The 101564-nt window shown below is 44.3% G+C and overlaps 1 protein-coding gene across 3 annotated transcripts; it reads right to left on the bottom strand.

Moving 5' to 3' along the window:
- Positions 1 to 6025: 6025 nt before the first annotated feature.
- On the bottom strand, positions 6026 to 84515 carry RIPK2 (receptor interacting serine/threonine kinase 2). Of its 3 annotated transcripts, XM_073631920.1 has the most exons (12): positions 84062 to 84514; positions 53828 to 53981; positions 45641 to 45796; positions 42536 to 42687; positions 39127 to 39176; positions 37227 to 37388; positions 37017 to 37096; positions 23206 to 23271; positions 19964 to 20018; positions 13094 to 13180; positions 11156 to 11224; positions 6026 to 7527 (listed from the first exon to the last, which is right to left on the bottom strand). In XM_073631920.1, the coding sequence occupies exons 1-12, from the start codon at positions 84304 to 84306 to the stop codon at positions 7220 to 7222; spliced, it is 1584 nt and encodes a 527-aa protein (XP_073488021.1). In that variant the 5' UTR covers positions 84307 to 84514; the 3' UTR covers positions 6026 to 7219. The 3 variants fall into 3 exon arrangements, with proteins under 3 accessions (XP_073488021.1, XP_073488023.1, XP_073488022.1); XM_073631922.1 differs by lacking the exon at positions 13094 to 13180 and having other exon boundaries at positions 84062 to 84515; XM_073631921.1 differs by lacking the exon at positions 23206 to 23271 and having other exon boundaries at positions 84062 to 84513.
- Positions 84516 to 101564: the final 17049 nt, after the last annotated feature.

The following is a 101564-nucleotide window of genomic DNA, read 5'->3' as shown; positions in this document are numbered from 1 at the left end:
GCTGTATATTCCCCTTTTGGGGCTAATGATTTTACTGGTTATATATCTGTACTGTTATCATGTTTTATCGTGTAACTGTTGATTGATTTTTTTCTGCATCAATAAAATCAACTGTACAATTCTTACATTATTGCTGATTACCCATTCTTGTATTAATTTTTACTGTACCACAATAGTCCAAATGCCCTTATGTCTTTTTGGCAGCCTGATTGGGGACCAGGCTCCCAACTTTTTTTAAATTCTAGATTCCTGGATGATGGTACAAGCTTTCAATATGTTTACCCTTAACTTACCATAGAGGTCATTCATTTCCTTATAGCTTGTTGAATGTGGTGAAAATTCACTTTGCAAAGAATACACATTCATGGTGGTTTATAGAGCATTAACAGTTTTCATTCACGGTAAAAAGTGAGGATATAGAAGGTTGATAACATATATCCAACATACATAATAAAGTAATAATAAGAACTCTACATAAAAAAGTTAAAGGATATATACAAAAAGTAAGAGAAGTTTTAAGATTTTCTATAGACAATAATGTTGTGATGGGAAAAGTCAGGTAAAATGGGGCAATAGGCATAAGATGATGTGAATCACAGAGGTCTATTAATTAAGCAGTGAATGCGACTTTCACCAAACATTTTCTGGTGGGGAAATGAATCACAATAGTTGAAACATATGCACTCAGATGATTCTCCATCTGAGAATATTAGGTGAAAATCCAATTCACTGCCTTGTAAATAGACCACAAAATGGTGCACTTTCTTCAAATGATGTGTAGTTAAAAACTGATACCCTTCAATCTAAAGTAGAACTATGGGCAAAACTTTTTTTTTTCATTTTAGAGCAAGGGAGGGTCATAACCATGCCAGTTTATTTTGTGCCATCTGTGTTCCATTGGGGAGTTTCCCTTTCACTTCCTGCCCCATAGTCAAAACGGGAAGTGAGATGAAATACCGGCAAATTGAGGAAATCCCTTGGGGACTCCCAGGTCACCAGAACTAGTGTCCCCTTTGGAAGATTTCCTCCCTATTACTTTTCTGTGGACAACCCAAAATTCAGGATTTTCTTTCACTTTCACTTTTAGGCTCCATTCACACTTGTATGACTCCAAAGTTGCACTGACAAACGATCTGTGCATAGAACAGAGCTGTGGGAGGGACCCAGCAGGCCCCACCCACTACAGGTTGCCTGCTGAAAATTACATGAGGGGGTGGAGACAAGACCAGTCACCCTGCACAAGGAGAGATAGAGCAGCTGTGGTTGGTCTTTGTTTCTGGAAGCTCCTGCATAGAGGAAAAGTTACACATGGGATCATTGCACAGATCTGGAAGAAATACACAAAGCAAAGGTTTAAGTAAGAATACACATTGTATTTAGACAATAGCTGTGTACCTGGAGTTCAGTTTTAACTGTTTTGTGCTGATTGATAAATACAGAGTAAAGGAAATTCCTTTTCTAGAAAATATGTTGGATCAATTCCCCTCCAATGCTTCTTATATGACCAGTAGGCTAGGAATTGGTCATGTGATATCTAATGATTGGGATAATCACAATTAAAAAGTTATTAAACCCCCAGTTTTAAGCACCTTCAACAGCTGATTTAGGCTGGGTTCACACTATTGAGAATTGGATGTTGGTTTCCCCGCATCCAATTTGCATGGCAGGAGACTGTGACCGGCTCTCTATGGAGCCGGTTCACATATCTCCAGGACGGCTGCGAGGGAATTGCACAGGAGTCCTGTTCATTTTCTGGTCTGTTTCAGGTCCGAATTCAGCCAAAAATTCAGACCGAAATTGGACCTAAAACGATGAAAAGGGACACACCAGACCCCTGCTGTGAGCCGTGAACCGAGCATTAATCACTTACCGAGTATGCAGCTTATTTATATTTTAACCCTTGCCTAAGTTCCAGTTTTAGCTAGTACCATGACTGCTGCCCCAGGTTTCCTGTTTAAGAGTGGCTCCTCTCTCTTGAAGTATCCTATGGAGCCACCTTTGCATGCAGAGACTAGAGTTGTGTCTCCCTACACTGTGTGCAATATTAGAAACACATAGCCCTGTAGCCTAGGTTGGCAAGGCACTCCCCTGCTCCTTCAACTTCCCTCTTCCCCCTCCAATGAACAGACTGTCTGGAGACTGCAATGTCCATAACTCTTTCCTGTTCATTGAAGCTCAGGGAAGCAGCACTAAGAAAGCAGAAGTCAGCAAAGTTAAAACTTTGAGTGCTGGGGTAAGAATTTTACCTAATAGTTAACTGGGGAATGTTTACTTCATTGTTCTCAAAGTGTTAACCTAAAAAATGCTGAGGGTTTATTATTCCTTTAAATTGGGTAATTAGCAGAGATCAGGTGACCAAATACTTGATAAAAGACTTAAAGTGGTTGTAAACCCTTTTCATGAAAGTTGAATTAAGCACATGTATCTGTAGTGTTTACTTATCTCTCTCCAAATCTCTGAGTGTCATTTCTTTCTGGTGCTTCCTTCCTCTGTAATCAGCATGAGTCACTTCTGACAAGTTCTCTGACACATGAGATAACATGAGCTGAAAATTTGTGTCAGGGAGGGAGGTTAGAGGGAGATAAGCAGAGAGCTTGTCTATTCAGACTACAGCTCTGCATGTTCCTTTGCCTATGTGGAGTGGGGGTGTGTCCCTTTCCTCCAATCAGTTCTCACACAGTGTAAGTCCATTCTCTCCACCCACAAAGTAAGGTCCATAAAGACAAGGATGAGCGAGTTTGGGGTGGAAGAACTTGACTGGCCTGCACAGAGTCCTGACCTCAACCCGATAGGACACCTTTGGGATGAATTAGAGCAGGGCCTGCGAGCCAGGCCTTCTAGTCAAACATCAGTGCCTGATCTCACAAATGTGCTTCCAGAAGAATGTTTAAACATTCCCATAGACACACTCCTAAACATTGTGGACAGCCTTCCCAGAAGAGCTGAAGCTGTTATAGCTGCAAGGGGTTGGTCAACTCAATATTGAACCCTACGGACTAAGATTGGGATGCCATTAAAGTTCATGTGTGTGTGTAAAAAGGCAGGCATCCTAATACTTTTGGTAATATAGTGTAGGTTAAGACTTTGGACATTCAGATATTTACATACTCCTAACAAACAGCAAATAAGCTTTCAAACAAGTGGTCATTGACATATATAGCTGCAAACACTCTGGTGCTCATCCTGCTCCCCCAACTCCCCAGAGAAGAAAGAATAAAGGCTTGCAAGCCACAACAGTGCGAGGAGCACATGGTAAAACAAACTGCTGAAAGAAGAACCCAATTTTATTGTTTTTGCTGTAATCTTTGAAAATGAATTCCTCCACAATGCCTGCAGCTAAAAGGGTCAGTGTAAAGGCTAGTCAAATTATATGTCAAAACCTTTTATTTAACTTTTGGATAAATTGTGGAAGGACTTGAATATCTATCTTGAAAAACAGCAGACTTGCTGGCTGGTTCACTAGATAAAAATAGAAGAAAGAAAGCCTAAAAATAAGGAAACCAATGCAGCCATCACATCTAAGAATTGGCAAGATGCAATATAATAAATGTTTGCTTTTGGGATTAATACTGCTTTACCTTCTTGGCTTAGTTTGTGATTAAATTCTAAGTGTTAGGGGTCGGTTAAGTTCCAAGGGCTAATTTTGGAAGGCAAGTTTAATGAAAAGGTTAGAAAGTGATTATAAATATTAGTAATAGATGATTCTTGATAGGGAGACAAATAACGGAAAATTGTTATCAAATACTTACTGTAATTTTCCTTTCCTGCCCATCCTCACGTCAGCACACAACGGGTTAACACCTCTTCCAGAACCCCACATGACCACCTGTACCTAGCTGAATAAAAGACCCTCCCCCAAATAAGATGTTCGATAACTTGGCCTGCGACAGGCCACTAGGGAGGGAGTCCTGTGCTGACGTGAGGATGGGCCAGGAAAGGAAAATTACAGTATTTGATAAAAAATTTCCGTTTTCCTGGCCCACCTCACGTCAGCACACAACGGGATATACCAAAGCTAATATAGGGCAGGAGAGAACAAATGAAAAGAGACACTGTTAGTAATTTGACCATGTGTAAGAAAACTTAAGTCCCTCTGCTGTGCACTCAGTGACTCTCGTGTGAAAACTCAGAGGGACTACTTCCCAGTTTTTCTGGAAACTGGATACCACTTTAAAACTGAACTTTGGAGATAGACGTGGTATCCCTATCTCTGGTAAAAAAAGAAAAAAAAAAAAAAAAAGACACCAAAGGGCCCATTGCAATGTTGCAATCTGCAACATCCTTCTGTCTGAAGTAGTTGCTGTCAGGAGAACTAGTTTTACCATGAGGTACTTCAATGGAAACGAAACCATTGGAGCAAGTGGTGCTCTCAGATCCAAGCCTAAGTCCCACAGAGCGAACAAGGATTTCCCTCAAGGTCATATATAGATTGTCATCTGGAAGAAGCATCTGGTCACTGGCTTTTGCACCCATCTGCAGGCTGTGAAAAGATAAAGTAGAGATCTGTACCTTAAATGGAGTTGTATGACAGACCAACCGCTAGCGCTGACTGTAAAATGTCAAGGATATTGGCTAGAGCAGGGAACACAGGAGCGAAAGCTTTTGCTGAGCAAACAAAACAACCTTCTTTCATATCCTCTCATATGTAGTGTTCATGGATGATCTTCTGGTCACCAAGGTCTGAACAACCTCAGATGAGAATGCCTGCACCTCTAGTGTAGCCTATTCCATAGCCAGGCTATTAAAAAATTGTCTCATTGGTTTGGGGTGCTGTTATTGACCTTGCCATAAAAGATTTCATTTGACTAGACACAAAGATCAAACAGAACATTTTATGGCACTGAAACATCTCTTGTAATAGAAAAAAAGCATGACAGGTCCTCTTAAATATGAGATCTGGGGTCAAAAAGACCTCAGATCTCATATTTACACTAAAATGCAATAATAAAAAAAAAAAAAGTAATTTAAAAAAATGACATTGAAAAAAATATGCCTTTAAGACTTATGGGCGGAAGTGACGTTTTGACGTCGCTTCCGCCCTGCAGTGTCATGGAGACGAGTGGGCGCCATCTTAGCCTCACTCGTCTCCAGGCACAGCTAGAAGACAGATGCGATCGCCTCCGCCGCTACCGACGGCTCCAGTAAGCGGCGGAGGGCACCGGATCGCGGCGGGAGGGGGGCCCTCTCCCGCCACCGATAAAAGTCATCTCGCAGCGAATCCGCCGCAGAGACCACTTTTATCTTGTAGCCGACCGCCGCATGAAATCGGGGATACCGGGGTTATGGCAGCTAGCTGCTGCCATAACAAAGATATCCGCCACCAAAAAAGGGACAAGTGGTTAAGCAAGGGACAAGTCGGCAAGTGGTTAAGCATCTTTTTGCCCGCAGCCTTGGCACAAAAAGGCCCTCAGTTTTTAGAAGGATTTACCTTCAGCATTCAGAGTCTTCCAACTCCATGAGAGGCCGAACATGGAGGGGTAGGTTCGGCAGGGGGGGATGCAGCAAACAAGTTACTTACCAACTGCAATCAACAGGTGGCCTGGAGCAGACCAAAAAGAAGAACATCTTAGGTGGGGGGATGCTGTCTTTTATTCAGCTAGGTAGAGGTGGTCATGTGGTGTTCCGGGGGAGGTGTTCACCCATTTTGTGCTGACGTGAGGTGGGCCAGGAAACTTATGTTTATACTTTCAGTCACATTTGTTTTTGGCACTCACTGGGTAAAGAAGAGAGTACAAGAACCTACTGTTAGTGCAATGGTTAGACCAAATTACTGACGATTCTAAGGATGGGTAAAAGAAGAGTCAATGGCACTGCTGTTTTAAAATTCTGGTTAGAAGAAGGCTTGAGCAGTATGCAGAACAATACAAGGAAGACAATGTAGAACATAGAAACCAGTTGAAAAATTGTATGCTTTCACTAGAAGAAAAAAAAACACTTTGAATTTATATAACAAATGTGTTCTATGTAGAAAACTAAAACAATAAATATATAAAAACGTACTATGAAAGAAATACACAAATAACAATTGGTTCTATTTTTTTAATATATAACATAAAAAGACATATAAAACAACATTCTATATAATTATAGAAGCCCCTACAAAGAAAAATATATCTTTTACTATAAAAAAAATATTAATATACATCTTTGAAACTGTTTAAGTTAGAAATACAAATGTACAAATACCAGTCCAATCCAAATATTAATACTGTAGATATACAGTACATCATAAGTCAAGTGAGCAAAATGTGGGTCACAGAATATGATATTAATTTTACAGGGTTAAAAACACATTCAAAGGATTTACAATATTTTGGTAAATTAACAGCAAGTGTCCAAGAAAATTTGACATATTTGGGCAAAGTAAGGAAGAAGCACCCGTGTTTTACATTTAGTAAACTCCAGTAACAGCAATCATGAGATACTTCTCAGCAGGACATAGCATTAAAATGTTATGCATTAGTGTGTCGGAAAAGGACAAGCTGAGGGAAAAGGATTAGGCACCACTATGGCCTGTAGCCTCCCTGCAGCTGATTTTCCCCCCAATACTGTGTTGCTTTTCCTTGTTCCACACTGTGTCTATGTTGCAGGGGGCAGCCATATTGGTAGGGCTTTGCTTCACATGTGAGAACTGCTACCCACAATGGCAGGAGAATATTCAAAAATTGGAAAAGCGAGCTGGATGAAAAATAATTGCACAGAATAAATAAAACATAAGCAGGAAGATTTTTACTGCAGGTCCTCGGGTACAGCTTTTTTTTTTTTTTTCCAGCAAAAAGCACATAGGCATAGGAGTACCTAAAGAATAGTCACACACCAGGAAATGCACTATTTTGTTTTAGAAGAATTCAATGCAAAAGGTAAATCATTCAGGGGACTGCTTAGGCACAATTAACATTTCTAGAGGTTCCCTAAAACATAGCAAATCCTTAGTTTTTGTGTTCAGGTCCATGCTGCTACATTATAAATTGGGGCATATAGTAAAAAAAAAAAATCAGATATGGTTATCATCAAAAAAAGAGGATCTGTTTCACTTTATACAAATTGCCTTTGACTCACCAAGTAGCATTCATACAATTTGGTAGCTGTTTTGGTGATAGGATGATCTATTGGGCATTTGAAGAAACCCCAGGCCCTTTAGAGACCACTACCTTATGCTGCATTAGATTTAGTCCACATTTAATGTGCCGTAGCAAAGTAGAACATCCTAAGCATCCTGTCACAACTCTGGAAAAGGCTGAAGGGCATTTTGTCGGTTATCTTTCAACTTCAGCACAATAATCCTGGCAAATACTTCTCCTTGCATGTCACATGTGTCGATGAGTTTTCTAACTTTTGCACTCCTTGTACGCTCTGATTTTACCAGCTCATAGTCTTCCTTAAGGATGATTGTGTTTGAAATGAGAGCGTCCAGGCACTGGTTGAGGCACGCCTCTGTCATCTGACTCACAATTTGATCTCGTCTGGTTAGAACCCACCTCAGGGCTGGACAGACAGACTCTTGCTGAAGACGGGTACTCTTGACAGCTAAGGATAGAGAGGAGCAAAATTGAGTGTTGTTATTACCCTGAACATTTTTCAAACATTGTGAGATTTCAGCAAAATGTCTCCATTTTAGGAAAATGCATAAAACTGGTCATATTAAATTTTTTTCTTTTTAGCCAGCAAAAAAAAAAAAAAAGATTCCTTCATCCACAAGCAAGGTGGATGAAGGAATCCCCCCTCACCAAAACATTGTATTTTGACAGCAGCACACCCACTACTGTCAGAATACACCGATCAGTGGCTGAAGCTGATTGGCTGCAGCCATAAGCTGAAAATTTTCCAAAATACTTCTTTGACAGAAGTCAATCAAACAATCAACTTCTGATCGAAATTCAACAGGTCCCTATTGAACTTGCCAAATTTCGTTTAGTATATTGCCAGCTTTAGAGTTGACAAGAAGGCGAACATAAGGTGATTTGTTGTAGTTTCTAAGAGTGAGATGGGCATTAAATTGATTCTTAGGGTTACAGAAATTCTTATCATGTATCCTGGACCTGTTCTTGTGCTATTTAGAAAAGTTTAGCTCATTTAATTTAGTATTCTTTGTGTTTCTTTTGGATCTTTTTTTTTGTTCTTTCTGTAAAAAAAAAAAAAAAATCAGAAGGAACTAAAAAATGTAAAGTGCACAATAAACTATCAAATACACAAAGTATCCAAAATAAACACAAAGAATAATAAATTAAATAAACTAAACTTTTCTAAATGCACCATAAAAAAATAAGAATCAAAAAACAAATGTAAATAAAAAGATGTTTGATTAAATTTCCCCTTAAAAGTTCAGTGAACGAAATTTGGCAAAATATCACTGATGGGAAAAATTGCAATTTTAGCAATTATGATAGACTGAGTAACCTGTGTAAAGGTAGGCCAATAAGGAGGGAGTTGCAATAGCCAAGGCGAGAGGTAACAAGGTAGTGAATGGAAGCTTTGTGGTGTCATTTGTTAAGTAGGGGCAAAGTTTGAAAATGTTACAGATGTTAAGGCAGCAAGACTTGGACAGTGTATGGATGTGGGGGCCAAAAGTATATGTCAGAGTCTTGAATTACACCTAGCACCCTAGCCTGGGAGAGGGGCCTGATAGGTGTGCTATTAATCTCGATGGAGAAGATGGGAAGGGGGTAGAGGAAATATTATGAGCTCTGTTTTGGAAAGATTGAGTTCAAGGAAGTGGCGCACATCTAAGACTGATAGGTCAATGAGTAAGTTACTGATGAGTTCAGATAGTTCTTACTACCGCCATTTAAGAACCTGTAGCTTAAGACCAGCTCCTAGCTAGTGTACAGCGGTATGCCAGTGCTCAGGGTGCGGCATGTCTGTATTCGGAAGCTGTCATGAATGTGACAGTGTCCCGCACAGAGCTCTATTCCTGGCACCATTCTGCTGTCAGGAAAATGTAGAAAGTAGAAATTCCCTGTACGAAAGCTAAATGAAAACAAAGGGATTGGGGATAGTGGTTAATTTTTTACCCATTTATGGCAATGCCCAAGTTTGGGAAATGATTTGGTTGGGTGAAGTCTGATTAGAAATGGAGAGATTAAATCCCTATCAGGTCTGCCTTTCTTTTGATTTACAGCAGTCAGCAGTTGGTGGATCTAAAAACTGCCACTATAAACTTCCCTCCAGAGTCTTTGGAGCTCTAAACCCTAAACACAAGGTGTCAGACCTGCCTGCCTAATATCTCATTGATTCCAAAGGAATTCCTCACACAGCCCTCTCCTCATCTCCCCCTTCTTAATTCACTATTGCTTTTGCACAGGAAGTTATCAGGTAACAAGATCTCTGGCAGAATCAACAGATAATTTTTCACTTATCAAACAGCTTTAACAAAACCTTTTCATTGGTACAGTTAGCAAAGCAAAACTGAGCAAATAATACTTTTTACGGTTTATAACTCCTGTTTTGTTCAGCTTGAAGCTCCAAAACACTGGAGGAGAAAAAAATCAATTATTCTCTATGGAGATGGTTCACATCCCCACTCCATGTCACCTGAAGCCAAACACCTGAAGCTCAAAAAAGTTCTGGAGCTTTTTTTGTAGCTCGAATCTGGCAGATTTGAGCGTTTTTGGCGTGTTTTTATTCTCATAGAAATGAATGGAAATGCTTCATTTGCGCATTTTTGTGTGCATTCACGCGCTTTATCACGTGTTTTTGTGTGTGATTTTCTGCTCAAAAAAAAAAAAAAAAAAAAATAACAATAATATATGAATAAATAAATGTAAAATAAATACACAAATAACTATAAATAATCATAATAATACATTAATAAATAATAATTACCCTCTAACCTTAAAAAATATACCCAACTAAGCATAGGGATTATGCTTAGAGTTTTTTTTTTCTTCTTTCTTTCCCTTAGCTCCAGACAGAAGAACTGTTACTACTATTATTGTGGTTTATTCTAATCATTGCTAGTTTAACTGTTGATGTCCCGTTTTGCATTTACTTGATTTCCCGTTAGATTTCAGGTTTAATAACTACTACACCCGTTTATATTTATGTACACTTATTGCAACTGTCTGATCTGTAATTCAGAATTCATATTATTATTATTATTATTATTATACAGGATTTATATAGCGCCAACAGTTTGCACAGCGCTTTACAACATGAGGGATATTGCTATGTCATCCCCTGTATGATACTGCTGTAACTCCTGATTATACCTTTCAATAAAAACATATTAAAATGTATATTGAATACATCATTATTTTTATTACTATTATTAATAATAATAAAATAACAAACTCCCAAACTCATACAAAAAATACATTAGAAATAATAATAATAATAATAATGTATTTTGTGTTAGGGTTAGAGTGTTTAGTTATTAATTATTATTTTATTTTTTTAAGGGGTAAGGGTTAAAGTTAAGGGTTAAATATTTATTTTTTGTTACTTAGTATTAATTTATTGAATTTATTTATTTTTTTATTTGTGTATTTATTTTACATTTATTTATTCATTTATTATTATTTGTATAATAATAAATAAAATAAATAAAAAAATAAAATAATAATAAATAACCCTAACCCAAAGTCCTAGTCCTAACCCTAACCTAAACTGAACTTGAACCCCTTACCCTAATGAAAAAACATTATAATAGATGAAAAATAATAATAAAACAAGAAGAAATAAAAGCTAATGGAGAAGATAAAAAAGCTGAAATACCTAGCAGCAAATGATGCAAAAATAATAGTTTTCTCTATTGGATAATAAAAAAACGCCAAAGCCCAAAAACGCTGCATACAAATGCGCAAGTCGTGCATAAAAACGCGCATAAATTGCATTAAAAAACGCTGGAAATTTGCTCAAAGATGCTATGTTCAGGGGTGAATGGTTGCAGTGGTGGATGGTTGCAGGCCATGCATACACAACTTTGAATGTTGGAATCTTTGAAGGTGGGAGGGGGCAGTGCTGTGGTTGCCAGCTGGGGATAACAACAATGATCGACCAAGAAAATCCATCTTAACTGACCAACTTTACTCAACTTAGTAGTCAAGTTATGTCAGTCCACATTATACGGCACCTAACAAATATGTGAAACAACCATACTGAATCTCAAAACATTTATCCTCAATATCCTATAGAAATAACATTAATTTGCACATACGAGATTCTGGTCTGCCAGGTGGGAGGCTAGTTAGTTGACTATATGATGGTGGTGGTAGACTCTCATTGCCTGTAAAAGAAAATATACATTATAGATATTTTTTTCCATTTCCTACTAAGCTTTTTATTTAAATTGGAGTCAAATGTGTCAAGAAAAAATAGTTGTATTCTTAGAGGCTCCAATCAGATAGATGATTAGGCTTGAGTTACTAAACTTTGAATTCAGATGCAGCAGTACTTGGTGCTAGGGCTGCACCCAAACTGGGCGATTAGCCGTGTCCAGTATACAGTGTCTCGGAAAAGTGAGTACACCCCTCACATTTTTGTAAATATTTTATTATATCTTTTCATGTGACAACACTAAAGAAATTACACTTTGCTACAATGTAAAGTAGTGACCGTACAGCTTGTATAACAGTGTAAGTTTGCTGTCCACTCAAAATAACTCAACACACATCCATTAATGTCTAAACCGCTGGCAACAAAAGTGAGTACACCCCTATGTAAAAATGTCCAAACTGGGCCCAATTAGCCATTTTCCCTCCCCGGTGTCATGTGACTCGTTAGTGTTACAAGGTCTCAGGTGTGAATTGGGAGCAGGTGTGTTAAATTTGGTGTTATCGCTCTCACTCTCTCATACTGGTCATTGGAAGTTCAACATGGCACCTCATGTCAAAGAACTCTCTGAGGATCTGAAAAAAAAAGAATTGTTTCTCTACATAAATATGACCTAGGCTATAAGAAGATTGCCAAGACCCTGAAACTGAGCTGCAGCACAGTGGCCAAGACCATAAAGCAATTTAACAGGACAGGTTCCACTCAGAACAGGCCTCACCATGGTTGACCAAAGAAGCTGAGTGCACATGCTCAGCATCATATCCAGAGGTTGTCTTTGGAAAATAGACGTATGAGTGCTGCCAGCATTGCTGCAGAGGTTGAAGGGGTGGGGGTCAGCCTGACATTAATGTGTGTTGAGTTATTTCGAGGGGACAGCAAATTTACACTGTTATACAAGCTGTGCACTCACTACTTTACATTGTAGCAAAGTGTCATTTCTTCAGTGTTTTCACATGAAAAGATATAATAAAATATTTACAACAATGTGAGGGGTGTACTCACTTTTGTGAGATACTGTATATGCGGCCAGAAAACTGGCCCTGGATGTAGGCAGTTTGCATCAAGGACCAATGTATGGAACATCTGGTGTGAGTGGTTACATGCAAATAGTGGTGGCACCAACCACTGATTTGTACAGCTGCTGGCCTTGACTGTTCATACAGAACCTGTGCATGTTGCTAGATTTACAGGCGGACCCGATCGGGACACCCAATGTCCTCTATGGGGAGGCAGATGTCAGCAGACATGTGTTCGCTGACACCCGCCTGGCATCTGATGCAACAAAATCCGCTAAAAACAGACGTATGGCGATAGATTGGATGACAATAGAGGATAGTGGGCTCTGTCCACCCCATAGACAATAGCGGGCTCTCTCCTTGTCCGCTCTCATAGCGGAGCTGAATGGTTAACTGTGTCTATGGGAATGTTTGACCACTCTTCCAGAATGGCAGGCGTCCCAATACTTTTGCCAATATAGTGTAGGATAACATTGAGCTGCTTCTACAGCCAAAACACAAAACTCCTGTAGAAGCAGCGATTTTTAAATCAGTGTGCATGGACCCTAAGACTTGATACCAAGTTTGAGAGCAGCAAAGTTATTATTATTATTACTATTATTATTATACCGATTGAAAAGAATTGTCAGTATGGAGGAATTAGAGAAACCAGGAAGAGAAACGACCCAAGAAAATAGAAGCTGGTCCAGAAGTCTAATAGATTTTTGCAGTTTTCAGCAGAAAATTTGGAGAATTAAAGAAGGAATTGGAAAGTAGAAAGAACAATATTGAGATATGAGAACACAAGCCACCACCACATTTATTACCAGGTATATTGGGTTGGCTGAACTTTGGATTTCCTTTCTCTGTACTTCGTACAATTTCAGTGTTAGGAAGCCATGTTTCATTGAAGCCTAGGAAATTAAAGATGTTACCAATTATAAGCTTATATATATTAGTTTGTAATGTACTGGTGGTGTGGTGGTAACACACATAGGTGGGAGTGTTGCAGATATTAGATATTATTTTGGCATGGTCTGAAATCAATAGCAATCTTTGTTTTTTGAACATCGCAAATAATAATGGTTTTGACTTGGATAAAATAGAGTGGCTTGGACTGTCTACAGAATAGCTGTATGTCAAGTAGTGATCAGTAGTGTGCACTGTATGTTTGCCATTTTTTTGTAACACACATGCAGACTATCAGTCTTTTGTTACATGTGAGCAGTATGGCAATCTTATATAACATAGAAGCAGTCTCTAACAAGCTTGTGTTCGATGCCAGCAGTCCACGACAGACATTTGTTACATGTGATCAGCCTCTGACAGGCTTTTGCTACATGTATTCAGCCTCTGACAGGCTTTTGTTACATGTGATCAGCCTCTGACAGGCTTTTGTTACATGTGATCAGCCTCTGACAGGCTTTTGTTACATGTGAGTAGCCTCTGAAATTGTTTGTTGGAAGCGTGAGGCCACTAACAGGCTTTTGATGCATGTGAGCAGCCTCTAAAAGGTCCACGCTATGCTTTTTTATTTCTGCCAAAGTATGCGGGTACTCAGCACCTCCCGACACTTGCCCTCTGTCTAAACAGCACAAGGAATTACAGCACAGCAAGAAGTGGGAACAAGCCATGGGAGGGCAATCAGCTGGGCCAGCCAATGGCAGGGGTGAAGCCTGGCCAGCCAGTGGGAGGTGAGCAAAAGAACTAGCCAACAGCAGGGGAAAAGCCAGATCAGTTAATGGGATGCCCGCACGGGGCCAACCAATTGCATGGGTGAAGCTGTGCCAGCCAATGGGATGTGAGCATCAGGGCCAGCTAAGGGCAGGGGAGCAGGAGCTGTTTAAAGGATGGTGGGAAATTGCTCTGCTGGTGTCACAAAGACCTATTGGTGCAACTGTGCCAAAGACAAAAATTAAACCCAATAATAAATAAAAGAATATATGAACCCAACATTTCATATTCCTGATATGTGCCTGCTGTACCATGTACTTGTATGAGAAAGTATCCTTTTCTCTTTGTATTGCTTCCTTTGTGTGAAATACCTGGTGTTAATGCTAGTCCCTCTGCTTTCCTATTAAAACTGACCACTAGGCAGGAGAGCACAGCATGGTTAGTTCTCTAGCTGTGCTGGAACTCAGTCTGCTCTCCTCCAGTGATCAGACCTGTGCTGACACACACCTCCCCCTCCTGCAGATCCATTCACTCAGAAGACCAGTGTGCTGCTGCTTTTTTCTCCTCCCTCAGCTCTCTGAGCTCCTTATGCAGAGTATGTGGTCACTCATAAAAAAAGGAGAAAAATATAATGCTGGTGCGCCATTGGGGGCGGCAAACAAAACATCCGCCACCCCCCCCCCGGTCCATCTGTCAGCCCGTCTGTCAGTCAAACTCCCCACCCCCTACTCTCGGTAAACCAAACACCACCACCACCCTGTTACTCGCCCTTTCACCCACCATCCCCGCACTTACCCCATCTAGGTCACAGGCAGCTTCGGGTTCCGCCTATGTCTCCTCCTCCTCGGCGGCCAATACGGTCTCTTCTCCTAGGCCAAACGGGTCTTAAGGCCCGCTTCCTGATTGGCCGGGAGGAGAAGCAGGAAGACAATAGCGAATTAATATTGTTTTTTGAACAAGGAAAAGGAAAGGGAATTTACTCAATATACACAAATATTTTATAAAAAACATCTTTATTAGAATCCAAAATTCTAAAGAAGCGAAGGAACAACAAATGTTGCCCACATTTCAAAAAATGGTTATATATACAAACAATACACACAAAATAGTTACTATTGTTGCTGGACATTTCAGCTTTTCAGGAGCTATAAAGCATATGTAGCTACAGAAAAACAGATATACTCAATAGCAATGTAGAAACAGCAAAAATTCAAAATCTCATGAACATTTGTTAATGAGTACATGTAGCTTTAAATAAACATGATTATGTATTTGTTGGTAACATACAGTATCTCACACTCAAGTGAGTACACCCCTCACATTTTTGTAAATATTTTATTATATCTTTTCATGTGACAACACTGAAGAAATGACACTTTGCTACAATATAAAGTAGTGAGTGTACAGCTTGTATAACAGTGTAAATTTTCTGTCCTCTCAGAATAACTCAACACACAGCCATTAATGTCTAAACCGCTGGCAACAAAAGTGAGTACACCCCTAAGTGAAAATGCCTAAATTGCGCCCAAAGTGTCAATATTTTGTGTGGCCACCATTATTTTCCAGCTTTGCCTTAACCCTCTTGGGCATGGAGTTCACCAGAAATTCACAGGTTGCCACTGGTGGACGTTAGAGTCCTTGCACTCCTCCACCTTCCCTTTGAGGATGCCCCACAGATGCTCAATAGAATTTAGATCTGGGGACGTGCTTGGCCAGTCCATCACCTTTACCCTCAGCTTCTTTAGCAATGCAGTGTTCGTCTTGGAGGTGTGTTTGGGGTTGTTATCATGTTGGAATATTGCCCTGCGACCCAGTCTCTGAAGGGAGGGGATCATGCCCTGCTTCAGTATGTCACAATACATGTTGGAATTCATGGTTCCCTCAATGAACTGTAGCTCCCCAGTGCCGGCAGCACTCATGCAGCCCCAGACCATGACACTGCCACCACCATGCTTGACTGTATGCAAGACACACTTGTCTTTGTACTCTTCACCTGGTTGCTGCCACCCACGCTTGACACCATCTGAACCAAATAAGTATATCTTGGTCTCATCAGACCACAGGACATGGTTCCAGTAATCCATGTCCTTAGTCTGCTTGTCTTCAGCAAACTGTTTGAAGGCTTTCTTGTGCATCATCTTTCCTTCTGGGACGACAGCCATGCAGACCAATTTGATGCAGTGTGCGGCGTATGGTCTGAGCACTAACAGGCTGACCCCCCAACCCCTTCGACCTCTGCAGCAATGCAGGCAGCACTCATACATCTATTTCCCAAAGACAACCTCTGGATATGAAGCTGAGAATGTGCACTCAACTTCTTTAGTCAACCATGGCGAGGCCTGTTCTGAGTGGAACCTGTCCAGTTAAACCGCAGTATAGTCTTGGCCACTGTGCTGCAGCTGAGTTTCAGGGTCTTGGCAATCTTTTTATAGCCTAGGTCAACTTTATGTTAGGCAACAATTCTTTTTTTCAGATTCTCAGAGAGTTCTTTGCCATGAGGTGCCATGTTGAACTTCCAGTGACCAGTATGAGAGAGTGAGAGCGATAACACCAAATTTAACACACCTGCTCCCCATTCACACCTGAGACCTTGTAACACTAACGAGTCACATCGGGGAGGGAAAATGACTAATTGGCTGTTATACAAGATGTACACTCACTACTTTACATTGTAGCAAAGTGTCATTTCTTCAGTGTTGTCACATGAAAAGATATAATAAAATATTTACAAAAATGTGAGGGGTGTACTCACTTTGTGAGATACTGTATGTTACCAACAAATACATCACCATGTTTATTTAAAGCTATGTGTACTCATTAACAAATGCTCATGAGCTTTTGAATTTTTGCTGTTTATACATTGATATTGATTATATCTGTTTTTCTGTAACTACATATGCTTTATAGCTCCTGAAGAAGCTGAAAAGTGAAACATGTTGAGCAACAAGCATTACAAGTGATATAGTAGCTATTGTGTGTGTATTGTTTGTATTTACAACCATTTTATGAAATGTGGGCAACATTTGTTGTCCCTTCGCTTCTTTTAAAATTTTGGATTCTAATAAAGATGTTTTTCTAAAAATATTTGTGTATGTGTGGCACCATAAAAATCCCTTTCCTTTGCCTTGTTCAAATTTTTTTTATTTTTTTTGGATGAAGGTGCCTTTGATCTATGACTGTATGTGACATATTCAGAGTACATTAATTCGCTATTGTCACACAACTGGGTGGGCTCAGGGCACAGTGCCCTCCCTTTCTTGAAGCCAGTTAGGCCCCTTTCACACTGGGGCGGTGGGGGCGTCGGCGGTACAACAGCACTATTTTTAGCGCTGCTGTACCGTCGTTCTTGTAGCGGTATTCGGCCGCTAGCGGTGCAGTTTTAACCCCCGCTGGCGGCCGAAAAAGGGTTAAAATCCCTCGTACAGTGCGGCTATAGCTGCGGTATTGCCGCGGTATAGCCGCGCTGTCCCATTGATTTCAATGGGCAGGAGCAGTGAAGGAGCGGTGAATACACCGCTCCTTCACCGCTCCAAAAAAGCGGTTTGCAGGACTTTTTTCACCGTCCTGCCTGCGCACCGCTTCAGTGTGAAAGCCCTCGGGCTTTCACACTGAACAAACAACGGAGGCTGTTTAGGGGCGGTTTGCAGGCAGTATTTTTAGCGCAATACCGCCTGCAAACCGCCCCAGTGTGAAAGGGGTCTTAGAGTCTCAGTGTCAGGACCTGTATCATTGCTTGGGTCACCTGCTGGTGGCACTGTTGTTTTTATCATCAAAGGGTGTAGCTCTGATGGCCACCAGTGGGTGTCTCCCATGAGATGTACAGGCTGCACCTGATATAGTCTGCTGGGAGTATATAAGCCCGCACTTCACCGAGGCTCAGGGCTTCAGTATTTTCTCTGCTAGCTGTGTCCCTGCCTCAGCCTGACCTGTTCCTGTATCTTGTTCTGAACCCTGAATCCTGATCCAGAGACCTGTCCCCTGGAACCAGCTTCCTGCTCCTTTATTGACTGCTTACAGTTCCCCCTTATCTCTTGTCCCTGTCTTGTTCTGCCTATGTGTGTTCCCTTTATTTGTATATAGTTAGTTAGTGAGGTGTATTATAGGGTTTGCTGTGTTCCTTTACTTTCACTTGCTTGTTTATGATTTACTGGTGTTAGTATTTGAAGTGTGTCATTATTTTAAATATATATTTTCACTTATTCTTCAGGTCCTGATTCCTTTAAGGTGCAGCCAACTGATATGATCACCCGTGCTGGGTGCCTGCATATGGCATCCCTGACACTCAGGCTCTAATCATGTGCTTAAAAAAACCCCAAAAAACACCACCCCATTGAAATCCATGTGTCCGGCGCCCTGCATGTAGATGAGGGGCCAGGCGCATGGATTAGGAACTATATACAAATGTGTTGCCTTTCATTTCTATTTTAAACTGAACTGGTTGTTGAGGTTGGGTTTACATATACTTTTTTATAGCACTGATTGCTATATAAATGCCAATGGTCCCAAAATAGTGTCAAAAGTGTCCGATCTGTCCGCCGCAATGTCGCATTCATGATAAAAAAATCGCAGATCGCTGCCATTACTAATAAAAAAAATTAATAATAAAAATGCCATAAATCTATTTTGTAGATGTGATAACTTTTGCGCAAACCAATCTATATACGCTTATTGTGATTATATTTATTTATTTTTTTACCAAAAATATGTAGAAGAATTCATATTGGCCTAAACTGAGGAAGAAATTATTTTTTTTATATTTATATATATTTTTTTGGGATATTTATTATAGCAAAAAGTAAAAAATATATTTTTTTTTTCAAAATTTACACTCTTTTTTGTTTATAATGCAAAAAAATAAAAACCGCAGAGATGATCAAATACCACCAAAATAAATCTCTATTTGTGGGGGGAAAAAAGGATGTCAATTTTGTTTGGGTACAACGTTGCACGACCGCGCAATTGTCAGTTAAAGCGACGCAGTGCCGTTCTGCTAAAAAAGGGCTTGGTCAGGAAGGGGGTAAATCCTCCTGGGACTGAAGTGGTTAAAAGCGTTTATTACCCCAACATTGCATATTCCTGATATGTGCCTGCTGTACCATGTACTTGTATGAGAAAAGTATCCTGTTCTTATTGAATTGCTTCCTTTGTGTGAAATTCCTGGTGTTCCTGCCAGTCCCATTGCTTTCCTATTAAAAATTGACCACAATAAGCAGGAGAGCACACCATGGTCTGTTCCCTAGCTATGCTGGGAACTCAGTGTACTCTTCTCCAATGATCAGACTTGTCCTGACAAGCCCCTGCTGCACAGCCATTTACTGTCAAGCTCAGTGTACTGCTGTTTCTCCCCCCTCCTCCTATGCAGCTGAGTACAGAGGGAATGTGATCACTTATAAAAAAGAAAAAAAAAAAGGAAAAAAAGGTGTGTATATATATATATATATATATGTATATATATATATATATATATATATATATATATATATATATATATATATATATATATATATATATATATATATATATATATATTTTTTTTTAATATCTATACACAAATGTTTTGCCTTTCATTTGTATTTTAAACTGAATGGGTTGTTTTACAAGGTGATCATTTACAATCACTTTAAGGGACCTACTGGTAATTATAAGTAAGGGCTTATTTAACTGTTGTTCTTGCTCTTCTGAAAAGCAATCCCCAGTGGATTACTTTTCAGAGACATCTGACAGGCTGCTCGGAGGCAATATGTCGCTCCATAACTGTGTGCATCATACACAGATGCAGAGCAGTAGTGTTACGGTCCAGCTCACTTGAATGGGTCATGTTTGGTGATGGTACTGCCTGCTAAATATGAACTGGGTCTGCGGTAGTGTGAACTAGCATTGCCTCTGGCCTTGGTATTGTGCTGATTGGTAGTTGGGTCGTTATAGAACCACAGCTCAACCACAAGGTTGGGTAAACAAGGCCTAAGACTTTTAGTAACATTTTTTTAGTCATTGTAATACTAATTCTAAAATAAGATACATACCTTCACTAGGACTTGGTGGTTTAGGAATAAAACCAATAGAAGCAGACATGTTGCCCTAGGTATACATAACAGAAACAATGAGGTCAGTGACAAAGTATTAATACTTCTTTACAACGTTTAACTAGCCTTTCCAAGTTATAGTTACAGTGGTATTGCAGTTGCAGCTATTTTCAAAAATCACAGCAAAGAAAACTTAAACTACCTGAGCGCTTGTCTATGACAACCAGTTATCAGGTTTCATCTTTAAAATGGAGAAGAGAATCTGGTTTCCACTCTAGTTTGTTACAGTATTCTTTGCTTTCTTTTTTTGTTAATCGGTCCCACTATGGAAGGACTGCTAACAGAAGTCCACTAAATCGCAGCATGCACACCAAACAAAGTGCCTTATGCTGTAGTCACCAAGTCACCTGCATCCCTGGGATTAACCAGCAACATATTGCAGCAAAAGGTATCCCACACCAGGGACTTCAAAAAATCTTTGTGTAAAAAAAAATAAAAAAAGCCCACACTATCTCAATTTTTCAAGCTAAACTCAAAATGTTGACACAGATTTTATGATGTGCTGCTACTTTTTTGATAAGAAAATAAAAAGGTTCTTTTTGCACAAAGTATTTTTTGAAGTCCTTGGTGCAGGACACCTTCTTACTGCAATATGTACTGCCAACAGTAGTACATGACCCTGGTCTAAAGCAGTTCAGATCATTTGTTTAAATTATTATTATTTTTTTCTGAGCACATTAGGGACTAGAGTTGCATCACATATATGATTAAAGAGAACCCACAGGGATAAAAAAAAAATATGGGCATTGCCATTGCTGACTGTTGGTGTAGGATCTGGGACTTACATGCTCATCCTTGTTTAACTACCTATTGAATTACTGACCTGGAAAGAGTACACAAGGTAGGATATGAGAATTTTAGATGTGTAAATAGTTGTTATAGGCCAGGGGTCTCCAAAATTTCAAAACAAAGGGCAAGTTTACTGTCGTTCAGACTTCAGGGGGGGCCGGATTGTGCCCAGTGGAAGGAATAGTGCCCCATCGTTGCTGTCAGTGAGAGGAATAGTGCCCCATTGTTGGTGACAGTGGTAGGGATAGTACCCTATTGTTGGTGTCGGTGGTAGGGATATTATTCTATTATTTGGTATCAGTGTCAGGAATTATGCCTCATTGATGGAGTCAGTGGCAGGAATAATGCATCAAAGGCAGGATAAAGGCAAGCAAAGGGCCGTATCTGGCCCCCGGGCCACAGTTTGGAGACCACTGTTCTAGGCCATTGATTTACTAGGTAATGAATCCAGGGTCATGATTGGTGCCCTATAGCTTACACCTTCCAAGACAATTCTACATTTCTTACAGGTATACAGCCAATATTTTCTTTATTTAATTTTGGATAAAGAGGGAGATGGTAAAAATCCCTGTAAGTTTATTTTTTGCTGTCTGTGTCCTGTTGGGGTGATTTGTCTTCATTTTCTGTCCCAGAAATGCAAATAGGAAGTAAGTGGGAATCTCCCAAAGTTAGGGGCATTCCCCACTTAGACAGTTGTCACTAGAACAGGTGTCCTCATTGGAAGGTTCACTCTCACTTCTTGTTTTGAAATTTTGGACTTTTCATCACTTTCTGTCAGTTGTTCGAATAGTCCCCAGGACAAACAGAAAGGACGAATCTCCATTGCGAGGACATACACAGCAATAAAAACCTCATACACCAAAAAGGCAAGCACCCCATAATAGTGTTTATTGAGGGTTAAAAAAAAAAAAAGGAAACAGGTGACAAAGAAAAATTGCCAAAAATGTTCCTCCACCAACGTTTCAGGGCTTCAGATGACTCCTTTCAACAAGGTGACAGAAACCTGTGTGATTGGGTACAGGGCTCTGTGAGGCCCCAACACCTGTCTGTTCTGTGAGGCCCTGAAACATGTTATTGTCAAAAAATAATCAAGATTTGATTTCAAATATATATTTGTATTACAGTTTAAAGCAGTTTATTGATATGAATTATTTATTTCTACTCTGTATTCCAAGGGCTGTTTTTTGTTTTTTGGGTTTTTTTTGCCTTTGGCACCTGTTCTGTTGATCCCTAAAAAAATTGAAGCTCATTACGGGGTCCTGGCTTTTTATATTTTTTGAGCAATAATACAATATTACCAGTAGCCGTGCACTCCCTGTCAGTGGCATTTGGGGTCAGGGGGTGGATGTATTTGTCTATAGCAATAGGAACCTGACTGGGGGACTACCAAAGGCTCCAAACTAAATTATATTATCAATCCATTGTAAAGTCAATAACCTATAAAATATAATAATATCATCATGGCATGCATATCCAAAATTCACCCTTTGTTATTAATAAATAAAACATATACCCACAGGGAATCTAAGCTTAAAAAATGTGAAAAATAAGCTGCACTCTAAACTTGTCTCCACTTGCTATATTTATAATTGTCAGCAAAGTGACTGCATACAACTGTGTCGCCACCTGAGACTTCCCCTATCCTAGCGAGCAAGTCAGGAGTGGCAAAATACATCAAGGTTGTTCTTTGGGTGGAGACACTGTTGTATGCAGTCACTTTGATGACAATTATTATATACAGCAATTGGAGCAAAGTTTGGAGTGCGGCCGATTTTTCATATCTTTGATGCAGAGTGAGATGAGACTGACTATAGTAGCCAGCAACTAAATTTCCCATGTATGATAAGGGGAGCGAATCTTGAACAGAGCTATGGACTTGGGTATGCTCTTATTAAAAGGTGCACATATCTGAGCAACCTTGATTGAAAATCTCCCTAGAGTGCTACAACCACAGATTTTTTAGTTACAAAATGGTCCATGTATCATGAAGATTGAACCAACCACCTGCTTTCTGAAGAATATAAATCCACATATTTAGGATTTTGAGATAATTTTTTCAGTAGATAGTATCATAAAGATGGTCAAATATGTTTGGATTTTTTCACATGTCTAATCCATTAGCTCTGCACACAAATTGTCTACTTACAGATGTAGATGTTCATCAAATACAAAAATGAATTTCAACCCCATTGTTTGATAATAGTGCAACTATATAATTTTCATGTCAGGAAGGAGAGCAGAAGAATTGTGTAGTTTGGACAATCAGTATGGAAATTTTCTGTAAGTGTGGGGGCTGTCTCATGATAAAGATATTCATAACCCAGGCAAATACAACATTGAATCGAAGTTCAACTGATGAGGGTAAATTATCTAGAGACATAAGATGAACTTACAGATGGTATAGGCAATACAGAAAAATTTGAAGAAGTTCTCCAGTCAGATGGAATATTGCATTTTGCCTAAAAAAAAATAATATTACATTTTTGTTGTTGTTTTGGGTTTTAAATTTTAAGGTTAACATAATATAAGCCAATTTCATATTTTATGATAAAACCAGATAAACAAAACATTTTGTTTGCAGAGTACTAGATCTTGGACTGTGAAAAAGTGTGTTTTTTTTTTTTTTTTTTGCTTCCAGTTTTAAATGTATGTACCTTTTAGCTGTTGTCCAAGACCACAGTATGGAATAGGTAGTATTTAACTTTGTCAATACTTTCACATAACATACACTTTGGGGTACAGTTATAAAAAATTTGCAGAGCTATTCATCCTGAGAAACTGCATGTACATTCATTGTGTGTGAATGCCAGCAAAATCAAACGTTACTAGGCAATTTCGGGACAAGGTCATCCAGTGCCCAAAACGAATGTGCCAAACTGTGCCCCCCTTCTTTATCTGGTGCATGATCATCTTCCCCATGCCCAAAAACCGCGCCTGATCATCATAACTATGTACAAAATGCGGAGGTCAGGATTGGATAAATTACAAAGTGCAGGAGTAAGGAGTATGTAATATACAATGTGCTGGGGTCAAGAGTGGGTAAAGTACACAATGCAGGGATCAGGAGTATATACACCCTGACTTGCTCAACTAAGTTCTGGCCTGGCTGTCTGGCCTCAATTCTGGCCTGGCTTTAGGATGCAGGAGCAATATTCAGAGGTCAGTAGTATGTAGGGCAGAGTACAGAGGTCAGTAGTATGTATTGCAGAGTAGAGAGATCAGTAGTACATAGGACAGTGTATAGGGGTAAGCAGTAGATAGGGCAGAGTACAGAAGTCAGTATGTAGGGCAGAGTACAAAGGTCAGTAGTATGTAGGGCAGTGTACAGAGGTCTGTATTTTGAATCGCAAAGTACAGGAGTCATCAGCTAGGGCAGATTATAGGGGTCAGCAGAGCAGAGGGTAGTGGATGGGGTTAGTAGGCCAGTGTTAGGTGTCAGTAGGCCAGTGTTAGGTGTCAATAGGCCAGTGAACCGTGTCAGCAGAGCAGTGAACCGTATCAGCAGGGCAGTGGACCTTGACAGCAGGGTAGTGAACGATGTCAGTAGGGCAGTTAACAGTGTCTGTAGAGCCGTGGGTGTGTCAGGCTAGTGGATGGTGTCAGTAGGGCAGTGGATGTGTCAGGACAGTGGATGGTGTCAGTAGGGCAGTGGACGGTGTTGATAACGCAGTGGAAGGTGTCAATAGGGCAGTGAACATATCAGGGCTATAGAAGGTATTAATAGGGCAGTGGATGATGTCAGCAGGGCAGTTGAAGGGTTTAGTAGGGCAGTGGATGGTGTCAATAGGGCAATGGATGGTGTTAGTAGGCAGTGAATGGTGTCAGTAGGGCAGTGGATGGTGTCAGTAGGGCAGTGACTGGTGCCAGTAGGGCAGTGACTGGTGACAGTAGGGCAGTGACTGGTGACAGTAGGGCAGTGACTGGTGTCAGTAGGGCAGTGAATGGTGTCAGTAGGGCAGTGGGTGCTGTCAATAGGACAATGGAAGGTGTCAGTAGGGCAGAGATTTGTGTTTATAGGGGGTCACAGCGGGGCATAAACTTACCTCGTACACATGCACATGCCGGCTACACACTACTGCTCTTTCTTGTGCTGCGCCGATCTCCGCCAGTCCTCTTCCATCCCATGTGATGTCACATACAAGCATATAGGATGGACGTAAGAGGGAGACCAGCAAGATCAGCATAGCACACTAGGTATATCCCTTCCCTGCGCCGCTCTGCATATGTGGATGGTAGGGATGAGCTTCGAGTTCGAGTCGAATCCATGTTCGACTCGAACATTGCATGTTTGACCATTCGTGGAATTGCGAACGATGTGGGCCGTTCTGGGTGGCTTTGGCCAATTATGGCTCAGGGGGTTTAGTACATGCCCCACACTATATAAGGCCGCCTGCACGTCGGCCCTGTGTAGTGTGTTCCGGCATTGAGAGAGAGAGAGAGAGAGAGAGAGAGAGAGAGAGAGAGACAGTGTCATTTGATTTAAGTTAGATAGAGTAGGCAGGCAAGTCAGTTAGCTGCACTTACAGTGTATTGTGTGTATATATATATATATATGCATCCTAGGTGTTGTACATTTTTAATATATACACTGTATTCAGTTTAGCTAGATCCGTTCCTGTTATTCTCTTCCTACTGACAGGCAGGCAGGTGTTTTTACAGTATTTACAGCTACCTGAAGAAAATTGCTGGTGTTCTTCTGATCCTATTAGTACCACAGTCAGGCAGCTACAGTATTTACAGTTAATGCAGTGCGACCTCTGCACGGTGTTCAGCTAAAGCTACAAGTTAGTGTAGTGCAACCTCTACACAGTGTTCAGCTAAAGCTACAAGTTAGTGTAGTTATTAGCTACAGTATTTCCAGTTAGTGTAGTGCGTCCTTTGCACAGTGTGCACCTAAAGCTACCTGGAGAAAATTGGTGGTGTTCTTCTGATCCTATTAGTACCGCAGGCAGCTGCAGTATTTACAAGTTAGTGTAGTGCGTCCTCTGCACAGTGTGCACCTTAAGCTACCTGAAGAAAATTGGTGGTGTTCTTCTGATCCTATTAGTACCGCAGGCAGCTGTAGTATTTAAAAGTTAGTGTAGTGCGTCCTCTGCACAGTGTGCACCTAAAGCTACCTGAAGAAAATTGGTGGTGTTCTTCTGATCCTATTAGTACCACAGGCAGGCAGCTGCAGTATTTACAGTTAGTGTACTGCGTCCTCTGCACAGTGTGCACCTAAAGCTACCTGAAGACAATTGCTGTTGTTCTGCTCCTATTAATACCACATGCAGGCAGCTACAGTATTTACAGTTAGTGTACTGTGTCCTCTGCACAGTGTGCACCTAAAGCTACCTGAAGAAAATTGGTGGTGTTCTTCTGATCCTATTAGTACAGCAGGCAGCTGCAGTATTTACAAGTTAGTGTAGTGCGTCCTCTGCACAGTGTGCACCTAAAGCTACCCGAAGACAACTGCTGTTGTTCTGATCCTATTAATACCACAGGCAGGCAGCTACAGTATTTACAATTAGTGTACTGCGTCCTCTGCACAGTGTGCACCTAAAGCTACCTGAAGACAATTGCTGTTGTTCTGATCCTATTAATACCGCAGGCAGGCAGCTACAGTATTTACAATTAGTGTACTGCGTCCTCTGCACAGTGTGCACCTAAAGCTACCTGAAGATGATTGCTGTTGTTCTGCTCCTATTAATACCACAGGCAGGCAGCTACAGTATTTACAGTTAGTGTACTGTGTCCTCTGCACAGTGTGCACCTAAAGCTACCTGAAGAAAATTGGTGGTGTTCTTCTCTTGTCAAATTTGTTTATTGAAGTTTTATAAGTCAGGGAACAGGTGCAAAAGCAATACAGGAATATACAATAGTAAGGTACAGTATAACATTATAATATGACAAAAGATAAAGTTGTCTCTTACTTTAAACAAAAAATTGTCAACTCAGAGAGACATTTCCTATAGTGTTAAGAAAGCAAAAATGTCTAAACATAGACTATGATAGAATAATGGAATCTCAATAAAATTATAATTTGAGAATATCTAAAGTTTTAAATAAAAGAAGCGTTAAGGAATTGTCGCTCTCATATTTCAAGTAAGAGGAAGTTCCAATGGTTAATAACGTCATAGAAACATGAAATATAATTAAAAGTGACGCTATATGAACCTGATGAAGAGCAAGGAGTATAAGAAAGGAAAAAGAAAGGTAGGATAGCGAAAGGGTTAGAAAAGAAAGGAAAGAGGAGAGAGGAAAGGAAATGAAAGGGAAGGGATCTCCGAGGTAAGGCGTATTTTCATCTATATATTAAATATGAGAAAATGAAAATGCATGAGAAATTTACCCAGGCATCAATAAGGTTGCATCGAAATTAGAAGGCAGGAAATGTGTCGTCCAAGGAAGCCATATATTCTTGAATTTAGGAATTTTGTCATGCGTTATAGCTTCTGTTTTGGCATGAACCATGGCTTGATTAATTCTATGATTAGTTTCAGTTAATATCAGAGTACGAGTTTTCCAGGCTTTAGCAATTGTTTGTTTCGCGGCTGTAGTAATCTGCAGCACTAGCTTGAACTGATTATTAGAGAGAATTGTCGGTTTTAAATTCAAGAGCGCAATCAAGGGATCAGGAAGGATGGACACTGCAAATAATGTCGAGATCATGCGGAATATGTTTTCCCCAAATCTTTTGAAAATTAGACAGGTCCACCAAATATGAAAATGTGATCCAGGTCCAGTACAGCCTCGAAAGCAAGAGGAGGAGTAATTGGGGGCAAATTTCGCAATTCAAGTAGGAACTAAGTATCAACGTGTAAGTACTTTGTAGTTGGTTTCTAAAGCAGCTATATTTTGAGAGGAGGATTTTGTAGTAGTCCAAATCTTATCCCATTTTGTTGTTTCCAATGAGAATCCAAGATCAGATTCCCACTTAGCTACATATGTGGGCGGACTAGAATCCGAATTAGAAATGAGTTGGGCATAAATGTTCGAAATAAGTCCTTTTGTATGGGGGTCATGTTTACATATGTTTTCAAAGTATGATCATTTATCGATGGTGGTGTTCTTCTAAACCTATTAGTACCACAGGCAGGCAGCTGCAGTATTTACAGTTAGTGTATTGCGTCCTCTGCACAGTGTGCACCTAAAGCTACCCGAAGACAATTGCTGTTGTTCTACTCCTATTAATACCACAGGCAGGTAGCTACAGTATTTACAGTTAGTGTACTGTGTCCTCTGCACAGTGTGCACCTAAATCTACCTGAAGAAAATTGGTGGTGTTCTTCTGATCCTATTAGTACCACAGGCAGGCAGTTGATTCTGCTAGCTGCAGTATCAGTATATATATGTACATCCCAGCTTTGTGCAGCTACATCTCTCTGCAGGCCATTAGTGTGTCTGGAAGGCCAACAAGGAGAGGCAGACAGTCACAAGCCAATAAAAGAGGGCAAGCAGGCTCTGTGTCTAGAGGCAACAGTGCTGGTCGTGGAGACGGTGCATCCTCATCAGCACGTGGCCGTGGGACACGCTTGTCCTTTTTTTTGGCAGCTGGCCATGTTGAGCCGCAACATGCAGAAGACTTGGTAGAGTGGATGACCGAGCCATCCTCATCCTCTCTTACCCAGGCTCAGGGTACTTTGTCTGTCAAAGCAGCTGCCAACGCGGCCTCTTCCCTCGGCTCAATGGCATCAGTCACTCCTTCCCTAGCCCCACCATGTCCTCCTGAGGAGTCCCCCGAACTGTTTGACCACAGTGTTGGGTACATGCTCCAGGAGGATGCCCAGCGTTTTCAAGGCTCCGATGATGGTACCCAGCTAGAGGAAAGCAGTAACATGAGCCCAGAGAGAGGGGGTGCCCAAGAAGAACAGCAATCTGGCAGTCATGTTCCCCCAGCTGCAGCATACTGCCAGCTTTGCTCCAGGGATGAGGAGGGAGGGGATGATGAGGTCACTGACTCCACGTGGGTGCCTGATAGGAGAGAGGAGGAGGAGGAGGCACATCTCCAATGAGGCAGGATGCCCTCCAGGGGCCAGCTTAAGGGCAGCCCACCGACTGCATCACATCGCAGAGCTCCGCATGTGCAGGGCGCTGCTGTCTCTGCACGTTATTCCAAAAGTTCTTTGGTGTGGGCCTTTTTTGAGACGAGTGCATCAGATCCCACCGCTATTTGCAACATATGTCTCAAGCGTGGCCAAAACATCACCCACTTGGGCACCACATGCTTGACCAGACATATGTCGACTTGCCATGCAGTTCGTTGGCAAGCGTACCTAAAAGACCCACACCAAAGAACAAAGGGGACCTCTCCTTGCTGCTCATCAGCTGGGATCTCCAACCCCACTATACCTTCAGTCCTCTCTGAAACCTGCACTGAGAGGAATGAAGGTGTAGAATTAGGTGTGTCACAGCCAAGCACTTGGGGGCAATCTGCTATCGGTGCACCGACGTCAGATTGTGCCAAGCAAATTTCCCTGCCCCAGCTGCTGCACCGCCAAAAGAAGTTCGCTCCCAGCCATCCACATGCCCAGCGGTTGAATGCTAGCTTGGCTAAATTGCTAGCACTTCAACTGCTGCCTTTTCAGTTGGTAGGCTCTGCCCCCTTCCATGAGTTTGTGGAATGTGCGGTTCCTCAGTGGCAGGTTCCCAAACGCCACTTTTTCTCACGGAAGGTGATTCCGGCTCTCTACCGGAATGTGGAAGGCAATGTCTTGGCCTCGCTGGAAAGGCCGGCAGCGGTAAGGTGCATATTACCGCTGATTCATGGTCCAGCAGGCATGGACAGGGACGTTACCTATCTTTCACCGCGCACTGGGTGACTCTTCTGGCAGCTGGGAAGGATGCAGGACAGGGTGCAGTAGTGTTGGAGGTTGTTCCACCACCACGCCTCCAAAATTCTACTAGTGGTGATTCTGCCACACCTCTCTCCTCCACCCCCTCCTCTTCTTCTTCCTCCATGGCCTCTTCCTGTGCTGATTTGTACCCGGAACCATCAGTGCTCTGTAGGCGTTCAAGGGGCTATGCAAGCACGCAAGCACAAAGATGCCATGCGGTGCTTGAGCTGGTGTGCTTGGGGGACAGGAGATTGTCAGCTCTGCAGGGGCAGGTTCAGAGGTGGTTGATGCAATGCCAGCTTACGGCAGGCCAGGAAAGTCAGTGTGCATTTCCGCAGGTCATATAATGCCAGTGCTCGGCTGGCTGACCTCCAAAAGGAATTTAACCTGCCCAAGAACCACCTAATCTGTGACATGCCCACCAGGTGGAACTCAACGTTGGCCATGCTGCAGTGGCTGCACACGCAGCAGAGGGCCATCAATGAGTACCTTTGCAACTATGGCACCAGGACAGGGTCAGGGGACCTTAGTTTTTTTTCCCCGTGCCAGTGGGCTATGATCAAGGATGCATGCACTGTCCTATCACCATTTGAGGAGGATGGTGAGCAGTGACAGTGCATGCATCAGTGACACTGTCTCTCTTGTCCACCTGTTGGAGCACACACTGCATGGAATAATGGACAGGGCACTTGAGGCAGAACAGAGGGAGGAAGAGGAGGACTTCCTTACCTCTCAAGGCCCCCTTTATCCAGACAGTGTTCCTGTGTGCCCGACGATCACACAGGAAGAGGACGAGGACGAGGAGGAGGATTGTGTCAGCATGGAAGTGGAGCCTGGCACTCAGCATCAGCAGCAGTCTTCAAGGGATCATTTACAGTCCGAAGAAACCCATGGACTTGTACGTGGCTGGGAGGAGGTGGCTGCGGATCATGTCGTCCTTAGTGACCCAGAGGGCTCTGGACCGAATGCCTCAGCAAACCTACGCTGCATGGCCTCCCTGATCCCGCAAAGCCTGTGGAAGGATCCTCGTATTCGTGATATCAAGGGGTTGGATGATTACTGGCTGGCAATCCTCCTTGATCCACGTTACAAGGGTAAGGTTGCGGACCTTATCTTGCCGTCGCAGAGGGAGCAAAGGATGAAACATCTTCGGGAGGCCTTGCAGAAAGGTTTGTGCAACGCGTTTCCAGAGCCTGGGAGGTTACAATTTCCTGGTCCTCCTGGACAACGTGTTGCTGAGACTTTGGTCAGTCACAGAAGGAGCGGTGGAGAAGGTGGCCGTTTAAACTATGTGTTCAGACAATTTTTTAGTCCGCAGCCCCAAGATCTGATCGGTTCCAGCAACCATAGCCAGTGTCTGATTCACATGGTGCAGGATTACCTAGGGGCAAGATCAGACTTGGACACCTTTCCCACCGAAAATCCTCTTGGTTACTGGGTCTTGAGGATGGATCACTGGCCAGAGCTTGCACAGTATGCAATTGAGCTACTGGCCTGTTCCGCATCCAGCGTTCTTTCGGAATGCACATTCAGTGTGCTGCTGGAGGCTTTGTAACCGATCACAGGGTGTGCCTGTCCACCGAATCGGTCGCTCGGCTGACCTTCATAAAAATGAATCAGTCTTGGATCACCAGCTACCAAATACCTGATGCTGATGTAACCAATTGATTTTTTTTTTTAATGTGAGGTCCCTTCAAGACTGCCTATGCTGATGCTGAGTGACTATCCTGTTATGCATAGTCACAAACCTCTTCCTCCTCAATTTTCATGCTCATAGTTTGTAAGAACTTTTTTGGTTCTGGGCTCATTCCTGCGCTCCAACTAGAGCATCTGTGAGGGGTTGCAGTGTTGTGGCACCAGTTCCTAAGGCCCAATTTTTCTGCCCCTATTCAAAAGGGACATGTAATTGCAATTCTTGACCTAATATTTCACAGCAGGGCCCATTCCCGCGACAACCAAGAGTAACTGTGAGGGCTTACAGTGTTGTGACAACACCACCACCAAAGGCCCAATTTTTCTGCCCCTGTTCAACAGGTGCATGTAATTACAATTCTTGATATAATATTTCACAGCAGGGCCCGTTCCAGCACCCACCAGGAGTAACTGTGAGGACTTACAGTGTTGTGGCACCAGCACCATCACCACTACCACCACCAAAAGCCCAATTTTTCTACCACTGTTCTACAATGGCATGTAATTACATCTCTTGATCTAATATTTCAAAGCAGGGCCTGTTCCTGCACCCACCAAGAGTAACAGTGAGGGCTTACAGTGTTGTGGCAACACCAACACCTAAGGCCCCAATTTCTGCAGAGTATATAGGCAGGCCCCTACTTTCAAACATCCAACTTACAAACGACTCCTACTTGCAAACGGAAGGAGACAACAGGAAGTGAGATAAAATCTACCCCCAGGAAGGGAAATTCTCTCCTGTAAGAGTTAATATGGGAAAAACGTGTCTCCTCTTCACTGATGCTTTATCACCAATCCTTGTTTCACTAAAAACCCCAAATTTTCAAAAAACATTTGTCATTGGGACAGAAAGTGAGGTGAAATCTTCTGAAGAGGTGCACAGACAGCAAAACAAATGTTACAGGGGTGATAAACCTTCCCTATGTTTCCCAAAAAGCTTAAAAATAGATTTTTTGGCTTGAGCTACACTTTAAAAATGTACTTTCCTTTTTTTAATTTGGGTGCGGGGTTCCCCTTAATACCCATACAAGACCCAAAGGGCCTGGTAATGGACTGGGGGGTGGGGGGTACCCGTGCCGTTTGTCTCACTGATTTTTACCCATATTGCCGGACCCGACGTTACATTAAAGCCGCAAGCAGTTTTAAATGACTTTTATTCCTTTAAAAATGTCATTTTGTGCAGGGACTGTTCTAAGCACAGGAAACACATGCCACATTACAGGCATACTATAGACACCCCCCAGGTACGATATTTAAAGGAATATTTCACTTTTTTTTCACTTTAAGCATCATTAAAATCACTGCTCCCGAAAAAACGGCCGTTTTTAAAACTTTTTTTTGCATTGATACATGTCCCCTGGAGCAGGACCCGGGTCCCCAAACCCTTTTTAGGACAATAACTTGTGTAGCGCCCTGCTTCTTTTGACCAGGCGCTCGCATGTAAATTTAGTTTTTGGCTGAGCTGTAAACAGCTCAGATTGAATGTATATAGTTTACTGGATCTGTTCTGGAATTGAGTTGGCTGTGCAGTTCCCACTGTTGCCCGTAGGTGTCACTGGTACCATGGGACAGTGTGCGAATAACAACTTAGTGAAGTTTTAATGAATATTCTTCTTTCAGAAACAGCCCAGTAGGAGGTTCTTGCTGCTATGCATTCTGGGGGAGAGTATTTATGGGACAGATGCCATGTGCTAGGGAAGAGTTCTTACCTCGTGGCCCTCCAGGCTGGAGGGCTGCGTCACTGCAGCTGTGCAAGTAGACCCAGAATCCTGTCTGGGGCCTACTACCGCAGAGGTGGTCCTTAGGCTGTCTTGCCTGCTAGGAAGAAGCCGAGCCAAGCTGAGGAGATCCAGGGGAGGACCCTTGCTGGAGAGAGCCAGGATGAAGGCTGGTCTCCTAGAAGGGCCTGGTAACTTTTTTGGAGGACGCACCTATCTCTAACCTATCCTTACAGTACTGCCGGGTCAGCTTAATGGTTCTGGTACTGTGAAGAAGCTGTTCTACAATTCAATCAAGGTAACTAACTGTCTGGCTGCTAAGTATGTGAGAGAGACTTATTCAGGCGTATGCTGGCTGCTAAGCCTGTGAGTGAGGCTTGTCCAGACATCTTGCAGGTTGCTAGGTCTGTGGCAGAGATCTACTCAGCCATACAAGGTTTACAGAGAGAAAACTGTGTTTTGTCCTCTATTCTGAAGAGTCTGTAAGTGATCTGCTACAAAAAGGTATCTGCAACTCCCCTTCAACCTCTTTACTGCTACTTCTTTCAAGTTGTTTTTCATTAAAGCATTGGAGAAAAAGAACTAAGAGACTGGTGCATACATTGATGGGCGCAAGTCCCAAGATAGACTTTAAGTTTCTGATATGGTGAACTGTGGGTAAGGGGTGACAGCAAAGACCTAATTTAACTCAGCAGCTCCTTCGGGGGTCAGTGCTACACTTGCATATTAGCCTTTAAAATTAGCACTTTTGATTTAGAATGTTCAAGTCCCATAGACTTTAATGGGGTTCTAAAGTTCGCGCAAACTTTCAGTCCGTTTGCAGGTTCTGGTGTGAACCGAACCGAGGGGGGGGGTTGGCGGGTGTTCGGCTCATCCCTAGTAGACGGAGCAGTTTGGACCAGCAATCGGCAAGGAAAGGATGCAATCTACCTGTCACCCGGCCGCGATCAACAGGTATATCGTGATCAACAGGTTGCTGACCTAAGTCTAGGAGCAGAGAAAATATATGGCCTGGAGTTGAGTGAAACTAGGAGTGCCAGCATGACTGGGGCCTGCAGAAGAGGTGGAGTATTAGTGCATTATTTTGATATGATGCAGGCTGCTTAGCAGATTGAAGAGTTCAAGGCAGAGGGTGTGTCCTGTAGTAGGTAGATAGGAGGGGGGTTGGAAAAGTACAACAAAAGTTGCTTATAAACTGACTATATACTGCATATTCATTATGCCTGTCTAAGCAGCAGGTGGCGCTGTAGTGTTATAGTGTATGGTTATGTTAACTATGCTATAACAGGATGTTTGTCTATCCTTTCTCTATGTACTTGGATGCTCTTTGTTGTTCCTGTGTTCATGTTTCTCCATTCTGTAAAGACATGCATTGATATTTCTCCAAGAAAGTAAAGCCGTATTACTGCATACAACAAGCTTGATGATTTGAATACTCTGCTAACAGGGGGATCATGTCACAGATCAGTCAGAGCTTATCACAGCATCAGACAATTTTCTTCTTTGTTCCTGGACTTCACCTGTAGGAAGAACAAAAGGTTGGTGACTTGGACAACATCCTGTCCCAGCTTAGAGCTGTGGCTGTGGCCAGAGGCCCTGAGTGGCTACGAGACAAACTATCAGACTTATTGCAGAAGCCCAGGCAGGTCTTTCCTGGGCCCTCTTCTAGTCACCCACATGCTAGGAGGTCTAGGCTTCCTGAGCGCTTCATTCTTGAGTCTGGGAGCCCCTCAAGGGACCCTCTGACCCCACCAGCCAAGCACATGCCTGCTTCCCCTCGTGTGCAAGTCGGGCGGAATCCCCGTCTACGGCGAACCCAGGGCGGGAGTGTGTTCATCTGGCACCCACTCTCCTGCCCTCACACCTTCGCAGTGTGGATGGTGCGGCTGGATATACAGGCTCCCTGCCTGTGTCTAGTGCGGCCCAGCGTGGGAGTGGCAGAGCGGCAGGTGTTGGGCAGGTACCGGGAGCGGCCAAGGCCCCCAGTGACAGAAGACACGGAAGGCAGGTTTCCCTGTGTCCAGGAATCACAAAACGTGCACTGTGGATGGAAGGAACCCGGGCGTCAGCTGGTGAGGCTTCCTCCACCCCTCCACCCCTCACAGAGCCAAGCATGGGAGTAAGAGAGGGAGCGCCCTGGGGTACCGATGTGGCGGCGGCAGCTGCTGACATCCTCAGCGGGCGCCCGCCGGACTCTGGGGTCGGCAACTGCACCATGGAACCTGCTGAGGGGAGAGAGCGACAGCACGGCTTGGTGAACAGAGCCGGTCTGAAGGGGTGCTCAGTGGCTCTGAAGATGGTGAACTTCCGCGCACTGCATGGGGATCCAGATCTGTGGCTGGATGTCCTGAGGGATAGAGGCAGCCAGGTGAGCCTTTTGTTTCATGTCCTCTTTCTTGTTCTTATTCTCTCTCTATTCACGGAGGCTTAGTTGACAGCTCAGCAGGGATCGGGTGCGGGAACGTCAGATTCCTCCGGTCAACAGCTGGCGGCGTCTGCGGTAACTACAGCCAGTAAGGCTTTGGACAACAATGCGGTTGACAAAGGAGCCGCCGGGGTTGATGGTAAGGAAGAAGAAAACTGCGATATTGGTTGATTACCCGTACGTTCTCAAACTGGTTGCAGACTTCTGCAATTTTAGTTAGTATCATTGGGGAAAAGGCCCTTGAGAATTGCTCCCCCTTTTTTATTTTGTTATCTCGACTCTGGCGAAGCCCAGTGGGTCTACGGTGGGGTTGCTTGGTTTTGCTATGACGAGCAATTTTGTCAGCGCAAGGCAGTCTGACCCTCTTAACGGTGGGATCACAAAAACGTCATTCTCTGGATGAAACTGATGTCGTCTCCACAGAGTTCGGTTCCTCCCTTACAGGGTGGGGCAGAGGGTGCAGCAGTCTCTTCACAACCTGCCGCAAATTGCAGGGGGTTATGTTGGCAATTCATTGCCGGATTTTGCAAGTTTGGAACCGCGTGCTGTTTCCATCATGACTGTTCAGGGTGTGGAGGGTCTCATGCGCTGTCCAGATGCTTCAAGTAAGGCAAAAGAAAAGGAGGTGACGCTGGAAAGAGGGAAGTGAAGGTAGAAAAGATGGTGCCTTTCCTAAAGCGTTCTTCTAACAGGGAGGCAGCTCGTGTGTTGCAGCTTTGTTTCTCGTAGGGTATTTCTGATACCCTGCCAGTTATAAAATACAAAATTTTCGGTATTTTTTTATTTAGCAAAAAATAAAAACTGCAGAGGTGATCAAATACTACCAAAACAAAGCTCTACTTGTGGGAACAAAATGATAAAAACTTAGTTTGGGTACAGTGATGGATGACCGCGTAATTGTCATTCAAACTGCGACAGCACTGAAAGCTGAAAATTGGTCTGGACAGGAAAGTGTATAAGTGCCCTGTATTGAAGTGGTTAATGAGGAAAAAAAATGAACTTAAATGATTTTACCAAATGGCTGCAATATAACAAAGAGTGAAAAATTTAAGGGGGTCTGAATACTTTCCACCCCCACTGTAGGCCTTCTAAGACCTCATAAGCTGAGGTCGGTTTATTTGTTATGTATTGACTGTATTATATGCATTAAATGTGTTTTGTGAATGTTGTATTTAATGGTTTATAATAAAAAGCTGCTATGGCCATTCGACTCCAAATAAAATGTGTCATCTGGTCATTTTGGAAGGGGGGATTGGTCAAGTGTTGACTGTTTTATAGATAATCAGAGCCTCTGCATTCTGCAGGTCCCTCAGTCATGTATAAATACTTACCTTACTCCTAGCTTCAGTAGGCTCCCTCTAGCATTGGTATAGGTACCCTGTAGCTCTTTTGTAAGGTGCAACTAGTTGCGGTCACACTACTAAATTTACTGGCATTTGCATACAATAAATGAACATGTAGTTTACATGCAGGTCCACAGGATGAATAGCTCTGCAAATTTTTTTCTATAAATACACCCCTTAAAAAAAAAAAAAAAAAAAAAATCTACTTACTCTCTTTAGCTGCAGTATTCCTTCCAGAATTGAAGCATCATCATAATTTCTAATCACAGGCTCAAGGTCCAACAAACATTCTAGTGGCAAAAACAAAACAGAATTAACCTTAAAACATAACTGTTCACCAACCACCCCCATCCTTCCTTCTTCCCCATAGCAGCCAATTAAGAATGGGCTGTTGTTAACACTTGTACCGGTACTACTTACTGAGGAAAGCTGGTCTGTCATTGGGATCAGAGGCCCAGCCACTCTGCATTAATGATATAAATACATCTCGGTGAGGCATGTCTGCAGGGATGCTCTCCTCACTTATGTCTGGCCGTGAACCTTTGGATACACTGAACATGATCTGCATTGGAGTTGTGGCACCTGATAAAATAATCACAGTAATCATTTTGTTATTAAAACTGAAAGTGCCCTCCCAATGGTGGTGCCAGGCGGGTACATGCTAAAGCACCCCTAAAAATACTCCTAACCTCAGAGTACCCCCAATCAGCAGCCACCATAGTCAGAGTCTACATTATTGTTTTCCTTTGATCTATCCTAACTAAAATTCATTGGAACTTGGAAGCATTGGCAGAGGGGTATTAGAGACGTATCTGTGTGTTGTTGGTTCATGGAGTGATCCTGCAACTGTGTTTTTAGACACCCAGCCTGTACCGCCCCCTTATGATGTCATTGACCGAGGGAAGCTGGGTCGATGATGTCACAAGGGGGCAGTGTCACCCGGCGATGTCACCAGGTGGCCTCGTCCCTTAGATGGCTTTGCAGGCAGACGGCGGGAGGCGGAGGTTTTTTTCTGAACCGGAGGGTTTTTTTTTTTTTTCCGGTCGGCAGTGGCGGCGGGCGTCATAGTTGACGATGGATCTGCACTGGGGAACAATTTTTTAAATAAAAGAATTGTCAAAAACTGCTCACTATCATTTTCTAAACTACACGTTTTTTTGGTGAATGAGTAGGGGCGGGATCTGGAGGACCCCTTGTTAAAGGGGGCTTCCAAAATTCTGATTAGCCCCCCGTCCACAGACCTCTACAACCACCGGCCAGGGATGTGAGGAAGAGGACCTTGTATGGTTCAGGAGGTGCTCGCTTGTTCCCCCCTTTCCTGACCTGCTGGGCCGCTCAAATAAGGGTCTGGTATGGATTTTGGGGGTACCCCATGCATTTTTTTTTTAAATTTGGCATGGGGTTCCCATTAAAATCCATACCAGACCCGAAGGGCCTGCCATGGATATGAGGGACCCCCACGCTGTTTTGAAAAAAAAATGTAATTGTCGGCATTCTTTTCACAAGTCGCACACAAATCGCACCCGAGTCACATCTAGATCATGTGGGTGCGACTTTCCTGCAACTTTTGAGGGTTTACATTTGGGTCTATGGCCCTACAGCATGAAAGTCGAACCAGGAGCTACTTTGAAGTCACACTGATATGAACAGTTATCACTGGGAAACATGGGGTGCGAGTTGTCATGTGACTTTGGGGTCCAAAGTCGCATGACAAGTCGCACAAGTGTGAAAGGAGTTTTTAAAAAACTTTTCGGCAGCTGATTTGAACACACTGAGTATGCAACGTCTTTATCTTTTAATTCTTGTGAATGTTCCTGCTGGTGCTATGACCACTCCCCAGCTGCTTCAGGGTGGCTCCTTTCTCTTGCAGCATCCTATAGAGCCACTCTTGCATACAGGGAGTAGAGCTGAGTCTCCCTACACTGTGCATATCAGTAGAAACACACAGTCCTATAGCCTTGGATGGCAAGGCACTCCCCTCCTTCTCTCCCTCCCTTCTTCAAGCTAACAGACTAACAAGACTGCACTGTCCACTGTGCAACTGTATGGCTGAACTTGCATTGCACAGACGTCGCATGTGATCTGCACAGCAATGTGGTGCGAATCACATGCGATGTCTGACATTGCATACGTGTGAGCCCAGGCTTAGTGTGCTCAATGTGTTACACTAAAATGCTGAGGATTTAATACTACTTTGATGGAGTACATAATGAAACAATTATGCATAAGAATTATGCCTTTCATAAATCAACTTTAATAATTCTGCATAGTAAAAGATCTGTGCAGTCTGCAAGGCAAAAAAGGACAATAATTACATTACCTTCATATGGCTGTTTCCTCGAGAGAACTTCCCACATGATAATAGCATAGCTGAAATGGGAAAACAAATATATGCATCAATTATACAGTAAGTAACAACAAAACTTGTCATAACCTGTTGGGTCACGGCAGAAGTGTGAAATCAACGTCCCACACGTGCTGAGTGATAACAAAAAGTGAAGGAGGCCTCAACGAGCCCCTTCAGAATATTTCATTTAACGACCCCTTCTACCCGCTCTCCATCCTGAAACATCCCCCGCAGCAGCCGGCGGGAGAGGAGAGGGGGAAGCTGGCCGCACTGTAAGGGGGAGACAGGGGGCGCCAGGAAGCAGAGGAAATCGTCACCACAGGGGAGGATTAGGGTCTGCCCTTGCACCCCCGGCACACCCTGTGCGCACGCCTATGACTCCAGACTGGTGTACATTCCTTGCCTTATGTGTACAAAACCCATGCAAACACTAATGTACTGTATGTATATGCAACAGTTTAAAGCTGAATTTTATTTATTTTTTTGTTGTTGGATACGGCACCAAAGACATTTGTTATGTGTAATGGTATGTATCCCATTACCTACAGGCAGCTGTCTCTGGTACAAATATTTCCTGCTGTGCCTTTTTTTTTCTATTTTTGTGCTGTGGATTACATGGAGTCAGGGCAGACTCCTAGCCTGACCTGCACCCTCAGTGGAACACACCGAATGGGGAACATAAATCCTGGAGCAGAGACCCTAAAGTCAGTTTTTGCTCCTCCCCTATAACTAATAATACTAATGATAACAATATACCAATAATAACATATATATATATATATATATAATACAATTTACTTATACATATAATAATAATAATAATAATAATTAACCCTCCCCCCTAAACTTCAGCTTTAACCACTTCACGCAAACCACCGTACCTGTACGTCGGTACCTTGACGCTAAATACCGGGTTTATGGCAGCAGCTAGCTGCCATAACCCCGGTATCTGCAGGAATGTCGTGCACTTCTCTTTAAGATAAAAGTGGTCTCTGCGGCAGATTCGCAGCAAGATCAATTTTATCAGTGGTGGGAGAGGGCCCCCCCGCCGTGCTCCGGTTGTCTCCGGTGCTTACCGGAGCCTTCAATAGCGGTGGAGAAGATCACGTCCTTCCCCCTCTGAGCCTGGATGCCAAGTGAGGGAATGATGGCCCCCACTCGGCTCCATAACATTAGATGGCGGAAGCAACGTCAAACGTCACTTCCGCCCAATGCTCTTAAAGGGGAATTTTTATAAAAAATTTTTTATTGCATTTAAAAGGTCCTGTCATGCTTTTTTTTCTATTACAAGGGATATTTACATTCCTTGTAATAGGAATAAAAGTGACCCAATTTTTTTTTATAAGGACAGTGTAAAAATAAAAAATAAACTGTAAAATAAATTTGAAAAAAATTTTTTTAAAGCGCCCGTCCCGCCGAGCTCGCGCACAGATGCGCCCGCATATATAAACGGTGTTCAAACGCCGCGATTGTTAGAGCAAGAGCAATAATTTCAGCAAAAGACCTCCTCTGTGTTTCAAAACTGGTAACCCGTAGAAATTTTTAAACTTCACCTATGGAGATTTTTAAGTGTCAAAGTTTGTCGCCAATCCACAAGTGGGCGCAATTTTGAAGCCTGACATGTTGGGTATCAAATTACTCAGCGTAACATTGCCTTTCATAATATAAAAGTGTGTTTTTTCCCAAAAAATTGCATTTGTAAGACCGCTGCGCAAATACGGTGTGACATAAAGTATTGCAACGACCGCCATTTTATTCTCTAGGGTGTCTGAAAAAAATATATGTAATGTTTGGGGGTTCTAAGTAATTTTATAGCAAAAAAACACGATTTTAACTTGTAAACGTCAAGTGTAAAAAAAATAGGCCCAGTTAAAGTGGTATTAAACCGAAACGCAAACATTTATTATTCTTCAGATTACGAATTCTTAGACATGGTGGCTGCATTTGTTTTCTTTATTAGTTTATCCATTTATTCATTTTCTTTATTAGGCTTTCTTTATTTTATTTCCACCTGGTGAACCTCCCAGTAAGTCTGTTATTTTTTTTTCCTTTGGGATAAAAAACCTTTATCCCAAAGGAAAAAAAAACTGTTGCTGTAACGGCTTATAAATTATTAGGTGGAGTTACACTTGTTAGTGTGTCTTAATCTGCTAGACCATCTAATACTACCCTCCCCGCAGATTAACAATGATTGCTGCCCAAAGGTGCCCCTATGAAGGTGTGGTACTGGCAAGATGACCAAGTGAAAACAGAGGAGCAAAATAAAAGAGAGAAAACATTTAATGACTGGTAAGCTGCAATAAATTACATTTTTGGTTTTGGGTTTAACACCGCTTTAACACCCAGTAATATTTTCAAACATCAGTAAAAAGATTAGTTCAGTCATTAGTTATTATTACCAGATTGACGTGAAACACATATGTCATCCGTGAGCAGGCAGTCATTAGCTGAAGCATTATGACTGTCAGGTTCCCAAATTGCCATTTCTTTCACATTCCCCAGTACAGACAACCCCCGGGACCTTTGTAATTAGTACGTTGGAATAGGTAAAGTTAACAGAGCTCATACTGTATTTCAGCACTAGAAAGTTCTATGGAGTCAGGTAGAGAGGAGAATGGCCACATTTATGTTTTAATATTGTAATAACATATACTTGACCAAACACCAAAAATAAGTCTATTAATTCAGACTTTGTATCAAAAAATAAAAATGATGTATATTATTTCATATAAATAACAATTAAGGTGATAAATTGGGAGAAATCTGTCATACTCCCTTTCCAATTCACTACTCGGTCCAGCCTAATTGGCAGTTTTGATTTAAAGCATCCATCCATCCCCCTCCTCAACAACTGGGGACAACACTATTGAGCTATGAACCTGGATCTAAGCAATACCTTTTATACACACACACTGATATTTTCCACCAAATAAAAAAAAAAATCGGACTGCAGTGTGCTTCTGTGAATATAAAGTTAATTTATTTATGTATTTGTATATTTATACAAAGGCCGAATGTTGGTAGACATTGGCCGGTTAAAAAAACAATGTCCGCCATTCGGCAGGTGTGTATGTCGGTCTGTCGGATGAGCATGCTGGAAAACCAGCAGCCGACCGACTCCAGATCAGCGTTCTCCACCAATGGCAGAGAGCGCTGACCGGAGTGTTCTGGCGGGGGTGGGGCGTCCCCCTGTCAGAGCTGACAGTTTTTTTCTGTTCAACCCAGGAAGAAAATGAATAGTGTGTACTCAGCTTAATACTTGCTTGCTTAGTATTCTTTTATTCTGGGGAATGCAAAAGCATTGGGGGGGGTGTTTGCCCTGTATCCAGCTCTCATAGAATGCAGAACGCAGTCTGTATTTCATGTAGGTTGATAGCCATACCTGTACATATCATGCTTAACGCTCCCTCTGCTGGTATTGACATTGGGCTCATACATTTCAGGGGGCATGTAAATAATAGTTCCTCCAGCTGGTTTGTGATCACTGAAAGACTGTGACAGCATGCGCCATTTTGAAAGCCCAAAGTCAGCAATCTAGAACAAAATAACAAAGCACAGTCAACACATTTCTAATACACATTTTTGTACTATGCAATAGTTTTAGCAAATCCCTTATATATTCAGTGGTCTGTATTATATCTTCAATCTTTGATGGAAATGCAGCCTCACTGGATGCTATTGAATACAAAAAAATAGAGCCTATACTTGTTGAACAATGGAATATCTGGGGTAAGTAGACGTGAATGCTTATCGTCACCTCTCAGAAAGAATTACACATTCAGTGATAAATTATATGTGTTAAGCTTTGAGGCTGGGTTCACATCTCCGTGCAAAGCGGCTCACAGCAGGGGTCCGTGTGTCCCTGCTCACCGTTTCATATCCAATTTTGGTCCGAATTTTTGGCTGCATTCGGGCATGAAATGGACCAGAAGATGCACAGGACCCCTGTGCAATCCACTTCCCAGCCGTCCCAGGGATGTGTGAAACAGCTCTATTGAGAGCTGGTCACAGGCTCCTGACATACAAATTCCCACATCCAATTTGCGATAGTGTGAACCCAGCCTTAAAGGAGTGTCGATCAGTGTTGACACCGGCACCATAGTGTCTCATTGTTTTTCCAAAAAAGATATTGATTAAAGTTTTTGGGGGACATGTGGGAGAATTGTAGTGTTGCAAAGGCTGTTAAAAAAGATAAATATCTCCCCAAAACAAACAGGCAATGAGATATCTTGCCATCCTTAAAAGTGTGTTGTGACGGGGGTCGCTTTGGGTGGGGGGCCTGTGTAACCCAGAATCCCTTTGAGAGGTTGGGAAACCCCTGTTTCAGCTCCCCAGGCCCCTCTTATGTATAAGTAACCCTGTGTCTATAAGGGGCACAGGGTGACTGAGAAAATGATGGACAGCTACTAATGGACATTGAGAATGTGGTTTAGATTACTTCAGATGGGACAAGTATATATTTATCCACAATTTCTCCCAGGAAATATACAAAGACTATTCCTGGTTTATTTGATTCTGAACTATACGTGTTAATTAAAAGAGCTGATCACATTGGCCTCTGTATAATGTAGGAGATGGATAGTCTGCTACTGGTGGTCTCCTGCTATTGTGCGAAGGTGTCCTGATTTTATATTTACAATAGTGTGTATTGTAGTTTGTGAGCTAGTAGGAGACGACCTCTGAGTCACCTAGGCTGGTTAAATGATTAGTTAATTAGCTCATGTTAATTTATGTTTCTGGTTACAGCTTGTATTGTTAGGGTAATATAATCAGGAGGGGGGAACCTACTTTTCAAGTGTATAAAAAGCCTGTATTCTTGCCCAATAAAACATTCCATGTTGCAGTTTTGTAACTGAGCTAGTCTCGCCTGGTTCTTGGTTACAATATGTGGCTGTAATATCTGATATCTCAAGGTCCAGACTGGAGGAAGCAGTGTACTGACGGAAGCACTCAAGCAGAGTGCGACGGGGTTCCCTGACATGCGTCTAAAGTCAAAACTTTTTTCTGTGGTTTGGATAGAGTGGTGAGGAGTAAGAATGCCGTCCAGCTTTTATTGCTGTCTATGTCCCCATTAGGAAGGTTCATATTTTAAGGTTGCACATGGGACTTTCGCAGGAGCTGCACCAAACAAAAATAAGTCAACAAATTCTAAAAAAAATATAAACTTTTTTTGAAATACATAATAAAAGATCTTAGAAAAATATAATATGTGAGATTTCTCATTCTTTGGGGATTGAGCTGCACCATTATTCATTGTACCATAGTCTCTGTTAATGCTTCCCACTAGGAAGGGTCGCTCCTGTATTTGTCCTGGTACAACCATCACCGGGACTAATAGTGAGGGATAAAAATGCAAAATTCAGAACTGCTTCCAGCAAAGCAGTATCATTATAGTAAATCTTCAAATTGGGGGCATTTGTTCCAGTAACAACTGTCTAAAAGGGCATTTCTTTCTTTTTAGGCTTCATGTACATTTTAACTACTTTGACCACCGGCCGCGGAAAAATGCAAAATGCGGCAAAATTGTGCCGTGATTTTACCGCGACTTTGCGCGTTTTGCGGCCAGCGGTCAAATTGTTCTTATCCTGAACACGATTCTTACATGTTCAGGAGACGGAGGTTGAGGTAGGTTGAACCTCCTCTAACCTCAGCAGCTCCTAAACCATCCTAAAAGCCTATGTGTACATGAACACAGGCTTTTATGGAGTTGAGTTTAGGAGCCTTGGCAAAAAAATGACAAACCCAAGTTTAGGAGCTGCTAGTGTACTCCCCTTATGGAGATTTCCTCTCACTTCCTGTTGTGTTCATGGGAAAGAACAGGAAGAGAAATCTTCCCAATGAGCCAATGAAAGCAAAACAGTAACCAAAACATATTCTGATGTGATATAATATATATGACACCCATACAAAACTTCCTTCTCTTTTCTGAATAAAAGAGAAATCTTACAACGAATAGTAAAATCCCCCAGTGCCATAATGAGGGCCTGTAGAAGGCACGTGGTATTACTTCCTAGAAGGCTGAAAATAGCACGATCATATGTGTTGCATATTCTGCTTGCTTAATCTTGTGACCATTGCTTATCAGGCCAATATGGCTATCATAATGAATGTTTGAGATGTATTGCCTCAGCAGTGGACATTTTGTCTTAGTGGAGGACACTTTTGAGAATTCGCTGGAGGACATTTGAAATCTCAGTCTAGACTAGAGAATATGTTTGAAATGTATTATACCCATAGACCTGAGATAAGTATCTCCCAAACAGCAAACTCTAGACACCATTTCATATCTGTGTTACTTTCAGATGGCCCTGAGTGCCCTTTTTGTGGCCCTACGGAACCTCAATCTATTGATACTGTTCCCTTTAGAGCCTCAGAGCTGTTAGGCCAGGACTCCCCCTACCTGCGGGGACATGAACAATGGATGGATGATGGACAAGGCTTTTGCATTGTTTATTTAAATACTCACATTTGTACAAAGTGACATTACCTTAGCATGAAAATCATCGTCCAGCAAGATATTTGGAGTCTTTAGGTCATGGTGCAGTAATGGGGGAGTCAAATTGTGTAGAAAATTGACTCCTAGTGCAATTTCATATAGAATACGGAACCTTAACGGCCATACAATTTCTATTGATGGGCTTTCCTAGAAAAAATACAATCATCACAAACAATAATACTGTGTTACAACCATGCATTGAGTATTACAGCGTTATTCCAAAGCCCCCCGTTCCCCCCAAAAAATGTTTCGTTTTGGACAGAGTAGGGGAGAGCTAAAATCCCTGTCATGTTTTTGCTTCTGTTTGGGACCCCACTGTTGAGATTTTCCTTTCCTTCCTTTCCCTGTGATGCCTGTACAGGAAATAAGAGGATGTGCCCACCAGAAGTTCTAAACATTCCCCGCTCTACTAAGAATGTGTTTTTGTTGTAATCTGCATCGCTGTGTGAGAGATTTTACGACAGTTCCTGTTCTGACAACAAGTGACAGGAAATCTCCCCAGTAAAAGCAAAGAAAGAAATTAAAACCTGACTCCAACCCTTCTCTGCACTATCTCAAAATATATAAAATTTCACTTTAAAGTATAACTAAAGGCAAAAATGTGTTTTTAATTTTTGAATAAAGTGGAGCTGGATTAGAATACTCAGTTTTTATTGCTGTCTGTGCCCCTGTTAGGAGATTCACCCTCTCTATTTGTCCTGTTTACCATTATCATTGAAAGTAAATAAAACCCCACATTTTGAGATGTCCCCAGAAAAGTAATAGAGAGGAAATCTTCTAATGGGGACACTAGTTCTGCTGATCTTGGGGTTCCCAAGGAATGCCCTCAACTTGTAGGGATTTCCTCTAACTTCCTGTTTGGCTATGGGACAGGAAGTAAAGGGAAATCTCTGCAATGGGATTTCATTAAAAAAAAATCGGATAGGGGTTATAACCCTCCCTTGCTCTATCAAAAATGAAAAAAAGTTGTCACTTAATATTACCACAAAGGTCTAGGAAATGCAAAATTTCAGTAAGAAACACACTAAAGTGAATTTTAGGGCAAGCAAACACAATAAACTACCCACATTTTTAGTAAAATATAAAAGACAAGGTTGCACTGACCCAACATGTCAAACCTTAAAGTGGTTGTAAAGTCAGCATAGAAATCCTGAAATCCACTCTGTTCCAGGATAATATAATGTGCAGTGTGTGTGCTTGTTTAAAATTATTGTGCAAAATACCTTATTTACAGCGCCGCTGGGCGCTCACGTGACCTTTCCCACTCTGAGCACTACAGCGGGAGAGGCCAGGATTTCCCCTCTGACATCAGCTGGGAGGAGAGGAGGAGAGCAGCGGGAGGTCACGCGAGTGCTCAGTGGCGCTGTAAAGAAGGTATTTTGCACAATAATTTTAAACAAACTTTTACAATTACGAATTACAGGATTTCTTAATATTAATGTTACAGCCTCCCAAGCTGACAGGCAGGGAGGGAGCGAGAGAGAGGAGAGCAGAGGGCTGATGGAGGCACATAAACTTACCACGGTAATCATGGATCAGCAGCCACGATTACCGTGGACAGGGGGGACACAAGAACTGGCACGATCAACCAGGTTTTTTAGAACATAGAGAGGGACAAATAACACAGCACAAGCACTGTGCTGTGTATCATGCTTTAAAGGATCAGGATCATTTTCTTTTCTTCTTTAGGATTACAACCACCTTAAATTTTTGCGAAATGGCGACTAACTTCAGTACCCTAAATTTTCTATAGGCAACACTTCTCAAGACCCCTATAGGTCATCAGTTTAGTGTTAGAGAGGAGGTCTGGTGCTAGAATTATTGCTCTCACTATGCCGTGCACAGCAATATGTAAGGTGTATTGCAATCAACATTTTCACACATGGGCACCCCCAAAGTGTGCGTTTACATTGTACGTGCATATATGTGGGGGTCCTCAAAAATTGTATCTTTTGCAAACAATTTGTCTGCTCCTCAATCGCTTGGGCATACATTTATTTTAATGGCCAGAATAAATTAAGATTCTGGCAAATGAAATGAATAAACACCCAAGCTTAAACGTGCCTAAATATGCATAAATGAATTTGCAAAAAAGGGGCTTTAGCCATATTTTTGATGCTGTATTTCTCCTGAAAGAGAAAGGTGTTTAGAAGAGCTGGGCAAACACCCAGTTTGCATGAGGTCTTAAAGTGTATTTCCACTTTTGCGGTGATATTTAAGATAACCCCACTATAATAAATATCTCATACCTTTTAAACTGGCCACACACTGTATTTATTTATTTTTTATTTAGCCAGTGCACTGAACGAAAAAAATGAACAGATTCCTCCATCCAAAAAACTAAAGTGGATGGAGGAAATCCCCCATCCGTAGCTGCTCTTTCAGAGCACTGCACTGTATCAGGGCCGTCTTTAACGCAGGGCAAATGGGGCTGCTGCCCAGGGCCCTGTCACTGTTTGGGGCTCAAAGCAGAGCTGCCCATTAAGCCCGCGTGCTGCCTGCAAATCGGCGCTGAAAATCCCCACACACAGACAGTTTGTCAGGGCCGATTCTAGGCGGGTGCAGTGCACCCGAGCGCCACAGAGGTGGGGGCGCTGAAGCGCCAGAGTGCTCCCCTCCCTCCTCCTCTTCTTGTCCATGTCCAGAGGCGGTTTTCTCTCTGCCGGTCACCACCACCGCCTTGTTTCCTGCACAAGCCCGTCCCCTCTTCATCCTCCTGTCAGAGAAAGAGAGCGAAGCAGCCGAAGATCGGAGACCAGCCGCGCAGTGATGTCACTGGGGGGGGGGGGCGGTCCATGCCTGACATGTGTTCTCCTCCTCTCTGTCTAACTCCTGCCTTCTGTGATCTGTTCTCCACCTGGGCGGCGAGGCTGCACACTATCCTCTCCTCTCCAGCTGCCGCCGGGTGTTTTTATGTACCCTAATGGAGGGGGGGTGGATCTGTACTAATGGAGGGGGGGGTTTGTCCTGGGGGGGTCTGTACTAATGGAGGGAGGAATCTGTACTAATGGAGGGGGGGGTGGTCTGTCCTGGGGGGTTCTGTACTAATGGAGGGGGGTGGTTTATCCTGGGGGGGGGTCTGTACTAATGGAAAGGGGTGGCCCTGCAGTCTGTCACTGTCATCAGCAGCGTGCGCACAGTGCAGCAGTGCCAGGGCTGCATTTTCTCGATCGAGGAGCGGGCCGCAAGTGGGGGGGCCTTGAGCTCCACTGACGCTCTGGCCCCGCCCTTTGCTATGCGTGCACAGTGTACCTGATCGGAGAAGCGAAGGCCTCGGCGCGGAGTGGAATGCTGCTTGGTGCCTAGTCAAGTGAAACTAGCAGTGTTTGTGGAGAATTGATCGGAGGTGAGTTTGCCAGAACAAGGTAGGTCTTCTTTCTCTTCCCCTGGCTTCCGCTCCCCATCCTCATGCCATGTATAAAATAGTAGAAAGTTTAAAAACGCTGACCTGCAGTCCCGACTGAGTGAGGCTGTGGCTGTATTTTTTATTACAGAGCACACAGCATAATTTACAGCACATGGCATTACTGTCTGTATTTAACTGCTTGATGGGCTTATTTTGGGCCTGGCTGGTTCACATGTATGTGTTTTGGCGGCCCACATTTGCGCAGGCACAGCAGCCCATTCATTTGAATGGGCTGCCATGCCTGCGTTTCCAGCAAAAAAAAAAAAAAGGTGCATGCATCATGTAATAGGCCGCGCATACCTATGCCCATCAAGCAATGAAATACAGCACTGTCTGTCCATTCTGTTCTGCTTTAGCACCATGTGACTTACCTGGAGTTCCTGCACCAGCAAACTTGCTGCATTTTTAGATGTTTAGGACACGCTTCTAAAAACAGTGCGGTTGTGTGTGCAGGAACTGCAGGTAAGTCGCATTGTGTAAAAGCAGAATGGATTTCAAGGCCACTGCAATTTTAAAATGCTGCATGCACCTTTTTTTCAGCAGGAAATGCGGGCATGGCAGCCCATTCAAATGAATGGGCTGCCAAAACACATACATGTAGAGTTGCCACCTCATCCCTTTAAACCCGAACACATATTGATTACACAGGTTCTGTTGCTGATTAAGGTGGTAATCAAACTCACTTGGTGCCTTATCTGCATTAAATTAGCCTCAGAACCTGTGTAATTCGTATGTGTTCGGGTTTAAAGGGATGAGGTGGCAACCCTACATACATGTGAATGTGTAATGTGACAATGGCTGCAGTGTAATGGGGGCGCTGTGATGTGTAAAGGGGCACTATAATGTGAAAATGTCTGCAATTTATTGGGGCGCTGGGACATGAAAGGGAACTGAGGACACCGTGGGACTGCTGTGAAGGGCATCTGCAAAGTTTTTTTTTTTTTAGATAATTCTATTTGTGTGTCTGTTTTTTGAGATGTTTGGGGTGAAGAGCAAAATTGCATTGGGGGGGCCCAAAAAAATGTTTGTCCAGGGCCCAAACCAGAGCCGATCCATCCTATACGCTCACTACGCAAGCTGCCCCCAAGGGTGGATTGGCTCTGCTCAGGACCGGACTGGCCTACCGGGATACCGGGACATTTCCCGGTGGGCTGCCTGCCCTGGGGCCGCTTTGAGCTATGCCGTGGCTGCAGCGTAGCTCAAAGCAGAGTCCTGCTGTGTCACAGAGCTCAGTCTGAAGTTGTGCTGTGACAAAGGTGCTGCCCTCCTCCTAGACCAGCTCGTATGATAGATGCAGTGTTCTGTCTATCACACGAGCTGGTCTAGGAGGAGGGCGGGACTTTTGTCACAGCGCGACAGAACCTTTCACACTGAGCTCCGTGACACAGCGTGAGATGTGCGCTGTGCCTGTATGTAATCCACTGGCACTAACTGGTGAGGTGGCAATGATTGGCACGGTAAGACAGCAATGATGGGCACAGTAAGGCTACATTGATTGGCACAGAGAGGCGGAAATGATTGGTACGGTAAGGCGGCAATAATGGGTACAGTAAGGCTACATTGATTGGCACGGTAAGGCAGCAATTATTGGCACAGTGAGGCGGCAATGAAGGGCACAGTGAGGCTACATTGATTGGCACGTTGAAATGGCAATGAGGGGCACAGTAAGGCTGCAATGATGGGCATGGTGAAGTGGCAGTGATAGGCATAGTAAGGCTGCAATGATGGACATGGTGAGGCGGCAATGATGGGCACAGTGATGCAACATTGGTTGGCACAGTGAGGCGGCAATGATTGGCACGGTAAGGTGGCAATGATGGGCAAAGTAAGGCTGCAATGATGGGCATGGTGATGCGGCAATGATGGGCATAGTAAGGCTGCAATGATGGGCATGGTGAGGCAGCAATGACGGGCACAATAAGGCTGCAATGATGGGCACGGTGATGCGGCAATGATGGGCACATTGATGCTACATTGATTGGCACAGTGAGGCAGCAATGATTGGCACGGTAAGGCGGCAATGATGGGCAAAGTAAGGCTGCAATGATGGGCACGGTGAGGCTACATTCAGTGGCATGGTGAGGCGGCAATGATTGGCACGGTGAGGCGGCAATGATGGGCACGGTGAGGCTACATTTATTGGCACGGTGAGGCGGCAATGATCAGGACACTGATTTAAGGGGGGCTTTCTGGGGACCCTGATGTAATAGGGAGGCTCTCTGGGGACCCTGATGTAAGGAGGGGCTCTCTGAGGACACTGATATAAGGGGGGCTCTCTGGGGACCCTGATGTAAGGGAAGGCTCTCTGGGGACCCTGATGTAAGGGGAGGCTCTCTGGGGACCCTGATGTAAGGGGAGGCTCTCTAGGGACCCTGATGTAGGGGGAGGCTCTCTGGGGACCCTGATGTAAGGGGAGGCTCTCTGGGGACCCTAATGTAAGGGGAGGCTCTCTGGGGACCCTGATGTAGGGGAAGCTCTCTGGGGACCATGATGTAGGGGGGCTCTCTGGGGATCCTGATGTAAGGAGGGGCTCTCTGGGGCTCTGATGTAAGTGGGGGATCTCTGGGGACCCTGATGTAAGTGGACGATTTGCACAGATATGTAACGATATATATATATATATATATATATATATATATATATATATATATATATACACATACACACACACACACACACACACGTATATTATATACATGTCTGTTCTATATTGTTGTACTTATTCTTTGACTGTTTTGTTTAAAGGAGGGAGGATTGTATTGGGAGAACTGAAGTGTCAGGTGTGACTGTATGGCAAAGGCAAATGGTTTACATAGCTCACGGCATCACGGGTCAGGTAGAGGGCCCCTTAGCAGAATTTTGCTTAGGGCCCCAGGGAGGTCAGGATCAGCACTGGCCCAAACCATATTAAAGAGGCCCTGCACTGTATACTGATCAATGGATACAGCCGTTGATTGAGAAAACGTTTCCAACATGCCAAATTTTTGGCAGATGACGATCAAACAATCAACTTATGTTGAGTGGGGACTGCCTAACACTGATTAAAATTTAGCCAGTCCCATAGCTCCCAACTGTCCCTGATTTCGAGGAACTGTCCCTGATTTGGTGCAATGTTCCTCTATCCCTCTTTCCTTTTCATTTGTCCCTCATTTTGGTCTGATCTATACAGATGTATATAAAATGCACTTTTTATCTTTCAAAAAGTGTTTTCCCGTGCTATACCTTTCATCTGATTTCTAAATTGCTGCATTTGTAAATTCCAAACGCCAATATAAAGGAATGATAGTGGTAAAAAAGCACTTGTTGGTTTAACCAATCTTGTTTTTTTGTACAACTCTCCTGTAAGGGGGCGTGGCAAGGGGGTGTGTCCTATGCCTGTATACTTTTGCTGATAGGTGTCCCTCATTGCCATCTCAAAAAGTTGGGAGGTATGCAGTCCCTGTTGAACCGACTGGATTTCGGTAAACAGTTTCCCAGTCCCCTCATTACAAGAAGAAATAAGTAGAATCTTTCTTTGCTGGAAGTTCAAGAAAAAAGCATTTGAAAAAGGTAAGTTGCAAATGTAATGCTATGCGAATGAGGACATGTAAAAAAATATACAGTAGGTGTTACTCCAATTTGATTGCAAAAGTGGAAATACACGATGCGGTCTATGTATAAATTGTTCGCTGTGCGGATATGACAAACATTAGCACAATCAGGATGAAAACTGCCATAGTTTCTCTAATATGTGTTGTTCCTATGTTGCCAGCGCCACCTAGTGGCCATAATGGAAATCAGGAAAAAAAAAAACATATTGTGGCCACTACATGGCACTGACAATAAAGAAACCACACGTAATAGAGGAAGTACACCATAGCACCCAACTGTCCCCGATTTCGAGGGACTTTCCCTGATTTGGAGCAATGTTCCGCTGTCCCTCATTCCTCCTCATTTGTCCCTCATTTTGGTCTGATCTATATAGATGTATATAAATGGCACTTTTTATCTTTCAAAAAATGTTTCCCAGCGCTAAACCTTTCATCTGATTTCTAAATTGCCACATTTGTAAATTCCAAAAACCAATATAAAAGGAATAGTAGTGGTAAAAAAAGCACTTGTGAGTTCAACCAATCTTGTTTTTTGAACAATTCTCCTTTAAGGGGGCGTGGCAAGGGGTGTGTCCTATGCCTGCATACTTTTGCTGGTAGGTGTCCCTCATTCCTATCTCAAAAAGTTGGGAGGTATGAGTACACTAGTACAGCAATTTTTTGTTCTGATTATGCAGATGCTTGTCACATCTGAACAAGAGACATTTATGCCGTGTACACACGGTCGGACTTTTCGGCTACAAAAGTCCGACAGCCCGTTCGACGGACTTTCGACTGACTTTTGGCAGACTTGCGACAGACTTTCTAATGAACGGACTTGCCTACATATGATCACACAAAAGTCCGACGGATTCGTACGTGATGACGTGCACTGGACTAAAATAAGGAAGTTGATAGCCAGTAGCCAATAGCTGCCCTAGCGTGGCATACAGGTTTCTGGGTCCGGCGTAGTTACGACGTAAAGATTTGAAGCATGTTTCAAATCTAAAGTCCATCAGAATTGCGGCTGAAAAAGTCAGCTGAAAGTCCGGAGAAGCCCACACACGATCGGATTGTCAGCCAGCTTTGGTCCATCGGCGTCCGTCGGACTTTTGTAGACGAAAAGTCCGACCGTGTGTACGTGGCATTAGAAACAGATGTTGTAAGAGAAAGTGTCACCTTAACAGAAAAAGATGTACATACCTCATGTAGCAGCTGGTTGAGTGATCCATTGGCCATGTATTCTGTCACTATGCCAATATTGTCTTCCTCATAACAAATTCCCAGGATTGGAAGAATATAGCTAAATCTGGCTTTGTGCAAAATTTCTGCTTCTTTGAAGATCTTGTTTCTGTCACTGCAAGAAAATAAGGAAAATATTTAAAAATATCAAATTTATATTTTACTCCTATTAGCTGATATTTGAGGCAATTTTCCTGGCTAAATTAACAGAACTTGGCTATGCACGATCTGCAGCTAAACTGACCCCATTGAAGCATTTCCAGAAAAAACAACTACCCTTCCTATGATGAAAACACAGAGCTGCAATGACTCTTTGGCCCCATTCACATATCGCATAGATGGAACGAACATCCCTCTCATGATTTTTGTTGCGTGATTTTCCTGCAATGCCACATGTTGTGCATAGGGCAGCAATTCTCTTTAATAGGCTGTCTTGTGTGTGTGTTTGCCAACCAAAAGAAGCTCCTGACCCTTTTTTAGTGACAAGCTTAGCGTGATTTTTAAACGTGCATTTTGCCACATGATTCTGTCGAGCGACAGTCGTGGCAGAATCGCACTGGGAAGGAGGGCATCCAAACACTTGTGCATTTTGTCACAATTTGGAATTGCAGGCAGAATCACAATGATTCTGCCCATGACTACAAACTGCACAATGTGGATGAGGCCTTAGCCCTCTTGCAGACAGGCAGTCAGTGGGGGATGGTAAAATCGAGAAGCTGACATGCGGTTTTAAGGGCCTGCCCCCAGCTACCAACCCAAACTCAGGATGCAGAGTTAAACAGGCGGTATTGCCTGTGTAACTCTCCAATTGCGTTTAATGCACACGATTGAGACGCAGTAGTTGTCAGAAACCATGAAATCAGGCCGAGACAGGAGTACAGTTAAATCTCACTTGTTTAATAATAAAAGTAAAAAGAACAAACGTAGTCAAAACATAGCCAGAGTACAGTAACCAGAACGGATAGTCAGCCAAGCCAGAAGTCAGGAATCAATGTAGTGGAACAGCAAGCAGGATCTGGAGCCAGAAGGGATGTCAGCAAAGCAAGTCTTGAACAGGATCGCAGGCGATAGTTTGTGATGTTGACCAAGGCGAAGGCAGAGCTCCTCTGGACTGGGCGGCTTAAGTAGGCAGGACTGACAAGCAGGATATCATCAACAGCTGAGTAACTGTGGGGAGAAGGGAGCTGGCAATTAACCGACAGCTGAGCGGCCAGCTCAGAGAAGGAAGGGCTGAGCCCAGCCCTGACAGTAGTGCAGCATAATCAGGTTAAAACAGGCGGCGAGGAGGGATTATAATGCCAAATCAAATGCCTTCTGAAAGTGATCTGAACATGGATCCCTCTTCACATGGCGCCACACTCTCAGCGAGTGCAAAACAGCCCTAACAGTCAGGAACATGTGGAAGAATTCAAAATATTAGCGCTCCTGTGTGACCGCTCTCTCTCTTCACGAGGGGCATAACTAGAAATCACAGGGCCCCATAGCAAAATGTTGTATGGGCCCCCCCCCAAAAAAATGGCGGGGCTTAAATTAAATAGTGGGCGTGGCTCAAAGGGGGTGTTGTTCGAGTCTGATATGAATGAGGGGTGGAGGAAGGAAGGAAGGAAGGAAAGAAAGAAGGAAAGAAGGACAACAGCCCCAGATCCTACACCACAATAGCAATATGTGTATTCCAGAAAGTTTAACAATCAACAGATAAAGATACTCCAAACACCTGGTGTTGGCGCTTCAATCACCCTCACCTGTGCCCAATGCAGCGTGACCAGTGCCCAATGTGGCCTGTGTGTTCCCAATGCAGCGTGGCCTGCCCATGCCCAATACAGCCTCACCTGTGCCCAATACTACCTCACCTGTGCCCACTTGTGCCCAATGCAGCGTGTCCAGTGCCCAATTCAGCCTCACCTGTGCCCAATGCAGTGTGGCCAGTGCCCAATGCAGCATGTCCAGTGCCCAATGCAGCATGTCCAGTGCCCAATGCAGTGTGACCAGTGCCCAATGTGGCATGTGTGTTCCCAAGGCAGCGTGGTCTGCCCGTGCTCAATACAGCCTCACCTGTGCCCAATACTGCCTCACCTGTGCCCACTTGTGCCCAATGCAGCGTGTCCAGTGCCTCACCTGTGCCCAATGCAGCATGTCCAGTGCCCAATGCAGCATGTCCAGTGCCCAATGCAGCGTGGCCTGCCCATGCCCAATACAGCCTCACCTGTGCCCAATACTGCCTCACCTTGCCCACCTGTGCCCAATGCAGCATTAATTGCCTGAGCCCAATGCAGCGTGACCTGCCCATGCCCAATGCAGCGTATCCAGTGCCCAATGCAGCCTCACCTGTGCCTAATGTGGCCTGCCTGTTCCAAATGCAGCGTGGCCTGCCTGTGCCCAATGCAGCCTCACCTGTGCCCAATGCAGCCTCACCTGTGCCCAATACTGCCTCACCTGTGCCCAATACTGCCGCCTCACCTGTGCCCAATGCAGCCTCACCTGTGCCCAATGCAGCTTGACCTATGCCCAATACAGCCTCACCTGTGCCCAATGCATCCTCACCTGTGCCCAATACTGCCTCACCTGTGCCCAATGCAGCCTCACCTGTGCCCACCTGTGCCAAATGCAGCCTCACCTGTGCCCAATGTAGCGTGACCCTTGCACAATGCAGCCTCACCCGTGCAGATGAAGAGGCGAGCCAGTGGCGGAACTACCGGGGAGGATGAGGAATGCATACTGCAGCCCTCAAATGGCTGTTGGTGAGTGTGGGGCTGCCTCAGAGTGGGGGGGCGAGCACCGCCCGCACGGTCCCCCAGCCAGGGGAAGTGAGGAGAGGAAGAGGCGAGCTGTCCGTACGAGCAGAGAGCTCAGCTGTAAGAGCTTTCATTTGAATTTCCTGTGTTCCCGGGGCTCCCCGTCACATAGCCCCACCTCTTGGCCCGGCGCCTTTGATGACGTCACATGTCCCGCATTGGACCAGCGTTCTGTCTATCAAAGGCACCGGGCCAAGAGGTGGGGCTATGTGATGGTGAGCCCCGGGAACACAGGAAATTCTAATGCAGCTTGCCTCTTCCTCTCCTCACTTCCTCTGGCTGGGGGACTGTGCGGGCGGTGCTCGCCCCCCCGCAGTATGCATTCTTCATTCTCCGAAAAAAAATATTAAAAAAACGTGCTAAATCATGTGAAATACATAAACATATAAAATTTAAGATTTGAGGGATAAACCCAAAAATATATATAATATGGATAAAAAGCAGCAACTCTAAATTTATATGACACCCATAAATCACTAGAAAGAGAAAAACACGAGAGTCGCGCTATAAAGACAGCAAAAACTGGTGAAATGTGTAAATCACACACAATAGTGAAATTTGAAAACCATGTATAATAAATAAAATCACATATATGAAAAGCTTGACACTGTAAAGAATACTCATATAATATTAAGGACAAGTCTCTGTGAATAGTGGCACTTAATAATAACCACTCGTGCTGGAAACGGAACAGTAAAGTCCATAAAAAACAATCCTGATCCACTCCGTGAAAAATTGTGATCCACCACAAAAATAGAAGGGGTATCTCCTTACCAGAAGGCCATGATCCCCCACCACAGAGGATCATAGCAAGCAAGAACCGCTGTGACTCGTGCTCAGCATCAAACCTAGTCTATTTAAATCTTCGGATCATCACATGGTTGGAACCAAACCAATAAAAAGTGGACCGTGTAACAAGAATAGAGAACTCCAATAGTGTAAAACCTTATGAGTTTTTTCTCTATTCCTCATTCTCCCCACAAGCCCCTCTCGGCTGCGGGCCCCATAGCGAGCGCGTGGCTCGCTATGGTGGTACTTCTGCCACTGCTCTTCGCTGAGTCACAGCTGATCTGATCTGTGTTAGCCATAAATAAATCTCAGCTGCCATGACCCAGTTAAGAGCCTTTCTTTCTGTGCTTAAAGTATATCTAAAGCCCACAACCCTGTCAGGGTATTTTTGCAATGTGTTGGAGAATTCCCCCTTCACTTCCTGTCCTTTAAACACAAAAGGAAGTAAGAGGATGTTTCTCTAAGGTTAGGGAAATCCCCTCTCTGTCACCAGAATAAGTGTCCTCTTTAAAAGATTTCCCTCCTTTTCCTGTCCCAGTGAGGGTTCAAAATATTGGCTTTTCCCACTGGTCAGTCCTGGTGTCCTGGTTCTGGTGACAATTGTCACTGGGAATGAAAGGAAAAACGCAACATTTCGAGCTGACACTAGAACAGGAATTGAGGGTGAATTTTCCAATGGGGACACCAGGGCCGTCTTAATAGCATCATGGGCCCCTGGGCAAAGTAATGCTCTGGGGCCCCTACAATGGAGACAGCGCAGGTAAACACACATTTTAAGTAGGTAGGAGGCAGACAAGCGGAGCTTCCCCTTTTGGGTGGAGCCCCCCATTAACTACATGAACAATCATTCTGTACAGAAAAGAAACAGTGGAAAAATATTACATACATAAAGTAACAAAGCTGTCCTGTGCATATAATATATCTGCTAGATTGATGCCCCCCGAGCACTATGGCCCCTCTACACCCTAGATATCCCCCCAGCACTCTGATCCCTCTACGTCCCAGATATCCCCCCAGCACTCTGACCCCTCTACACCCCAGATATCCCCCCAGCACTCTGACCCCTCTACACCCCAGATATCCCCCCTGCACTCTGACCCCTCTACACCCCAGATATCCCCCCAGCACTCTGACTCCTCTACATCCCAGATATCCCCCCAGCACCCTGACCCCTCTACACCCCAGATATCCCCCCAGCACCCTGACCCCTCTACACCCCAGATATCCCCCCAGCACTCTGACCCCTCTACACCCCAGATATTCCCCCAGCACTCTGACCCCTCTACACCCTAGATATCCCCCAGCACTCTGACCCCTCTACACCCTAGATATCCCCCCAGCACTCTGACCTCTCTACACCCTAGATATCACCCCAGCACTCTGACCCCTCTACACCCCTAGATATCCCCCCAGCACTGTTACCATATATCATAAGATACCCCTTGTATTGTGATCCCACTACTTCCCTGATACCCCCTACACTGTGGCCTCTCTACATCCCTGATACCTCTAGCACTATAGCCACCCAGGCTACTCCAAGCATTGCTTCACCCCTATACACCCCAGACCCCCCCTCAGCATTGTTTTCCCCCATTCACCCTTGATATCCCCCAGCACCATTATTCCATCTATGTAGTACCCCCCTTTCCAGTGGAGATACAGTGCATGTAAACTTTTGGCTATGTGCCCACCTCCAGCACTGGACTCCCCTATACCAATCAAGCAGGCAGAAGGAGGGGCGGAGGAGGGAGCATCCCTCCGGGCATTCCAAGCCCTTCGGTGCAAACAGTGCTGGACAGCTGGGCTCACCATGACACCATCCACAATGCTACTTCCACAAGTGGGCTCTCAGTGCTGCTGACTCAGCAGCTCCCACTTCAGCTCCTACCCCGCAGCCTCCGAGTTCCGAGAATTCAAGCTGCATGGGGCGGGACAGAGCATCACTGGTGCTCTGGCCCTGCCCCTCCCTGCTGGCTGTGAAATAATAGGTATTGTTCTGCACAGCACGGCGCACCGCTGCCAGCCTGCCTCCCCTGTGTATCCATCGCTCTCAGTGCCATCATGGGGCCCCCAATTTTGGGGCAGCGTGGGCTCAAGGACCAGCTGCTTTGGGGAAAGTGCCCACTCATTAAGACAGCCCTGGGGGACACTTTTTTCGGTGACAGCTGTCAAGGAAGTCATTTCTCTCACTTTGGTGAGATTTCCTCTCACTTCCTGATGACTCTACAGCAGGGGTCTTTAAACTTTCTAAACAAAGGGACAGTTTACTGTCCTTCAGACGTTAGGGGGCCCGGACATTGGTGTCAGTGGGAGGAATCGTACCCAATCACTGGTAGTGGGAGGAATCACACACCATCGTTGGTGTCAGTGGAAGGATTAGTGCCCCATCGTTGGTTTCAGTGGGAGAAATAGTACCCCATCAATGGTTTCAGTAGGAGGATTAATGCCCTATTGTTGGTGTCAGTGGGAGGATAAGTGCCCCATCGTTGGTGCCAGTAGGAAGAATAGTACCCAATCAATGGTGTCAGTGGAAGGAATAGTGCACCATCATTGGTGTCAATGGGTGGGAGGAATAGTACCCCATTGTTGGTGTCTGTGGACGAAATAGTACCCCATTGTTGGTGTCAGTGGGAGGAATAGTGTCCTATTGTTGGTGTCAGTGGGAGGAATAGTGTCCTATTGTTGGTGTCAGTGGGAGGAATAGTGTCCTGTTGTTGGTGTCAGTGGGAGGAATAGTGTCTTTTATCAGTGAGAGGAACACTACCCCAAGGCCAGATAAAGGCAAGCAAAAGACTGACAGTCTACTGACTGGAATGGTACCAGGTGATTGGAGAAAAGCCAATGTAGCACCAATATTTTAAAAGGGCCCCAAATACATCCCTGGGAATCATGGACCAGTTAGCCTAACATCAATAGTATGCAAGCTCTTGGAGGGGATGATAAGGAACTATATACAAGATTTTAGTAATGAGAACGGTATCATTAGCAGTAATCAGCATGGATTCAAAAAGAATCGTTTTTGCCAAACCAATCTATTAACCTTCTATGAGGAGGTGAGTTGCCATCTAGATAAAGAAAGGCCCGTAGACGTTGTGTATCTGGATTTTGCAAAAGCATTTGACACAGTTCCCCATAAACGTTTACTGTACAAAAAAGGGCCGGTGGCATGGACCATAGGGTGAGTACATGGATTGAAAACTGGCTACAAGGGCGAGTTCATAGGGTGGTGATAAATGGGGAGTACTCAGAATGGTCAGAGGTGGGTAGTGGGGTGGTTCTGTGCTGGGACCAATCCTATTTATTTTGTTAATAAACAACCTGGGGGATGGGGTAAACAGTTCAATCTCTGTATTTGCGGATGATGCTAAGCTAAGCAGGGCAATAACTTCTCTGCAGGATGTGGAAACCTTGCAAAAATATCTGAACAGATTAATGGGGTGGGCAACTACATGGCAAATGAGGTTTAATGTAGAAAAATGTAAAATAATGCATTTGGGTGGCAAAAATATGAATGCAATCTATACACTGGAAAAGGACCTGGGGGTCCTAGTAGATGATAGGCTCAGCAATGCCAAGCTGCTGCTAACAAAGCAAACAGAATATTGGCATGCATTAAAAAGGGGATCAACTCCAGAGATAAAACGATAATTCTCATGCTCTAAAAAGACTCTGGTTCGGCCGCACCTAGAGTATGCTGTCCAGTTCCTGGGCACCAGTCCTCAGGAAGTATATACTGGAAATGGAGCGAGTACAAAGAAGGGCAACTAAGCTAATAAAGGGTCTGGAGGATTTTAGTTATGAGGAAAGGTTGCGAGCACTGAACTTATTCTCTCTGGAAAAGAGACACAACTTTTTCGCGAAAGGGAGTTTTTTTTTTTTTTTATTCTTTTTATTGGTTTTATAGGCATATCATACAACATTTGGACATGCCAACTAGGACAATGTCCATACTGGGTCAACATGACCTCATACCTGTCTAACAAAGACCTACTATCTAAAACACCCCACTCCCCCCCCCATTCCCCCCTCTCACCACCCACAAACCACAGCTCGACAAGATATCAGGATCTTTAGTTTCCCATCAATAAACTAAAAGAGAAACTTATGTAAGTATTCATATATTACGGTCTTAGACGCCTCTAAAGGCAAGCATTAAAATTCATGAGACCTCCAGAAGACATATTCATCTAAATATAGCACCTTTAGTCAGAAAACTTCCTCCACTATCCCACCGTGGTGCTAGACTTAAACCACGCTTGCCACACTCAAATTTCTTCATACAGCCTCTAGCCTCATACGTAGCCTTGTAGTAAGGTAGCATGGAGTTCACTAGGCCCTTCCAGGATGAAATACTCGGTGCCTCTGGCTTTTTCCAGGCCAACAAGATAACCTTTCTTCCATAAAAGAGGAGTACATTTAGCAGTGTTCGCATGGCACGTGTTTTTACTACATCATCTACTAGACCCAATAGACAAACCCTGACAGTTATCGGAATCGGTACTGATATTAATTCTGCAATACAAGATGTAATGTCATCCCAAAATCTCTGGATATGGGGGCAGTGGCAAAAAATTTGGTCAGCATCTGCAGGTGAATGAGAACATCTCCAAGATTCTGCCGATGCCGTAGGGAAGATCTTACTTAGCCTAGCTGGAGTATAATAGCTTCTATGTAAAAATTTGAACTGGATCAACCTATTTCTTGCGGACACCAGATGCTTAAATGGTTGGGACCATAATTCGTCCCAGTCCTCCCCTTGCACATCCGGGACCTCCACCTCCCATCTCTCCCTGCATCTTGCGATTGCCAGTGGGGTTACCTTAAAAAATTCCTTGTACGTTACCGAGAGCGGCTTGGCCAAGTCTCCATCTGCCAATAACGTTTCAAGAGGCGAAGGCAGGGACTCCACCCTCAACTCTCTAAACTGCACCTGGAAGGCATGTCTAACCTGTAGAAATCTTAACAGATACGAATTGGGAAGATCGTGTCTCGATTGTAACTGAGAAAAGGTCAATAGCTCCCCAAAAGATGTTATATCTCTTAACGTTTTGATTCTCGCGGAAGGGAGTTTAACAAGACATGTGGCCACTCATTAAAATTAGAAGAAAAGAGGTTTAACCCTAAACTACGTAGAGGGTTCTTTACTGTAATGCCCCGTACACACGGTTGGACTTTGTTCGGACATTCCGAAAACAAAATCCAAGGATTTTTTCCGACGGATGTTGGCTCAAACTTGTCTTGCATACACACGGTCACACAAAGTTGTCGGAAAATCCGATCAGTCTAAACGCGGTGACGTAAAACACGTACGTCTGGACTATAAACGGGGCAGTGGCCAATAGCTTTCATCTCTTTATTTATTCTGAGCATGTGTGGCACTTTATCCGTCGGATTTGTGTACACACGATCGGAATTTCCGACAACGGATTTTGTTGTCGGAAAATGTTATAGCCTGCTCTCAAACTTTGTGTGTCGGAAAATCCGATGGAAAATGTGTGATGGAGCCTACACACGGTCGGAATTTCCGACAACAAGGTCCTATCACATATTTTCCGTCGGAAAATCCAATCGTGTGTACGGGGCATAAGAGTGGCAAGGATGTGGAATTCCCTTCCACAGGTGGTGGTTTCAGTGGAGGGATTCGATAGTTTAAAAAAACTATTAGATAAGCACCTAATTGACCGTAACATGCATGGATATACAATGTAATACTGACATATAATCACGCACATAGGTTGAACTTGATGCACTTGTGTCTTTTTTCAACCTCACCTACTATGAAACTATGTAACTAAAAGGCCCTAGTTTAAAGACCACTGCTTTACAGTACAGAACAGGGATATGCAAAACTCCCATCATGCCTTGGCCTCTTGGTGTCATGCTTGTGGCTGTCAGTCTTGCTATGCCTCGTGGGATTTGTAGTTCTGCAACAGCTGGAGGTCTGTTAATTGCATATCCCTGGTAAAGCAAGTGAAATCTTTCCTGAAGGAACACAAATGGAAAAAAAAAAAAGACTAACAGGGATTTACAACATTATCTACTTTATACAAAATAGAAACAAAAGCATTGGCTTTAGATATAATTTATGGTTATATTTGAATGGTCAATAAATAATTGCAATTTGTTTATTTCTAGCAAGGAGATTCTGTAACAAATCACAAGGTTTGAAAAAAAAAATGTTTTTTGAGCTTTGCTGACTGAAGAGCCTTAGGTCTGACTCAATGGGGATGTTAGACCTCTGCATTGAGACCACTTTAACCACACAAAGAGCAAGTGTCCTTATCTTCAGTATGCTGGCATGGGATATGCTTTTTTTACGTAGGCTGTGGCTTTCTTTTGAAGAAGACAAGCTGTAAGATTTTTAATGCACTTGGAATGTATTTAGCTTATTTAAACGGAAAATTAATTCATGCTTTAGGTATGTCTCTAGAGATAGGAAAACTGCTTATTTACAAATGTATATAATAACCTTATCCAGACACCCAGATTTATTTTATTTCTCTGACCACACCCTGCTTTAAGATCGCTGAGACTCAGTGGGTAGACATGTGTGATTCGCTTTGTTACGAATGGGAATTTAGATGACATTTTTGTGAATCTCTAAATCACACTAGTAAAGAATTTCAACAAATCTGAAATAAATTATAAGAAAACAAAAAAATGTATTTGCCCTTTTGGTAATGTTTGAAGCATCCAGCGTAAGGTTACAACATAATGAATGATCCAAGTTGATTCAGATCCATTTTGTTTTTATGTTGTATTAACATTTTTCATTGTTATAAAAAATGCATTACATATTAAATGGAAACATATTGCAATAAATACAGTAAGGTATAAACCTGAAATAAGATGATGATTCCAAATTGTGTTTGGGTTGGATGGAGGTGGATCCATCAGAATCTCTGAATCATAACATAATAATCAATCTGAAAATTAATCTCGTTCTATTAGTTATGTTATGATTCTGATGGATTCACCTGCATCCAACCTCCATCCAACCTCCATCCAACCCATCCAACCTCCATCCAACCCATCCAACCTCCATCCAACCCATCCAACCTCCATCCAACCTACTTCCAACCTCCTTCCAACCTCCATCCAACCTCCTTCCAACCTCCATCCAATGCATCCAACCTCCATCCAACCCATCCAACCTCCATCCAACCTCCTTCCAACCTCCATCCAACCCATCCAACCCATCCAACCTCCATCCAACCTCCATCCAACCTCCTTCCAACCTCCTTCCAACCTCCTTCCAACCTCCTTCCAACCTCCATCCAACGCACCCAACCTCCATCCAACCCATCCAAACCTCCATCCAACCTCCTTCCAACCTCCATCCAACCCATCCAACCTCCTTCCAACCTCCATCCAACCTCCATCCAACCCATCCAAACTCCATCCAACCCAGAGTGCATAAGTAATCTCCCGAAATAACAAATGAACAAGTGAAAATGACTATAGCTAATCTTTAAAAATAAACTGGTATGTGTGTGTCACTGGCGCAAAACCTATCCTATCAATCAATTTAATAGTGATTTCTTTAGATGCTGCATCCAAAAAACTTTTCAAAGAAAGAAATTAAAAGTGCTGTGTGTGTGGATGCGCTGCTCCCATCTGTATACTCTTTCCAATATTTGTGTACCCTATCTATTAAACGTAATCTTATTTTGTATATAACATACACCTGTAGAAAATCACATTAGGCCAAAGACATATAAGAAATTATATAAAAATCATATAAAAATCCGGTGGCATATATCATATTGTAATAGAGTCCCCTCATATATGCTTGCAAGTCTTCCGTCAATTGCCGTGATTGGCGTGCTCTTGTGTTAATTCAGTATAAAGTGACTTAGTGCTCCACCACCACCTGTGAGATTGGCCACTCACCGGATGTTTCTTTAAAATTACACCTTTGGTTCATTCATAGGGATAACCACTCCACTCAAAGGGAACTTCTTCAATGGCTATATTTGGACCTTAGTGTTCCTCATATAAAATATGGATGAAAACGATCATTTTTTTTTTTTGTGTTTTACAAAATAAAGGTTTTAAACGTTATTGTGCGATGATCGTTTTCATCCATATTTTATATGAGGAACACTAATGACTAATGACTTCCTAAGGAGTAGGTTACACAAATAGCATGCCATAGCATCTCTGTGTGATCAATCACTTATTATTTGAGTAATGTGAGACTGATCTCTAGCACATGTACTGTACTTTTCTCCATCTGTTTAAAGATCAATTACTAATGCTTATTAGCATTATTTAGCTACTAAAAATGTCCTCTGTAGTTCTTTAGCCTAATGAGATGACCATCAGTAAATGGTTACATCAGAACTCAAAAAATTACAAGATAAAAAGGAAAAGCCCAAATAAAAGGTAATATAAAACCTGTATTTGCTGCAATATTCAACTTAAAGAGGAACTGCAGTCTGCTTATATAACCTGAAATAAAAACATCTTTGCCATTCTGAAGCTTCCCTCCAATTACTTTGCATATTATTTTAGATAAACTGTGATTTTGTACTTGCCAAATATGCTGCAGAAATCTCCCTCCACTGAGTCTGACTGTAATCATTTTAACTGTGGGCAGCTGAAGCTGCTGCCTGTTAATTTCCTGGATTTACACAGACACACAGAGGCACACCTCCAGCTCTGCAGCTCTGATTGGCCCTCTTATGACTCACCCCCCCTCACTTCCTGGCAAACTCTCACCATAGTGAGGGAGAGAGCTGTGCATGATGTCAAACGCCTAGTCATTTTTCCAGACAAGAAACAGGAAGTGGGCTGTATAAGGTATTTACTGACAGAAAAAAAATGTTTTACTATCTAAAGTTAAAACAACAAGGACAGAAGATTTAATAGATGGAAAGATGAAAAAATGACTAAAGGTCCACTTTAAATGCAGAGATTTCTCCTGCAGTACTATTTGCTGCCATTAGATGTCCTCACTGTGATGAGCCGAACTGCCCTGGTTTTGATTGGATTCCAAAACCTGAACCCCACTGAAATCACTGAGAGCCAAATCTGTCAAAAATTGGCAAGGGGGGTTAAAAAAATAGCACGGGGGGGGGGGGGGGGGGGTTGGGGGTTACTGCCCTGGGAAACATACCAATGCAAAAAAAAAATATTATAAATTCCTATATGGCTGGGAGCAGTGATTTTTTTTTTTAAATCTTTTTTTTCTTATTTTTTAAAGCACTGATATTTACAGAGCTAAAAAGTGCTTTAAAGCGGAACTGCAGTCATTTTTCATCTCTCCATCTATTAAATCTTCTGCTCTTGTTGTTTTAACTTTGGATAGTATTTTTTTTTTTTCTGCCAGTAAATACCTTATACAGCCCACTTCCTGTTTCTTTCCTGGTAAAAAGCCTAGGCTTATGACATTATGCACAGCTCTCTCTCTCTCATTCTCGTTGGAATTTGCCAGTAAGGAAGGGGGGGGGGTGAGTCATGAGAGGGCCAATGAGAGCTGCAGAGCTGGAGGTGTGCATCTGTGTAAATCCAGGAAGTGAACAGGCAGCAGCTTCAGCTGCCCACAGTTAAAATGGATGCAGCCAGACTTAGTGGAGGGACATTTCTGCAGCATATATGGCAAGTACAGAATCACAGTATATATAAAATAAAAATGCAAAGTGGTTGGAGGGAAGCTTCATAATGGCAAAGATGTTTTTATTACAAATTATGTGAGCAGACTGCAGTTCCTCTTTAAATTGCTGGCAAATGACATGCCCCTCCTAGCTTTTTTTTTTTCTAAAGAAAAAATGGTAAACAGATCCTAAAGGTCCCACAAAATACATAGCAGATCATACAATAGTAGATGATTGTGTGAGCAGAGCACAATATTAATTACATGCGCATTGTAGCACCATCCCAAGCAAATATATTTACAGAGAAAAAAAATAATAGAGGGGAAACAAAAAAACTGCACCTCAGAGCAGAAATCCCCCTCTATAGAACACATGGGACTTTAAATGTGCCTAACAAATGAAAATGAATTAAAAAAAAAACTGATATAAAAACTAATGTTTATTTCACTTAGTTAAAAGAAAGTGCCATCTCAATAAAAACATTTTATGAAAGTAGCCGGTTATATAACAATTACAAGTTACAACAAGCGTATGGAATCAACGCGTTTTGCAATAATTTGCTTCTTCCAAACCATCATAAATGTGAAAGAAACATAAACAAAAAGTAATACACAAAATTAAAGACCTGGAGGTATGGAGAAAGGGGAAGAGTGGGGGGGGGGGGGGGCAAATGAAAGAAATGGGACAAGTATAAACAAAGGGAAAAGAATAACTCATGGGGGGACAAAGAATTGAAAATGAGGCCAAGGTGACAGGATCTGATTGTAGCAAATTAATATAAATATATATACATTTTCTCCATACCTCCAGGTCTTAAATATTTTGTATTATATTTTCTTTGTTTCTTTTACATTTATGATGAAGGCCTCTTGAGCCCCTTTAGGGAGAGAGAGCCTTGACTGATGGGGGTATGGCCAGGGCTGGGACAAGGTGGCTGAGTGGTCACCAAGGATTGGTTGTTAGGGGGGATAGGGCTGGGCCTGAGCTCAAGAAAAGTTTTGCCCCAGAGAATTCTGGGTCTTTCAAGGAACGTGTTGGAAGAGCTGGTCAGCTGACCACTGACCCTGTCCCTCAGCCATGGACACCGAGCTCCTTTTGGCCAGGGTCCATGAACTGGCCCTGCAAGGTCAGGATGACTGGCTCTTCTCCCTTCTCTCCCCAGAGGTGGCCTCCTCTCCCCCCTCTCCTCCACCTGCGGTACCTGCAGCGGGATCCTCGGCTCCCAGGGCCCGGTGGAGGGCCCGCCCATCCCCAGTCCTTCCAGGGCCTCTTACAGGCCTGCCTGCCCTCCCTGCCCCCCTGATGACACTGCGGCCCCATGTGGCAGCTCTCCCCCTCCTAGCAGGCCTAAGAAACCTGTATCCCGCCGCCGGGGTTCCTCCCGGCGGGCCCCCCCCGCCAGTGTCTTCCGCGGCTCGGGCCCCCCCTCGCCTCCCCCGTTCACAGAGCCCCAGAGTCACGCTCCGTTCCTCCGCTCCCCCTGCTGTCACTCCCCCTGGCTGCCTCCATGCGCCCAGCTGGGCGGATGCTGCCTCCGTACCTGGGCCCGCCCCCCCGGTCCGTGGGGAAAGGAAGCTGGAGGGCTTCCGCGCCGTTCTTCCAGGGGGTCCGCTGCCAGGTCAGACCGTCCCAGGGATCACCTTCCAGGAGCCTCCGGTGCATCCCCTCCGGCTGCTGGCTCTCTCCGTCTGTCAGTGGACTCCGCGGCTCGCCCTGTGTCGGCGCTGCTGCCCCCAGTGGCCACTTCTCTCCCTGCGCCCAGCAGAGCGGGAGATTTAAGTGTGCCAGTGCACTCTGCACAACTTAGGCTGTCTGCACTTAATCTCCCTGCACCCGGCTGGGTGGGAGATCGCGCTACTCCGCATGTTGCTCCCCCAGCGTTCCTGTCTCCTGACTGCCCAGGTCTCCCTGCGCCCAGATGGGCGGGAGATGGCCGCGCTGCTCCAGCCACTCACCCCGCCCAGCTGACCCATGCACATCCACATCTCCCTGCGCCCAGCAGGGCGGGAGATGGTTCATCTGCCCCAGCCGCCCTCCCCGGTCCGTGGCCTCCAGCGTATCCGCACCTCCCTGCGCCCGGCTGGGCGGGAGGTTCCCGCGGGCTGCCTGCCGCCACAACCCAGCCTCGTCTCCCTGGGCCCGGCAGGGCGGGAGACTACTACTCCAGTCCCGGAATGTCTTCTGCTCCCGCTTCGGGTCCTGGAGTCCACGTTTGCTCCTGTTGCCACTCAGCTGCTGTCCTTGGCCACCCGGGATCCTCAGGGTCAGTGGTCGGACCCCTCCCCCTGGACCTCTCCTTCAGTTATCACTCTCTTGCCTCACCAGGTGCCACCGTTCCTCCAGGGGATGGACATCTCAGGCATCTGCCAGCTACCACGGTTGATCCTGCTCCGGAAGTTCCGCCCGGACCGGCTGCTGGTCGCCCTTCGTCAGCTCTTCCTCCGCGCATCAGTGAGCATGACTGTGATTTAATTTGTGGTAGGTCCAATGACGCTCCCGTATCAGGCCCACCAGACGAACGCATAGCGTCGGTTGTTCAATCGGTCCTTACCCGGATGGGGGTATCGGGTCCAGCGGTGGGTTCGGGCTCCACTTCCGGCGGCGCGTTGTGGGCCGTTTCACCTACTGGCATGCACCTGACGGAGGAGGTTAAAGGCAAGATCTGGCGTCGCGAATTTATCGATTTTCTCTCGCTCGTCCCTCCTGATCGGGAGACGATTGACAAATCTCGTCGGGTTGACGCCTCTGCGCAGGGCGACAAATCAAAACAGCTTCCTCGGACATTTGGGAATTGGCTTCAAGGGTTCTGCGCTTACGCGGGAGTGCTTTGTGAGCGGTTCCCGGAGTTGGCCGCATCATTCTTTTGCTACTTAGACCTTATTTGGGGTGCCTATAAGGTGTATGGGGGCCAGTGTTGGTTTCATTACGACACCCAGTTTCGCCAGAAGATGGCGGCACGTAAGGAGTTTCGTTTTGATTGCCAAGACGGTAGTCTCTGGTTGTTGCTTATGTGCCCCCACAGGCCTTCGTCCTTTCAGTCCGCGGCCGGCGCTCCCTCTGGAGCGTTGGCTGCCCCAAAAAAGGGTATTTGCTGGCTGTTCAATGAGAGCCACTGCACATGGTACACCACGTGCCGTTTTAAGCACGAGTGCTCCAGTTGCGGGGGTGCTCACCCCGCCAGCCGGTGCTTCAGGAGGGAAAAACAACCACTCGCCAGGCCGGGTGCCAAGCCCGACCTTTCTAAACCAGAGGACGCCAGTGAACGTCTTAGAGATGCTTCCCTGGTTAGACCAGTACCCCCTTCATAGGGAGGCCTTGATCTTAAGGGACGGCCTGGACTGTGGTTTTTGGATTCCCTTCACTCCTTCAGATGTGCCTACCATGGCGCCTAATGTGAAATCTGCGGTTGAATTCGAGTCCGTTGTGACCGAGAAGCTTCAGAAGGAACTAGAGATGGGGCGTATGGCAGGCCCATTTGATTTTCCCCCTGAGGGTGTCCCCCCTCGGTGTGGTCCCCAAAAAGGCAGAGGGAAAATTTCGCCTGATTCACCACCTGTCCTACCCTTCTGGCTCCTCGGTCAACGACGGCATCGATAAGGAGGAGTCCAGGGTCCACTACGCCTCTTTCGACAAAGCGCTTCATTTGGTTAGGGCTGCCGGTCAGTCGGCTTTGTTGGCGAAGGCGGACTTTGAGTCCGCCATCCGCCTCCTCCCGGTCCACCCGGAGTGTTTCCACCTCCTGGGCTGCTTTTTTCAGGAAAGCTACTTTTTTGACATGTGCCTCCCCATGGGCTGTGCCATATCGTGTTATTTCTTTGAGCTTTTCAGTAGCTTCCTGGAATGGGTAGTCGCCCAGGAGGCTGGTTTTCAGTCCATACTACACTATTTAGACGATTTCCTCTTTGTAGGCCCGGCGGAGAGTGGTCAGTGTCAGCATCTCCTCACTGTTTTTCAGGACATCTGTGGACGGTTTGCCGTCCCACAGTCCGTGGACAAGACCGAGGGCCCAGTGACGGTTTTGTCCTTTTTGGGCATAGAAATAGACACGGTGGCGATGGTTTTTTGGCTGCCCAGCGACAAGCTGGCCAGGCTCCTCTCCCTGGTCCACTTGGCGAGAGGAGCTAGGAAATTGCAATTAAAACAACTGCAGTCGTTGCTGGGTCACTTGGTCTTTGCTTGCAGAGTCATCCGCATGGGGAGAGCTTTCTGTAGACACCTGGCTTGGGCCATGAAAGGGGTGGCTGCCCCCCACCACTATGTCCGTATAACCAAGCCCATGCGGGACGACTTGGGGATATGGTTGACTTTTCTCCAGTCCTACAATGGCCAGTCTTGTTGGCTGCGGAAGGAGGTACCGAACCCACAGCTGGAACTGTATACTGATGCGGCAGGCTCCTGTGGTTTCGGCGCCTTCTTCCAAGGGGAGTGGTCTGCTGAGTGTTGGCCGGCCTCATGGGCCCGCATGGATTTGTTGCGCCATCTCACCCTGCTGGAGCTTTTCCCGATCATCATCGCTCTTGAGCTGTGGGGTGAACGGTTGCACGACCACCAAGTAGTTTTCTGGTCCGACAACATGAGTGTGGTGCAGGTGGTTAACAAACAGTCAGCTAGTTCCCCTCCGGTCGTATTGCTATTGCGTTTCTTGGTTTTAAAGTGTTTGCAGTTTAATATTTGTTTTAGAGCCAGGCATGTTCCCGGGACTGCTAACGATATCACTGATGCTCTCTCTCGTCTACAGGTCTACAGATCGATCGCTTTCGCTCCCTGGCGCTGTCGGCTTCCCGGGAGGGCCTCCCCTGCCCGTCCCGTTTGTGGAACCTCGTTTCCGACGCCTGTTAGACCTCCTCCGGGCTTCGCTGTCCCCGTGGGCATCGTACTGTCGTGTGTGGGACAAATAGGTTCAAGTGTCGGGCGGTGAGTTTTCAATCTCTTCTCCATATGACAGATACATGGCTTTGTTCACCTACCTAGGCTATTTGCTGCAGAAAGGGGTTTCGGGTTCCACGGTTTCGTCTACCATGTCTGCATTGTCCTTTTGGTTCCAGCTCCTGGGGTGGGAAGATACCACGAAAGCATTTCCTGTCCGGCGGGTGTTACGGGGCTGGGGACGTGCTACTCACTCTCCCGATTCTCGGCGCCCGGTTTCCCTTCATATTCTATCCGGTATCCTTTCCCTGTTGCCGTCCGTGTGCTCTTCTCCGTTTGAGACCCTTCTTTTTCAAGTTGCCTTCTCCTGGGCGTTTTTTGGTGCCTTTCGCATTGGCCAACTGGTTTCTAAATCCATGTCCTCGTCGGGCGGCATTCGGACGGAGGATGTTTCCTTCTCTGAGCACTGCGTGATGGTGTTTTTGCGTACCTCGAAGACTGACAGCTTAGGCAAGGGCAGAAGAGTTGTTCTGTATCCTTGTGGTGGCCCTTTTTGCCCTGTGTCGCTAGCCTCCCCCTTCCTGTCCGTGCGCCCCCAGTCCCCCGTCTTTTTTGTTCACGCTGACTCCTCTTCCCTGAGCAGGTTTCAATTTTTACGGGTTTTCCGTCATTGCCTTGAGCTCATGGGCCTCCTTTTGAGCGATTTCGCTACCCACTCATTTCGCATCGGCGCTGCCACCGCTGCGTCTGGCATGGGTTTCTCTGATACGGAACTTCAGCGTCTGGGTAGGTGGGAATCTTCTAGTTTTTCGCTGTACGTCCGCCCACATCTGCTGTTTTAATTTCAGGTAGTTACCCAGCGCAAATATGGATAATTGGAGATTCTTTCATCTACTGGGCCACTCATCGGTCGGATGTTCGGAGCTACGGCAAGAATTTGGGTTTCGCCCGTGATCTCGCCAGGATCCGCTGGCGTGGGTTCCGTGGTTTACGCTGGCCCCAGGTTCTACCGGAATGTTTGCACCTTCGTGCTCATGTTTCTGGCCCTGTCATTTTGGTTCTCCATGCTGGTGGAAATGACTTTGGTTATACATGTTCCGTGGATTTAATTTCCGCTATCAAGCGAGACATCGCCCAGTGTTATGCTGTTTTTACCAACTTGATTCTCATTTGGTCCGAAATAGTGCCTCGTTTGCTTTTGGCTCGGGAGATACCTGGCCCACGCCTGGAACGCTTCCTTCGCAAAGTTAACACCCAGGTCTCCAAGTTTGTTCGGCAGATCGGGGGGTTTGTCGTCCGGCATAAGGATTTGGAAGGTGCTAATGGTGATTTGCTGAGATCGGATGGCGTTCACCTTAACAACATCGGTTTGGATATCTTTAATCTTGGCCTTCAGCATGGTGTGGAACAGGTGCTGGCTGCGGTGGGGCGCCTGTCAGTTATCCACTGACTGTCAGGTGGCGGTTTCTTGACCTTGCCAACATAAAATGGCTGTAATGGGTTATGCCCTGAATGGAAATTGGAATTAGGCGGCCTGTCCAGCACTTATGGTAAGGACAGGCCCCCCTTCCTCACTGTCGGAATTATGTGCTCACAGTACAACTGTGACTGGCACTAGTTGAATAAGTGTTCACATGTTATGTTTGGATTTAATAAAGCTGTGGCCTTGCCCTTTCCAACCTATTGGTTGTAAGTGTGTTATTTAATGGATTGAGGGGGCAAGGGGGAGGGGAGGTTTTGTCTATACATCTATGTTACAGTAATTGGACCTGGGCCCATTGCGCCTCAGCAGTCATGCTTTGGTATTCGGTGTGTGTGTTTTATCTGTTTCAGCTGGTCATCTCTCAGGAATCCTGAAGAAGCAAAATATTGTGAAACGGTGAAATGCACCAATTCCATACTTGTTGTAAGTTGTTGTAATTATTCTATACCCAGCTACTTTCATAACATGTTTCTATTGAGATGCCGCGCTCTTTTAATGAAATGAAATAACCATTTGTTTTTCATATCTGTTTTTTTTTCTTTTTTATTATTCATTCCCATTGTTAGGCACATTTAAAGTCCCATTTGTTGTATAGAGGGGCATTTCTGCTCTAAGGTGCAGTTTTTTTGTTTTCCCCTCTATTATTTTCTTCTCTGAAAATACACAGCAGACCCCTAAGGGTCTGTTATGTATTGTGGGGGACCTTTGAAGGAGTCTGTGCGCAATGAACTTTTATTTGGCAGGAATTTAAAGGGGTTATAAAGGTAAAAATGTTTTCACCTTAATGCATTCTATGCATTAAGGTGAAAAAACTTCTGACAATACCGCTGCCCCCAGCCCCCCGTTTTACTTACCTGACGCCTCGAAAGTCAGCTTCTCGTTCCCGACATCTATTCCACCGCTCACCCTGGCCGCTGATTGGCTACAGTGGATGGATTGGAAGCAGCGCAGCCATTGGCTCGTGCTGCTGTCAATCACATCCAATGACGCGGCGCGCTGGGGGGCGGGGCCGAGTGATACAGTGAGCGGCTATAGCCGCCGGCTGTATCACGGGAGCGCGCCCGCAAGCACTAACCACCATGCGAGGGAGCTCACATTAAGGTGGTTAATGCTTGCGGGGAGGAGCTGAGGACCCCAGAAGACCAGGTTCGGGGCCACTCTCTGCAGAACGAGCTGCACAGTGAAGGTAAGTATAACATGTTTGTTATTTTAAAAAAAAAAAATTTACCTTTACAACCCCTTTAAATAGTGTCTTTTTTTTCTTTGTAAATGTTCCCCTCAAAATGCATACCAGACACTTGGCAAGCCTTGTATGGATGTTAGGAGTGTACCTCATGCAAAAAAGCAAACATTTAAAATGTGTGAGGTCCCATTAAAAGCCACCTTTAATCCGAACATGCAGCCTGTCCAGTCAAAAAAAAAGGATGAGGGGTGAGCTTGTGCCCCACCCTCCTGAACCACACCAGGCCACATGCCCTCAACATGGGGGGTGCTTTGCCAGTCCCCCCAGCAAAGCGACATTTGCCCAGGTGGATAAGGACTAGGGCCTCTTCCCCACAACTGTGGATGGTAGTTGTGGGGGTCAGCGGGTAGGGGGCCTATTGGAATCTGGAAGCCCCCTTTATTAATAAGGGGGTCCCCAGATACTGGCCCCCTACCCTATGTGAATAAGTATGGGGTAAAAAAAATTGTCACCTAGAAATAAAGACCCCCCTCCCCCAAATGTTTGACAAGCCCTTATTAAGAAAAAAATAAAAGTCCCCAAAAAATGTCCCTCATTGTAAATCTATCAACAATCATGATGCTCGCTGATCGACCTGATTCTGATGGTACGCATAGTCGAATGACAGCTCCCCAGGGTACCATCAGCTATATAAAGTAAGGAGAGGGGATAGTGGTGACATATTTGGGCAGAGATGTTACTGCTGCTATACCCACCCCTTTAAACATGTGACCAGGGATTCCCGTTGACATCAGCAGTTCCTAGGGACGCAGCAAGTGCAAGCGCCCCCTGCTGCCTTAGCATTCAGTGACAGCGGGATGCTTTCATATATAGAAGTAGTAGAAATATTGCTTCTATATACAGGAGGTCCCCGAGTTACGAACCTCCGACTTGCGAAAGACTCCTACTTATGAACAGGAGGCGGCGTCGGCGGGCAAATTGGAAAACAGCAGAAAACGACGTCTCTGCCGCTCTGCGCGTGCGCTTCCGACTTACGAACAAATAGGCAGTCCCTAACATGTTCGTAACTCGGGGACTGCCTGTATGATTTTCTGCTTCTGCCCAACAGGGGGCTAAATTAGCTAAACCCGGTAACTCATCCTTAGTGGTCAGTGTTATTCAACCCATTTCCTGTGAGCCCAGGTCTTCCTGGATCACCGTAGCCTGTGACTGCTCAGTGAAAGGGAAAGTAGCACAGTGATAAGCATGTGTCTCGGTCACTCTGCTTTGTCTTCCTATCAGTATGCTTTTTGTACATGAACTTATTGGCTCCTTGTACTACTTCTTACTTTTATATTCCAGCCCTGCTGTGCAAGGACTACTAAAGGCTAATACCAGATCAAATTCAGGTAATTCACTGTTTGTATTAAAAAATGCATTTAATGACATATTAATTATATATATATCTATATATATATCTATATATATATAGATATATATATATATCTATATATATATAGATAGATCTATATATATATAGATATATATATATATATCTATATATATATATCTATATATATATATATATATAGATATATATATATTATTGTATTGATTACAGAGCTGCAATTATTTATGTCTATTATATCTGCCTAGAGTTCAGCTTCAATCACTTTTAGTAGCACGAGATTACATTTGCCAATATACAGTTATACATTAGCTTAGCCCTTATTGTTTTCAACACACTGGATTTCACAAAGCAAGACTCGTCCGTTGAATCATGTACACAAGTAATGTAATAATTTAATAATAAAAAAAAAACCTTCAGTACTCTTAAGATATGGGTATTCCCCTTCAAAAGAGTTGAGGAAGTAAAAAAAGAATAGATGTAATGTTTAAGAAATCAGCGTTATAAGCATATGACAATTTACTGAGACTTTATGAAAGACAAAAATAATGTAACAAAAATAGTCAGTTGTTTTTAGTAGTTAAAATTTGCCTATCATTAGATCATATTATTGTTGTCCTTAAGTACTTCAATACCAGGCACTGGTTAAAGAGCCGCGGCTCTTTACAGAGATCGGGGTCGCGCCATGTCCTAGCAGCACGGCACAGCGGCGATCGCCACGCTGCGTGAGAGCAGCTGTTCTGGGCGCCGTCATATGACGTCCACCCAGAACGAGAGCAGCACCGCCCCGCTGTCATTTGACGGTGGGCGGGCACCAAGTGGTTAAAGTGACACTAAGCCTAGGTTCACATTGGAGCGATTTGTCATCCGATTTGAGAGATCAAATCGCATGACAAGTCGCAGCCTATTGAAGGCAATGGCACTGTTCCAATTGGAGTGACACCGATTTTGCGGCGCCACACTGATTTGCAAAAGTAGTTCCTGTACTACTTTTGCCGATTTCAGGTGCGACTTCAATAGACATCTGTGCATGAAGCCACACAGATGTCTATATCAAGTAGCACCTGAAATTGCGCTGACCTTGCTACTTTGGAATCGCCCTACTTCAAGTGAAGTAGCGCGATTTCAAAGTAGCATCAATGTGAACCAGGGCTAAGGCCCCTTTCACACTTGCACGACTTGTCCTACGACTTGGGAATGCAAAGTCGCATGACAAGTCGTTCCCCATAATTTCCAATGACAACCATTCATAATAGTACGACTTCAAGTCGTGCCAACTTCAAAGTAGTCCCTGCACTACTTTGGTTAAACTTTGATGCGAGTTCAGGTTCATAGACCTTAAGTCTCTCTGAAATCGTGACAAAATCATGGCCGCAAAATTGCGGTAAAATCGCAGACCTATTGTGCGACTTTGAAGTTGCAGTGGTGTGAAAGGGGCCTAAATTACAGTATATCCATACACATCCACTACTTTAAGGAGAAGTACAGGAAAAGCCCCACAAAAGCCTGCTCCTGAGCCCTCCAACAGCCTGCTCCTGAACCCCACAAAAGCCTGCTCCTGAACCCCCAACAGCCTGCTCCTGAACCCCCAACAGCCTGCTCCTGAACCCCCAACAGCCTGCTCCTGAGCCCTCCAACAGCCTGCTCCTGAACCCCACAAAAGCCTGCTCCTGAGCCATCTAACAGCCTGCTCCTGAGCCCCAAAAAAGCCTGCTCCTGAGCCTTCTAATAGCCTTCTCCTGAACTCCCAAAAGCCTGCTCCTGAGCCCTCTAATAGCCTTCTCCTAAACTCCCAAAAGCCTGCTCCTGAGCCCTCTAACAGCCTGCTCCTGAGTCCCAGAACAGCCTGCTCCTGAACCCAACCATTTCTGTTCTGGAAAGTGTGGCTGCTCCATACAGTCATGTTTCAATCAGTGGTATGGGCTGAAAGCCGGAGGACATGTCGCAGCAGCCCCCATTGCATGCATGATTTACTGATCGTGGGTGCAAGGCTTTCCAGGCCCCTGCTGGAAAAAATGCACATTTTTTCTGCAAAAATCTGTGCATTTATTCATTTTTCCATAGAGGTAAACTTGCCCTTTAATCCTGGAGGGAGTGAGAGGAGTCTGGAGGACCACAGTGCAGGGACTTCTGTGCCAGGAGATGTAGCAGCAGTTCTGGAGGGCGGAGATGAGGGAGAGGTATGCATAGGTTCTTAGCTTCTAAAAACATGGCAGAGTAAAGTGGAGAGGACCGCCAGTTTAGTGGGGCAGAACCACCTCAAAAGTAGTGAGACTGGGAGGGAGAGTGGTAGGTTGGCAGCCTATGCTGGGAGAGTGTGAAGAGTCTGGGGAACAGTAGTGCCATGGTCCCCAGGCCAGGAGATGTGCCTGGGGACCATCACTACTATGTTCTAATACACAAGTTGATTTACATCTCTGTTATTATTGTATAGAGGGGTTTCACTGTTGTTTGAACATTACAGCTCTGCAATTTCTCAAATATTTTTGCAGAGGGGGTGACACCATCACTACTATATTGCAATACATTGGTTGATTTGCACTGGATATTATTTTATAGGTTTTACCATTGCACTTATAAGTCCATTTTTAGAATTGTATAAAGGAAGTGTAGGGCTGTGATGCATTTGTTGGCTTTTTTATTGGTATACAGAGGCCAGGACATACTGATCACCATTGTACCCCATGAAGAAACCTCCACTTGTTGACCACACCCACTTGCTGGTCACACCCACTTTTTGGCCCCACGCACAGGTAGCGCACCCCATCCCTCCCTCCAAGTTTTTTCTCTGTCTTATCTTCGTGACATTTGGTAGACATATCCCCAAAAAATTCTAAGAAGTATCTTTTTTCTTTTTTTTATCTCATTGAGGAAATTGTGAGAAATAACGTATATATCATACAAACATTCCATAAACACATACTACATACACTGCATATAAATATTCTTATAAAATAGTTTACCATTTACCAATTAAAAAAAAATAAAAAAAGGCCCGGATTTAATTTTGAAAATCTGGTCACCTTATTTAAAGGAGCTCTCTCTCTCCACACAGAACTTGCCCCACTTCCTGCTCACATCGCTGGAGATTCAACTCATGGGGATGGCAGACTGTAAACAGCTTCTCTGCTGCTACAGCTGTTTCCTTCCCAGCCTGTGGATTGAGCCCTGACAGGTTACACAGTATAGTCAGGGCTCAGAGAACAGGCAGGCTGAAGAGGACAAGGCTAAGGCCTCATGCACACGAGACGCCGATGCAAACTCTGCTGAACACATGTTTTTAAAAGCTGAAACCGGCGTTTAGAAACGCCCGTTTTACATGCCGCGCTTAGCCGCGTTTTACCGCGTTTGCGTCTAGAAGCGTCTGCAGAGCAGAGAATGACATTTTGCGACTCAACTTTGGGGCCCCGTATCTCAAATTTGGTGTGCTAACACAGTGTAACTAGCACTACAACATATCCAAATTTGGGGTTCCTAGCACCAAGTGGCCCCGAGATACGGGGCCCCAAGATCGGGTCGCAAAATGTTAAGCACTTCTGCAGCAGAGAATGACATTTTCCAACCTGACTTTGAGGCCCCATATCTCGGGGCCACTTGGTGCTAGGAACCCCAAATTTGGATATGTTATAGTGTTAGTCCAACTGTGTTAGCATACCAAATTTGGGTATGTGCTAGTTCCACTGTGTTTGCACACCAAAGTTCCTAGCACCAAGTGGCCCCGAGATATGGGGCCCCAAAGTCGTGTCATAAAATGTTCCTTTAACCACTTGCTGCCCGCCCACCGTCATATGACGGCGGGACGGTGCATCTGTTATCCTGGGCATATGACGTGATGGCCTTCCAGGCCCTCCAGAGGGCGCACGTGCTGCCGCGTCACTCGGGTCCCGGTGCGGGTGTCCGGCGGCCGCGATGTCTGCCGGGCACCCGCGATTGCCCGGTAACTGAGCAGGACCGTGGATCTGTATGTAAACACACAGATCCACGTCCTGTCAGAGGAGAGGAGACCGATGGTGTGTTCCTTGTACAGAGGAACACCGATCAGTCTCCTCCCCTTCTGAGTCCCCTTCCCCCACAGTTAGAATCACTCCTTAGGAACATAATTTACCCCTACAGCGCCCCCTCCTGGTTAACCTCTTCATTGCCAGTCACATTTATACAGTAATCAATGCATTTTTATAGCACGGATCGCTGTATAAATGTGAATGGTCCCAAAAATGTGTCAAAAGTGTCCGATGTGTCCGCCGCAATATCGCAGTCACGATAAAAATCGCAGATCGCCGCCATTACTTGTAAAAAAAATAATAAAAATAAAAATGCTATAAATCTATCCCCTTTTTTTGTAGACGCTATAACTTTTGTGCAAACCAATAGATACGCTTATTGCGATATTTTTTACCAAAAATATGTGGAAGAATATGTATCAGCCTAAACTGAGGAAAAAATGTAAAAAAAAAAAAAAAAATGGGATATTTATTATAGCAAAAAGTAAAAAATATTGTGTTTTTTTTCAAACTTGTCACTATTGTTTTGTTTATAGCGCAAGAAATAAAAACCACAGTGGTGATCAAATACCACCAAAAGAAAGCTCTATTAGTGGGGAAAAAATGATAAAAATTTCATTTGGGTACAGTGTTGCATGACCGCGCAATTGTTATTCAAACGCGACAGCGCTGAAAGCTGAAAATTGGCTTGGGCAGGAAGGGGGTGAAAATTGAAGTGGTTAAAAACACTTATAAACGCAAACGCTGGCAAATGCGGTACCGGCATTTAGCCGCGTTTAGCCACGTTTGGCGTCTGAAACATGGAAAACTTTTGCGTCTGAACCCATTTTTTTGCTTCTGGAAAATCGAGGTTAAAACGCAACTGCCTAAAAACGCCAAAAAACGAGACTGTGTACATGGACACATAGGATAACATTGAATGAGTTCAGGGGCAGTTGAAAAAAGTGTCCAACTGCCTCTGAACGCGAGTTTAACAGCGTCTCGTGTGCATGAGGCCTAAAACAACAGCAGAGAAGCTGTTAGGCACCCTGTAACAATCTCTGCTGTGTGAGTAGGGAAAGGCGAGAGATTTGTGCAGCAAGGGAGTGTTCCTATCAATATTCAGGCTGGCTGGCAGAATTTCTGTGCTGCTGGTTAGCACAACCCATCTTTCAGTACACTTAACTTCCATCCTATAATGTCAGTGCTCCCTGCAACCTTCCTGCTTTCCCCCAACGCCCCTGTGATGTCAGCCATTTCACCCCTTTTCCACTATCACCCAATATCCCACCTGAAATCTCAGGAGCCACTGATGTGGGGGATTCCTCCATCTACCTTATATGGCTGGCTGAAAAACAAAAAAAAGTCATATTTAACCAGCTTTAAATACAGGTGCACCCGCACTTGCAGGTATTTAGAGACTAGAGCACCTGATGGTGGCACTGTGGTTCCTAAACTTGAAGGGTGTATCTCCAATAACTACCATTGGGTGTGTCCTGGAAACCAGCAGGTTCCAGCAAATACAGTCCATGTGATGCTGCCTACTGGGAGGGTATTTAGCTCTACCCCAAGTGTCACAGTGGCTATACACTCTATTCTGCCGGTTCTTGTACCAATCATCCTAATTACCTCAACCTTGTCTTTGTGATCTTGGGCCTGCTTCCTGCATTCCTTGCTCTCTTTAACAGTCTTCATGATCTTGCTCAATGTACCTGATTCTTGTGACCTTCATCACTGTCCTCCTGATGCTGCTGCCCATGTGCCTGATCCACATTCTAGGCCTTATCCTTTTTATAACCGCTGTTCCCTGTTCCTCCCAACTGACCATGCCTCACCTGATTCCTCCTACTACTTGCATATGGCTCTGTTAGTCATTAGTTAGAAGTGTTCGGATCCTAGTCCCAACCCAAAAGAGCAAATCTGCCAGGAAGCTGTCACTATACTGGGCCAGTCATCTGGGGCCAATGCATTTCTACAGAAGCAGCTGTATGTATGCACACACCCCTTGTTTATTGATGGCAGCAGAGTGGGGTCACAAATGATTGGCACACTACAGGTGCAGGATTCATGGCGGGCTTGCTCATATGGGTTTGGATACAGACCCAAACACACCCAAGTTCATCCCTAGTTCTCTTGTATATAGCTCAGTTAGTTCATTCGTTTCGTAGTTTACAGTTCATGTGTGTTTCATTGGTGTTGTACATATACAGTATTTAGCTGTGTTTATGTTGTCTTGTCGGCACTTGTGTGCGTTCATAATAAATCTTGCTACTTCTGGTCACACCTGCTCTGCAGGATACCAGCACAAGGTATTCTAACATAACACAGAGGCCAGAAATGACCAGATTGGCTGTACAGGGGAATGACGAGTTGATTGCATACACTTATGCCCTGTACACACGACCGGTTTTCCTGTCGGAATAAACTCTGAAGGTTTTTCTGACGGAATTCCGCTGAAACTGTCTTGTGTACACACGATCACACCAAAGTCCGCTGGCCAGAATGCGGTGACGTATAACACGTACGACGGGACTAGAAAAAGGAATTTCAATAGCCAATAGCTTCCGTCTCGTACTTGCTTCAGAGCATGTTTCTTTTTGGTATGTCGGAACAGCATACAGACGAGCGTTTTTCCCGATAGGAATTGGTTCCATCAGAAATATTTAGAACATGTTCTCTTTGTAGGTCCGTCAGAATTTTCGACGTAAAAAGTCTGATGAAGCATACACACGATCAGAATATACGATGAAAATCTCCTGTTGGACTTTTTCTGTCAGACATTCCGCTCTTGTGTATGGGGCATTGCTTTAGGCCTTTCGCACACGGGAGTAAAAAACACCACTTTTTTTTACTGATTTGAAATTAGATGCATTGTTGTTTATGGAAAAATGCACACAGCTGAGTAAAGATCAATAACACAAGAATGAGTACAGAGCTATAAAACTGTAAAACACATCTGTTTACAATCGCCTGGCCGTAGACTAAGGCCGGTCATACATGGGATGAATTCTGAAAGAAATTTATTTTGAAAATCTTTTCTAAGAATTTTCGTTTGAATTATTAGTAGGCCACCGGATGATTTTCATGTAGCCATTGAATTTGATTGATTGGGCATGTTGGAAATTTTTTGAAAAACGAATGATTTTCTAATCAATGATGGGAGAATCGTTTCAGAAATATAATTGAAAAAGAAATGCGCATAAGTACAAGAAAAGAAAATTCCCGGAAATAAAAGAAGATTCCCAGCCACGAAAATTATTTTCTGTAGCAACATGAGGTGAAAGTGAAGGCTTGGTTGAATTTCAAAATCACGGGTGGCACCATCGCATCACAAAACACACAAAATTTCTGATTTTTAAAAAAGAAATGAGCATGAGTGCTAGAAAAGAAAATTCCCAGAGAGAAAAGAAGATTCCCGGACACGAAAATTATTTTCTGTAGCAACACGAGGTGAAATTGAAGGCTTGGTTGGTCAAATTTCGAAAATCAATGGTGGCACCATCATATCACAAAATGCACACATTTTCTGATTTTTGAAAGAAAATTTGTTTAGAAACCGACACATGTATGGCCAGCATTAGGCTGTATTCATACTATATACGGTGACAGAAGTTTTACCGCATGGTAATACGTCCCTCATCACAGGGACACACAGGAAACAATTGCTTCTTATGTGTCCCATTCACATTGCAGCGTACCGTGCTGAATCATGCTGCAATGTACAGCAACACATTTGTCGTACGTTTTGTACACTTCAAATAAAGTTTGTACAAAAAAAATGAGCCATGTGATGCACTGAATCGATCACCACACTGCCCCCTACTTAGGGTTGTTACCTCATCCCTTTAAACCCGAACACAAGAATTTCACAGGTTCTGAGGCTAATTTAAAGCAGATAAGGCACCAAGTGAGTTTCATTACCACCTTAATCAGCCTCAGAACCTGTGTAATTAATGTGTGTTCGGTTTTAAGGGGATGAGGTGGCAACCCTACCCCTACCACAGCTGGCAACTGAGACCTGCCGGAGCGGCATTCGAAAAATCTACTAGTGTATGTCCAGATTTGTCTTTGTAACGTCTTCAATCTCTATAGAAATTTATATGGTGTGACACTCACCTTTCCACTAGATGACGCTCTGTTGGGAAGAACTTCACAGCTACCTGTATTCTCCAGTCGGAATGGAGGGCCTTGTATACAGTTCCATAGGCCCCCTTGTTGATGAAGTTTAGATCTGTTAGTTTGGTGTTAGAGATGAATTGAAGGCTGCTACTGATGTTGGCGGTCTGCAGGTACAAGTTGTCCTGTTGACATTGTGCAGGAGAGGAACACCCAGTCTCCTGACTGATGGTACTGGTGCTCATCTTGAGTCTCCACTCTTATCCCAAGAATGGAGGATTGTGATATTCCAGTGTGTGTTAAAACGTTGTAGCCTTGACTGTGAAATAGAAGAAATGTCTTCCTGGAATACGTAGAAGCCACACTGCCCCCTCCCTCTCCGGCCCTTACCACTATCCAGTCCTTAACTGGCGAAACTGAAAGAAGAAAAAGCACAGATCCTGCAGTTCCTGTTTTACCACCCACTTGTCACATACCTCACATGTAAATGATCAGGGAAGAAGACTGCAAATAACATATTCAAAAAAAAAAATCCTGTCAGGGGTTTATACTATTAGTCATTTTTCTGTAGCAGTTAAAAAGAAAGACAAAGAGCTTTTTTTTTTTTTTTTTTGGGAGCTTTCTGTAGGTACAATGACCAAGGTTCAAGGTAATGTCATTCCACCTTCAGAAAACAAACATGGTTTCTGTGAGCGGTGATGTCACCGGCTCCTCAGGTAATCCCCTGGCAGAAAGTATCATGCATGCAAGGCCGTGTTTATTAGTGAAAGGGAAATACAGTAAGAAATCCCCAGATTAGGCAAGGCTTCTGAACTAATTTGAGAAAGTCTGTCGGCCTTGTCAAGTTTTTCATTTTCCCAGGTCAAAGTTTCCACCTGGGTGGGGGAGCCACATGTAGCAATAACTCTCGGTGGAGCTGCTGGTTTAAGCGGGCTGTCGCCGTCACCTTCATTACCTCTATTTCACCAGAACCGGGTCTAGGGTCCCGTTGAGTTTAATACCAGACAATGTAGGCACTGGACACTTGGGTATCTTTTCCAATGCTTTAATAAACATAAATTGAAGGAAGTAGCAGGAAAGAGGTAGAAGGAAAGTTGCAGGGAAGTTCAAATACCTTTTCTTGGTGTAGCACCAGGAATTGAGAGTTTGTAGATGAATATACTCTCTCTGTAGAGTTGAATCTTTACCCGCCTGAATAGGTTTCTCTCACTAACCTAGCAGCCAGTACGTAGCACGAACAAAAGTCTCTGCCACAGACTTGATTGGCATGAAACCCGTACAGTCCTCTGCCACAGGATGTAATGGTTTAAGATGAATAGCAAACACAGCACTAGAACCTTTAAGCTGACCCTGCAGTACTATGCGGTAGGATTACTTTAGGATGCGTCCTCCAACTGAGTCACCAGGCCCCTCTCCAGACCAGCACTCTGCATGATCCTTTCATGACGGGTCCTCCCCTGGGATCTTCTCAGTTGTCCAGCTTCTTCACACAGGATAGACAGCCCAGGACCGTTCCCCTGCCGCTGTGGTAGGCCCCAGACAGGCTTCTGGGCCACCCACACGCTGCAGCTACGTGAGCCTCCCGGATGGAGGACCACGAGGTAGTACTCCTAGCACATACCTGTCGGCCAGGAGGGCCAGCAGGTGGAATGAAAATGAACCCTAAAACATGGCGTCTGTCCCATAAATACCCTCCCCCAGAATGCAACTCGGAGGACCACCTCCACAGAGTTATCTCCGGGACAGAGGAGCACTCATACGCTTCAACGTGTTGCCTTTCCAACACCGACCCATGGTGACAACGACACCCACAGGCACAGTGTGAAACTACATGCAACACAGCCAAACTGGAACAGAGGCTAATCTGACTATGTATGAACAGATAACCCACTAAATTTACCTATCAGCGGTAGATTGAAAATCTACCAGCGCTACACACGTTTTACCAACCCCCTTATAAAAGTCATGGTAGACAAGTAGGTAACTCAAGCTGCATCTGTGAACTTCAAGAGCTGGCAAATAGTGTTCTGCTAAATGTGATTGGTCAGCTCTAGAGCCGCCCAATCACTTTTACAGGGCTCTCAAAGGGGCATCTGATGGCATTGCCGGTGGCACCCTGGGTGGTTCCCGGGCTCTCCCGCAACACCAGGTAGCCCAAGACTGCAGAAAACTGCTTCCCTGGGAAGTACAGGAGGAACTCGGGGGACGGATCCTTCCTGTAACTAATGTGTGCCGTCACTTCTGGGGTCACAGCTGTCGTACCTCGGCTACTTTAGCTGAGCATGCAGCTATCAAGACATGACATGTGTTTGATTAGTTGCACTGGAGAGCAGAGGAGACATTGAGGGTCTAGTAGACACCCATACCTCCCAACATTTTGAGATGGGAATGAGGGACACCTACTAACAAACGTATGTAGGCATAGGACACGCCCCCTGCCACACCCCCTTAAAGGAGAATTAACCAAAAAAAAAAGGGTAATTAAATCCACAAGAGCTTTTTTTACCACTACTATTCCTTTATATTGGCTTATAAAATGTACAAATGCAGCAATTTAGAAATTGGATGAAAGGTTTAGCACTGGGGAACACGTTTTGAAACATAAAAAGTCCTTTTTATATACAACTATATGGATCAGTTGAAATGAGGGACAAATGAGGAGGAAAGAGGGACAAAGGGACATTGCTCTAAATCGGGGACAGTCCCTCCAAATCAGGGACAGTTGACACATCTCCATAAAAGTACCTGCCACCTACCCATGCTATCACATAAGTGGCTTGTTAGCCCCTTTGTTATAGTAATAAAGTAAAAAAAAAGAAAACATTTAAATGTAAAAAAAAAAAAGAAAAATTGTATAAAAAAAAAATAAAAGTAATAAACTTTTTTTTAAAGCACCCCGGCCACCCCCACACACACCCCATATAAAATTTGCAGTGTAAGGCAAACACATATACACTCACAGGTCACTTAATTAAGTACACCTGTTCAATTGCTTGGTAACACACATTGCTAATCGTCCAATCACATGGCAGCAACTCAATGTATCTAGGCATCTAGACGTGGTGAAGGTGACTTGCTGAAGTTCAAACCGAGCATCAGAATGGGGAAGAAAGGGGATTTAGATTACTTTGAACGTGTCATGGCTGTTAGTGGCAGACGGGCTGGTATTTCAAAAACTGCTGATCTACTGGGGTTTTCATGCACAACCATCTCTAGGTTTTACAGAGAATGGTCCGAAAAAGAGAAAATATCCAGTGAGTTGTGTGTGGATGTCAGAGGTCAGAGGAGAACGGGCAGTCCAGTTTGAGATGATAGAAAGGCAACAGAAACTCAAATACCCATTCGTTACAACCAAGGTATGCAGAATACCATCTCTGAACGCACAACACATCGAACCTTGAAGTAGATGGGCTACAGCAGCAGAAGACCACACCGGGTGCCACCTGTCAGCTAGGAACAGGATACTGAGGCTACAATTCGCACAGGCGCACCAAAATTTGAAAATTGGACAATAGAAGATAGGAAAAACGTTGCCTGCTCTGATGAGTCTCGATTTCAGCTGCGACATTCAGATGGTAGGGTCAGAATTTGGCATAAACAACATGAAAGCATGGATCCATCCTGCCTCGTATCAATGGTTCAGGCTGGTGGTGTAATGATGTGGGGGATATTTTTGTGGCACACTTTGGGCCCCTTCGTACCAACTGAGCATCATTTAAACACCACGGCCTACCTGAGTATTGTTGACCATGTCCATCCCTTTATGACTACAGTGTACCCATCTTATGATGGCTCCTTCTAGCGGGATAATGCACCATGTCACAAAGCTCAAATCATCTCACCACTGGTTTCTTGAACATGACAATGAGGTCACTGTACTCCAATGGCCTCCACATTCACCAGATCTCAATCCAATAGAGCACCTTTGGGATGTGGTGGAACGGGAGATTCCCATCATGGATGTTCAGCTGACAAATCTGCAGCAACTGCGTGATGCTATCGTGTCAATATGGACCAAAATCTCGGAGAAATGTTTCAAACACCTTGTTGAATCGATGCCACGAAGAATTATGGCAGTTCTGAAGGCAAAAGGAGGTCCGACCCGGTACTAGCAAGGTGTACCTAATAAAGTGGCCGGTGAGTGTATGTATACATCAATTGAGCCATACATGTGAGGTATTGTACGCTGGAGTGAGAGCAATAATTCTGGGGTTATAGTTCACTGTTAATTTTCAACTGATGACCTGTAAATAAGTTTAAACTTATAAGTTACTTATAAGTTTGACCTGGGCAATAAGTTTAAAAGGCTAAAAAGAAAACCTATGTGGCTCACGGTCAAAGTTAGAAAAGCTATAAACAATAAGAAAAGAGCTTTTAAAAAATATAAAAATGAAGGAACACTAGTGTCATTTAAATGCTACAAAGAATTTAACAGAATATGTAAAAAGGAAATCAAGGGTGCAAAAATTCAAAACAAACGACAGATCGCAAAAAATAGTAGGACAAACCCCAAAAAATTCTTCAAATATATTAATAGTAAAAAGGTCAGGTCTGAGCATGTAGGCCCTTTACAAAATAATCTAGAGTGGGTGACTGGGGACAAAGAGAAGGCAAATTTATTAAATACTTTCTTCAGCTCTGTGTATACAAAAGAGCATGGGGAAGTTCATGTCCATAATGGGGGTGGTAGTGACACAGCCCCCAATGATCCACAATGGCTCAAAAGGGATATGGTCCAGAAATATTTAGACAGAATAAAGGTGGATAAAGCACCTGGACCTGATGGCATCCACCCACGGATCCTAAAAGAATTGAGCTCTGTAGTTTCAAAGCCATTGTATCTAATTTTTAGGGTCTCATTAATGACGGGAATAGTACCGCTGGATTGGCGCAGGGCGAACGTGGTGCCTATATTTAAAAAGGGATCAAAGTCTTTATCAAGTAACTATAGACCTGTTAGTTTAACTTCTATAGTCAGGAAGATACTGGAGCATTTAATAAAAGACCACATAGACGAGTTCTTGCTGGAAAAAAACATTTTAAGCAACAGACAGCATGGGTTCATGAAAGACAGAAGTTGTCAGACAAACCTGATTTCTTTTTATGAAGAGGTAAGTAAAACCTTGGACAGAGGGGTGGCTGTGGACGTGGTTTATTTGGATTTTGCAAAAGCGTTTGATACAGTTCCGCACACACGGCTCATGTGTAAGTTAAAGTCTACAGGCTTGGAAATATCAGTTTGTAAATGGATAGAAAACTGGCTAAAAGACAGAATTCAGAGAGTAGTGGTTAATGATTCTTACTCTGACTGGTCTAAGGTTATCAGTGGTGTACCCCAAGGTTCAGTGCTGGGACCCTTACTCTTTAATATCTTTATAAATGATATTGGGTCTGGGATCAAAAGTAACATTTCTGTCTTTGCAGATGACACCAAGCTATGCAGTGGAATAACGTCCTTACAGGATGTCTCCAATTTACAAGCAGACCTCAATGCACTGTCTAATTGGGCGACTATGTGGCAGATGAGGTTTAATGTTGAGAAATGTAAAGTTATGCACTTGGGGGCTAAGAATATGCATGTATCATACATGCTAGGGGGAGTACAACTGGGGGAATCTGTAGTGGAGAAGGATCTGGGGGTTTTGGTAGATCATAAGCTCAATAATAGCATGCAATGCCAAGCTGCGGTTTCCAAAGCGAGCAAAGTTCTTTCTTGTATTAAGAGAGGTATGGACTCCAGAGAGAGAGATATCATTTTGCCCCTGTTCAAATCATTAGTAAGACCTCATCTGGAATATGCAGTTCAGTTTTGGACACCAGTTCTCAAAAAGGATATCGGGGAACTGGAGAAAGTGCAGAGAAGGGCAACCAAACTGATAAAAGGCATGGGGGAGCTCAGCTATGAGGAAAGATTAGAGGAACTGAATTTGTTCACTCTTGAGAAGAGGAGAATAAGGGGGGATATGATCAACATGTTTAAATATATAAGGGGTCCATATAGTGAACTTGGTGTTGAGTTATTCACTTTACGGTCAACACAGAGGACAAGGGGGCACTCTTTACGACTGGAGGAAAAGAGATTTCATCTTCAAATACGGAAAGGTTTCTTCACAGTAAGAGCTGTGAAAATGTGGAATAGACTCCCTCCAGAGGTGGTTCTGGCCAGCTCAGTAGATTGATTTAAGAAAGGCCCGGATACTTTCCTAAATGTACATAATATAACTGGGTACTGACATTTATAGGTAAAGTTGATCCAGGGAAAATCCGATTGCCTCTCTGGGATCAGGAAGGAATTTTTTCCCCTGCTGTAGCAAATTGGAGCATGCTCTGCTGGGGTTTTTTGCCTTCCTCTGGATCAACTGTGGGTATAGTATTGGGTATATTGGATTGTACGTTTTTTTTTTTTTTTTTTTTTTTTTTTTTATGGTTGGACTGGATGGACTTGTGTCTTTTTTCAACCTGACTAACTATGTAACTATGTAAAGGCTTTTATAGCATTCCCTGTGAAGAATTTTGGGTACCATATTCTACGGGCATTTGCAAATGTAACACTTGAGATGTTTGGTATATATTTACTCACAACCCTATCTTTTGTATTTAACAAAAAATGGGCATATTGTGTTTGTTTGCAGTAAAATCAATTTTAGGTTATTTTTTCCTGAAAATATGAGTTTTAAATAACATATTAAATTGCTTAAAAAACTACCACCATTTTATTTTCCAGGGTCTCTGCTTTTAGACAATACATACATTTTGGAGGGTTTAATCCCCAGCAAAAAGGCAGACGTGTCAAAGCAACACTAAGCATGTTTACTATTTCTGAAAACCAGTGGGAGCCCGTGCATTAAGGGCGCTCGCAGGTCACTCAGCTGTGTGTTAGAAAAGCGAATGGATATGGCTTGGGTCTGCTACCTGTCACCTGATTGGCTGAAACGACAGGCACCGCTATTGGATGCCTATCAGGAGGAGAGGACGGGAGATGAGGATGGCAGGAGACGCACGAAGGACCCTGCTCTTCGCCATCACCCGCTGCCCCACCAAGACAGGGTAAGTGCAGGGCAGGGGTCACACTGGGGGCATTCATGGGCACACTGGCAGCATTTGATGGGCACACTGGCAGCATTTGATGGGCACAGTGGTAGCGTTTAATAGGCACAGTGGCAGCATTTGACACAGTGGCTGCGTTTGATGGCACAGTGGCTGCAATTGATGGCACAGTGGCAGCGTTTGGCACAGTGGAAGCACTTGATGGGCACAGTGGCAGTGCTTGATGGGCACAGTGGCAGCGCTTGATGGGCACAGTGGCAACATTTGGTGGCACAGTGGCAGTGTTTGATGAGCACAGTGGCAGCGTTTGATGGGCACAGTGGCAGCGCTTGATGGGCACAGTGGCAACGTTTGGTGGGCACAGTGGCAACGTTTGGTGGCACATTGGCAGCGTTTGATGGCACAGTCGCTGCAATTGATGATTTTTTTCAAAATTGTTTTTGCGCCCCCCCACAAATCACACTGGGGGCATTCATGGGCACACTGGCAGCATTTGATGGGCACAGTGGTAGTGTTTGATGGGCACAGTGGCAGCGTTTGGCACAGTGGCAGCGTTTGATGGCACAATGGCAGTGTTTGAGGGCACAGTGGCAGTGTTTGAGGGCAGAGTGGCTGCAATTGATGGCACAGTGGCAGCGTTTGAGGGCACAGTGGCAGCGCTTGATGGGCACAGTGGCTGCAATTGATGGCACAGTGGCAGCGTTTGAGGGCACAGTGGCAGCTCTTGATGGGCACAGTGGCTGCAATTGATGGCACAGTGGCAGCGTTTGAGGGCACAGTGGCAGCGCTTGATGGGCACAGTGGCTGCAATTGATGGCACAGTGGCAGCGTTTGAGGGCACAGTGGCAGCTCTTGATGGGCACAGTGGCTGCAATTGATGGCACAGTGGCAGCGTTTGAGGGCACAGTGGCAGCTCTTGATGGGCACAGTGGCTGCAATTGATGATTTTTTTTCAAAATTGTTTTTGCGCCCCCCCCCCACACACAAATTATGAGCACCAGCTGCCACTCACTTCAGCTGCGTTGCATTGATGTGAACCATAATGTGAAAATAATGTGATTTCCAATGTTGTGTGGTGTTGGGCAACAGCAGCCACATCTGAAAACACACTACTGTGTATCATTTATGTTTTTAATGAAATTCTTTCTTACTGCCTTCTTGTAACATCCTCCATAAGCTCCCAAACCTCTCCTTTTCCCCTCCACTTCAGTTTGTTTGGAACAAGCAGTGCACGTTAGTTATGCACTTCTCTATGCACAGTCACACTACCTATAGTACATAGTCACTGGTCTATCTCGGAAGTGAGTGAGAGAAGTTGGATAGTTTCCTTCATACAGTGAGACCAGGAAGAACAAACGTAACCGTCTAACAGGAAGTCAGATCACAGCAGAAAAAAAAAAAAAAAAGAAGGAATTTAGAGATATGGGGAGGCTGAGAGCAATAGACAGAAGGTACTTTTTTGAGTTAAGAATACTACGCACACTTGATTGGAATTTTTTTTATTTACACCAGAGTTTAGTGTCATTTTAAGCTTCAAAGGCAGCCAGACGAAGGTGTATTCATGATTCAGCTAGAAATCTTAGGGTGTCTGTACTCTGGAGGAAGGAGCAACAGAGTCACCTTTGGACAGCAGCATGATCAATCTGGGGAGTGGGTAGTGCATAGCTCCCAACTGTCCCTGATTTCGAGGGACTGTCCCTGATTTGGAACAAAGTCCCTCTGTCCCTCTTTCATCATTATTTGTCCCTCATTTTGGTCTGATCTATATAGTTGTATATAAAAGGCACTTTTTATCTATCAAAAAGTGTTTCCCAGTCTCTAAATTGTTGCATTCGTACATTTCAAAAGCCAATATAAAGGAATAGTAGTGATTAAAAAAAATAATTCTAATCAATCTTTTTGTATAATTCTCCTTTCAGGGGGCGTGGCAGGGGGTGTGCCCTATACCTGTATACATTTGCTAATAGGTGTCCCTCCTTCCTATCTCAAAATGTTTGAAAGGTATGCAAAGCTCCCAACTGTCCCTGATTTGGAGCAATGTCCCTCTGTCCCTCATTCCTCCTCATTTGTCCCTCATTTTGGTCTGATCTATATAGATGTATATAAAAGACACTTTTTATCTATCAAAAAGTGTTTCCCAGTGCTAAACCTTTCATCTGATTTCTAAATTTCTGCATTTGTAAATTCCAGAAGCCAATATAAAGGAATACTAGAGGTAAAAAAAGCACTTGTGGGTTTGACCAATCTTGTTTTTTTTGTACAATTCTCCTTTAAGGGGGCGTGGCAAGGGGTGTGTCCTATGCCTGCATACTTTTGCTGATGGGTGTCCCTCAATCCCATCTCAAAAAGTTGGGAGGTATGAGTATGGGTAGTGTTAGGCTCATCACACGTTACAATCTGACTGTAAATCTCCTTTAGATCTATCAACAACTATGTAGTGCAAGGACCTGCCTGACTGGATACAATTTGATTGTATAGTTTAGGTTAACTGCTTGCCGACCAGCCGCCGCAGTTTTATTGTATCAGAATGGCACGGCTGGGCGAAACGACGTTACCTTACGTCAATTCGCCTTTTGGTCACTAGGGGCGAGCGCGCCCACAGCATGTGCCCGGAGCCGATGCGAGTGCCCGGCAGCCGCGATGTAAACACACAAATCCCCAGTTCTTTCAGGGGAGTAGAGACAGTTTGTGTGTTCATAAGAATGAGCTCCGGCGTGTTCGCACAGCCCACGTGTAGAGCCCGCCAGGAAGTCGGCACTGCGCTGTGCTAATCACAGGAAGTGAGACATTGTCCGGATGCGCGGCTGCAGAGATCGGGAAATGTCTCACTGCCTGTGATTAGCGCAGCGCCGTGCCGATTTCCTGGTGGGCTCTACACGTGGAGTGTGCGAACACGCCGGAGCTCATTCTAATTCATAATTATAAACACCGATCTCTCTCTCCTCCTAGACAGTCCCCTCCCCCTTACCAGAATACATCAGGAAACCTCAGACAGGCTAGATCTGGCCCTGCCCCTTCCTCCTGCCACCTGCCTGCTACGTAATGGCAGGTGAGGCAAACTAATGTCCATGTTGCTCCCGTAGAAGAGAGGGTGCAGTGTTAGGAAATGAAAGACTGGTATTTTACAAATACAAATACCCAACAAGTGGCTGAGGATTTGGATTTTCAAAAAAGTAAATCAGGAATTCAAAAAATAAATAAACACACACCTTACATACAGAGGTGGATGTGGCATCACTCCGATACTGCATCTGTCCCCCGCTGGCTCCACACTGAGAACTGAATGACCAAACACAGCTGATCACTCCCCTCCACTCTGAGCAGAGAGCTGTGACTGTCAGTCGCTCTCTGCTCTGCCCCTCCAATGCTCACTGGAGTGCTGGGCTGTGGAGGGGGCGGGAGCTCAGGTCTTTAGTGGAATGCCAAGCCAGCTGCTGGTCAGGCTTCTGGGTGGATCCCGACTTTAATCTTGGGATCTTCCTAGAGTTTGTACCAGCTCTGCGATATCAGCTGACAGCGGACTTCACCGGACTGAATCTGAGAACAAACTGCTGTGATCCATAGGAGAAGTACAGCCAAATGAGCTTTGGCCACACATCTCCTTTAGCCCTGGTTCACACTTCATTTGAATGGGCTGCTGTGTCTGCGTTTTCCGCAAAAAAGATGCCTGCACCCTTCTAAAAACCCAGTGTTAGGGAAAAAGCATGGTCTTTTTGACCATTTGATTTTCCTGCGGTTACCACAAACTCAGTATGGGCTAAAATGTGTGTGTGTGTGTGGGGGGGTACCATTCAGAATGAATGGCAGCCCCCCACATCTCATAAGAGCAGTGCAATTTATCTGCAGGCGGGAACAGATGTGATTCCTGCACCTGTAACCAGCCTGCACAGTGTGAACCAAAGTCTAATATCATCTATTAGGGGTATATAAGTGTGAACTGCAGCCAGGACTGTTTTGGTACATCATTAGTTAACAGAGAAAGCAGTTGTAGGTAGCTGAGTAGCCTTCCTCATAGTGTATGAGAGGGAGGGGGATGGGGAGGTATGCAGTGTGTGTGTACTCCAGAGATGGTGAAGACTCTGCAGGTACAGCAGCAGATAGTTGAGATGGAGTGCTGATTGAAGAGTGAGCAAACCTGCTCCCTTCACAAGTTGTGTGTCTGTAACTCTGAGGCAGTGCTGCTCCACCATCCTGGATCTGCCTTCCGCTCTGCTCCTCTGTTGAGGATTTATTATGACCCGGGTGCAGTGATTGGTTGGTACAGCTGGTCTCTCTATATGTGCTGCTTTGTAGGGGGAGGTCAGTAGCTCCCCAGGGAAGGATGTTGGACGGAGATGCTGATCTCCAATATGGATGTCCAAACACCCCCCCAGGGTTTCCGATTGTACTGCCCCCTCGTTCTGGCACCCTAAGGCAGTGACCTGAGCAGTGAGAGTGAGTGGAGCTGTCAAGTCCAACCTCTGATGTCGGGGATGGACGGGGATGATATGTGACGCTCCGCCCCCTTTGTCAGACAACCCTGCATTGACAAACAATGTTTATACATTGGTGGGCGGGGAGGAAGGTGGCAGGGGGCGGGACCAATTGTAACTACTGTATGTGCCCCCAGAGCGGTGTATAATAAACCTGAATTATACACCGCTGCTGTTACAAATACAGTAGTTACAATTGGACCCGCCCCCTGCCACCTTCCTCTCCGCCCATCAACCTATAAACACCATAGTTACATAGTTACATAGTAGGTGAGGTTGAAAAAAGACACAAGTCCATCAAGTCCAACCTATGTGTGTGATTATGTGTCAGTATTGCATTGTATATCCCTGTATGTTGTGGTCATTCAGGTGCTTATCTAATAGTTTCTTGAAGCTATCAATGCTCCCCGCTGAGACCACCGCCTGTGGAAGGGAATTCCACATCCTTGCCGCTCTTACAGTAAAGAACCCTCTACGTAGTTTAAGATTAAACCTCTTTTCTTCTAATTTTAATGAGTGTCCACGAGTCTTGGTAAACTCTCTTCTGCGAAAAAGTTTTATCCCTATTGAGGGGTCACCAGTCCGGTATTTGTAAATTGAAATCATATCCCCTCTCAAGCGTCTCTTCTCCAGAGAGAATAAGTTCAGTGCTCGCAACCTTTCCTCATAACTAATATCCTCCAGACCCTTTATTAGCTTTGTTGCCCTTCTTTGTACTCGCTCCATTTCCAGTACATCCTTCCTGAGGACTGGTGCCTAGAACTGGACCGCATACTCTAGGTGCGGCCGGACCAGAGTCTTGTAGAGCGGGAGAATTATCAATTCATCTCTGGAGTTGATCCCCCTTTTAATGCATGCCAATATTCTGTTTGCTTTGTTAGCAGCAGCTTGGCATTGCATGCCATTGCTGAGCCTATCATCTACTAGGACCCCCAGGTCCTTTTCCATCCTAGATTCCCCCAGAGGTTCTCCCCCCAGTGTATAGATTGCATTCATATTTTTGCCACCCAAATGCATTATTTTACATTTTTCTACATTGAACCTCATTTGCCATGTAGTCGCCCACCCCATTAATTTGTTCAGGTCTTTTTGCAAGGTTTCCACGTCCTGCGGAGAAGTTATTGCCCTGCTTAGCTTAGTATCGTCTGCAAATACAGAGATTGAACTGTTTATCCCATCCTCCAGATCGTTTATGAACAAATTAAATAGGATTGGTCCCAGCACAGAACCTTGGGGAACCCCACTACCCACCCCTGACCATTCTGAGTACTCCCCATTTATCACCACCCTCTGAACTCGCCCTTGTAGCCAGTTTTCAATCCATGTACTCACCCTATGGTCCATGCCAACCGACCTTATTTTGTACAGTAAACGTTTATGGGGAACTGTGTCAAATGCTTTTGCAAAATCCAGATACACCACGTCTACAGGCCTTCCTTTATCTAGATGGCAACTCACCTCCTCATAGAAGGTTAATAGATTGGTTTGGCAAGAACGATTCTTCATGAATCCATGCTGATTACTGCTAATGATATCGTTTGTATTACTGAAATCCTGTATATAGTCCCTTATCATCCCCTCCAAGAGTTTACATACTATCGATGTTAGGCTAACTGGTCTGTAATTCCCAGGGATGTATTTTGGGCCCTTTTTAAATATAGGAGCTACATTGGCTTTTCTCCAATCAGCTGGTACCATTCCAGTCAGTAGACTATCTGTAAAAATTAGGAACAACGGTCTGGCAATCACTTGACTGAGTTCCCTAAGTACCCTCGGATGCAAGCCATCTGGTCCCGGTGATTTATTAATGTTAAGTTTCTCAAGTCTAATTTTAATTCCGTCCTCTGTTAACCATGGAGGTGCTTCCTGTGTTGTGTTATGAGGATAAACACTGCAGTTTTGGTTACTGAAGCCCCCCGATTCACTCGTGAAGACTGAGGAGAAGAATAAATTCAATACCTTCGCCATCTCCCCATCCTTTGTAACCAGATGTCCTTCCTCATTCTTTATGGGGCCAATATGGTCTGTCCTCCCTTTTTTACTGTTTACATACTTAAAGAATTTCTTGGGATTTTTTTTGCTCTCCTCCGCTATGTGTCTTTCATGTTCTATCTTAGCTGTCCTAATTGCACCTTTACATATCCTGTTGCATTCTTTATAAAGTCTGAATGCTGAGGATGATCCCTCAACCTTGTATTTTTTGAAGGCCTTCTGCTTTGCTTTTATATGCATTTTTACATTGGAGTTAAGCCATCCAGGACTTTTGTTCGCTCTTTTAAATTTATTACCCAATGGGATACATTGGCTAATGCCCTTATTTAATATGCTCTTAAAGCAAACCCATCTCTCCTCCGTATTCTTTGTTTCTAATATTTTATCCCAGTTTATGCCTTTTAGCAAGGTTTGTAGTTTAGGGAAGTTGGCTCTTTTGAAATTCAGTGTCTTTGTATTCCCTTTATGTTTCCTATTTGTGTGATTTATACTGAAACTAATTGACCTGTGATCGCTGTTACCTAAATTGCCCCGTATTTCCACATCCGTGATCAGGTCTGTATTGTTGGTAATCAGTAGATCCAGTAATGTTTTATTTCTAGTTGGTGCGTCTACCACCTGACCCATAAAATTGTCCTGCAAGACATTAAGGAACTGGCGAGCCTTAAATGAATGCGCGGTTCCCTCCGCCCAATCTATGTCTGGATAATTAAAATCCCCCATTATGACAACACTTCCCATCCTTGCTGCTACTCCAATTTGTGATAGGAGATCCGTCTCCACTTCCTCCCTCAGGTTTGGGGGCCTATAACATACTCCCAGTATTATTTTCCCCTTAGCTTTATCCCTTTGGAGCTCTACCCATAAGGATTCCACCTCCTCTCTAGCTCCCTCAGTGATGTCATCTCTCACATTCACTTGTACATTATTCTTGATATATAGGCATACCCCTCCCCCTTTTTTACCCTCTCTATCCTTGCGGTATAGGGTATACCCTTGAATGTTTGCCAGCCAATCATGAGAGCTGTTGAACCAGGTCTCTGAAATTCCCACAAAATCCAAATCCTCCTCGTACAACAGTATCTCTAGTTCACCCATCTTGTCCGCCATGCTCCTGGCATTGGTGAACATGCCACATAGTTTAGACCGGTCGCATATTGTCTTCGTATTGGGTGTTTCGAGATTGCAACTAGGACTTGCTACTATACTCACCTTGTGTTTTTGTGCTTTGGTTAACCTACCACTAATGCCCCCAATACTACCCTCTGGAATATCTTCTGCACTGGCTATCTCTGCCTCTGGACCCTCCCCCCCATCGCCTAGTTTAAAAACCCCTCTAACTTTTTGGCCATCTTCCTTCCCAGCAGATCTGCACCCTCCTCATTTAGGTGCAGTCCGTCCCTTCTATAGTACCGGTTACCAACTGAGAAGTCGGCCCAGTCCTCCAGGAACCCAAACCCCTCCTTACTACACCAGCTCTTCAGCCACTTGTTTACTTCCCTAATCTCCCTCTTCCTTTCTGGTGTGGCTCGATGTACCGGTAGTATTCCTGAGAGTAAACCAGTAACCACCTGAGTAAACCAGCTTTTTGTTTATGCACAGGTTGTTTGACAAAGGGGGCGGGGCTCCACATATCGGCCCCGCCCATCCCCGACATTCATCAGAGCTCCGATTTGACAGCTCCACTCACTTGTGGCCATATACGCCCCTACTTGCCCACCAATCCCTGCTATGCTGGGTAGATATTCACATTGCTGCATGTCCTGCTAGGGCTAGGCTGTCAGCAATGGGTATAGGCGCTGCCCCTGAATCCGGGGACAAATCTGGGACAGATTTTGTCCTGGGACAGTGTACTCAATCCGGGGACTGTCCCCGGAAACCGGGGACGTCTGGTCACCCTAGGTTAAGGTGACTAGATTTTTAAAATGAAATCTGGGGATATTTTTTTTCTTATTGGCAAATGACACAGGACTGCATAATACACAGAGCGCTGGGCACAGGACTACATAATACACAGAGCGCTGGGCACAGGACTACATAATACACAGAGCGCTGGGTACAGGACTGCATAATATACAGAGCACTGGGTACAGGACTACATAATACACAGAGGGCTGGGCGTAGGACTACATAATACACAGAACGCTGGGCACCGGACTACATTATACACAGAGCACTGGGTACAAGACTACATAACACACAGAGCGCTGGGTACAGGACTACATAATACACAGAGGGCTGGGCGTAGGACTACATAATACACAGAACGCTGGGCACAGGACTACATTATACACAGAGCACTGGGTACAAGACTACATAATACACAGAGCGCTGGGTACAGGACTGCATAATACACAGAGCGCTGGGTACAGGACTGCATAATGCACAGAGCGCTGGGCACAGGACTACATAATACACAGAGCGCTGGGTACAGGACTGCATAATGCACAGAGTGCTGGGCACAGAACTGCATAATACACAGAGCGCTGGGCACAGGACTGCATTATACACAGAGCGCTGAGCACAGGACTGCATACTACACAGAGCGCTGGGCACAGGAATACATAATACACAGAGCGCTGGGCACAGGACTACATAATACACAGAGCGCTGTTCACAGGACTGCATAATACACAGAGTGCTGGGCACAGGACTACATAATACACAGAGCATTGGGCACAGGACTGCATAATACACAGAGTGCTGGGCACAGGACTGCATAATACACAGAGCGCTGGGTACAGGACTGCATACTATACAGAGCGCTGGGCACAGGATAAATAAATACGTTTATCTTGGTCTCATCAGACCACAGGACATGGTTCCAGTAATCCATGTCCTTAGTCTGCTTGTCATCAGCAAACTGTTTGCGGGCTTTCTTGTGCATCATCTTTAGAAGAGGCTTCCTTCTAGGAAGACAGCCATGCAGACCAATTTGATGCAGTGTGCGGCGTATGGTTTGAGCACCGACAGGCTGACCCCCTCACCCCGTTCAACCTCTACAGCAATGCTGACAGCACTCATACATTTATTTTCCAAAGACAATCTCTGGATAGGACTCAGACCGCGTTCACGCAACTTCTTTGGTCAACCATGGCGAGGCCTGTTTTGAGTGGAACCTGTCCTGTTAAACTGCTGTATGGTCTTGGCAATAACTTGCTGCAGCTCAGTTTCAGGGTCTTGGCAATCTTCTTATAGCCTAGGCCATTGTTGTAGAGCAACAATTCTTTTTTTCAGATCCTCAGAGTTCTTTGCAATGAGGTGCCATGTTGAACTTCCAGTGACCAGTATGAGAGAGTGAGAGCGATAACACCAAATTTAACACAAATAAAATCAATTGTGCTCGCGCTAAAAATGTGAATTGAAAAAAAAAATATGAATATATATAAACTGAGTATAAAATATAAACTAATTGTGCAAAAATGTTAAAGCATAATTAGTATGCTAATAAAAACTTACATGTAAAAATATATATATATATAATGTGCAATCCTTATATATAAAATTCACAAAGTGCATCCACATAAAAGTGCAATCCTTATATAAAATGCTGAAAGTGCATTATGCATGAATATAGACCTAATTAATAAGTGCAAATCCTGTGACAATCAAGTGTCCAAACAAAATACGATCAGTAGATTCAAACTGAAACAAAGAAATGCAAGAAAACAGTGTCCATGAATGAAGTGTTCATCAAGCTTCTCCTGAAAAGTGTCCAAATCACAACAAGCTGGATGTGCTCTCCTGTGATCCCCCACTTGTGCTTGCGCTCACCTCTATTCGTGTGACACGGTAGTTAAACAGTGTCAAAACACGCATTGGGGCCACTCCTGGGCTCACTCAGGATGCAATGATGTATGTCCAATCCTCACAGGTAAAACATCATTCATAAAAGAGAAAAAGAAAGCTCCATGGTGTAATATAGTAAGGGATTTAATTAAAATAAAAGAAATTCCTCCAGGAGGGTACTCACAGTATGCAGGGGCTACAGT

Source organism: Aquarana catesbeiana, linkage group LG05, assembly GCF_042186555.1.
Source record: "Aquarana catesbeiana isolate 2022-GZ linkage group LG05, ASM4218655v1, whole genome shotgun sequence".
NCBI classification, from domain to species: domain Eukaryota; kingdom Metazoa; phylum Chordata; class Amphibia; order Anura; family Ranidae; genus Aquarana; species Aquarana catesbeiana.
The sequence above is the reverse complement of the archived record's forward strand: the minus strand, read 5'-3'. Positions and strand labels throughout refer to the sequence as shown.

What these genes read in the sequence shown, in the direction of transcription:
- RIPK2 (XM_073631920.1), bottom strand. Translation starts at nt 84,306, where the DNA reads ATGAGCACCAGTACCATCAGTCAGGAGACTGGGTGTTCCTCTCCTGCA. An exon ending in GAGCGTCATCTAGTGGAAAG is followed by an intron (nt 53,982 to 84,061) that starts GTGAGTGTCACA and finishes ATTTTCTTGCAG; the next exon opens with TGACAGAAACAAGATCTTCA. An exon ending in ACCTGGCAGACCAGAATCTC is followed by an intron (nt 7,528 to 11,155) that starts GTATGTGCAAAT and finishes CTCTATCCTTAG; the next exon opens with CTGTCAAGAGTACCCGTCTT.